This window comes from Gasterosteus aculeatus, chromosome 1 (genome assembly GCF_964276395.1).
Source record: "Gasterosteus aculeatus chromosome 1, fGasAcu3.hap1.1, whole genome shotgun sequence".
Lineage (NCBI taxonomy): Eukaryota > Metazoa > Chordata > Actinopteri > Perciformes > Gasterosteidae > Gasterosteus > Gasterosteus aculeatus.
Genome location: NC_135688.1, coordinates 17843062 through 17983872, shown reverse-complemented (window position 1 = coordinate 17983872; position 140811 = coordinate 17843062). Strand labels below are relative to the sequence as shown.

At 44.2% G+C, this 140811-nt stretch overlaps 6 protein-coding genes, 5 long non-coding RNA genes and 8 other non-coding genes across 27 annotated transcripts in view; 14 read left to right on the top strand and 5 right to left on the bottom strand.

Annotated features, from left to right (window-relative positions):
• LOC120816049 (alpha-actinin-4) overlaps window positions 1-10332 on the top strand; it is a 37992-nt gene extending 27660 nt beyond the window's left edge. For 2 of the 4 annotated variants that reach the window (XM_040171349.2, XM_040171338.2), the window contains exons 10-22: window positions 87-212; window positions 324-428; window positions 594-741; window positions 1192-1342; window positions 1711-1819; window positions 2668-2808; window positions 2900-3082; window positions 3184-3318; window positions 4309-4488; window positions 4673-4819; window positions 6835-6900; window positions 7660-7818; window positions 8379-10332. In XM_040171349.2, the coding sequence (XP_040027283.1) occupies window positions 87-212; window positions 324-428; window positions 594-741; window positions 1192-1342; window positions 1711-1819; window positions 2668-2808; window positions 2900-3082; window positions 3184-3318; window positions 4309-4488; window positions 4673-4819; window positions 6835-6900; window positions 7660-7818; window positions 8379-8537 (1809 nt within the window). In that variant the 3' untranslated portion in view covers window positions 8538-10332. Of the gene's footprint in view, window positions 1-86; window positions 213-323; window positions 429-593; window positions 742-1191; window positions 1343-1710; window positions 1820-2667; window positions 2809-2899; window positions 3083-3183; window positions 3319-4308; window positions 4489-4672; window positions 4820-5994; window positions 6076-6834; window positions 6901-7659; window positions 7819-8378 lie in introns of all 4 variants that reach the window. The other 2 variants (XM_040171331.2, XM_040171320.2) reach the window with 1 other exon arrangement.
• Window positions 10333-16618: 6286 nt separating this feature from the next.
• LOC120826697 (uncharacterized) lies at window positions 16619-25076 on the top strand. The gene is made up of 6 exons (XR_013451506.1): window positions 16619-16751; window positions 19634-19877; window positions 21073-21190; window positions 21334-21363; window positions 21691-22115; window positions 22825-25076. It is a non-coding gene; the product is annotated as an uncharacterized LOC120826697 (long non-coding RNA).
• LOC120830125 (U2 spliceosomal RNA) lies at window positions 17842-18032 on the top strand. Its single transcript, XR_005713852.1, has one exon. It is a non-coding gene; the product is annotated as a U2 spliceosomal RNA (small nuclear RNA).
• On the top strand, window positions 19064-19227 carry LOC120830248 (U1 spliceosomal RNA). Its single transcript, XR_005713885.1, has one exon. It is a non-coding gene; the product is annotated as a U1 spliceosomal RNA (small nuclear RNA).
• On the bottom strand, window positions 21890-24562 carry LOC120829988 (uncharacterized). Its single transcript, XM_078084949.1, has 4 exons — window positions 24198-24562; window positions 23931-24119; window positions 22540-23368; window positions 21890-22150 (listed from the first exon to the last, which is right to left on the bottom strand). The coding sequence occupies exons 2-3, from the start codon at window positions 24103-24105 to the stop codon at window positions 22839-22841; spliced, it is 705 nt and encodes a 234-aa protein (XP_077941075.1). The 5' UTR covers window positions 24106-24119; window positions 24198-24562; the 3' UTR covers window positions 21890-22150; window positions 22540-22838.
• A 5707-nt stretch (window positions 25077-30783) lies between the features above and the next one.
• Window positions 30784-34203, top strand: LOC120829401 (uncharacterized). 2 transcript variants are annotated; one of them, XR_005713668.2, is made up of 2 exons: window positions 30784-31056; window positions 33852-34203. It is a non-coding gene; the product is annotated as an uncharacterized LOC120829401 (long non-coding RNA). The 2 variants fall into 2 exon arrangements; XR_013451461.1 differs by having other exon boundaries at window positions 32453-34203.
• On the top strand, window positions 32061-32251 carry LOC120830119 (U2 spliceosomal RNA). Its single transcript, XR_005713851.2, has one exon. It is a non-coding gene; the product is annotated as a U2 spliceosomal RNA (small nuclear RNA).
• Window positions 33282-33445, top strand: LOC120830219 (U1 spliceosomal RNA). The gene has a single exon (XR_005713876.1). It is a non-coding gene; the product is annotated as a U1 spliceosomal RNA (small nuclear RNA).
• Window positions 34204-36237: 2034 nt separating the features above from the next.
• Window positions 36238-40486, top strand: LOC144385232 (uncharacterized). The gene is made up of 2 exons (XR_013451463.1): window positions 36238-36473; window positions 40186-40486. It is a non-coding gene; the product is annotated as an uncharacterized LOC144385232 (long non-coding RNA).
• Window positions 40487-48435: 7949 nt separating this feature from the next.
• Window positions 48436-48626, top strand: LOC120830175 (U2 spliceosomal RNA). The gene has a single exon (XR_005713862.2). It is a non-coding gene; the product is annotated as a U2 spliceosomal RNA (small nuclear RNA).
• Window positions 48627-49593: 967 nt separating this feature from the next.
• On the top strand, window positions 49594-49757 carry LOC120830151 (U1 spliceosomal RNA). Its single transcript, XR_005713858.1, has one exon. It is a non-coding gene; the product is annotated as a U1 spliceosomal RNA (small nuclear RNA).
• A 2154-nt stretch (window positions 49758-51911) lies between these two features.
• Window positions 51912-52075, bottom strand: LOC144383099 (U1 spliceosomal RNA). Its single transcript, XR_013450557.1, has one exon. It is a non-coding gene; the product is annotated as a U1 spliceosomal RNA (small nuclear RNA).
• Window positions 52076-57694: 5619 nt separating this feature from the next.
• On the bottom strand, window positions 57695-57858 carry LOC120830085 (U1 spliceosomal RNA). Its single transcript, XR_005713840.1, has one exon. It is a non-coding gene; the product is annotated as a U1 spliceosomal RNA (small nuclear RNA).
• Window positions 57750-60652, top strand: LOC144384878 (uncharacterized). Its single transcript, XR_013451450.1, has 2 exons — window positions 57750-59322; window positions 59516-60652. It is a non-coding gene; the product is annotated as an uncharacterized LOC144384878 (long non-coding RNA).
• Window positions 57941-61568, bottom strand: LOC144384983 (uncharacterized). The gene is made up of 3 exons (XR_013451459.1): window positions 61394-61568; window positions 60197-60271; window positions 57941-59693 (listed from the first exon to the last, which is right to left on the bottom strand). It is a non-coding gene; the product is annotated as an uncharacterized LOC144384983 (long non-coding RNA).
• Window positions 61569-66319: 4751 nt separating this feature from the next.
• On the top strand, window positions 66320-110960 carry aplp2 (amyloid beta (A4) precursor-like protein 2). 4 transcript variants are annotated; one of them, XM_040174885.2, is made up of 18 exons: window positions 66387-66705; window positions 88000-88173; window positions 89480-89609; window positions 94219-94331; window positions 95703-95941; window positions 96163-96350; window positions 96824-96991; window positions 98026-98159; window positions 98867-98941; window positions 99343-99501; window positions 100336-100464; window positions 103003-103102; window positions 103763-103936; window positions 104623-104658; window positions 106196-106278; window positions 107327-107404; window positions 108488-108643; window positions 108888-110960. In XM_040174885.2, the coding sequence occupies exons 1-18, from the start codon at window positions 66634-66636 to the stop codon at window positions 108987-108989; spliced, it is 2310 nt and encodes a 769-aa protein (XP_040030819.2). In that variant the 5' UTR covers window positions 66387-66633; the 3' UTR covers window positions 108990-110960. The 4 variants fall into 4 exon arrangements, with proteins under 4 accessions (XP_040030833.2, XP_040030825.2, XP_040030819.2 ...); XM_040174899.2 differs by lacking the exon at window positions 107327-107404 and having other exon boundaries at window positions 66320-66705; XM_040174891.2 differs by lacking the exon at window positions 104623-104658 and having other exon boundaries at window positions 66361-66705.
• Window positions 110961-113033: 2073 nt separating this feature from the next.
• Window positions 113034-125496, top strand: st14a (ST14 transmembrane serine protease matriptase a). The gene is made up of 19 exons (XM_040177609.2): window positions 113034-113458; window positions 115194-115353; window positions 115852-115982; window positions 116098-116168; window positions 117710-117876; window positions 118023-118058; window positions 118399-118633; window positions 119185-119327; window positions 119427-119530; window positions 121212-121324; window positions 121410-121546; window positions 121622-121726; window positions 121840-121947; window positions 122031-122144; window positions 122714-122836; window positions 122995-123178; window positions 123574-123845; window positions 124098-124234; window positions 124521-125496. Exons 1-19 carry the CDS (start codon window positions 113417-113419, stop codon window positions 124677-124679), a joined length of 2541 nt encoding a protein of 846 aa, XP_040033543.2. The 5' UTR covers window positions 113034-113416; the 3' UTR covers window positions 124680-125496.
• A 559-nt stretch (window positions 125497-126055) lies between these two features.
• On the top strand, window positions 126056-133081 carry dhx34 (DEAH (Asp-Glu-Ala-His) box polypeptide 34). Its single transcript, XM_040177582.2, has 16 exons — window positions 126056-127073; window positions 127742-128053; window positions 128295-128549; window positions 128652-128754; window positions 128995-129212; window positions 129303-129477; window positions 129653-129846; window positions 129948-130049; window positions 130197-130460; window positions 130596-130769; window positions 130861-130966; window positions 131259-131365; window positions 131610-131876; window positions 132097-132282; window positions 132561-132705; window positions 132801-133081. The coding sequence occupies exons 1-16, from the start codon at window positions 126381-126383 to the stop codon at window positions 132941-132943; spliced, it is 3444 nt and encodes a 1147-aa protein (XP_040033516.2). The 5' UTR covers window positions 126056-126380; the 3' UTR covers window positions 132944-133081.
• A 232-nt stretch (window positions 133082-133313) lies between these two features.
• On the bottom strand, window positions 133314-140377 carry spred3 (sprouty related EVH1 domain containing 3). 2 transcript variants are annotated; one of them, XM_040177591.2, is made up of 6 exons: window positions 140049-140377; window positions 138175-138340; window positions 137842-138010; window positions 137693-137754; window positions 137407-137565; window positions 133314-136940 (listed from the first exon to the last, which is right to left on the bottom strand). In XM_040177591.2, the coding sequence occupies exons 1-6, from the start codon at window positions 140057-140059 to the stop codon at window positions 135939-135941; spliced, it is 1569 nt and encodes a 522-aa protein (XP_040033525.1). In that variant the 5' UTR covers window positions 140060-140377; the 3' UTR covers window positions 133314-135938. The 2 variants fall into 2 exon arrangements, with proteins under 2 accessions (XP_040033525.1, XP_040033533.1); XM_040177599.2 differs by lacking the exons at window positions 137693-137754; window positions 137842-138010; window positions 138175-138340; window positions 140049-140377 and having other exon boundaries at window positions 137407-137586.
• Window positions 140378-140811: the final 434 nt, after the last annotated feature.

Sequence of the window (140811 nt, the reverse complement as noted above, 5' to 3'; positions counted from 1 at the left end):
ACGCCCCTTTCCACTTAACATTACACACACGTCGAAGGAGCTTTGATCACAAGTTCCCTGAACCCGTCTTTTCCTCTGGCTTCCAGCTGCTGGAGTGGATCCGTCGCACCATCCCCTGGCTGGAGAACCGTACCCAGGAGAAGACCGTGAACGACATGCAGGCCAAGCAGGAAGACTTCAGAGACTACCGCTGTGTCCACAAACCCCCCAAGGTACGGGGAGTTACCCTTTGCCAGAAGTTGTATTTAAGTGGCCGAGCGTAGGGTCTTTGTCCCAACCTGCATGAACGTGTCCACTAACGCATGTGAGCCTCCTGCCTGCAGGTCCAAGAGAAGTGCCAGCTGGAGATCAGCTTCAACACTCTGCAGACCAAACTGAGACTCAGCAACAGACCTGCCTTCATGCCGTCAGAGGGACGCATGGTGTCTGTATGTGTGACGCGATCGCTCACCTCTTAAGTTGTTTTCATTGTTAATCATCTGTTCCAGGGGGCATAACGTATGCTTGTTGCATCTGCAAACTGAGCTAGAGGGGCGAAGAAGCCGGCGCCCTGCTGTACTCTGATGTCAGTATCTCGTGCTGTCTGCTCTCAGGATATCAACGGAGCGTGGCACACTCTGGAGGGAGCGGAGAAGGGCTACGAGGAGTGGATCCTCAGCGAGATCCGCCGTCTGGAAAGACTGGAGCATCTGGCCGAGAAGTTCCATCAGAAGGCCGCCATCCACGAATCCTGGACCGACGGTACGACACGCGCATGCACACGCTGTGTGAACAATCGACTGTCAGTGATCAAGTTGGATCCTCTTCCTTTTTCTTTTATCTCTGTCGAGAGCAAATATTCCTCTTAGGTCTTTCTTTAACTGCGTTTTTGAATTGTTATGCCACATAAATATTGACAGAACTATAGCTTACTATAAGCTAAAAATAACAGGGGTTTAGGAGGAAAAACGTTTCTGAAAATGAAACCATGGAATACTTTTTGAAAATGTTCAATATTTCTCATTAAAAAAAAAAATGCTTTAAACTAAAAAAAAAAAACTGATGACCCAATCTGCTTCTTTTTTTTTTTTTAAGTAGACATAAGCGCCAGCTTTCATGTGTTCCTGAATCAGAATCGGATAGAAGTCCGGTGTTCCTAAAATCACATCAACTTTAAGGTGATGTGGATTATTTCCTTTGATGTGTATGCAGGTAAGGAGGCCATGCTGACGCAGAAAGACTACGAGACCTCCACCCTGTCAGAGGTCAAGGCGTTGCTACGGAAACACGAGGCCTTTGAGAGCGACCTGGCAGCCCATCAGGACAGAGTGGAGCAGATCGCCGCCATCGCACAGGAACTCAAGTAAGGAAGAAGTGTGAAGTCAGTCGTTCCCAAACTGGGGGTCGCGGTGCTGTTGGGTGGTCTCACAATGTTGGGCCCCGACAGAAAAGTTTTAGGAACCAAGCCTCTCAATCTTTTTTTTTTTTTTTAAGTCTTTATATATGATGCTCATAGAGTCGAATAGACCATAAAGCGGAGTGTGCTTTAGGGTGTGACTGTAGCTAATAGACCCTTATTAGCAAATGTCTTTCTTTATAAGCCTCAAAGTTAGTATACTCCCCGATAACCACAGATCTCAGCCGTCTAACCAAGAAACCCATTTGGGTGATTTGTGCGTAAGTAAATCGTGGCCTCTAAACTGGCTCCTCTTGTGCTCTGTGTACTTCCAGCGAGCTGGACTACTACGACTCCGCCAGCGTCAACGCTCGCTGTCAGAAGATCTGCGACCAGTGGGACACCCTGGGGGCCTTCACCCATGGCCGCAAGGAGTCATTGGAGGTAACGCTTGCACACCATTCCGCTGCGTGTGTGCATATACAGTAAATGTTTGCTAACCGGCAAATTACATTTTAAAAATCCACTGACAAACAGGATTTAATGAAACGCTCCATAATGGGCCAGAGTAACGTATTAGTGTTGTAGTGGCCATTTGTCCTACAAAACTTTAAATCAAAGGCCGCTGGCTGCACCTACTGTTTGTTTTTGTCACGCAGCAAGAGAGTGTGTTGTCCAGGCAATCGGTTCCTTTTGTTCAGATTTTATTTCCAAAGAAGGCAACAAACGCATACAATTGGCTTGGCTGCCTTCCTGTGCAATGCTCTGCCTCGCTGTATTGCTGGTAAAAAACTGTCACCCAGGTGCATGCTGGTCCTATACCTGGCTATGCCCTTAAATAACCCCCATGTGCCCACAGTATTACCCATTTAATTAGTGATCCAATTACCCAAACAATTAACCAAAACTACACATGCTTAGTGACAAAATGATTAAACCAAATACAAAAAGCTACCTTAATACTATATCAACAAACCATAATATTTAAGAACAAATAACTAAATAGCTCCCACAAGTGTGTAATCTGATCTTTCAGAACTGCATTGATATCTCAGATATTGTATTCACATGCTTTAAAGCTAAAACTCTTTAGTTGTGAGCTACTAAACAGTGACAGTAGACAGTGTTTGTGTTTATAAGTTTGTATAAAATTATTTCCTAAAAGTACGTTATTTGTCTCCTTTGCTTTATTAAGTATTCACTGTCCTCCAAACAGCTATTAATATCCTCCCAATTGAATTCTCGTCCTTAATTGGCCTAAATTGAGTTTCATCCGTGTGTTTCGCCAACAGAGGACAGAGAAGCAGCTGGAGTCGATAGACGAGCTGTACCTGGAGTACGCCAAGAGAGCTGCGCCCTTCAACAACTGGATGGAGGGAGCGATGGAGGACCTGCAGGACATGTTCATCGTCCACAATATCGAGGAGATCCAGGTAACGGAGTCATGCAGCAACCAGAGGCGTAAACTATATCTGGCTCAAGGTTGCTCTTAAGGATGCCATACATGTTTTTCGTTTACTTCAGGGCCTCATCACAGCCCACGAACAGTTCAAGTCCACCCTGGCCGAGGCCAACAAGGAGCGTGAGGCCATCCAGGCAATCCAAGCAGAGGTGCAGAAGATCGCCCAGAGCAACGGCATCAAGCTGAGCGGATCCAACCCCTACACCACCATCACACCTCAGAGCATCGACAGCAAGTGGGAAAAGGTAGGTTGCAGCCACGAGAGACCTGGCAGAAGTACCGGGACAAGAAAGATTAGTTAATATTTCCGGAACCGCAGCAAACACTTGATCTATTCTGTCTTCAGGCGATGGACATGGTGCCGCTGCGTGACACTGCTCTGCAAGGCGAGCTCAACAAGCAGAACTCCAACGACACTCTGAGAGCCAAGTTTGCCACTCAGGCCAACACGGTTGGCGCCTACATTCAGGCCAAAATGGAGGTAATTTCGCCGCCCACGCACTCCAGTCCGACTGACCGTGTGCGAGGCGCTTTCTCTCCATTTTGGGGCCAGCATTGTGCAACAGTGAGCTGGGGGGGGGTCGGGGCTCAGCGGCGTGTGATCAGTTGATTGGTTGAGCATTAGCATTCTACAACCTATAGTTGTATCCCTATGGTTGTATGCACTCATTGTAAGTCGCTTGGGTTAAAAGTGTCAGCTAAATGACATTAGAAAATCCGTCCCTCTTCACTTCTGCTGCTTTGATTTTTGGTTTGGTTAAAACAAAGCCAGGTTCTTTTTGGGTTGCTGTGGAAGTTGTCTAATGAACCCTGGCGCTGAACTGAGACCCAGTCTGCTTCCTAGTGGGCTGTAGGATGGTTCCAACGAGGTGTGAAAGCAAAGCAACCCCCTACAGGACTTCATGAAACGCGACACCACTAATAAATCCACGCTCTGATCCTGAAGTCCGTTCAGGCGATGATCTTATAAATAAACCGTAAAAACGTATTGTGTGATTTTCTCAGATTAACTGGTCAAAAGCTGTTTAACTGCGACGCTCGACCCAGATTCGTTACCGTACAAGACGTCTCATGCACACGTTTGTGCACACAACAGGGCATACGTACGGTACCGTCTCTACTTGTATTCATCGCGCCAATGCAACCAATTTGCGCTTCAGTAATACATAAGCAATAAAGGGCTGCGCGCAGCCAGAAGGCTTTGACTCCCCCTCGTCGGTCCTGATGATGCACAATGACAATTGTAAAAACTGCCTGTTCTTTAATAGAAAAGTTGGTGTGAACTAAACCAGAGCTAGAACTAAAAAGGCAACCATGTATAATTTCTTTGCTCTCTTTGATCAGTAGCAAATAAACCAGACTATGAGTAAGCCGCCTAAGGTCACAGAATGAGGGCTGATGCAGAAGGATCTGTGTAAATGTGTCTTCCTGTGCTAGAGGGAGAAACATCTGTGTACTTCTGTGTCTGCAGGAAATCGGCAGGATATCCATTGAGATGAACGGCACCCTGGAGGACCAGCTGACCAGCCTGAAGGAGTACCAGAAGACCATCATGTCCTACATGCCAGAGATCAACACGCTGGAGGGGTACCACCAGCACATCCAGGAGGCCCTCATCTTCGACAACCAGTACACCTCCTACTCGATGGAGGTAACGCAAACGCACACATAAAGCCTCATAAATCTGCTCGTTCTCTGCGGTCACGCTCTCAAATGCTGTTTTTGTGCCTTTAAAAAAAATTAAAAATTAAAGCCCATAAGTAAATGTCTAAATGTAACCCCTTTTCCTCCCCCCTTCTCTCCCCGTCTCCCTTTGCGGGCTCCCTTCCCTGCAGCACCTTCGCGTGGGCTGGGAGCAGCTGCTGACCACCATCGCCAGAACCATCAACGAGGTGGAGAACCAGATCCTGACGCGCGACGCCAAAGGGATCAGCCAGGAGCAGCTCTACGAGTACCGCGCCTCCTTCAACCACTTCGACAAGGTCAGGGGGCCGAGCTCCGGGGCCACGCCTCCTAGAGCACAAGTTTTTTTTTTTTTGTTTTGTTACACCTGCTATATCACGTTACAATGTCTGCCAAGTCATTTGTCTGTTCATTCAGATGTTTAGCACATGTTGGGGGGAGGTTGTGTACAGGTGTTGACAGGCAGAGAGGGAGAGCCTACAGGGTGCTGTCTGGTGAGGGAGTGATGTGTCATGGTACAGGTAGATGCATACAGTAGATGGAGTGTGGGGAAAAAGGCCGGAGAAATAACATGAGCAGCAGCAGCTAAATGTATTTTAGACACCTCAAAAAAGTGGATATTTAGAATGTAATCACTGCCTATCAGCTGAAGCCGTTATCAATGCTCTCTATAAGACTGTCCTGTTATCTTTTGGAACACAACGGTGTACCGATGCCTCCATCGGTTAGTTTGTGTTCTTGTGTAGTTTGTTGAACCGGAGATATCCCACCTTTATGGGCATTGATAACGCTTTGGTTCCCCAGAGACGCGGCTGTCAGACTGCACGCTATGACAATATTCTCAATGTAGCGACGGCTTCAACTGTTACAATATCTTTTTTTGTAGCTGTCTAAAATACGTCCACAATAGTACGTTGCTCTGCTCCTGTGCTGGTTCTACTGTTTCTCCTCACTCAATCTACTGTACTGACTATGGAGAAATACCTCGAACAACACATATCCCCTTAAAGTGTAATTTGTAGTTTAGCATGATGATACACTTGCTTCATTGGATGTAAACTTCCCAACGTCGCCAACCTTGTGTGTATCAAACCACTGTCGTTCATCATCTCACACCTGTGTGTGTGTGTGTGTGTGTGTCACTGATTCATGTTGCTGTCCTCGACCATCACACCAGTGTTTCTCGGCACAAGGAACATCTTGAGCACGAGGTCATCGTCATCAATCGCTCTTCATTTTTAGTGTTTACTTGAACAAACTTCCTGAATAACTCCAGATGACTCCATGGCCTCCTGTTAAGGTTGTGTGTGTTTGTGAGTGCACTGACATAGTCTAAATGTCTGTGAATGTCTTGTCTGTCCACCTCCATCCTCACCCCCCCCCCTGCATGCCGTGTGGACCTCCCGATCGCCACCCGTCCCCGTATTGCGTTTTGACGCGTCGCTCGTGTCGTTGGCTGTTTGGCCGATCTCAGGACCACAGCGGCGCGCTGATGGCCGAGGAGTTCAAGGCCTGCTTGATCAGTCTTGGCTACGACGTGGAAAACGACAAGCAGGTAGGAGACGTTCGGCGCCAGTCGCAGTTTGTTGGGTCTCCGAGCAGGAGAGCAGAGCAGAGTGGAGATCATAGGTCGGATCCCACATCTGCACAGGAATGCACTACATTTTTGAGTTATTTAGCCACGATTATTCCACTTTGGTTCATAATCATTCCCAAGATTGCAGAATAACGTTATTTTATTTTGCTTTTAATAGACGGCCGATTTAAGAACAAACCCAGCAAATGGTTAAAGGACTTTAAACTTAAAAAAAAAAAAAAGAATGACAGTGAGTCATAGTCCCTCACACCAAAGACATCTGAATTCTATACACATCTGGATTGGTCCATCTCAGGTAAAAAGTGATGTCTGTAACCATCCGGCTCTCCTGCTCTGAGGTTCCCCACCAACTCTGCATCAGCATGGAGGGCAGAGATAATCTCGCGTCCCTGTATGTCCACCGAGTGGCACTGCGGCTCTGGAAACCAGGCTCCCTCTCACTCTCTGAGCAGACGCCTCATCTGTCTGCCTGGCTGTCTGTCTCTCTGCCCGTCTGTCTCTGTCGGGTTTTACTTTGGCTGTTAACCGTTTGTGCTCTGTTTTATCCTTCTTTCACCTCCCTGCCCCAAACATTTCTCTACATTTTGTTAACTCTATATCTGTCCATCACTCCTCTTTCACTCTGTCACTCCTCCTCCTTCCTCTCAAACTTCTTTGACCCCCCCCCCCCCCCCCCCCCCCCCCTTCCTTTGGCCTTGGCTCTGCTGCGGCCCACAGAAGCGATCGGGACAGATGGTCTCGGAGGACTTCCGGGCTCTACTCATTTCGACCGGAAACAGCCTGGTACTGCTGCTGCTGCTGCTGCTGCTGCTGGCGTGGTGCTCTCACAGGGTGTCCGCAGGTCCAACAGTGTCCCCATTCAAAAAACTTAAAGGAATGTCTCCCGTCATGCTAATCTTCCAGTGAGAATTTGACCCCTTTGTTGAGGTCCTGTACAAGCATGAGACCGTATGTTTTTTGTGACATTTTAAAGCTCTCCCACACAAACAAGGGGTTAATAATTGACATTAAAGCTGCATTTCTGTTTGGGAAGCTTTCTTTTTTGGGGGCTGAATAACAAAAAGGGGTTTTGTAGAAAAGTTTTGCATATATTAATGGAAAACAATATTCATGTTTTTTGTTACTTTTGAAAGTATACTTTGGTGTAATGTCTTAAATCTGAGTTCACACCTGCAGACACCCTGCCCGCCCCCCCACCAGATCCGCTTCTTAGTCCGTCAAGTCTGTCACTTTTCTCCTTGCTACCTGAAAGACAACCGTCAATTTTCATGAAGACAAATCGCTTGTCTTCGTGCCGTCCTCTTGTCTGCGTCCTTTTGTCTGGTTTTAGCCAGTGATCATGTGATGCATGTGTCAGAAGGGTGGGATACAAAATATCAGGACCACAATCACAACCTGTCAATCCTTTTCTCCGCCTTGCTATATTTCCTCGAGGTCCTGATGTTTTTACACACTCCGCTCTGTCACGTTCTGTGTGTGTGTGTGTCTTGAGTACAAAGGGCCGTCTTTCCTGGGTTAACCCATTGCTCTCTCGGTTGCCAGGGAGACAGCGAGTTTGCTCGCATCATGAGCATAGTGGACCCCAACGGCAGCGGTGCCGTGACCTTCCAGGCCTTCATCGACTTCATGTCCAGGGAAACGACCGACACGGACACTGCGGACCAGGTCATCGCCTCCTTCAAGATCCTGGCCGCTGATAAGGTGTGTGTGTGTGTGTGTGTGTGTGTGTGTGTGTGTGTGTGTGTGTGTGTTTAATGCAGAATTATGTGTATTGTATTCCCATTGTTCATTGCAAAGAATTCAGTATGGCATTTGTATTTACAGGATTATTATTTTTAAATAAAACGCATTGACTAATGACTGAAATATTAGGCTCATATTTGTAAAAAATCTAATTTTTGGTTGTGATTTGCTGAAGAAGCCGGAGAGTCTCATTGAACATGCGGTGGTGGAGGATCTGCAGAAGTAGAAAGGATTATCACAAAATAACAATCAGCTGATAAATTGATTGACGGTAGCAAAAGAAGTATTCAAATACTTGACAATATCAGTTGAAAGTTTAAGCACATAGGTAATAGAAATACTTGAATCATTAGAAAGTGATACTATCTTTAGGTCAGTATAGATGTATCACTATGGAAGTGGGGACTTCAGCTCTCATCAGAGTTTCATTTGCAACATATCAAAAGTGTTTGCAGAACAACTGTACACAGGTGTATGGGTAAGATGTAAGCCTTGCTCATCCTCCCTGTTTCCATCAGACTTTCATCACGGCTGAGGAGCTGAGGAGGGAGCTTCCCCCCGACCAGGCGGAGTACTGCATCGCCCGCATGGCGCCTTACGTGGGGGCCGACGCCGTTCCTGGCGCCCTGGACTACATGTCCTTCTCCACCGCCCTGTACGGAGAGAGCGACCTGTAGACGAGCAGGAGGCCAGGACAGAGGAGGAAGGGAGCTAGGGTCATTCTGTGCATAGAGGGGACGCCCAGGAGTCGCGCGTCGGGAACAAAATTGAGTGGTGGTTGTGAGGTGCCCCTGCGTGTGCCGCTATAGAAATCTTCAGAATATTTTTTTTTAAAGAACGTTGATACTTGATTGAACTGCCTTTAGTGGGATCAGAGCAGGAAGGCAAGGGGGCACGAGCTAATCTGATACTTATGCTAATAGTCTTTTATTTTATCATTTCTTTCTTCTTGCCAGGTGGGTTCTGGACATGTGGGGGGGGGGGGGGGGGGTTGCGTATTAGATCCCAGAGAGATGAAAAAAGAGAAAAAACCCATTTAACCATATTTCCCATGTTGCCGGTGACATGTCTGACCTTGGCTTTTTTTTTTTTTTTTACCCTCCTCCCGTCATTGTTTTTTTCTTTTTGTGTTTCCCCCAGCTGCAGGTGGGCGGTGTTCGGGTGGGGATGGTGGTTGGGTGTGAGTGGAAGGGCCTGGAGGGGGCTCGGCGCTGTACATATTTTTTTCAGTGCAGAGAGAGGCACACACGGTCCCAGTTGTCCAGAGTAATTGATCGCAAGCTTCCCAGTAGTGGGCGGCGGGGGGGGGGGGAGCAAAGCAGAGTGACATTTATTATGAAAAAAATATAAAAATAACAAAATGACAAAAACAAGAGCTTTTTTTTTTTTTATGAAATAAAAAGCCAATGACACAACGCAGAGAGCGCAGTTTCTTCAGTGAATAGGTTTGAGCTTCCAGAAGTCTTCACTTCAGGTTTTATTTCCTTTTTTCCTTTTTTTTGCAATGGAAATAGTTGTTCGCCGTGAAGTTTAAGGCTTGTGTACCTAAAGGCCTTCTACTGTATAACTCACGACGGGCAAACCACCATCGCTTTCCACAAATATTTGCTTCTGTGAAACTTTTCTCCCGGGGGCGGGTTAGGGTGCTTATTTAAATACAAAAAGACATTTGTATGATCGTTAGGATGGTATAAGTCAAAGTTGGGCCAGTTTTATATACCAGAAACCACACGCAGGAATACACATACACACGCACACAGATGTCATGGATGCATCCGATTGGCTGAATGAAAGTTTCTTTGCACTTCTTCGATTTTGTTTTTCTTTCTTAGAGCTGCTGTAGTGGCACTCTGGAGAGGGAAAAATGTCAAACCGGTGGAGGAAATTAATTAAATGTGCCTATTGGTGTGCCCTCCCCCCACCTCTCTCGCTCGCTCTCTCTCTCTCCCCCTCTTTTCTTACACCCTCTCATTTGTCCCTAAAGGGAAGGAAAATGTACTGCGAGTCAGGAGGAAAGGGGAACGATCAGAGCGGTCTTCATGTAAACATTCCATTATGTGCAAATAAAAGTCTAAAAAAGGAAATTCTGTAAAAGGAAAAAATAATTTAAAAAAGCTATGCAATCATAATGTGTTGGATATCTGAGTTCTGGGGGAAGTTGTGGGCATCAATTGGGCCATTTTGCGAGAAAGTTCCCAGTCTAGATGATTGGCTGTTGCGGGGAGAGGAGGGACAAACAAGGAGGGACAGATAGGGAAGCAACTGAGAAGAAAAGACAGACCAAAAGCTTGTTTTTCTTTTCTTTTTTTCCACTTCGAGGTGCGGAGGAAAAAAAACTCTGAATTTTTTTTTCTTTTTTTTTGTACTCTTTAATATCAAACCTTCTCTGCTGTACTGGAAACTGCAATGCCTTCTGTCTCTAATGATAAGTGAGTTTCACAAAAGCACACATAAAAGTTTCCTTACAAAATACTCCCCGTGGGCGTGTCTTTATTTTGTCTGTTAAACTTGAAAATCAACGCGTCGTATTATATATTGTCAAGTGAAGATGATTTTATGACTCTGCAGATCATTTTGAGCATCTGATCGTTTTATAAATCCTTTATCATTCTCCTCTTTCGTCCTCCTCTTCATTACATTACTGATGATTCGTCAAACGTAAATGTAACCTAATTAGTGAAAACAACAAATTAACATTTCTGCAATATTTTTGGATAACATCAACATTGAGGTATTTGGTAAAAACATTTTGATTCAACCCTTACAACCTAAAAATGTATTTAAGTAAGTATTTTAAACTTTTAATTGTAGGTTTTTAACTATTGGCCAATTAGCTCAGATGTTTGTTTGTGCCTCTGATAAAGGTTTTGACTAACTTTGACCCATCTAACTTGTTATAGGAATATCCACAATATTTATTTTGAGTCATCACTTTTATGTCAAATTTGTGTATAACTGTTGGTTCACAAAAAAACAAAGCTGATGTGTTTCGAAACACATTTCTGAAGAAAACAACTACAGACCGGTCTCTCTCCTTCCCTTTTTGTCCAAAACCCTTGAACGTGCTATCTTTAATCAACTCTCCTCTTATCTCCACTGTAACAACCTCCTTGACCCCCACCAGTCAGGTTTCAAGGCAGGCCACTCCACAGAGACTGCTCTCCTTGCTGTCTCAGAGCAACTCCACACTGCTAGAGCCGCCTCTCTCTCTCCTCTGTCCTCATCCTTCTGGACCTCTCTGCTGCATTTGACACGGTCAACCACCAGATCCTTATTTCCTCCCTTCAGGAACTTGGTGTCACAGGCTCTGCTCTCTCCCTTCTCTCGTCCTACCTCGACGGCCGCACCTACCGGGTAACCTGGCGAGGATCTGTGTCGGAACCTTGTCCTCTTACTACTGGAGTTCCTCAGGGTTCCGTGCTGGGTCCCCTTCTCTTCTCGCTCTACACCAACTCTCTCAGCGCTGTCATTCGCTCGCATGGCTTCTTCTACCACAACTATGCCAATGACACCCAACTAATTCTCTCCTTCCCTCACTCGGACACCCAGGTGGCGGCTCGGATCTCTGCCTGTCTAACTGAGATCTCTCAGTGGATGTCCGCCCACCATCTGAAAATCAACCCCGACAAGACTGAACTACTTTCCCGGAAAAGATTTGCTTATCCAGGACCTGACAGTCAACTTTGGAAACTCCGTGCTAATGCCCACTTTGACCGCTAAGAACCTCGGCGTCACACTCCACAGCCAACTCTCCCTGACTCCCAACATCACCGCGACAACACGATCCTGTAGATACACGCTCTACAACATCAGGAGAATACGTCCCCTTCTCACTCAGAAGGCAGCGCAGATACTGATTCAGGCTCTTGTCATCTCCCGCCTGGACTACTGCAACTCCCTCCTGGCTGGTCTCCCTGCCACCGCCATTCGACCTCTGCAGCTCATTCAGAATGCAGCAGCTCGACTGGTCTTCAACCTTCTGAAATTCTCCCACACTACTCCACTCCTCCGCTCTCTTCACTGGCTACCGGTGGCCGCCCGCATCCAGTTCAAAACATTGGTGCTCACCTACCATGCTGTGAATGGATCGGGTCCAGCTTACATCCAGTACATGGTCAAACCCTACATCCCAACCCGCACTCTCCGCTCTGCATCTGCAAAACTACTCGTCCCTCCCTCACTGAGAGCAAAACACTCGACTAGATCACGACTCTTTGCTGTCCTTGCGCCGAAATGGTGGAACGAGCTCTCTGAAGACACCAGGACCGCAGAGAGCCTTCACATCTTCCGCCGCAAACTAAAGACACACCTCTTCAGACTCTACCTCCACTAAAGACTTAACAAATTGTAGCACTTAAATTGGACTTGTAACGTCACTTATCTATAGCAAATTGTAAATTGGCTTATTTGAGGAAATTACACTTTCTTGTTTCTTGTTCTCCTGAGTTTGTACCCTAATGGTTGAATGCACTTATTGTACGTCGCTTTGGATAAAAGCGTCCGCTAAATGACATGTAATGTAATTAGACGTGAGAACAAACTGCTCTTCTAACGTTAACGCCGTGCTGACGCAGACTGTCCCCTCACCTGACCTGGAGGAAGTAAAGAGCAGATTTTATCGCCATTCAAGCAGACGGGACCGTACATTATATAATACTGAATTAATTGCCTGTAAGGGTGACAAAAGTACAATTGTAAAGATGTTACTTTTCATGATCAGAATCAATTTATTGCCACATGTTACAGGAATTTCCCTTTGATGTTGGAATAAATATTACATATTTAAAGGCAAAGTACAGTTTTAAAGACGAACGATATGTATATATGAAATGTCAGCTATTTACAATCTTAAATAAAAATATGCTTAGGTATTTGCAATAATATATAAACTGATGCACAAAATGCACAGGTATTTAAGATGTAAGCTATTTACAACATGCACAGGTATTTGCATAAGGATGTAAGATGTAAACTATTTACAATATAAACAAACCCATAGTTCGTCCAATGAGATTGTTTGTATATACAAAGTGATGCAACTGCACCATATTAAGATATATACAGGGTGCGTACAGCTCATCCCTCTTTGTCCACAACCAAAGAAGTGTTCGTAGCTGTCGTACACCGCACAGTTTTAACATGAATTTTTGGCAGAGGAATGCCGGCCTTGCAGAGGATCGGATCCTCCACCAGAATCTGGTGCTGGATTCTTTCGTACGCTTAAGAATGGTTCTCAGGACTGCAGCGAGACCCTTGAGGGGAGCGCAGCCACAGCAGTTTAATCAGGTGTACATTAGCCTGTTGTGTTGAGCACTGATGTCTTGTTGAGTCTGTGCGTAGCGCTTAGCCACCTTAAGCCTCTGGATCGCAGCAGCATCAACCAGATGTTCTCTTTGTGCGGCTGTAGAGGCAGATGCCCCAGTGAGTTCTGTACAGCTGGTTGAACTGCTGCGGATGCTTGTCTTGCTCCTCCACAGCATTCCGGGATTCAAGGATTCTGTGGTTCCGTCCTTTGCCACCAAACACTATGACCACTTATACAAGCTGTCATTGGCGGACTATAAGGATGCGCGGATGGCCTCTGATTCATGGAGGGAGATCTCCGCAAATGTCTGTTTTCTGATCGAGGGGAACAAAGTTGTGGAGGAAAATACGAGACAATTGTGTCCGCGATTAAAAGCAGCAGTGGCGATGCATGGGGCAATAAAGTGTATGATAAATAAACAAAAGAAGAAGGTGGTACAGGAGGCTCAGATGATTTTGTTTAAATGTTTTATCCCAATGATGCACTATACAACCTGACAGCATCTAATACAAATAGATTTATGTGAGTTTTAATTATTATTCCTGTTATTTCCTTTCATTTATTGGGATTATTTTCCATCCTAATAGATTCACACCTGGGTTTCCTGACTTTCAAGATGGCTCTACAACCCGTGCAGACTGGAGTCCAATTCAATACTTTTCCCAGTACATTGACAACAAAGTCTTTTAGCAACGTTCACAAATGAAAGAGAACTGCAAACTGGAGGAGTGGCTCTGAATATTAATCCACAAGAGATTAAGAACCTTCTTGGCATATCAATCCACATGGCCTGCCTTGGCTGGGAATTAAAATGTATTGGTCCAAACAAACAAAAGTGACCGTTATAAGCAGCAAAATGGCAATGGATGGGTTCTTCAAGCTGAGAAGCTCTCTCAAGATTGTGGATGACCTGGTTGTAACAGAGGAAACCAAGGAGGCAGACATTCTTTGGAAAGTCATCTATTCTTCACCCGATACTTCACAACAATCAATCTCATGGATGCATTGTTGGCAAAGGGGGCCTTCCAGCAACTGGAACCATAATGAAGAACAGAGTCCCTAAGCTGTGCCAGCTGCCAGGAGACAAGAGGTTGCGTAAAGAGGGGAGAAGTGCACCAGTGTCAGTGGAGTCCTGAACTGGCCATCACAAAATGGTTCAACAACAAGCCACTGCTGATGGCTTCAACTGTACATGGGAAAGATCCTGAGGATGTCTGCATCAGATGGTCCAAGAAAGACAAAGCCCATGTCCAGGTGAGAAGACCAGCAGTAATTAGACAGTACAATAATCAGACAGTACAATGCTGAGCTTTTATCGCATGACAACCAGGACCAAGAAATGGACATTGCGCGTGATTATTCACTTCTTTGATGATGCCATCACAAACTCCTGGATCCAATTCCAGTCTGAAAGCAAAGCGCTTAACCGACCAGCGAAGAACACCCAACAGTACCTGGACATCAAAATGCACAGGGGCTGAAGATCTGTCGGATTGTCCATAGCTTGATGATAGCAGTGAAGACAGTGAAGAAGAGTATGAGCCAGCAACCAAATTTAGGATCCCACAACCAGAGCCATCTGTACGTATACAAGGAGCCGGGCACCTGCTTGATGATAATGGACACCAAGCATGTAGAACGATGCAGAAATAAAGGCAAGACGTACATGTGGTGTACCAAATGAAAGTACAACATGTACCAAGCAACAAGTAAAAAAATAAATAGATTGATGAATGATGTTTTATAATAAAGTTGAATGTATTATTGGTTTAATATCACTGTACAGCCATAGGCTATATATATATATTTTTTTTAATCTTCTATATTTGGCTGTCTTTTTACACAAATGTCCGCTACAATGGACATGCTGTAAAAAAATGTAAAAAGTGATTTGTAAGAGTTTTTTTTTAACTCTACATTGAGGGGGTCGGGTCAGTCAGTGAGTAAGTTCAATCATTAAAACAAGAAACCAATTCCTTTTCTGCATGTTTCTTTAACTGCACTCAAACCAGAATCACACCTGAAGAACGTCTGTACTTTCTGATATAGCAACATTGAAAAAAATGTAATAAATTAATAAACTGTAGAACAGGAGTATTCAACTAAAATGTAAAGAAGTCCAGGTAGGGAACGTTTCTAGAATCAGGAATCAGGAATCAGGAAACATTTATTAGCCAAAATATGTCAAACATACAAGGAATTTGTCTTGGCGGTTAGTGCGCGACAGTAGACAGACAAGACAACAGTGCACAAGTAATAAAATAAAGTAAAATGAAATGCTAGTGCAATGGGTTAGTAGAATAAGGCTAAGGCTATGGGTTAGTAAAAAAACAAGGGAATAAAGTTAAAAAATGTTAAATATTAAAAAGAAAAATATTAAGCATAAAGTGCACTAACAAACAAGTAACAGACAAGAGACAAAGTGACAAGTGATGAATTGCAGTTAAAGTGGCATGTGCAGTATGAGGGGGAGTGACCGGTGGAGTGTTATAGTCAGTCAGTGGGGGACCGGTCTCTGTTGATGAGCCCGACTGCCGACGGGAAGAAACGGCGGGAGGTCGTAGTCCTGATGGACCTCAGCCTCCTGCCAGATGGAAGGGGCACAAACAGTTTTTGTCCGGGGTGAGAGGGGTCGGCCGCGATCTTTTTAGCTCGCTTCAGAGACCTGGCAGTGAACAAGTCCTGCAGGGACGGCAGATTGCAGCCGATCACCCTCTCTGCAGAGCGGATGACACGCTGCAGCCTGCCCTTGTCCTTGGCTGTGGCTGCAGCGTACCAGACGGTGATGGAGGAGCAGAGGATGGACTCGATGATGGCTGTGTGGAAGTGGACCATCATTGTCTTTGGCAGGTTGAGTTTCTTCAGCTGCCTCAGGAAGAACAACCTCTGCTGAGCCTTCTTGGTGATGGAGCTGATGTTCAGCTCCCACTTGAGGTCCTGGGTGATGATGGAGCCCAGGAAACGGAAGGAATCCACAATAGTGACGGGGGAGTCACACAGGGAGATGGGGGAGGGTGGGGCTCTGTTCCGCCGGAAATCCACAACCATCTCCACTGTCTTTAGAGCGTTGAGCTCCAGGTTGTTCTGACTGCACCACGACACCAGATGGTCAGACTCCCACCTGTAGGCGGACTCATCACCACCAGAGATCAGTCCAATGAGGGTGGTGTCATCCGCAAACTTCAGGAGCTTGACGGACTGGTGGCTGGAGGTGCAGCTGTTGGTGTACAGGGAGAAGAGCAGAGGGGAGAGAACGCAGCCTTGGGGGGAACCGGTGCTGATGGTCCGAGAGGCTGAGACATGTTTCCCCAGCTGAAGGTCTGAAAGATCATGACTACTCATTGGGATTAAATAGAGGGATAGAGTTGTAATAATATTAGCATTTAATCAATACACAACTAACAAATCAAATAAAATCAGTACGATTCAAAAACTCTTTCAAAATAAAGGTGTGTCTAGATAATTGGGCTAAAGCTAGCTGCTAACAGCTAAAGCTCGTTGTGCACACGGTCAAGCGCACCGAACACACCGCTGCTGTCTCCCACTGGAACACGTCGCCCACCAGCGTTCACCAAGACTACTTTCAGTAAGTTCCCTTTGACTCAAGAAAGAGACCATTCTTGTAGGAATAATAACGTGTACACTATTAAATTAACAAGTCTAACGAAGCCAACTTGTTTTCGTATATTTAAGGGTCTATTTCACTGCAGCACCTGTTCTTTGATTAAGCTTGCTAACTGTTAGCTAAACTAATGCTAGCTGCTAATTAGCATATCAAACTAAACTGTCTTTTGTTTTTAGCTCTGCGTGATGGAAACTGGGTCGTGGTAACACTCGTATTCATCAATGGCTCGTTGGTTTTAACTAGTGAATTAATTAGCTTTGGTCTAAGGTGACTTGAAGCTGAAAAAACTGCAGGTTGAAGGTGCTTCACCTCCATGACCACATGGCGATAAGCGCGACACGTCAGGACTCGGCTCCACGTTAGTTACCGTCACGCTGTACTAGTTAATTATTAGTTAAACTAACATGCCAGTGCAGTGCTTACATGGGAATATAATGGAGGTTAATAATGTCACTTTACTCAAACCTAATTAGGCACATGTGTGCTGGTATCGTGGACACCGCTAACGTTGTTCGCCTTTGTTACAGCGCTTTTTCCCGTCGAGGTAGCGGGACTCATAGTTATTACTGCGCACTTATCCTGCTTTTACAGCGGCTTATAACTTCAGTGTGGACTGCACGTGTAATGTAAACCACACGTCTCCTCTCCGTTGTGGCCGCGGTTTCTGTCCTCTGGGTGAGTTCCGTACACGGAGCACGGAGGGTTTTTATCGTCGGTGTGAGACGCCGTCTAGGAAAGCATATACCGATACTCGTATAGACAATTGATATTTAATTGTGTCTGCTAGTTAGACGTGATATTTATAGGCGTTGTAACGTTACTTCGCATTGGACTGACGCGTACCACGTGTCCGGAAGTAAACAAGGAGACGCATTTGCAAACACACGTTTAACGTGAATCTCGCAAACAAAATCGTACCGGTGGTACATTGTCGCTATTTTACACTCTTGTTGTTTTATTTGGGGTTAATAAAGTTGTAGTTCAGTCCGCAAACCATCCGTGAGAGTGTCTGTGAGGGGAATGACTTCCTCATCTCCGACGTGATGTCGCTATCGCTTCTCGGCCTTTTGGCTAAGATCAAGTGTAGTATCTGTTCTTATCAGTTTAATATCTGATACGTCCCCTACCCGGGGACCATATATTAAATTGATTTTTGGAATAGGGAGATGGAATAGGGGCTTGCTCCGTCCACTCCACGCATCGACCTGGTATTGCAGTACCTCCAGGAACGGTGCACCCCCCAAACGTGTCTAAAATAACTTCCCCAGTAACAGTGTGCGTTGGTGTATTTGATAGTTGATGTATGTGTCTACGGCATCAAGACGGAATGTCCGCGGTTTTATTAAGAAATAGCTGAATTATCAGTTGTCATTTCTTCAATATGTCTGATCTGTATCTAATGTAACACACAACAATCAGTCATCATGCAGGTAATTGTTACAGGTACCAGGATTGGTACCAAGTAGATGATGTGATTCTGTAGACCGGACACACAAATGACACACAGCTCTTACACGTCTGTCATTGCGCCTCGCTCAGCAGAATGAGGAAACGTCACTCGTGACGTTGCGGTCGCAAATTCTTTCACTGCCGTAAAGCCAGTCTAAAGCAAAACAGCGCGCCACTCTGACCCCTGCTGGCTACAGGATGGAATCTTTATTCCATACAACAAGGTATTTCAGTTCCCTGGTTATAACATTTCTATACAATATACTGTTCACTTCAGACATTGACACACGTGTGTAAACACATTGGTGGGTGTCACACAATCATGTCCAGTTCTTTATTGAATTGTATCTATGAGAAACGTGTAGTGTGACTACTACTCCAGACCAATAGGTGTCAGTAGAGCACAAGCAGTAAACAAAGGAACAGGAAGTGGTTGAAATGAAAGAACGCATTTGTAATTGTATTCTTTCCTTTGAATTCCAGATGAGGATCAAATAACTTTTGATTGCAGTTTTGCTTTGTCTCACGTGAACCTTCTGTTGAATTGTCACTCATTTGTTGGAGATAAATGGATGCAGCTGGCGATTTTATATTTTCTTGTTTTGAAAATACAGCATTGCATCATGGGAAATGAGAGCATCGTTTCTCAAGTAAAATGTATATTATCTTTGTCCTCCCTGGTGAATACGACTTTATTCTACATGAACTTCCTGTAGGTTGTTGGAGCTCTTCTAGTGTGTGTTTGTTGTTGTCGTGATGGTCGGCACCATCGGTCAGCTTGGTGTGTGTGTGAAAGACTCCCCTGACTCTGATGTGTACAACTCATACTTACCTGGCAAGGGAGATACCATGATCAAGAAGGTGGTTCACCCAGGGCGAGGCTTAGCCATTGCACTCCGGTTGAGCTGACCTCTGCGAATTCCCCAAATGTGGGAATCTCGATTGCATAATTTCTGGTAGTGGGGGACTGCGTTCGCGCTCTCCCCTGATAACATGTCAAAGGAAAAACCTATCATGGTGATTTAATCCGGGATGGGAGAAGCAGTTTTTGTGCTCCTCTGCATCAAGTCTCTGGAAGACTCAAAGCAATATATCATGTCCTTATGAGTCTGCTGTAGTAATGGTGAGTTGAAACTTGACGCATGGAAGCTTTCCATCCAATCGTGTCACACAGTTTCATGGTGCTTTATTTTCTCTACTTCGCCATCAAGTGTACAATAAATGAAAAGACACCATGGCTTTGGTGTGTGAAGCATTGAATAAATGAATGAAGATTGTGTTGCGTGATACATAACTTATGAACGTGTTAATATGGTGTTTGTCTTTATGTACTAGCTGTTTTCTTGTGTGGAGTCATCAAGACAAATTGGCATTAAAGTTTTTCCTTTTCTCAGGTCCCCGTTGTGCAGCACGGCCCCCTCAAGTTCACCTGATGGGCGCTGTTGCTCGGTGGAATACCAACAGGATCTCAGACGCAGTGTTTGGCCTCAGAGGACGGAACCACAGGACGGCCTCAACTCCTGCTGCCGGTGTTACGTCCCTACTGGTTTTTGAACCTACTGGTTTGCCTACACGGGAGTGTTTGTGTTCACCGAACAGCGGCAGATGTTGTCTGCTTGTGTCACCTGATTCGTCATTGTCAGTATCTCGGAAACGTTTTGGTTCAGGGTGAACTAAGACATCTGGTGTATAGTGGGCGTATCGTGGTCAAAATTGCTCAAAAAATGATGTTTGAATATTCCCATTAAAATAACACATATATTTGAATTCATGGTTGCGCATTAGGCTATGCCAATAACAAGACAAATTAATACAATGAGACATAACTACTTGTATAGGTAATTTATTTAACATATTACCTACACAAAAAGAAGTGTCATGTACAGAGAGGGAGTTTGTGCACCCGCGACACCTCGACTCCAACTGCAGAGGGATGTTCCATACTCTTTCGCTTGTACTGCGTGGATCTTGCCCAGGATGGCGAACTTAAATCACAAGCAGTAGGCATTGTGGACAGAGATGGCAGTGATGCAGGAGGATTTGCAGGCAATATTGGCCGAGTGGAGGGGCCAGCGCACTCCGTGTCGGCTGCGGAGCTGGACATGGAGGGTACAGGTCTGGAGATGGTGGAGGTGGCAGGATTTTTTTTTTACAGCCGCCAGCGGTTGCAGGAGTTGCAGTGGTGGTAGAGGCCGGAAGAGAGCCATCATCATGTCCGTCCTTTCCTTCAACACCGTAGTCCCTGCTGTGCTGGGGATGGCCCCGTACTCCATCAGAGGGTAGAGTGGTGGAGGACTGACGGCTGGTCTAGTGCTCGAGGGAGGTCAGCAGATGAAATGGAGGTGATCTTCGTTACAGTAGAGGACTGTTTTGTGGGATTCATGTTCAGGAGGCGCTCCTGACGCCGGATGAAGTCCTGCACAGTTTTGACGTTGATCTTTGGCAGAGGAATGCCGGCCTTGCAGAGGATCGGATCCTTCTGTACAGCTGGTTGAACTGCTGCGGCTGCTTGTCGTGCTCCTCCACAGCATTCCGGGATTCAAGGACCTCGTTCCTCTGCTCAGTGGAAAGCGTCAGCTTGTCCTCTGTCAGGCTGATTGCCACCAGAACAGAACTTTTATAGCTTTTCAAAGCCAGGAAGCGGGTTTGGACTGCAGCCATCCACCTGTTGACAAGTTGCCATATAAAAGTTCCAATGAGCAAGTTGTCCAGTGTAACGTCCCCAGAGTTCTGGGTGTGTGTGTGTGTGTGTGTGTGTGTGTGTGTGTGTGTGTGTGTGTGTGTGTGTGTGTGTGTGTGTGTGTGTGTGTGTGTGTGTGTGTGTGTTTTCCAGGTAGGATTGCGACCCGGAGCTCTACCCCCTCGTCAGTGGTCGCAGCTGGCTGGGCTCTTTAAAAAGCCCGGTTTTGGACCAGTTCGCTCTCGCTGCATATGCTGTGACTTGGTCTTTGGTTTGTACCCTGTGTGGGGAGATTTTGATAGTTTGTGTTAAATAACTTAACTTGTGTTCCTTTTGGAACGTGTAGCAGCAGGAAGGAGCAATTGTTTGTTTGTGTCCTTTCAACTAATTATTTGTTTCCTCCTTTGTTCACAGTTTGGTTAGGGCGCCTTGACCGTGTGCCAGGTAAAGATTGTATTTTCTATTTGGGGTTAGTACAGGTTAGGGTTGGGGACCTTTTGTTTATATCTTTGTTTTGGTCCGTCCAGCCCTCCCCTTTTCCCAGAAAGTTATTGTTTATTTAGGTATATTTATTTTTGTGTTTAGATAAAAGCGTTATATGGTATTTGGTGTTTGTCTTTTTCTCGGACCGCGACTCCATACCCCTTTCGCTGGCATCGGTCGGCCCGAGCAGTCGGTTGCCATGTTCCCCTCCCTTGTGGGAGCTGGAACGTAACATCCAGTAATCAATGCATCGCATTTAAATTTTACCACATAGCCATTTACTCACAGAGGCTGGAGGGTGAAGAGTTGCAGTTTCGTTGCTGGTGAGATTAATGTGGGGCAGGATGGCATCCAACACGTCGCCACCAGCCTCCCCGTCGCTCTGGTACGCCTCGTCAGCCTCTGGATCGGGCTGCCCGTGCTGAACCACCTCCTCCTCTGGACCAGGTCCATCATTGATGATGTCCACCAGGGAAAAGGGTTCGGATACACCCGTGCGTTGGCTGAATAAATATTCCAACCCAAGCAACTCGTTGGAAGCAACATTGGCGGGGGCCCGGAAATTCTCCTCCAGTCTCGCCAAACAGCTGCTGACAGCGGGTGTTGAGGCGGTGAATGAGCGGCGCAGAGTATTTCCCGTGATTCTGTCCTTTGCCACCAAACACGGCGTCCAAACTCCTGTCCGAATTCCACCGAGCAATGCCACTCATCAGGTAAACCTGATAGGGCCGTGCTGCACAATGGGGCCCTGAGTAGAACAAAGTTAAACAAAGCGTTAATGTCAATTTGTCCTGATAACTCCACACAAGTACACATGACAGTAAAACCTTCATCTTGAGCTGGAATGTAACTAAGCACATTTATTTAACTAATTAACTTAAGTCCACAATATTTTATCATTTTCCATTTGAAGCTACTTCACACTTACAAGCCAATACATCTCTTTGGTAAATATCATGTACTTTTTACAGATTTTTTCTCTTCTCATCACCGTCCTGTCCAGTGAAACATCCCCTGATGTGTTGCTGTCGTAGAGTGAAGTGTTTTATGTTTAATTAATTAATAGTTCAGCCTGTGCTTTCTCTCTAGAATATTGTCAAAGTCACCTGATTAGTTTGTTACAACACGAGGAATCACCTGGAATCATGTGTGGCAGCGATTTGTGGAATCCTTCCAGGCTGTTGCTTCCACGCAGACATTTGTAATGGGGCACGTCCACATTATTGATAGTTGTGCTACGTGCCACCCTATACATGTTCATGCCTGGTGGATCCTGGATGCACTCCAGATGTCGCTGCTGGCCTGCCCACATCTCATCGATAGCCTCTGTAAATACACATGCATGCAGTGTGTTATGTTCACTTTGTATGCTACTCTATATTAATGTTGTAATAACCTATTTTATGGGGCGCTTAATATCAGGTGTTTTGAAGAGGCTAACTCCGCTCTCGTCCAGCCCAACGGGACCTTTCATCTCCTCGATGGCCAGCTGGATGAGCCGAAAGGTCTCCTGAGCACCGAGTGTAACCCTCCTCACATGGTGCTTGAGCTGATCCCTGGAGATGTGGCAGCGGACAATGTCCTCGTCCGAGACTCTCCGGGTTCTTGGCTCTGATGGCTTTCATGAGCAGCTCCAGGTCCGGGCGGTTGTGGGCCAAAACTGCCCCAGCTAGAGCAGACTTGAACACTGCATACTTACAGTGGGACTCCGCGTCAAATCTGTGGATCCAGTGGAAGATGTCCAGCCGCACTCCTGTTGTGCCCTGAGACCGGCAACACCCACGGTCCACGTAGAGGAGCTTCTGGACAGGCTGACTGGCCAGCCGGAACCTCTCCATGACTCCACTGCACATGGGCGTGAGCCGCGGAGTGGACTCCTCAAAAGTCAGCACAAAGGTCACTATCTGTGAGTGCTCGTTCCCAATGCTGGTGAACCGCGACCTTCCCCACACAGCTTCTTGACCACCTGGAAAAAAAAGTCAGATTTGCATTATATGATAACGTCTAATGGATTCTATTGTTGGGATTTTTTAGAACTATTTGGGTACAGAAATTAGGGCATTATGTTGCAGGGATTATTTGTTTTGATTGACATACTTTCTTAGTGGAGTCCATTTTCAGCGCCGTGCCAAAAGTGGAGAGGATCTGGCTGCGGTAATCTTGGACATTCTCTGCCTCTGCCAGCAGGAAGGCAAGACGCAAGAGCCGCGCAGAGGGAAGTTCTCTCGGAGCAGGTGGAGCTTGGAATTCGTGGCCTAATGCAGAGACGATCCCACCTGGTTCAGCTACGGTCATGAGGAGTGTGGTGTACAGGTCCTTATGTTGAAAATACTCCTCAACATGACTCTCCTGTACCTGCCTCCACACCTTGACCATAGTGTTGCCTTCTGTCCTGTCCCTCAGAAGGCGGACCACGTTCTCATCCACCCCACACCGGCGAACACATTCAGCATTCATAAACAGCGTGGTGAGATTTATTGCGCTAAAGTTAGACTGTTAAATGCACTCAATACGTTTAATATCCTCACTTGCTGGTGCGGACGGCAGGGAACTGCGCTTGATGAGCCTCACTAAGTTGAGATCGAATAGCACGGTCCCATGCGAGCCATCGGCCCACTGTGCCACCTCCTCCGCTCCTGGCGGCCTTTGTGCAGGGTCCACAGCACAGGACCTCAGTGACCGATGTGTACCAGCCGGACACATCAAATGTGACGTACCTGTAGTAGATATTATATTATTAGCAGATATTTGCATACATATGTTTACATACGTAGTAAGAACACAGTGATTCATACCCGGTGGTGAAAGCCAGACTTGTAGAGGTGCACATCCCTCCCGTGCCCGACGTAGTCATCCCCTCGAGGGCACTTCAGGGAGTATCGCCAAACTCCAACCGGACGCCACACAAATACACGGCTCCGGAAAAAAAGGTGTGGTGTTGGCGCAGCTCCCTTCACATAGCGAGGCGGTTCAGGTGGATAAAACCACATCCGGTCGGATTTGATCACCCGTCGCCTCTTTAACTGACCAGATTTGTGTTTAAATATCTGAACAGCGGTGAACAGGCCTCGTTCTGTGTCCTCTTTTAGCCAGGATATGTCCGCTGATGGGACACCATGGGGGTTTTCCCACGAACGCACCCAGCCCTCCAGCTCCACCTGCAACGCAGAAACAAAACATTTGGTTATTATTGTCAACAAAAGATTGCTAAAACCTTAAACCAATTATGAAACATTTAAAAGAAATGTCATTTACTTTACATACAGTGTGAATATCACTTACAGAGGAGTCACTCGGAGATGATTCCACCGCGGAATCAGGACCCCTGGATGTGGACGGGGTATACGGGTTTTTTTGAGAAAATGAAAGGCTTTTAAGAGCGCCTTTGTAGTGCGGAAAATACGGTACTGTTCTTTTTCTGATTGTGCTCCGTGTTAATGCAAGATGTCACTTCCTTGCAATTGCAAAGCACTGATTGTCAAATTACCTAACTAATTGACACATGGGTTTGACAGACCGATCAGGTGTGCAAACACAGAATTGCTGAATTGCAGACAGACTGCACAGGATACAATGTTATGTTTGTCTGATGCATATAAACTGGGAGTTGTTTGTTGTTTTGAATCGCCATGTTGACACATTTGAGTGGGCAAAAATAAACTATATAATCCTCAGTCTGCTGCATTGGTCTTGTGTGGTGTCATGTGGTGTGTAATGTACCCACATGTCTTTTAGTGTTTTGCAAATCACTGTATTGTTTTGCAAAAAGGGTGAGCAGACATTGTGCTTATCGTACTGCAAATGTGGCCGATGTTTTGCACTTTCTCTGTGTACTTCACTTACACTGCTCTAATCGCTGAGAAGTACAATTGCTAAAAGTGAGTGTGGTACAAACTGAATAAAGTCGTATGCAACGTGTGTGTCGTATGGTAACAAAATATGATTTTGATTAAGTTGTGCATAGTTTAACAAGAGTGTTTTAATTTTGCAAAGAATCAGTCAATAAGTCAATAATGTGACAGAATAAATAAACAACTTTCTTTGTTTTGTGTAATCGTGAACTAAATTTAAGTTTAGTCTTGTTTTATGGAGCAGGAGGAAGCACCATCAAGCTGGAGGACGACATTCAGCTTCTGTAGCTTGGACATATTATGTAATATCTTAATGCTAGGTTAAATAGCTTGTACTGATTTGAATTTAAATAACCAGAACATGTTTTTCCCTCAGCCTGAAATAGACTGCAGTGACCGCAGGGCAGAGACAGTTTAGGAGACGCAAAGTAAACGTCGTCACATCTCTACCAAACCATTGATTTAATTATATTTAACTGTGTTTAAGTTGTTAATCTGCTATTACAGATGTATTTAATGCTGTTTATTTCATTTGATGTTTATGGTTAATTTGCAACCATTGATGTACACATATTTGTTTCTTTTAAGAACCAAACATACCTCCAATGAAGTGGGATTATTTGTTGATCACAATGCAATACATAATGACAATTCAAAAAATACAGACTTCGAGGTAGAGGTAATAATTAACCTACCTAACCTAATGATTATTTGTGCCACTTCAATCCTGAATGAAATGGTCAAACTGAAGAGGTCAAAGGATGAGAGGATCTAATGTTGGCAAGAATCTGTGGTCCAAAGAAAACTTACTCAGTTTTATTGCCTTCAGATGTGTTACTATTTTAAAAATAGTAAGCCTTAAAGCCTTAAAAATCACTGTTCGTCCATTTTAGTTCCTCCTCAGAGCCTTATTTTAGGGCAGCTTCTCGATTGCACCATTGTTAAACATTCAACTCTTATTTTAAGGAAGAGTATCCCCAGTTACTAGGCCAGCGAAGCCGGATGCATCAGTAGCTGCAGAGTGAAGAGGTGGACTCACTAAAACAAGTGTCACACCAACAAAGCGCTCAGGACCAGTGAGCTGCAGAGATGGGATGTGCTTTACCCAGATGTTTGTGTACAGCTGGACAGTGCTCTCAATAAATTGCCACAATTGTTCAAGATGGACTCAATTGCCTGATTGGTGTTAACACTTGTTATATTTATCTCTTTCATCTACTTGTAAATAGGTCAAATATAGACTTGATAATTAGCCTGTATAATTGTCATGAAGTAGTAATTTACAGCTTCGGCACTCGTGCGGTATCGTTTGGGTAATGGTCGTCCACAGTCGGCTCCTGTGATCTGATTGGAAGTCCACGGTCGGCTGTTGTGATCTGATTGGAAGTCCACAGTCGGCTCCTGTGATCTGATTGGAAGTCCACAGTCGGCTCCTAAATCAGATCACTTGGAAGTCCACAGTCAAGTTGACCAATCATAACCCGGAACTGTCTACAGTCACTGTAGAACAGGGGTCTTCAACGTTTTTCAGGCAAAAGACCCCAAAACTGATGGCGTGATGGAGCAGGGGTAGCATCCCCGGCTGAATCATGGTCTGGAGTCTTAAACTGATGATTTTTAATGAACACCGTAAGAACTCAGAGGAAAATAAATATGAACACTGATTAGAATCTTACACAGAACAGAAAAAAACCCGTTAACAATATTTTACAAAATTGAAAAGATACTAACCTTGTGCCCATGTCACTGGGTGCTAAACTAATAAAACGTAACTCTTTCCGTGCTTTAATAATTGTTTCCCGTTCTTTTCCATTTTTTTAACATATTTTTGTTTCTCCTCCCGCTATTAACCGCTTACTTCCGGTTTGCCAACCGTCAAAATAAAAGCGCAACCGGAAATACGCCAACTCCAGTCACAAAATACGCAAAATAAAACACCAAAAAGTAATAATATAATAAAACGATCCACTCTCTCAGAGGTCCTTTACAGCCCCTATTCTATGGAGTTTGGTCCGCCATCTTTTATTTTTTAGCTTTGCGCTCTTTAGTCGTGAGCGTAAATGGAATCTGATTGGATGGTGCCTGTGCTGTCGTATTTGCATAAAATGATGCTGTGAGTGTACCGGTGTCCAGCTTGAGAGAGCTCCCGTGGGAAGCTGAATGTGTGTACTGTATTGCGGACTGAAGATCCGCTTATCCGTTCGCAACAGCATGCTGGATTCATGTTAATGTGTATTTAAAGACAATAAAGACAATTCTGATTCTGTAGACAAAAAAAATGGTTGAATTTTTTTTTTTTAATTAAAAAAAAAAAATGTCTTAACAACCAAAAATGTCGCGACCTCCTGTTAAAGACTTCTGATGCAGACTTTGCTCTATGTGGACTCGGTGTTGAACCAGTTGTAGTTTATTTCTAACCTTAGCAGCTGAAATTGTAATTGGTAGACGTTAGGCTGCCAATTTTCTTTTTTTTCTTCATTCATTGTATTTAATGCTGTACAGATTCAAAGTCTGTATTTTTAATTTGTAAATTACATCAACCATTCAATATTGTACAGTGTTCCCCTGGGGGCGGACGGATGTCGGGGAGCGGACAGAGAAACACCGGCACATTCCCTCCTGCAAGTTGCGTACACTTGGTCACTCACACACATTCTTTTAGGTCTCACTTTTGTAAACATCAAACACAGATTGCTGTCTTGTTGTCTATTGTTACACTGTCTACTGTCACGCACCAACCGCCAAGACAAATTCCTTGTATGTTTGACATACTTTGGCAATAAATGTTTCCTGATTCCTGATTTTAAAGCTCACGTCAGTGAGTCAGTTCAATCATTAAAACAAGAAACCAAATCCTTTTCTCCGTGTTTCTTTCTGCACTCAAATCAGAATCAAACCTGAAGAACTTTCTGATACAGCAACATTCAAAAAAAGTAATAAATAAATAAGCAAGATCAACCAAATCAAACGTCAAAAAGAAATAGAAGTTAAACAATATCAAGATAATTGATACCTGATGACATTATAAGAACAGATCAAACATGTAAAAAAAATTGAAAACATTTCAAAAGCTAAACGGCAGTCACAAGTCCTATTAGTTCAATTATTTAAACATTGCTAAAGATATAGAGGCTCTCCTTTAAATGGTAATTCGCTAATACCAACTCATTTGACTTCTTATAGAGATGGCATATTGATGCGAGATTGGCTTATACACTAGTTGTAATGCCACAAAATTAAATGCATTTGAGAAGTAGTTACTTACGAGATCAGGAATTCTGCATCCAGCCATTGTGCAGGTATGTTTTCTATTATTATTATTATTGTGATATTTAGACGAGAAACTTAGAAGCCCAAGTACAAAGAATGCACTTTTATTTAAAAACAAATGTTTTAATGTGTCCCGTTGTTACCGATGGTTATGTTAGTCTGAAACAACGTTTGTGTGGTGGAATGGAGGTTTGTTGTGCACAGCAGGACTGTCTGCTAGTGAAGAAGTCACAATCAATGGATACAGCTAATTTGATTTAGAAGCACATGTTAAACAAAAAAAAAGTAACTCAAAAGAAATTATATGTCAATTGTTTGACGCCAACGTGTCGAACTGAAATCATTGAGCTTAACCAGAAACTCCTTCAGCTCAAACTCCAGCAAATCATCTCTCAGCGAGCAGCCGGCCACCAGAAAACGACCTCAGAGAGAAGCAGCAACACCAAAGAGAAGCAGAAACAATGACCCCAAAGAGAAAAAATGTCTATGTAATATTAACAAAACGAGCAAGAAATTAACAAAAAGGCACCAAATTTGACCGAAAAGATGCATCATATTCAACCAAAAAATGCAAAGTATTTACAAAGCAGCCTAAAAACAGTACAGAGGTTCAAAATGACAAACAGATATATATTTCAAGGTTAGTTGTTGTTGCTTTTTGGAAAAAGACCATCAGCACCGCTTCCCCCCAAGGGTGCGTTCTTTCCCCTCTGCTCTTCTCCCTGTACACCAACAGCTGCACCTCCAGTCACCAGTCCGTCAAGCTCCTGAAGTTTGCGGATGACACCACCCTCATTGGACTGATCTCTGGTGGTGATGAGTCCGCCTACAGGTGGGAGTCTGACCATCTGGTGTCGTGGTGCAGTCAGAACAACCTGGAGCTCAACGCTCTGAAGACAGTGGAGATGGTTGTGGATTTCCAGCGGAACAGAGCCCCACCCTCCCCCATCACCCTGTGTGACTCCCCCGTCACTATTGTGGATTCCTTCCGTTCCTGGGCTCCATCATCACCCAGGACCTGAAGTGGGAGCTGAACATCAGCTCCATCACAAAGAAGGCTCAGCAGAGGTTGTTCTTCCTGAGGCAGCTGAAGAAATTCAACCTGCCAAAGACGATGAAGGTCCACTTCTACACGGCCATCATCGAGTCCATCCTCTGGTGATCGGCTGCAATCTGCCGTCCCTGCAGGACTTGTTCGCTTCCAGGTCTCTGAAGCGTGCTAAAAAGATCGTGGCCGACCCCTCTCACCCCGGACAAAAACTGTTTGTGCCCCTTCCATCTGGCAGGAGGCTGAGGTCCATCAGGACTACGACCTCCCGCCACGCGAACAGTTTCTTCCCGTCGGCAGTCAGGCTCATCAACAGAGCCGGTCCCCCACTGCCTGACTATAACACTGCACCGGTCACTCCCCCTCATACTGCACATGCCACTTTAACTGCAATTCAGCACTTTGTCGTCACTCGTCACTTTGTTACTTATTCGTTAGTGCACTTTATGCTTAATATTTTTCTTTTTAGCTTTTTTAATATTTAAAATGTTTAACTTTATTCCCTTGTTTTATACTAACCCATAGCCTTATTCTACTAACCCATTGCATTAGCATTTCATTTTACTTTATTTTATTACTTGTGCACTGCTGTCTTGTCTGTCTACTGTCGCGCACTAACCGCCAAGACAAATTCCTTGTATGTTTGGCATATTTTGGTAAATAAATGTTTCCTGATTCCTCATCTGGTGTCGTGGTGCAGCCAGAACAACCTGGAGCTCCACGCTCTAAAGACAGTGGAGATGGTTGTGGATTTCCGGCGAAACAGAGCCCCACCTTCCCCCATCACCCTGTGTGACTGTGCACTTTATGCTTAATATTTTTTAACTTTTTTAATATTTTACATTTTTAACTTTATTCTCTAGTTTTATACTAACCCATAGCCTTATTCTACTAACCCATTGCATTAGCATTTCATTTTACTTTATTTTATTACTTGTGCACTGCTGTCTTGTTGTCTATTGTTACACTGTCTGCTGTCACGCACTAACCGCCAAGACAAATTCCTTGTATGTCTGACATATTTTGGCAATAAATGTTTCCTGATTTCTGATTCCTAATTCTTGACAGGTGGATGCAGCGAATCAGAGAAATAATCATTGTTTTGCTTCATGCAAGGGTCAAAGAGCGGCTCATTTAGGGAGAGAGATGGAATCAAGCACAGTCTTATGCTTTGAGCACCAACTTGTGAATCTTAAAAAATACCCTGAGCTCTCGTTTTTGTCTGTTCTGAATCTTGTGTGTGCATTTATTTATTTTTCATAACCACTTCTATGTGAGTCAAATAATATGTAGGATTCCCTAACAGGAAAACGTTGTATATGTCAATGTGCACTTTGCTAAAACAAAGGTGTGTGTAGATAATTGGGCTAAAGCTAGCTGCTAACAGCTAAAGCTCGTTGTGCACACGGTCAAGCGCATCGAACACACCGCTGCTGTCTCCCACTGGAACACGTCGCCCACCAGCGTTCACCAAGACTACTTTCAGTAAGTTCCCTTTGACTCAAAGAGACAATTCTTGTAGGAATAATAACGTGTACACTATTAAGTTAACAAGTCTAACGAAGCCGACTTGTTTTCGTATATTTAAGGGTCTATTTCACTGCAGCACCTGTTCTTTGATTAAGCTAGCTAACTGTTAGCTAAACTAATGCTAGCTGCTAATTAGCATATCAAACTAAACTCTTGTTTTTAACTCTGCGTAACGGAAACTGGGTCGTGGCAACACTCGTATTCATCAATGGCTCGTTGGCTTTAACTAGTGAATTAATGAGCTTTGGTCTAAAGTGACTTGAAGCTGAAATAACTGCAGGTTGAAGGTGCTTCACCTCCATGACCACATGGCGATAAGCGGCTAACTGACGGTTAACGATACGTCAGGACTCTGCTCCACGTTAGTTACCGTCACACTGTACTAGTTAATTCTCAGTTAAACTAACATGCCAATGCAGTGCTTACGTGGTAATATAATGGAGGTTTTATAATGTCACTTTACTCAAACATAATTAGGCACATGTGTGATGGTATCGTGGACACCGCTAACCTTGTTCGCCTTTGTTACAGCGCTTTTTCCCGTCGAGGTAGCGGGACTCATAGTAATTACTGCGCACTTATTCTGCTTTTACAGCGGCTTATAACTTCAGTGTGGACTGCACGTGTAATGTAAACCACACGTCTCCTCTCCGTTGTGGCCTCAATTTCTTTAATTGTGTCTGCTAGTTGACGTGATATTTATCGGCGTTGTAACGTTACTTCGCATTGGACTGACGCGTACCACGTGTCCGGAAGTAAACAAGGAGACGCATTTGCAAACACACGTTTAACAAGTTTAACGTGAATGTCGCAAACAAAATCGTACCGGTGGTACATTGTCGCTATTTTACACTCTTGTTGTTTTATTTGGGGTTAATAAAGTTGTAGTTCAGTCCGCGAACCATCCGTGAGAGTGTCTGTGAGGGGAATGACTTCCTCATCTCCGACGTGATGTCGCTATCGCTTCTCGGCCTTTTGGCTAAGATCAAGTGTAGTATCTGTTCTTATCAGTTTAATATTTGATACGTCCCCTACCCGGGGACCATATATTAAATTGATTTTTGGAATAGGGAGATGGAATAGGGGCTTGCTCCGTCCACTCCACGCATCGACCTGGTATTGCAGTACCTCCAGGAACGGTGCACCCCCCAAACGTGTCTAAAATAACTTCCCCAGTAACAGTGTGCGTTGGTGTATTTGATAGTTGATGTATGTGTCTACGGCATCAAGACGGAATGTCCGCGGTTTTATTAAGAAATAGCTGAATTATCAGTTGTCATTTCTTCAATATGTCTGATCTGTATCTAATGTAACACACAACAATCAGTCATCATGGAGGTAATTGTTACAGGTACCAGGATTGGTACCAAGTAGATGATGTGATTCTGTAGACCGGACACACAAATGACACACAGCTCTTACACGTCTGTCATTGCGCCTCGCTCAGCAGAATGAGGAAACGTCACTCGTGACGTTACGGTCGCAAATTCTTTCACTGCCGTAAAGCCAGTCTAGAGCAAAACAGAGCGCCACTCTGCCCCCTGCTGGCTACAGGATGGAATCTTTATTCCATACAACAAGGTATTTCAGTTCCCTGGTTATAACATTTCTATACAATATACTGTTCACTTCAGACATTGACACACGTGTGTAAACACATTGGTGGGTGTCACACAATCATGTCCAGTTCTTAATTGAATTGTATTTATGAGAAACGTGTAGTGTGACTACTACTCCAGACCAATAGGTGTCAGTAGAGCACAAGCAGTAAACAAAGGAACAGGAAGTGGTTGAAATGAAAGAACGCATTTGTAATTGTATTCTTTCCTTTGAATTCCAGATGAGGATCAAATAACTTTTGATTGCAGTTTTGCTTTGTCTCACGTGAACCTTCTGTTGAATTGTCACTCATTTGTTGGAGATAAATGGATGCAGCTGGCGATTTTATATTTTCTTGTTTTGAAAATACAGCATTGCATCATGGGAAATGAGAGCATCGTTTCTCAAGTAAAATGTATATTATCTTTGTCCTCCCTGGTGAATACGACTTTATTCTACATGAACTTCCTGTAGGTTGTTGGAGCTCTTCTAGTGTGTGTTTCCGTTGTCGTGATGGTCGGCACCATCGGTCAGCTTGGTGTGTGTGTGAAAGACTCCCCTGACTCTGATGTGTACAACTCATACTTACCTGGCAAGGGAGATACCATGATCAAGAAGGTGGTTCACCCAGGGCGAGGCTTAGCCATTGCACTCCGGTTGAGCTGACCTCTGCGAATTCCCCAAATGTGGGAATCTCGATTGCATAATTTCTGGTAGTGGGGGACTGCGTTCGCGCTCTCCCCTGATAACATGTCAAAGGAAAAACCTATCATGGTGATTTAATCCGGGATGGGAGAAGCAGTTTTTGTGCTCCTCTGCATCAAGTCTCTGGAAGACTCAAAGCAATATATCATGTCCTTATGAGTCTGCTGTAGTAATGGTGAGTTGAAACTTGACGCATGGAAGCTTTCCATCCAATCGTGTCACACAGTTTCATGGTGCTTTATTTTCTCTACTTCGCCATCAAGTGTACAATAAATGAAAAGACACCATGGCTTTGGTGTGTGAAGCATTGAATAAATGAATGAAGATTGTGTTGCGTGATACATAACTTATGAACGTGTTAATATGGTGTTTGTCTTTATGTACTAGCTGTTTTCTTGTGTGGAGTCATCAAGACAAATTGGCATTAAAGTTTTTCCTTTTCTCAGGTCCCCGTTGTGCAGCACGGCCCCCTCAAGTTCACCTGATGGGCGCTGTTGCTCGGTGGAATACCAACGGGATCTCAGACGCAGTGTTTGGCCTCAGAGGACGGAACCACAGGACGGCCTCAACTCCTGCTGCCGGTGTTACGTCCCTACTGGTTTTTGAACCTACTGGTTTGCCTACACGGGAGTGTTTGTGTTCACCGAACAGCGGCAGATGTTGTCTGCTTGTGTCACCTGATTCGTCACACATTCGCAAACAGATTGCTGAGAATGTTCAGAACGAATCACATATCCATTGCAATGATTACGATTGTATAAGTGAGCACTACGCCTCTGCTACGTGTGAAGAAATGAATTTAAGAAAATATATTTAATGAAAGATCGACACAACCTGGATTCGAACCCTGTCGAGCAAAATAATAATACGTTTCAAGACGGCTGCGCTACGCCGTCGACCACTCGAGCTTGAACAATTCCTCATTGTTTTCCTTATTTGTGATCCTATTGTTCATTGTCAGTATCTCGGAAACGTTTTGGTTCAGGGTGAACTAAGACATCTGGTGTATAGTGGGCGTATCGTGTAGGGTTGTCAAAAATGACGTTTGAATATTCCCTTTAAAAAAACACATAGCCTAATGCGCAACCAGAAATTCAAATCTATGTCAATAACAAGACAAATTAATACAATGAGACCTTCTTGCACCTGCAATAAATAAGTAAATATAATATGCGTTGATATTAGATTGATAGGTTTGCATTTATCCATCGTATTAATATCATTCACACACAGTAAATTAGGGCCATCATTCTACCTATTTAAACAATGTTTAGGACAGTTTTGCATTTGTCCACCCTATTACGGTACATATTTCGTACACTAGGCTCACCTTTTCCATTAGGGACCATTCGCTTGGGGTCAGCTCCATTCTTGACAGTTTTTTCTCGAAGACGACAGCAGACACAGCTGCTTGCTGCTCCGATGCACGGCAGATCATTTCATATGTGCTGTTCCGTCACGTTGGACAGCCGTTGATCAGCTTCTCTATTTTCAATCCTAATAGTTGTTGTTTCTGCTCAAGGAGGTATCTGTTGACGGAAGATTTGCTGTAATGTGAGGCCGCCACTTTCAGCCTACTAACGGGGATTTCAATGGCTCTGACCCCGAGCCCTTTACGCACATCACAACTTGTGGCGCACACAATAAACTTGTGTGCGCCACACATGGTATATTTACTGTTTGAAGATGTCTCTCCACTGCATAATTAGTGGCATTGTCCTTTGTGATGGCAATCACAGATCCACTTTGTATGTCAAAAACGTCCAAGATCTCTTGAATCCATTTGCCTACATTCTCTGCAGTGTGTTTTACCTGAAGCTCTTTTGTTCCTCGCACATTGTTATGCATTTTCCAATCCGCATTAATCCAATGGGCTGTTACATAGGATGCTGTCGCTAGGAATGTCCACCCGTCTGTGGGTGAACCACATCTTTGTCTTTGATTTCTTTATTCTGTCTGAGGTGCTGTGATCCCTAAATAATCGTTAGATTAGTCGACTAAACGAAAAAATAGTCAATTTACAAAAATAGTTGTTAGTTGCAGCCCTAATTATGATCCATGAGATCTTCTCTCCCATATTCTGATTATCACAGCTTCACAGAAAATGGCCTTTGGGTGCATATTCATTTCTTTCTTGCTCCATCTCAGGGCCACATTTGGTGGGGACTGGCCAGTGCAGGAATAGGCTATGTGGATCACTGGACTGTCTAACCAGCGTGTGACACTGATGTTTTGAGCATTGTTGACAACAGCAAGCTCCTCTTCCTTCCTTTTGAGTTCCTTTTGCAGTTTCAGTTGTGCTCCATGGAGCCTGTTGATTCTGCATGTACCTGTGCCATAGATGCCCTTGTGTTTCATGCCCAAAGGGGTGGAATGGAAGTAAAGAAGTACCAATATGGCACCGGTTCTAGATACCCAACTGGACGTTTCTGACTGTCTGCCAGCCAGCTTGGTTTTGAGAACTTTATCTTGCACCACTCAGTGGCAATTTTTGGGACGATGCAATAGCGATAGTGGCTTATGCATAACTATGCCAAACCCATGCAAATACAAGAAAACGATAGAGATGCTCCGATCAGGTTTTTTGGTGCCGATCACCGATCACTGAAATCAGTATCTGCCGATCCGATAATACCGATCACGGTGTCGATTTAAGCATTCTATTTATGGATGGGGCCGATCCGATCCGGTATCGGGACCCAATACCAGAGTAATTCGGGTATCGGATTTTCCGATACAACCTTTGGAGATTTCCGATATATCAATGAGCCATGTCTGCGCTTTACCGTCGTCTGGTGAAATGACTCCAAAAGTGATCCCCGCCTGATAGTCTGCTAGCTGGCTGCAAACTGTGGAATGGATTTCCTGAGCGTGTCTCATAACTGTCTCATTGAGCCGCGCCTCCGTTCAGGAATCCATTCCACAGTTTGCAGCCAGCTAGCAGGATAGCAGGATAGCACTGAGGCTAGACTGTTTAGCACGGCAGCCAATATCGTGGATGAAAAAAGGAATCGTCTAACTGCAGAGAGAGCAGAAATGCTCATATTCCTCAAGAAGAACCTGCCGATGTAAGATTTGTTGAACACTACATCACTTCCTCAGAGTCAACTTTGAGACATTCAATTTTTGTTTTCTTTTAAAGAATAGTTCGGTGTTTAGTTTATTCCAGGTCATCTTAAGCGCTGTTCTGATGCACACTGTTTTAAAACTTATTGCGTGTGTGTGTGTGAGAGAGAGTAAGTGTGATTGCGTGTGAGAATGAGTAAGTGAGACTGTGTCAAGTGTGTATGTGTGTAAGATGTTTACAGTTATTTTATTGCACTTCTCTTCAGATATTTGACATGTTGTTCATGATACAAGAGTCAGTTTACTTGATTTGTGCTGTTATTTTTGTGAACAAGTGAGTGAGACTGTGTCAAGTGTGTATGTGTGTGTGTAAGATGTTCACACTTGCACTTTTCATATTTCTAAATTTTTAAGACTCAAGTATTTGACATTTATGAAATTAAATAAATATTGACAATCAATCTGAAACCCTTAGTTTCAAATTTGTTTTCAGAATTTTTTCTGTTAACAGGATTTCCTGTTTTTCAAACACAGCTCTGGTATCGGAATATTATCTGTATCGGCCGATATCCAAATTTAGGTATCGGGATCGGATCGGAAGTGAAAAAATGTGGATCGGTGCATCCCTAATTCTATTTATTGTGTAGCATTATTTATGAAATGAATTATTCTTAACAACATTGGTTTTGTATTTTAAGTATTTAAATTACGAGACGAGAGAGTATCATGAATTGACAACCATCAGTTTTATTGCAGGGAACGTGCAACATTCCAATGTAGAAAAGCTCTCTCGCTTACTATAAAATGTGTAAATAATAATAAATATTAAAACAATAATAAAAATATAAATCTTTAAATGAAAATCACAACAATAGAATGACATGTGCAACATTCCACTCTCTAGAGGCTCTCAATAGAACTTGGAGCTTATAGGAGGAAATAACAGACAGAATAAAGATTAAAGGTGCACAGGAAGTCAGCAATTAAACAACCTGTATATCTATCTGTATAGTGTCTCACTCACTCACATACTTCACTCACTCAACTCACTCGGAGAGGGGGCATACTAGAGTATTCAAACCTTACTTCTGATTAAGCAGCATCACTGGCAGATTTGCCTTGATAAATATAAGCATCTCAGCATTTTTAGGAGAAAACCTGTTCCTCTTCTCATCTAAAATATGTCCTGCTGCGCTGAAAAGTCGCTCGCTATCTACACTTGTACAAGGTGCGGAGAGGAAGACTCGTGCTGCTTAATAAACTGCGCAGTTAGGCTCAGCATAGACACAGGACAGACACTCGAACTCCAAATGTCACTCGTGAAGCTAACTGCCCTGATGTTGTTCTTCATAAGGCTCTCGATGTGCGTGTAGACATTTCGGTATAATTCCGGCAGACAAACATCAGTTAGGTATTTTCGGCCCGGCAGCGTATAGCGTGGATACAAGCAGGATACAAGGCGTTTGAACCCGGCGTCTTCCACAACAGACAGCGGCTGCTGATCAAGGCATATGAATTCCATTACCTTTGCATTTAATTCCTTTCGTCTCTTGTCATTGCTGTATGGTTGCTGTCGTTTCAATGTCTCTGTTACGGTCAGCTGAGTGAGTGGAGTTTGGGAAGAGGTTGCACGCTCTTTGACTTTATCTGCCTTAACGCTCGCCAACTTCGTAAACTCCTCAAATTCCTTAATGTGACAAGCCTTCAAATGCCGTATGAGGTTCGTGGTGTTGAAACCCCTTTGACGCGTTCCTCCACGGGGAACTACTTTTGAGCAGACGTTGCAAACTGCAAATTTATTATCTTTTTCCGACACCTTGTAATATTGCCAGACCGGCGAAGCCATTTTGTCTCAGTGGTTTCACCTACCCGCCACTTAAGACGGGGGCCAATGAAATTTAATAACATGGAGACAGGGTTCGTACGGTCATGGAAAACCTGGAAAAGTCATGGAATTTTGAAATGCTCATTTCCAGGCCTGGAAAAGTCATGGAAAAAAATAAAATCCCAAAAGTCATGGTAAGTCATGGAAATGTGTTATATTCATATTTTTGTCGTTCATTTACGCTGAATTTTAAATCATTTAATTTGATTTTAAAGTAAAGATATAAGCAGGCATACGCTCTCATACTCGCAATGTCAATTATTCGCGCTGCGAGTGAACGCACCGTAACACGTGACATGCCGTTCGCTTTCCTGAGTTATAACAGTAGCTCTGTTCGTCAACGGTAAAATTCACTATGCCAGGAAAATGTCGATTTAATAATGCTTGGCTGCTTTTGGATAAATTCACAGCATGGATTACAACCGACCAAGACCCGGGAAGAGCAAAATGCAGGTTGTGTGGAGGCAAATCTTTTGACATTTCGAACATGGGTGAGGCGGCATTAACTAGCCATGCGAAGGGGAGCCGACATCGGAGCGCTGCTGCTAGCGGAGCGACAGTGACCCCTATCTCCGTCCTTTTCGCTACAGCGGCTACGGCAAGTGCTACGCCGAGTGCGCTGCTTGCTTCGGCCAACAAGCAGACGACGTTAAACGATGGCGCGGTTACGAAAAATGACATTCTCACCGCGGAGGTAATGTGGGCACTGAAGGTTGCCAATTCGCATTTTTCTTTTAAGTCATCCGAAGATGTCAGTCACCTCCTTCGCCGGATGTTCCCTGATAGCCAGATCGCGGCGCAATTTGCTTGTGGCGAAAGCAAATGCTCCTATCTCTGCTCGTTTGGGCTCGCGCCCCACTTCAAGAGTCTAACGTTGTCCAGCGTGTTGACTCAAAGGGCCTATGTCATTTTATTTACAATCCTCATTGTTAGTTTGAACACTACATTTTCTCAATTTTTCATGTGTATATACCGAGATTTCACTAAATATTTGGTCATGGAATTTGGTTTAAAGTCATGGAAATTCATTGGTCAAAATGTGTAAGAACCCTGTGGAGAGACAGCCAATCACAAGCTTTTCAAAAAAAAAAAAATCTGATCGGCCAAATTTGATCGGCCGTTTTGAGAACGCCGATCAGATCGGAGCATCTCTAGAAAACAACATTTGAAAAGCTGTCCACTGTAGTGACCTCTATGCATGAAAGAAATACAATTCTACGATTCTATTGGTGACTGTTCCACGGATACAATACCTCGGTTCCAGTGCTTCACAGAACTCCCTGAAGCCTATCCTTTCCACCACACTGATCGGCCTCATGTCCTTGCATATGAACAAAATCAATTTTTGTGTGCATGCCTCCTGTTGTGCCGCAGACAACAAACTTGTGGCGGACGGTGCAAAATATGTATCAAGATGTGGGTGTTTCGATGACGTTTGACATATTATGCCATATTCACTTGGGTGCACATTTTGGAGATATAGCCTCAAGTTGCTAGTTGTTGAAGGGTAAGCTAACTCTGGCTTACATAGCATACACACTACTTTAGCTGCAGGCTCAGCAAGTTTACCATCAACTGACCATTTAGATTTTTGGGGGTTACAATCACTTTCTCTGCTGCGGTCAAGCTGTGTTCTGCACTTTCTGCCATCTTCCACGTGAGTCAACTGCCAGCAGTGACCTGTGACCTCTCCCTGACCTCAGGCCCGCGCTCACCCTCAAAGCAGAGAGTCGCGCTGCTGTTGCCGTCGTTTTTTTGTTTAGTTTTTTACATTCGAACATTATAATATCGCATTCGAAATGTGTTTTAACAATGGTTTTCCAATGCAGAGCCCATGGAACCACAGCCCACATGTTGTACTCTGGATCTGAGGAGAAGCATTGCAGTAGATGAGTAATGTATTATATTTTTTAATCTTACCCAGTCATGATGCCCATCATCAATTTCGTCAACAAACTATTGACAAAATTTTTTCCATGACTAAGACGAGACTAAGACGTGACGAAAACGATCTTAAAAAATTAAAACTACGACTAAATCTATTCTAACTTTCGTTAACGAGACGAGACAAACATGTTGATTGTTGACTAAGTCACAATGCTTTTCCCCCTAAATTCGCCCGCACCCAACAGACAACAGACAGGCAAAGTACGGCCCCGTACGGAGTTAACGCGTCATGATGACGTCATCCACGAACCCAGAACACTCGCATCGGTGCAGCGGTGGTTCTTGTGCACCGACTACGGACCGCGATGACTATTTTACGCTTCGGCGAGTTTGAACGTGCGCTTCCTTAGTTTAGCTCAGCTGTCTCTGTTTAGCTGCCTGTTAGCAGGCTGAAGCCGAGCTGCTTCAGAGAAACATGAAGACCCGTTTAACAGACTGTCGGACCTTTCTGCTCTGTTCTCTGGCGACGGCAGGCAGCGTTTCCTCGTCTGGATGAGACGCTCCGTTACAGGCTTCTCCAAACACGTCTAACATAATAAACTCATTGCAGGTTCTGAAGCCAAGAAAATAATGTATTTCAACGATTGTAGGACGTTAAGGTCTCTTTAGTTGGGACAAGCAATTTCACAGTGGAAACAATAAAAGGACCATGAAGTTTCCGGTGGCCGTGTCAAAAGCATTGCAAGTAAACAGACAAAGACAACAAAGTGTTGCGTTTAGATCCCTGGTCCTCATGAAGTTGTTACACCGTTGACAATTTGTTAAATTGCCTTGCAAATAAATGCTTTGCTATTTGTTAAAAACAAAATCCTTTCATATAATGATTTTTCACATGTCATTTATCAGTTCACACAAACTCTTCAACCATTTGTTCTTGGCCCGGCTCCTCCGTCACATTTTACAACCCATTGTGGCCGCGAGTCAAAAAGTTTGCCGACCGCTGCTATAGACCTGTCCTAGGAGGGACATCTGATGGACAACCAAGTACTGCAAGCTAGACTATTATGCAATTTTGGACAAGTTGTAGATTAAATGTAACTAAAACTAATTAAATTTTAGTCTAGTTTTCATCGAGTAAAACTAAGAAGGATTAAAATGACTAACTGTGACTAAAACTAATATGCATTTTTCGTCTAAAGACTAAGACTAAATCAAAAATAGCTGCCAAAATTAACACTGTTGCCTTACTCTGATGACTTTCACTGAATGGAATCAGCTAGGGATGCATAGTCCGGACAGTAGCTGCTGATAGCCAGCCTCAAGCACACTTCCAAATGATCATCAGTCAGCTGATCATATTGATTACAATTTTGTCTTTTTCTTGCAGCTCTACATTCAGGTCATTTAACATGTTGATGCTAAGTCTAGCAGTTTAGTTGGTTGTATTCTGCATGTTTAGCTGCACGGAAAAACTCCTTAATCTCCGGACAGAGCTCTCGAAATCTTTGCAGGAATTTCCCTCTACTAAGCCATCTCACATCAGTGTGTCGCAACAACTCAGAGTGGTCGCAGTCAGCCTTCTCCAGATGCGCACGGAATAGCCGTCTTTGAAGAGATCTGGCACGAATAGAGCAGGCGATCTTCATTGCGACAGCCATTATCTCTTCTCATGTTGAGCATTTTTGCGCATAACGCTTGTTGGTGTATTATGCAGTGGTAATCGAGGAAGTCTGGAAAAGCATCGTCCTCCCTTCACTTGGCAATAAATCCATTTGAGCGGCCAACCTTCGCGGGGGCTCCGTCCGTGGTGATGGACACCAATTTCCACACTGGGAGCTGTGTTTTCTCGATAACGTTTTTGAAAGACTGAAAAATTTTCTGTCCTCGCGTGTGTTCTTTCATGGGCAGTGCTGTTAACAGCTCCTCTTTTGCAGTCGTATCGGGAAACATCATCCGAATAAAAATGCACAACTGGGCTGTGTCACTCACGTCTGTTGACTCGTCCAATTGCAGTGAGAAACACTCGCAGTCCACGATATCCTTCCAAAGTTGCTTGGTCAAATCCTCGGCCATGGCTTCCCTGCGCCGTGTAACTGTACTTCTTGACTTTGATTGAAGATAATATTTCTGGTTTGTTTTTAAAATCTCGGAAAACAACGAGTTTAGCTGCTGCAACGAATGCCTCTTTTACCATCTCTCTGTCTTGGAAGAACTTCTTGTTCTTAACGATGAAGTGACTCACCCGGAATGATGCTTCGGTGGCAGCCTTCACTTTTGTGGTCAGCTGTGAGAAAAATGACTGCTGTCCGAAAAACTGGGATTTTAGTTCCTTCAGCTTTCTCTTTCTCAGCTCACTTTTCGGTCAGTCAGCAGCGGCATTTTGTCTGTTCACAAAAACTACAAAGTTTTTGTTTTTTACAAAGTTTTAAAAAGTTTTTGCCGCTCCACATTTCCCTTCTTCGGAATAGCAATGGTAGACTGGCAGATGAGGCAAACGCACTTCGAATATGACTTTGTGGGGAAAAAAAGTCCTCCTCCCAGTCCGTATGGAAGTGGTAGGTTTTTGGCTTCTTACTTGGTCTAGCTCCCCCACTCATTTTTATACCCTTTCTTAAGTTTAGAAGAAATTAATTGGAGGCTAACTAGGCAACTCGGTAGCTTGCTAGAGTTTTGGCGCGCTTGTTTGCACATGCGTGGTGACACATGTGTCAGAAAAGATCAGATGTCAGACTGGCTGCCCTGTATGTCAATCAAGTGACAAATTTCATAGTGAGGATGGATTATAAGGCGCATAAGATACTGCAGTCAAACGTTTGACGTCGGGGCCGGTGGATGGGGGGGGCGGTGCTTTCAGGGTCCAATCGATGCTGCGAGGTTCATAGCACAATACCGCCATTATTAAAACAAAGAATGTTTACGAGAAAACAGGATCAGATTTAAGAGCTTTTATCAGAAGAAATGCATAAATATGACTGCTTATACAAGCCGTCATTGACGGACTATAAGGACGCGCGGATGGCCTCTGATTCATGGAGGGAGATCTCCACAAACGCCGGTTTGCCGGTCGAGAGGTGCAAGTTGTGAAGGAAAATACGGGACAAATGTGTCCGCGATGAAAAGCAGCAGTGGCGATGCACGGGGCAATAAAGTCTATGATAAATAAATAAACAAACCAACAACTTCCACATACAAAGACGTGACTCTCTAGGTCATCTTCAACACAACTCGTTACTCCACCTGTTGTTCTGGAGGTGAATTGCTCTGCAACACACGCAAGCCTTTTAGAACTGTTGTGTTCAAAAATGAAGAAACGCCGGACGGACAGAGGTCATCGCTGATCAAAAGGTTAAAATCAAATGTATTTAATAAAAGAGATGGCGTTGTGGTAAAAAGAACATCTCAGCTGAGGAGCCGCTGGTCTCAGCAACCAACAGGCCCCAGGTCAGTCCTTTTGACCATCCCTAGTGCCCGTCTGTCGCCTCCACCAGCGAACTCGAGAACAATGGTTCCTACAGGTATTTATAACAATGCTTAAAGGTGTGAAAGTCAGTGTCCACACCTCTGGGAGTGGTCTTCAGGTGAGTTCAATGTAACTCAGATTTCGAATGACCCTTAGTCAATATCAGTTGTTGTGCAAGTATATAAATATATGCATTCCAGTTGATTACATTACATCAAATACAATCATAACTGCATTGGTATTATTCTATTACAGTTGCAGAATTACAGTAGTTTTACAATATTGTCATTACTTTATTGATTACACAGTTTCAGAATCATGGCTGTATTCTGGTGTACACTATATGCATTTTTATTAATTTTATGAACCGGGTCGTATATTTGTTTCTAATATCCTACAGAACCATGAATTGAAACGAGTGCGACGACGCAGACGCAGAAGCATGCGCCGGCCTTTAGAATAACTTATTTTCCCCGTTAAGATGGTTCAGCTACTTTAAAGAAAAGGGCACCGTTTCTCGCTCTTTAATCTCATGAAGTGCTCGGCAAGAACGACAGCTTCACTTCTCCGACGCGCCCTGAAACAAGCTCCATATCTCACGCGCTTCAGCATCTCGCCGTCGTAGCCCGAGCTTTGGCATGTTTGGCAGAGCGCCTTGAGCGCCGTGTACAACCAGTGGATTAACCCGGTGTTTTTCAACCTTTTTTGCGTCAAGGCACACTTAAGGCACAGAGAAAATCTCACGGCACACCAACAACCGGAAATGATATGAAAATCAATCCCAAACATAGTTTCAGCATGAGCATAATAATAATTGTCCCTAATTTTGAAGGCAAAAATCTTGTAGGGCTCCACTTTGCGCCACAGCACACCTTTACGTTTTCCTATGTCAGCTAGTACTGACATTAGAAAACAGAGTTGTTTACTGAGGCCTCATTACGGCTTTGATGACCGATGAAGTTCCAAAACATCACAAGTGTCCTTACATTGAAAGTGTATTGACGTTTATACTTGGATTCCTCGGGGGAGGCGGGTGCATGACACAAGACTGGAGGTCAAGGTGTCTGATTTCGGGGGTCCAGACGTGGATTGGGAAACCCCCAAACACCTTAAGGGGCTGGGCTGCAGTGCTGGATGAGAAGTGGATGTGGCAATAATCTATTTTGCGGGTATCTGCACTTCTGGTTCCACGTATCTCTTCAGGTGGTCACTATTTATTTTGCCAACATGTTTTCCTTGTAGGGTCGTCAGGTCAGCACCTTTTTCCTTCTATATCACAATGTATGGACCCAACAAGTCATTTTTCCAGTTTATCCCCTTTTCTTTGTTCTTCCTTTCAAATATTATTTTTGCAAATGTTTGTCCCCCACTACAAAGCGGTCATCATCCCCCTTTTCCTGCGTCTTTGCAATGTTTGCCTGCAGTTTATTATTATCTGGTATTTCAGACGGGTAACGCGCCTCCCGACTATACATTCAAAAATAAGGAGTATTTCGTTGTTAACTGCTTTTTTGTTCGTAGTCCAAATACAGTTGGCTGTATGAATCTGTCCCAGTCACTCGGGTGGTCGTGCTCCATTTTCTTCACAGCTCTGAAATAACAAAAAGGAAAACAGTCATTCTCCATGTATAGTATATCACAAGCGGTTTTATTTGAATATATTTAGTAGAATAGTCCTATTTTTACTTTTAATTGTCCCATTTAGATTTTCCACCAAGCCATTAGTTTGACGGCTTCTGGCAATGCCAATCCCACATCTCCTGAAAGGTGTAATGCTCAAATCCTCTCTCTGGCCGTAGATATGTTGGCCTCAAGGAGACTGGGGACTTGTGGAAAGCTCTCTGCATATTCTGTGAGGTAGTCCAAAAAGAAATGGACAATGACACCAGATGTTCACTATGGGGTATCGCAAATAAAGTTAAAACTTTCTTACAGAGATGTTTAACATGAAGTAGCTGAAAAGTTACGTTACCTGCCGACCGAAGTCTTGGCCAGCTCGCTCGCTAGCAGATGTTAACTCTCCAAACGACAAAAGGGCTTAATGAATAATTATTGCTAAGAATAATTAACTTCTTCGCTGCGTCTGGCAGAATACATAACTAGCCTTGATAATTTGTCAAGAATAATTTATTAGTCCTCGACAGACTCGTGCGTTTCCGTCAAAGGTTCGGGTAAAGGTCTGATTGTCGTCCACGGTCGGCTCCTGTGATCTGATTGGTCAACCGGACAATGGATTTATGGATCCTATGGACCCGGAACTGTCTACAGTCACTGTAGACTTTACTCTATTGTGGACTCGATTTTGAAGTTGTAGTTTATTTCTGTCCTTAGCAGCTACTGACCACATGGATGGACAGTATAGCAGGTGACAAAAGACCAAGGACTGTAACACCTGACAAGCAATAGTGTTAAATAAGGAAAGCACTTAATGGTCATAGCGTTGCCCCTTTCCATTTTACTGACAATACCATCAAAGTGTCAGACCACAACAACTGTTTGTCCAACACTACACCCACTTGTTTGGTCTTTATAGAGTTGAAATTGTAATTGGTAGACATTAGGTGGCAAATTCCCACTTGTTTCTTCATTTATTGTAATTAATGCAGTGCAGATTGTCTATTTCTAATTTGTAAATTAAATAAACCAGTCAATATTGTACAGTGTTTTCACTTTCTGATACAGCAGCATTAAAAAAGGTAATATATTATACACTGTAGAAGCAAGATCAACCAAAAATAAATAAAACTTAAACAAACAATATCAAGATGATACCCGATGACATAAGAACAGATCCCAGATTTTACAGGCAAGTAGAAATAATGCACTTTTATTAATCAATTATTAAAACTTTTTATTTTTTTATGTCTGGTTATCTATGGTCATGTTAGTCCGAAACAGACTAACACACAGTGCAACAAGTCTCTTTAAAAATATGTGTGAAAAGTTTGTGTAAAACTCCAGCAAATCATCGCTCAGCGAGCAGCCGGCCACCAGAAATTGACCACAGAGAGAAGCAGCAACACCAAAGAGACGCAGAAACAATAACCCCAAAGAGAAAAAATGTCTGTGTAATATGAACAAAACGAGCAAGAAATTAACAAAAATATACCAAATTTGACCGAAAAGACACATATTTACAAAGCAAACTAAAAAAACAATAGAGCGGTTAAAAATGACACAGATGTATATGTGAAGGTTAGTTGTTGCTGCTTTTTGGATAAAGACGTATACTTATTGACTGGTGGAAGCAGTGAATCAGAGAAATAATCATTGTTTTGCTTCATGCGAGGGTCAAAGAGCGGCTCATTTAGAGAGAGATGGAATCAAACACAGTCTTATGCTTTGAGCACCAACTTGTGGTTCTCAAAAAAAATACCCTGAGCTCTCTTGTCCAATAGTTTTTGTTTGTTCTGAATCTTGTGTGTTATTTTTCATAACCACTTCTATGTGAGTCAAATAATATGTAGGATTCCCTAACAGGAAAACGTTGTATATGTCAATGTGCACTTGGCTAAAATAAAGGTGTGTGTTGATAGTTGGGCTAAAGCTAGCTGCTAACAGCTAAAGCTCGTTGTGCACACGGTCAAGCGCACCCAACACACCGCTGCTGTCTCCCACTGGAACACGTCGCCCACCAGCGTTCACCAAGACTACTTTCAGTAAGTTCCCTTTGCCTCAAGAATGAGACCATTCTTGTAGGAATAATAGCGTGTACACTATTAAGTTAACAATTCTAACGAAGCCAACTTGTTTTCGTCTATTTAAGGGTATTTCACTGCAGCACCTGTTATTTGATTAAGCTTGCTAACTGTTATGCTAATTAGCAGCTAGCATTAGTTTAGCTATCAAACTATACTGTCTTGTTTTTAACTCTGCGTAATGGAAACTGGGTCGTGGCAACACTCGTATTCATCAATGGCTCGTTGGCTTTAACTAGTGAATTAATGAGCTTTGGTCTAAAGTGACTTGAAGCTGAAATAACTGCAGGTTGAAGGTGCTTCACCTCCATGACCACATGGCGATAAGCGGCTAACTGACGGTTAACGATACGTCAGGACTCGGCTCCACGTTAGTTACCGTCACACTGTACTAGTTAATTCTCAGTTAAACTAGCAGGCCAATGCAGTGCTTACGTGGTAATATAATGAAGGTTAATAATGGCACTTTACTCAAACTTAATTAGGCACATGTGTGCTGGTATCGTGGACACCGCTAACGTTGTTCGCCTTTGTTACAGCGCTTTTTCCCGTCGAGGTAGCGGGACTCATAGTTATTACTGCGCACTTATCCTGCTTTTACAGCGGCTTATAACTTGTAAAGGGGTTGTAATGTAAACCACACGTCTCCTCTCCGTTGTGGCCTCAGTTTCTGTCACGGAGGGTTTTCATCGTCGGTGTGAGACGCCGTTTAGGGAAGCATATACCGCTACTCGTATAAAGACAATTGATATTTAATTGTGTCTGCTAGCTTGACATGATATTTATCGACGTTGTAACGTCACTTCGCATTGGACTAACGCGTACCACGTGTCCGGAAGTAAACAAGGAGACGCATTTGCAAACACACGTATAACGTGAATGTCGCAAACAAAATCGTACCGTTGGTACATTGTCGCTATTTTACACTCTTGTTGTTTTATTTGGGGGTTAATAAAGTTATAGTTCAGTCTGCAAACCATCCGTGAGAGTGTCAGTGAGGGGAATGACTTCCTCATCTCCGACGTGATGTCGCTATCGCTTCTCGGCCTTTTGGCTAAGATCAAGTGTAGTATCTGTTCTTATCAGTTTAATATCTGATACGTCCCCTACCCGGGGACCATATATTAAATTGATTTTTGGAATAGGGAGATGGAATAGGGGCTTGCTCCGTCCACTCCACGCATCGACCTGGTATTGCAGTACCTCCAGGAACGGTGCACCCCCCAAACGTGTCTAAAATAACTTCCCCAGTAACAGTGTGCGTTGGTGTGATAGTAGGTGTATGTGTCTACTAACGGCTTTAAGAGGGAATGTCAGAGGTTCTGTTAAGAAAGAACCTAATTCACAGTATAGGGAGAACACATTCATTCATGTAACTATTCCCATTGATTCAAACTGTTGATAGGCTGCAATGTGTGCTTCATTTCCCAAAATTGTATGTCTGAACTGCACAGAATAGATGAGGGAGATGGTTATTGCTGTTACCGTGCTATCATCAAAAAGATTAATTTCCAATCCGTGTTCATTTCTTCAATTTGCCTGATCTGTATCTAATGTAACACACAGCAATCAGTCATCATGGAGGTAATCTCCTGAGTTTGTACCCTATGGTTGAATGCACTTATTGTACGTCGCTTTGGATAAAAGCGTCAGCTAAATGACATGTAATGTAATGTAATCATGTCCAGTTCTTGAATTGTATCTATATTTGAGAAACATGTAGTGTGATTACTACTCCAGACCAATAGGTGTCAGTGTGTCAGTAGAGCACAAGCAGTAAACAAAGGAACAGGAAGTGGTTGAAATGAAAGAACGCATTTGTAATTTTATTCATTCTTTTGAATTCCAGACGAGGAACAAATCACTTTTGATTGCAGTTTTGCTTTGTCTCACGTGAACCTTCTGTTGAATTGTCACTCATTTGTTGGAGATAAATAGATGCAGCTGGCGGTTTTAGGTTGTCTTTTCTTTTGAAAATACAGCATTGCATCATGGGCAATGAGAGCATCGTTTATCAAGTAAAATGTATATTATCTTTGTCCTCCCTGGTGAATACGACTTTACTCTACATGAACTTCCTGCAGGTTGTTGGAGCTCTTCTAGTGTGTGTTTGTTAATGTCGTGATGGTCGGCACCATCGGTCAGCTTGGTGTGTGTGTGAAAGACTCCCCTGACTCTGATGTGTACAACTCATACTTACCTGGCAAGGGAGATACCATGATCAAGAAGGTGGTTCACCCAGGGCGAGGCTTAGCCATTGCACTCCGGTTGAGCTGACCTCTGCGAATTCCCCAAATGTGGGAATCTCGATTGCATAATTTCTGGTAGTGGGGGACTGCGTTCGCGCTCTCCCCTGATAACATGTCAAAGAAAAACATATTAGTATGAAAGAAGCACACAGAAACACAAGAAGCACACAGATGTTTTCAGTTGCCAGTTAAGCCAGATGTTTTTTTGCCAGTTAATTAGGATTGGGTACCGAGAACAGTTTCTTACTACCTATCGAAAAGTAAAGCCTAGTTTATGCTTCTGCGTTTTCAGAGCAACGCAGACGCAAGCCCCCCTTGCGTGTCCCTTGCGTCGCTTTTCACACCTCCTTGCGTGTGTCGAGACATTTTTCTAGGCTTGTTTCGAAAGCGACGCCTCCCGCAGCTCACAAGGCTGCAATTGGTCTGCTAACTACGTCCTTTACAGAGTTTCACATTTCCGCTTTCATAGCCCAATACCGCCATTATTAAAACAAAATGTTTACGAGAGAACGGATCAGATTGAACTTCTGTCGGAAGAAATGCGTAAATATGACCTCTTATACAAGCCGGCATTGGCGTTTGGATTCACGGAGGGAGATCGCCGCAAACGCCAGTTTGTCGGTCGAGAGGTGCACACAGTTGTGGAGGAAAATACGGGACAAATGTGTCCGCGATGAAAAGCAGCAGTGGCGATGCACGGGGCAATAAAGTCTATGATAAATAAATAAATAGACTTGACTCTCTTGGTCGTCTTCAACAAAACACGTCACTCCGCCTGTTCTGGCGGTGAATTGCTCTGCAACACACGCAGAACCATGAAACGAGTGCGTCGACGCAACGACGCAGAAGCATGCGCCAGCCTTAACGCAGACAGACAAGCTCTATTAAAAAAAAAAAAGAGTTTGATTTATAAAGTAATCACATCTCACTAGTCTTTCACTAAAAACATTTTCACATTTAACAGGACGTTTTTCAAAGCATTTTCTATGTCGCACCACGTCTTCCTGGTGCACACAGATACGTACACAGGAGAGCACGAGCTGACCAGCAGACACAGAGCACGCATTGAGCTGCAGACATGTGACTCCATCTCTTTATGCGAATGACGGAAGATCGTTTGGATCTTTTACGCAGAAAATCGTTAACTGAATATAGAAATATTACATTCTATCACACGGTAGACAAACGATGCTCTTGTGCCTTATGCAGCTCTTCTGTGTTGCACCTGATGCAATCATGATATCAATAAATCGAGACACAAGGAGCGTCAATCCATCATAAATGCTTTTCAATATATGTTACATATCTTTAGTTCCTGCACAGAGCATACATCTACAAGTAAATGATTAATATTTCCCAATGATCTAATACATCAACTTCAAGCTCTCAGAGGGGAAACATTAAGTACACTGTAAACACTTAATATATTGTTCATAGTTTGAAGCTAAAAAGTTCAAAGTTGTAGTTGTAGAAGCCAAGCGTTTTCATTTATATTTACAGTATTGTTTAAACCGTTATTATATTATCAGAAAAAACCCAAACGATACCCATCCGTTAAGAGACCTTTGCCTCATGCTCGGTGCATTGAATGCTAACTTGCTATTTCAATTGTAGTTGTAAATCTTACACACTGTCACATTGTCTGTTGGTCCGTGATGTGCGCTGGGTTGTCGTCTGCTCGGTTCTCTTGGTTGTGTGTTGTGAGTCCGCTAGGCTGCATCCTTAAAGACTCATTCGTTGACCGCATACGTCGGCTGCGACTCTCCTGTCCCAATCCGTCGGCTCCTCCAAGCGCGGTCGAGGGACGCAGTCTTTCAGGAGCCGATTTGGAGGGTGTGGGCCGACAAGGATTTAATTTATTCAGGACGGAAGTGGGTCAGCCGACAGCGGGAAAGAGTTCACTTTTAAATGTAACGTTAAGTAATAAAATTCACTCAAATATCTACCGATGGAAATGTTATATTGAACATCACATCTTAGTTCATGAAATCACGTTGTGAAGTTAGAAACCGGTGTCGTTTTTTTAAAATTCTCATTAAGACTTGAGAACAAGCTTTTACTTATAACATTACCTCCGTCCTGCTGCCCCCCTCAATACAGCCCCTGACCCAGACTGTCCCCTCATCTGAAGAAAACTAAAAAAGTCCTTGCATCTCTGCTCACTAACACGTCAACGGGACGCCATCAGGACGCCACGTCAACCCCTCAGGAGCAAATCCAGATCTACGCATGATACACACACACACACACACACACGTTATCAGGGGAGAGCGCGAACGCAGTCCCCCACTACCAGAAATTATGCAATCGAGATTCCCACATTTGGGGAATTCGCAGAGGTCAGCTCAACCGGAGTGCAATGGCTAAGCCTCGCCCTGGGTGAACCACCTTCTTGATCATGGTATCTCCCTTGCCAGGTAAGTATGAGTTGTACACATTAGTCAATCCCAAACATAGTTTCAGCATGAGCATAATATACTCTAAGAAATCAGGGAAACGCTAGGGTGTTCTATTTGTTGTGTTTTATTAAACTTAACATCCTCCTAATGCCAAGATGGCACGTGGCGTCCCGATGACGTGACGTTCTGTTGGTCTGCAGACAAGGAGAAGAGACGTGAGGAGGATCATCAGGATGTGTCTGTGTGTACATCTAATTGTTGGTGGGTCTGTGTGTACAACTAAATATTAATGTCTTTGTGTACATCTAAATATTAGTGTGTGTGTCTTTGTTTAGAACCAAATGTTAGTGTGTCTGCGTGTACATCTAAATATTAATGTGTCTTTGTGCAGAACCAAATGTTAGTGTGTCTGTGTGTACATCTAAATATTAGTGTATGTCTTTGTGTACATCTAAATGTTAGTGTGTGTGTGTCTTTGTGCAGAACCAAATGTTAGTGTGTCTTTGTGTACATCTAAATGTTAGTGTGTCTTTTTTTTTAGAACCAAATGTTAGTGTGTCTGTGTGTACATCTAATTGTACATCTAAATTTGTGTGTGTGTGTGTGTGTCAGTCATGCGTAGATCTGGTTGACGTGGCGTCCCGTTGACGTGGCGTCCCGATGACGTGGCGTCCTGTTGGTCTGCAGACAAGGAGAAGAGACGTGAGGAGGATCATCAGGATGTGTCTGTGTGTACATCTAATTGTTTGTGTGTCTGTGTGTACATCTAATTGTTTGTGTGTCTGTGTGTACATCTAATTGTTTGTGTGTCTGTGTGTACATCTAATTGTTAGTGTGTCTGTGTGTACATCTAATTGTTTGTGTGTCTGTGTGTACATCTAATTGTTTGTGTGTCTGTGTGTACATCTAATTGTTTGTGTGTCTGTGTGTACATCTAATTGTTTGTGTGTCTGTGTGTACATCTAATTGTTAGTGTGTCTGTGTGTACATCTAATTGTTAGTGTGTCTGTGTGTACATCTAATTGTTAGTGTGTCTGTGTGTACATCTAATTGTTAGTGTGTCTGTGTGTACATCTAATTGTTAGTGTGTCTGTGTGTGGGTGTGTGTGTGTCATGCGTAGATCTGGTTGACGTGACGTCCTGATGGTGTCCTGATGGCGTCTCGTTGACGGGGCGTCCTGATGGCGTCCTGAGGGCGTCCCGATGACGTGGCGTCCTGATGGCGTCCCGATGACGTGGCGTCCTGATGGCGTCCTGTTGGTCTGCAGACAAGGAGAAGAGACGTGCGGAGGATCATCAGGATGTGTCTGTGTGTACATCTAATTGTTAGTGGGTCTGTGTGTACATTTAATTATTGATGTGTCTTTGTTAAGAACAAGATATTTGTGTGTTTTTGTGTACTTCAGAATATTAATGTGTCATTGTGTACATCTAAATATTAGTGTGTGTCTTTGTTTAGAACCAAATGTTAGTGGGTCTGTGTGTACATCTAATTGTACATCTAAATTTGCCAGCTTGTCTAAATGTTAGTGTGTCTCTGAGTACATCTGTGTGTGTGTGTGTGTGTGTGTGTGTGTGTGTGTGTCATGAGTAGATCTGGTTGACGTGACGTCCTGATGGCGTCCCGTTGACGTGGCGTCTTGATGGCATCCTGATGGCGTCCCGATGACGTGTTTTTGTGTACTTCTGAATACTAATGTGTCTGTGTGTACATCTAAATGTTAGTGTGTCTGTGTGTACATCTAAATGTTAGTGTGTCTGTGTGTACATCTAATTGTTAGTGTGTCTGTGTGTACATCTAATTGTTAGTGTGTCTGTGTGTACATCTAATTGTTAGTGTGTCTGTGTGTACATCTAATTGTTAGTGTGTCTGTGTGTACATCTAATTGTTAGTGTGTCTGTGTGTACATCTAATTGTTAGTGTGTCTGTGTGTACATCTAATTGTTAGTGTGTCTGTGTGTAGATCTAATTGTTAGTGTGTCTGTGTGTAGATCTTATTGTTAGTGTGTCTGTGTGTACATCTTATTGTTAGTGTGTCTGTGTGTACATCTAATTGTTAGTGTCTGTGTGTACATCTAATTGTTAGTGTGTCTGTGTGTACATCTAATTGTTAGTGTGTCTGTGTGTACATCTTATTGTTAGTGTGTCTGTGTGTACATCTTATTGTTAGTGTGTCTGTGTGTACATCTTATTGTTAGTGTGTCTGTGTGTACATCTAATTGTTAGTGTGTCTGTGTGTACATCCAAATTTTAGTGTGTGTCTTTCTTTACAACCAAATGTTAGTGTGTCTGTGTGTACACCTAATTGTACATCTAAATTTGCCAGCTTGTCTAAATGTTAGTGTGTCTCTGAGTACATCTGTGTGTGTGTGTGTGGGGGTGTTATGCGTAGATCTGGTTGACGTGACGTCCTGATGTTGTCCTGATGGTCTGCAGACAAGGAGAAGAGACGTGAGGAGGATCATCAGGATGTGTCTGTGTGTACATTTCATTATTAATGTGTCTTTGTTCAGAACCAGATGTTTGTGTGTTTTTGTGTACTTCTGAATATTAATGTGTCTTTGTGTACTTCTAATTGTTAGTGTGTGTCTTTGTTTAGAACCAAATGTTAGTGTGTCTGTGTGTACATCTAATTGTACATCTAAATTTGCCAGCTTGTCTAAATGTTAGTGTGTCTCTGAGTACATCTGTGTGTGTGTGTGTGTGTGTGCGTGTGTGTGTGTGTGTGTCATGCGTAGATCTGGTTGACGTGACGTCCTGATGGTGTCCTGATGGCGTCCCGTTGACGTGGCGTCCTGTTGGTCTGCAGACAAGGAGAAGAGACGTGAGGAGGATCATCAGGATGTGTCTGTGTGTACATGTAATTGTTAGTGGGTCTGTGTGTACATTTAATTATTAATGTGTCTTTGTGCAGAACCAGATGTTTGTGTTTTTGTGTACTTCTGAATACTAATGTGTCTGTGTGTAGATCTAATTGTTAGTGTGTCTGTGTGTAGATCTAATTGTTAGTGTGTCTGTGTGTAGATCTAATTGTTAGTGTGTCTGTGTGTACATCTAAATATTAATGTGTCTGTGTGTACATCTAAATTTTAGTGTGTGTCTTTGTTTAGAACCAACTGTTATTGTGTCTGTGTGTACATCTAATTGTACATCTAAATTTGCCAGCTTGTCTAAATGTTAGTGTGTCTCTGAGTACATCTGTGTGTGTGTGTGTGTGTGCGTGGGTGTGTGTGTGTGTGTGTGTGTGTGTCATGCGTAGATCTGGTTGACGTGACGTCCTGATGGTGTCCTGATGGCGTCCCGTTGACGTGGCGTCCTGTTGGTCTGCAGACAAGGAGAAGAGACGTGAGGAGGATCATCAGGATGTGTCTGTGTGTACATGTAATTGTTAGTGGGTCTGTGTGTACATTTAATTATTAATGTCTTTGTGCAGAACCAGATGTTTGTGTGTTTTTGTGTACTTCTGAATACTAATGTGTCTGTGTGTACATCTAAATGTTAGTGTGTCTGTGTGTACATCTAAATGTTAGTGTGTCTGTGTGTACATCTAAATGTTAGTGTGTCTGTGTGTACATCTAAATGTTAGTGTGTCTGTGTCTACATCCAAATTTTAGTGTGTGTCTTTGTTTAGAACCAAATGTTAGTGTGTCTGTGTGTACATCTAATTGTACATCTAAATTTGCCAGCTTGTCTAAATGTTAGTGTGTCTCTGAGTACGTGTGTGTGTGTGTGTGTGTGTGTGTGTGTGTGTGTGTGTGTGTGTGTGTGTGTGTGTGTGTGTGTGTGTGTGTGTGTGTGTCATGAGTAGATCTGGTTGACGTGACGTCCTGATGGTGTCCTGATGGCGTCCCGTTGACGGGGTGTCCTGATGGCGTCCTGAGGGCGTCCCGATGACGTGGCGTCTTGATGGCGTCCTGATGGCGTCCCGATGACGTGTTTTTGTGTACTTCTGAATACTAATGTGTCTGTGTGTACATCTAAATGTTAGTGTGTCTGTGTGTACATCTAATTATTAGTGTGTCTGTGTGTACATCTAAATATTAATGTGTCTTTGTGTACATCCAAATTTTAGTGTGTCTTTGTTTAGAACCAAATGTTAGTGTGTCTGTGTGTACATCTAATTGTACATCTAAATTTGCCAGCTTGTCTAAATGTTAGTGTGTCTCTGAGTACGTGTGTGTGTGTGCGTGTGTGCGTGCGCGTGGGTGTGTGTGTCATGAGTAGATCTGGTTGACGTGACGTCCTGATGGTGTCCTGATGGCGTCCCGTTGACGGGGCGTCCCGATGACGTGGCGTCTTGATGGCGTCCTGATGGCGTCCCGATGACGTGTTTGTGTGTTTTTGTGTACTTCTGAATACTAATGTGTCTGTGTGTACATCTAAATGTTAGTGTGTCTGTGTGTACATCTAAATGTTAGTGTGTCTGTGTGTACATCTAAATGTTAGTGTGTGTGTACATCTAATTGTTAGTGTGTCTGTGTGAGATCTAAATATTAATGTGTCTTTGTGTACATCCAAATTTTAGTGTGTGTCTTTGTTTAGAACCAAATGTTAGTGTGTCTGTGTGTACACTTAATTGTACATCTAAATTTGCCAGCTTGTCTAAATGTTAGTGTGTCTCTGTGTGTGTGTGTGTGGGGGGTGTGTGTGTGTTATGCGTAGATCTGGTTGACAATATATGTTACATATCTTTAGTTCCTGCACAGAGCATACATCTACAAGTAAATGATTAATATTTCCCAATGATCTAATACATCAACTTCAAGCTCTCAGAGGGGAAACATTAAGTACACTGTAAACACTTAATATATTGTTCATAGTTTGAAGCTAAAAAGTTCAAAGTTGTAGTTGTAGAAGCCAAGCGTTTTCATTTATATTTACAGTATTGTTTAAACCGTTATTATATTATCAGAAAAAACCCAAACGATACCCATCCGTTAAGAGACCTTTGCCTCATGCTCGGTGCATTGAATGCTAACTTGCTATTTCAATTGTAGTTGTAAATCTTACACACTGTCACATTGTCTGTTGGTCCGTGATGTGCGCTGGGTTGTCGTCTGCTCGGTTCTCTTGGTTGTGTGTTGTGAGTCCGCTAGGCTGCATCCTTAAAGACTCATTCGTTGACCGCATACGTCGGCTGCGACTCTCCTGTCCCAATCCGTCGGCTCCTCCAAGCGCGGTCGAGGGACGCAGTCTTTCAGGAGCCGATTTGGAGGGTGTGGGCCGACAAGGATTTAATTTATTCAGGACGGAAGTGGGTCAGCCGACAGCGGGAAAGAGTTCACTTTTAAATGTAACGTTAAGTAATAAAATTCACTCAAATATCTACCGATGGAAATGTTATATTGAACATCACATCTTAGTTCATGAAATCACGTTGTGAAGTTAGAAACCGGTGTCGTTTTTTTAAAATTCTCATTAAGACTTGAGAACAAGCTTTTACTTATAACATTACCTCCGTCCTGCTGCCCCCCTCAATACAGCCCCTGACCCAGACTGTCCCCTCATCTGAAGAAAACTAAAAAAGTCCTTGCATCTCTGCTCACTAACACGTCAACGGGACGCCATCAGGACGCCACGTCAACCCCTCAGGAGCAAATCCAGATCTACGCATGATACACACACACACACACACACACGTTATCAGGGGAGAGCGCGAACGCAGTCCCCCACTACCAGAAATTATGCAATCGAGATTCCCACATTTGGGGAATTCGCAGAGGTCAGCTCAACCGGAGTGCAATGGCTAAGCCTCGCCCTGGGTGAACCACCTTCTTGATCATGGTATCTCCCTTGCCAGGTAAGTATGAGTTGTACACATTAGTCAATCCCAAACATAGTTTCAGCATGAGCATAATATACTCTAAGAAATCAGGGAAACGCTAGGGTGTTCTATTTGTTGTGTTTTATTAAACTTAACATCCTCCTAATGCCAAGATGGCACGTGGCGTCCCGATGACGTGACGTTCTGTTGGTCTGCAGACAAGGAGAAGAGACGTGAGGAGGATCATCAGGATGTGTCTGTGTGTACATGTAATTGTTAGTGGGTCTGTGTGTACATTTAATTATTAATGTGTCTTTGTTCAGAACCAGATGTTTGTGTGTTTTTGTGTACTTCTGAATATTAATGTGTCTTTGTGTACTTCTAATTGTTAGTGTGTGTCTTTGTTTAGAACCAAATGTTAGTGTGTCTGGGTGTACATCTAATTGTACATCTAAATTTGCCAGCTTGTCTAAATGTTAGTGTGTCTCTGAGTACATCTGTGTGTGTGTGTGTGTGTGTGTGTGTGTCATGAGTAGATCTGGTTGACGTGACGTCCTGATGGTGTCCTGATGGCGTCCCGTTGACGTGGCGTCCTGATGGCGTCCTGTTGGTCTGCAGACAAGGAGAAGAGACGTGAGGAGGATCATCAGGATGTGTCTGTGTGTACATGTAATTATTAGTGGGTCTGTGTGTACATTTAATTATTAATGTGTCTTTGTGCAGAACCAGATGTTTGTGTGTTTTTGTGTACTTCTGAATACTAATGTGTCTGTGTGTACATCTAATTGTTAGTGTGTCTGTGTGTAGATCTAATTGTTAGTGTGTCTGTGTGTAGATCTAATTGTTAGTGTGTCTGTGTGTAGATCTAATTGTTAGTGTGTCTGTGTGTACATCTAAATATTAATGTGTCTTTGTGTACATCTATATTTTAGTGTGTGTCTTTGTTTAGAACCAAATGTTAGTGTGTCTGTGTGTACATCTAATTGTTAGTGTGTCTGTTTGTACATCTAATTGTTAGTGTGTCTGTGTGTACATCTAAATATTAGTGTGTCTGTGTGTACATCTAAATATTAGTGTGTCTGTGTGTACATCTAAATATTAGTGTGTCTGTGTGTACATCTAAATATTAGTGTGTCTGTGTGTACATCTAAATATTAGTGTGTCTGTGTGTACATCTAAATGTTAATGTATCTTTGTGTACATCTAAATGTTCTAAATCTAAATTTGCCAGCTTGTCTAAATGTTAGTGTGTCTCTGTGTACATCTGTGTGTGAGTGTGTGGGTGTGTGTCATGAGTAGATCTGGATTTGCTCCTGAGGGGTTGACGTGACGTCCTGATGGCGTCCCGTTGACGTGGCGTCCTGATGGCGTCCTGATGGCGGCCCGTTGACGTGGCGTCCTGATGGCGTCCCGATGACGTGGCGTCCCGATGACGTGGCGTCCCGATGGCGTCCTGTTGGTCTGCAGACAAGGAGAAGAGACGTGAGGAGGATCATCAGGATGTGTCTGTGTGTACATCTAATTGTTAGTGGGTCTGTGTGTACATCTAAATATTAGTGTGTGTCTTTGTTCAGAACCAAATGTTAGTGTGTCTGTGTGTACATCTAATTGTACATCTAAATTTGCCAGCTTGTCTAAATGTTAGTGTGTCTCTGAGTACATCTGTGTGTGTGTGTGGGTGGGTGTGTGTGTCATGCGTAGATCTGGATTTGTTCCTGAGGGGTTGACGTGACGTCCTGATGGCGTCCCGTTGACGTGGCGTCCTGATGTCGTCCTGAGTGCGTCCCGTTGACGTGGCGTCCTGATGGTGTCCCGTTGACGTGGCGTCCCGTTGACGTGGCGTCCCGATGACGTGGCGTCCTGATGGCGTCCCGTTGGTCTGCAGACAAGGAGAAGAGACGTGAGGAGGATCATCAGGATGTGAGACAAGATTCCTAGATCCAATTATTTTAATTTGATGCACATTTTAATTATTTCATGGTTGTATGGATGTGTAAATTTACATTATATATTTGTGGTTGTTAAACTGTATTTCTGTATTTGCTTTTTATGTTTAGCTAGTCTCTGTGCATACCAATATGTTAGTGCTTCTCTGTGTAAGTACTTTTTACATTACATTTAGCTGACACTTTTATCCAAAGCGACTTACAATAAGTGCATTCAACCATAGGGTACAAACTCAGAAGAACAAGAAACAAGAAAGTGCAATTTCCTCAAATAACTTGTATATGTTAGTGCGTCTCTGTGTACATCTACATGACAACAGCAGGAATCAGAGGTTTATCTCAAGGTATTAGCTCTAAATCAAAGCCTTCTCCACCCGATAGACCAATACATCATTCACAGCAGTAAGGCTGCAGTCTGTCTGGATTCCTCACTTACCTTGAGCTCTGTTAAGTGCAGCAGAACGCGTCTTCGTCCCCTCTACAGACTCCTGAGGCATTACATGGTTGCTTTCTGCAAGTGGAGGTCCGGAAAACTTCAGTGTGTAGATGCGAGGTTTGAAACTGACTGACTGGCTGGATGTGCAACAGACTGTGTTTCTCATGCTGTGGTGAACGGAGCATAGAACATGGAGCATAGAACATGGAACATTGAGAAATGTTCCATCATGATGTAACGTCTCTATGGTTACAGTGAAGGTATCTACAATATGCAAATGAGCCTTTAGAGTAAATGTGTGTGTGTGTGGACGGTGTATTTGTATTGATGGAGCTCATCCACTTGACATGGTGCATAAAACACTTTGCTCAACTTGTTTTTTTCTATGACCCCATCTTGATCTTGAAAGCAAACACTTTAAGAATAAATAAAGAACGATTTTTGTCCACTGTTTCATCAAGTCGGAAATTTGTAAACTGTTGAATCTGGATTTATAAACATCCCTTTCGAGCTCTCTTATCTCCAGTCTTCATGCTAAGCTAACCAGCGGCTGGCTTTAGCTTCACGTTGAGCGCGCAGACATGAGAGTAGGGATGAGTATCGTTTGGGTTTTTCCGATACCGATCCTAAACAGAGCCTGAACCCAAACACAATTGAAGAAAAAAAAAATGTCACTTCAAACTATGCACAATATATGAACTTTTGAAAGTTTACAGTATGATTACAGTGTTTCCCCTCTAACAGCGGAAGTGTAGTTAATTGGAATTTGGGGAATATTAATCATTTAATTTGAGATTCATGTGCATTGTGCAGGAACTAAAGACATTTATTGAAAAGCATTTACGTTAGATTGACGCTCCTCGTTTGTCTCAAAGTATTGACGTGCAACACAGAAGAGCTGCATGAGGCACGAGAGCACATCGCTTTTCTATTGTGTAGAAAAATAAATACGAATAGAAGGTAGATGGCTAGCTAGCTGCTGTAGCTACACAAGCGGTGAGCTATCGTTAGCTGCTGCGAGGACAGTTATCAGACTGTTTAATTAGGGTGACCAAACGTCCTCTTTTCCCCGGACATGTCCTCTTTTTGAGACCTAAAAAATGCGTCCGGCAGAGATTCCAAAAACGTCCGGGATTTTGCTTCGTCGTATATTTGTGTTTCTCTGGGTCTTTCACAAACTAGTTATTACGCCCTTACCAGTTTTGGAAATGGTGTCTCCCTTACGTTCCACCTTCTTTCGCGAGCTCTGACTGTAGAGAGAACAGTCATTGGTCGACCGATCTCAATGTTGCCAGATACACGATAATTATCCTCCAAATAAGACCATTTTGAGCCTTTGGTACGATACTTCACCATTTCCAATCTGGCAACACTGAGCACTTTGCCGCCTCCACTAGTTGCATTGTTTACAGCACATCTGCAGCCATGCCGAAACGTAAATGTAAGTTTACGGACGAACTAAAAGAAAATACCCATGTTTTCGCCTCGGCCGTGATGCTTCGGAAGCTTTTCTTATTTTAATATGTGGCTATATAAAGTATTTACTATTTATTATTTGTTTATTTGTTATCATTATTGCTTCAATATATGGACAAGACACATTAAAGAAGCGCTGGACTAAATCCCACAAAAAAGATTTGTTTTACATTTGCACTTTTCAGTTTTGCTAAAGTTCAATAAATAGATGTTCATATAGTCACTTGTGTCATTTTTGTCATTTCATTTGTGACATTTGTATGCATTCACATGGTCATGGTACGGCATGCTATACACTAACCCCCCCTCTCCGCGACGAAGTGTCCTCTTTTTCACAAACTCAAATCTGGTCACCCTAGTCTAATTAAAGTTTTTCAATCGGCTCAGGCACCGAAAGCAAGCACCGAAATCCGAGGGGCTTTCCGGTACTTACCGGTAGTTACCGGTCGTGTGGGCACCAATATGGCACCGGTGCTCGGTACATAATCCTACATGAGAGTGGTCAAATCAACTATTGCAAAGTAAAGGTTTGGAATAGCTCAAATTCAACGAACAATATCTATTTAACTCTCATTCATTACCAAAACAGCTGGGCATGCATGGTGTAGTCTTTGGCACTGCGTTTATTGGAGGCTGTTTAAGCCCTAGATGAGAAAAGTGCCCCTTCTGCTGGAGCACAATTGTTTCTTCATTCATCAATATTTTAGAATAACTATTACTCGCACTGTCATCAAATCCCCCCAAATGTGTTTTGACATTCGACGGGGCATTTATTTGAGTTCTTGTGAGGATTTCACCCGAACTGCTCCGTGGCGCCCACAAGCCGCGCTCCTTCCTCCTCCTCCATCCTCCTCCTCCTCCTCCGCCTAGTGCTCGTGCAGTGCTGACACACAGGTGATGACGGTGTTTGTGAAATCCCCCGACGTCGTTTAGTGGTTAATTACTACCACTAACCATTAACTGTTTTGTTTAATATACAATTGTTGAAATGAAAGGTAGGTCTTAAGTTGAGCTTCATGACAGTCTGGTGAGGTATGTTGTGGTATATTAACGCTGCTTATGCTTCAACACAAAACAGTACAAAAACATGTGTGTGTGTCGTCAGCTTTTTATTATTATGCACAACATTGTTTATCTCATTTACAAAAGACTCTAAAAGCAGAAGGACAGGGAAAATATCCTACTGTGTTTTTAATTTATTTATTTAATTAGTGTTTTTAATTTCATGAATAATTTTGGCGATGGGTGCCCTTTTGTTTTGGTTTGAGCACCTGCCCCCCAAAATGTCTGTGCACGTGCCTCCAACAGTACTTACAGGTTTCGTTCAGCATGATAAATCTATACAATTGAAAACGTGTCAAATTAATGTTATGATTTCTCAAGCGTGAATGCAATCGAATTATCTAAAGAAACATTGGAAACGCATAGACTACGAGAGTAAAGTAACTGGAAGGTTTAAAAATGTCAATTAGTTTCTATGTTCAAGGACCAATTCACTCGAATCGCTTGCTTTTGCTTCCCTCCGGTGGTCACAGAGACGAACTGCAATATTATTCTCATCACGCTACAAAGATTCATGTGTTCATGCGGATAATACTTTCAAAATGCAGTTACCAAATTGAAGGAATCGGACTAAACTAGCACAATCTTGAATTTTTTTTTCAAGTCGTAAATACATAGTGTCATGCAGCCATTTCCACTGAGAGCGTTAGGAATACAATGAAAAAAGCAGAATCCTCTAAAAAATAAACATACCTAGACATTGGGTGCAATAATAATGTATTGAAGGGCCATTATAGCTTAATGATCATTCTATGTAAACCATCTAGAAAAATTAAATAGAATGTTACCTGATGCAACGTTACTGTTGTGATTTGTTTTAGTTTGGAGCATTAGGGTCGTCTTAAGCCAACTGTACACATATTGTGAATTAGTGACTTTTCTTGTACATACAAAAGGTCATTGATTATGAAATAGATATTCTTAGCGTTACGTTTGACCGAAATCTAAATCACGTGCCTTCTTGTGATCAAAAAGAGGAATTGCGGTCCAGTTGCGTGCGGACAGTGCAGACAGTGTCCATCCGGTAAGTGCTTTCAAAATAATGTTCTCAAACTGAAGCAGTCAAAATAAAGTTGTCGGAAACGGTCCTTATTTAATTGTCTTAATATTAATCCTCCATCATCATTTAAAATCAGATGTTAGAACGCATTGTATTTGATGTAATATACTGTATGTATAGATATGGTCACATTCCACCACTAGAGCTTTAAAAATACAGCGAAAAACTGAACAGACCGAAATGTTCTGACAGGAAATGACTATTGATCAAAATCCCAATAATGCGTTTTTACTCCTTTCTAGTGGTCAGAGAGAGGAGCTGCAATATTAACGTCTTCAAATGCTTTACAGACACCTGCGGGAATATTTTCATTCAGTTGCAAACCGAAGCCATCTGTTTACAATATCAAATAGTGGTGAGGTCATTGTGTGTCTTCATACTGATACTAGTTATGTAGTTTTATTCAACGGTATTAACCAAGAACAAGTATATGCGTTGGGACTAATTTTATTTATGTCAAGATTATATGGTACAGAAGCGACAGCCCACCACCATTTACGGTGAGTTCTTTCAAAATAGCTTTGGAACAATGTTCAAAAAGCATCAATAAAAGTACGAATCTGACTTTTTCTGGTGAATATTTTGAAGTTAAAGAGTAGCCTGGGGGAATAGCAATACAATGTATACAATAAAGGGTTTAGAAATGGTGGTCATTGTATTGGTCAGCTGGTCTGTGGCTTCTTGCAAATTGGGCAAAAAGCAGAAAATGTGTTTGGATTTTAGGACACCCCGAGTCTCAATAGCCGCTTTTATCTCTCATTTTAGTGTGTGTTTAGTGTGTAGTGTGTGTTTCTTTTGAATGATACCAGACACATTAACTGCATAAAACCTGTTATGTCTTTATGATCAATGTGCGGCAATTCAGGAATCTGTACAGAGAAAGTTGGTGATGGAAAGCCGAAATATCACTCGATGAGAGTTTGAGTATTTTCTCAATAAACCTTTGAAACTTAAACAATACATGATCTGCTCTGTTTTCTTCTCATTTCCCCCCATGATTAGACTTGAAAAACATGTGTGCAAATTCATCCTATTCCAACAAGTCTGGCTGATGATTAAAAATGAATAACCGCTGTGTGTCATGCCTGAAGCAACGATCACATTTACAGAATTTACAGCCTTTTCAATTGAGTAAAAAAAAACTGATTTAAGAAGAAAATAAATGAGTTGTTGTCTATTACATTGCGCTGAAAACAGAAAATGTTTCCTCTGGTTGCCTCTGTGTGTGTCTCTCCCACAAAAAAAGAAAAGCTTAATCCACTGGAATTAGAATGAGATGAGTTTTCTTCAGAAGGAAAGTATTTGAATACACCATTGTTGTTCGTTTTCTTCACAAAAGAATCATTGCAATACCTCTTCAACAGAAGTGGTGTAAGAATTATGTACTCTTCACTTAATGCAATTATTAAGACCCTCTTTTAAGACTTGCCCCAACTCTGACTACGTTTAAAACAAGACTGAAAACTTTTATGTTCAGCTTCGCCTTCTGCTAAATTTTACCTACATTGCACTTTTAACCTCTGCTTTTAATTAAACAATTTAAATAAGATTTTAATTTATAATTTTATTTGCTGTTTTTAATTGTCATTTTATTTCACTTTATTGTATGAAATGTTATGATGTGAAGCACTTTGAGTCTGCCTTGTGTATGAAAAGCGCTGTACAAATAAAATTGCCTTGCCTTGCCTTGCCTTGCCTTGCCTTTTAAAAGTACACCTTCTGCTTTCAAATTGATACTACAAACACACATATTTATAGTAAAATACACATATTAGATCTTAAACACCCACACATTTGTTTATTTTCTTTTGGGGGGTTGGGGAGGGATCTTTATGGGGAGACGGTCATTAGAAACTCTATTCTAATTAAACCTATAGTGGAACCATGCATCCTCTGAATGCTCTATAGGTCTCAAATTTGTGTCTGTTAAATTTCACGAGGCTGTGATAATGCAAGAGGTCATTGAATAGTGATATTGAGTTGGAAAAAAAATCTATTTTGAATTGGCGACTTTGGGGACTAATTTCTGAATACAACTCATATGTGATGACAATTATCCTTCGAACCACCAGACGCTCAGCTTTCCTGTGATGCCAAATTTCGGGACCATTTTGGGTCCCCAGTACATATAAATGTTCAAGTACACCATTTTAGAATAGGAGAAAAAAAGCACAATTGAGGCTGTTTGGAAACAACATAATTCAGACCGAATTTGTATGAAATCATCAAAAAGTGGCATCTTTATTCCCTTGTTATTCAGTGGCTCTGTGGTTTCTGTGGTTATACCTACTCATTCATGTTACTGTGACAAACCAATGTAATTACAGGTGTCCACCAAGTTCATTTGTATTTCCTGTTGCCTGTCTATTGCATTTGTGATGTTTTGTGTGGAACGCATCACTGGGAGGCAGCAACCCTGCAGAATGCATGAGGTTGTGGCACGTAAAACATCACCCATAGTGTCCGGGCATGCTCGGGTTGTGTAACACTTCAGCGTACCTGTCCACCGGCTGACTGACAATTACGCCGCACCGTGGTGCTGCGGCCGGCCGCCTGGTGGCGCAGTGCGCACGATCCGATGACCCGGGGAGGGAGGGAGGGAGGAGGCAGCGCAGCCGCCCCAGAGACCACAGCCTCAGTCCACATTTCCAGAAGACACCGACTGACGCGTTCTGTCGAGCTCCAAGTAACGAACCGAACCGAAGCGGAGCCGGACTGGTCCCGCTGATCGCGCTCTCTTCCGGGACTCGCTGCGCTCTTTACCCCCCCCCACACAGAGAGCCCTCTCGGGACATATATAGAAGTTATCCACGGTGCCACGAACCGAAGACCGTGGAAGATGGGTTCAGTGGCGGCGATGTGCGTCCTGATTCTGGGCATCGTGGTCCCCGCGCTGTCCGGATACATCGAGGTATGTGATGGGAAACGGGTTTGGGGGGGTCCGAGCCGCATAAAAACAACGGCGCGTTTTGCTCCTTTTCTCGGCCAGTACGTTTGTCCTCTGTTCACGTGAGACATCGGCGTCTCGCGTGGTCTCTCCTGGTGGGACAGTTTATTATTTTCAGCAGGCTTTGACGTCTTCCCCCCCCGCACGGGGAGCGGAATCGATCCGATCGATTTGCGTGTAAAGCCTAATGTCAGGATTTAACACAAGACCTTAACTAAATTGCTGAAAGGGCGGATGAACCGTCCGAGCGGGTTGCGTGTGAATCCGATGGCCTTCGGGTCGCTTTCCTCCCCCGTCCCGGAGCCCTGGTTGCAGTCTGCTGATGGCAGTGGAGCCACGTGAAGGTGCGGTGACAACAACCCCAGCGGGCTTTACTGCAGAGATCAGATGGAAGACAGCAGCGGCAGCTTTGTCCCCCGAGGACACGGTGGACTTGTGCAATAGATCACAACCTGCGTTGTTTCTGCCCCGTGGAGCAGTTGTGTCCATTGTCCATTATATTGATCAAACATTGGGGAAGTAATTCATCTTTTCCTTTTCAAACTCCAGCTCTTCTTCTGTCAACAGGTTGGCCCCTGGTCTTACTCAGTGGTGTCTTTATTGGTCTTTGTTATCCTTAAAACCATACGATCACAGAGGAGACTCATCGACCAGGAGTCTATTTGTCTATTTGTTTGATATGCAGGTTGTCCTGTACAAACACACACACACACACACACACACACACACACACACACACACACACACACACACACACACACACACACTACTTGCTGTTCTATGGGCCTACTGGCTGACCTGTTATCGTCTGTGCAAACTGATGCCGGTAGTTTCAGATGTGTGTGTGTGTGTGTGTGTCATTGGAAAACAATGGAACCATTTTCTGAGCAAGCCCCCCCCCCCAACACACACACGGACACACAAACATGTTCCTGCTCACTGCTGAAGCAACCATGACAGAACATTTTAACAAGACCTGTCCTCCAGGCACTGCTGTGGTTATTATGAGGCAATGTTTCTCCCTCCGACGCATTTGCGACAAAAAAAACCTCGGCCATTTTGAGGCAGTATATTGGCCCGCGTTGTGTTGGGGGAAATAATGGTTATTATGTTCCCCACAAATCTATGCAGCTGCTGCACTCTCTCTCTCTCCTAAGACCTGTCTCCTCTGCAATGGTCGCCTCCTCTCCCGCCTTCACAGACATGCTGATCAATACTGGACAGACTCTGCTCAGATGATTAATGGATGAAATCAATGAATTTTCTTGATCAGTCACCCAGATTAAATTGAGAAACGTTTGGTGGCTGCTGTGCGCCTTGACTTTGTGCCGCATGCTGAGGATTCCTATGGTTTAATCAATGGCGGTCCTAAAGGGCAAGGCTATTTCTGTTTTTATCACATTTATATAATGATATTCAATGATATTCACAACCTTTTATTTTTTGCCACGGCCTCCTAATGCTCACTGAAACTGAAGATTTCATGCCAAAGGTGAAATAGAGAAACACAAATATTAACACCTTTTGAGTCAGAGAAAGAAGGCAACCAATCCAAAGAGAGGACAATATACTTCAGTCTAAATTACAAGACTGCAGACCGACAAAGTGGCAAGTTAAACATTAACGTGTCATTTTCTCTGTCCGCACACAATCGCAGCCAAAGGCTTTCCGTGCATTTCTCAATCGTTGAACCACGTCTGGTAAGCTCAAAAACAACGGCCTGCTGATGCTGCTGCTGCTGCTGTTTGCCAGTGACGCTGCTCGTGTGAGCCGACTGTTCGGTGCTGACGGGTGTGTGGACACGCAGCCGGCGTGTATTGTTGTGCTGACATGCTGAATGACTCCTCCGGACCTCGGGCTTGAATTCACACAACGTTGGTCGGGGATGGTTTGATCCCCCCCCCCCCCCATCTTTGTGTACTGAGATGCTGAGGTATCATTGGACCATAGCGGCTCTCTTGTTTTGCTGTTCCTCCTCTTCAAGCATTTTGGGATTAGCCATATACCTCAGCTGTGTCAACGCTTCTGTTCTGTCGGATACCTGCGAGAGAGCCGCAGCTTTTGTTTCTTCAGCTGTTTCCCGCCTCTCGTCCGACCGTCTGTCTCTGTGTCGCAGGCTGCAGTGGTTTTAAAAGAGCTTTTGTCCCAAAGATTCAGAGCCACTGCGTTTTATTGTTTTAATATCCTTTCTTTGTACAAGAAAAACAAGGTATTTTTTTTTCATTTCAATTTCACTGTGCTTCTGAAAATCCAGGCTGAGCAGTTGTATCTCTTTGTGAAGGTAATTTAGAAAGTGGGCGCAGGCAAGAACCCCAGAGCGGGTTTACCCACAGACTTGCATCCCACGGAGGCATTTGCTGTTATGACTCCCGCTGGATTAATGGAATACAGAAAGTCTGGAATAGTTAATGCATTCGGCCCATTTTATTCTCTGCTGATTTAAGCCAGCACTGAGATTACCCCAGCCTTTACATTCATGGTAAAAAAGACCCCCAACCAGTCATAAAATAACAATGGTGGTGTCAAATATATCATCACAGCCACAAACCTTTAGGGTCTGTTAGCAAATCATGCACCTGGGAGACAAGCAGATCCAATCAACAAATGTGTAGAAATGCTGAATACTGAGGAGGTGAAAACAATCCGTTCAGCACAATCCCAAGAAATGGCGTTTGCTGCTTATTGCTCTTTGGTTGCAGAGCTCTTGCGCCAGCAGTTTTCCTCTTATCATCTTAAGTCTGTGTGCTCGGCCGCTGCTATTAAAGTGCTCCTTTGTGCCTCCCATGTCTATATTTGCTTTGGCTATGAGTGGATGAATCTCAGAGTTGGCCTGACTACCCCCTCCTACCTCCTCCTTCTAAAGTTGTAACCCTAGAGGAAACTCTAAATACTTATCAAGATACCAAGGGGAGACGAGGGAAAAGTCTGGACAAAACCCACATCAACAACCAGTAGCGCTTGTGTTTGATAATGTGATCTGTGAATACATCATCGTGGGTGGCGGTGAAGCGTGAAAGCCTCCCGTATGCTCTTCTTCTCCGCTCTAAGCCGTAAAGATTAGCTCTTTGACGTCCGCGTTCTGCCGCGTCAATCAAGTGGAAGGCAGCGGCGTGTGCGCCATCAGCCCAGAATCGGCCTCCCTCTGCCTTCAATTGTGTCGATTAGCGGCTAAAACCTTGCTTTCTGTTGTCGAGAGGGACAGCCCCGTATCCCGGGGAATCCTCTTTAGCGACAAGAAACTCCAGGTGCTTCTAGATCTGCAGAGGCAAAGGTGCTGATCCCGACGCCCTACTGCGTTCCCTCAGTTCACCCGCCCACTCACTCAGTACTTCCAAGCTCTGCAGAGGAAAACTCGCATCAAAGTGTTACCCAACTATGTGAGTCACCCGTGTGTAATATCAGTGGGGTTCGCGCAACATCGATGTTTGATCTGTGACTAACTGCAGGAAGGGATGTCTGACTGAATGTAAGCCCTTATTCTCTGTCCTTTCATTTCCTCAAAGACACCTTCCTGCCACTCCACAGTCTACAGTCAATCTACAGTCCTCTCTTGGCTGTTTCGTCATCAAAGCCGGTGCACGTCTGCCGGAGCGCTTCCATCGACAGACGCATTTCCTCCTCTTCCGGGGGATTTAAATAGAGAGGCCTCACGGCGAGCCTCGTTCCCACCGTGGCGGGCGTTTTCCCCCTCGGTCCGCGTTCGCTGTAATTATCCGAAGTGAGCGTAGATTCCTCTTTTTCTTTTGCAGCTGGAAATGCATGTTTGTGTGTCTGCGTATTCCTCTACTGTGTGTGTGTGTGTGTGTAGGCCCACATCTTCTTAAAGCTCAGCCCATCACATATTTAGTCTGTTTTTTTCCTCAGTGAGAGATCCCGGGCCGTGGGCTGTGCGCAGAGTACGTGGGTTTAATTCACTCATGGCTGCACACCGCTGAAGTTGCACCGGGCCTCCTCCCATATGTAGGCCAATCTGCACAGCCACGACAATCCTCCTCGTGCACACGCCGCCGACGTCGCCGTGAGCGCCAGTACACCTGAGTCTGTGTCTTGGACAATAGCCTGGCTCAGCGCGTCTGCGTGAGAATTCCTTTTGTTTGTTCATCATGCCGGAGTGCTCAGGAATGCATGGCCAGAAGTGCAAACGGCTCGCTGTGTTGTGCAGTGGGCGCTTCTGTCGCTGTGACATGAGCGAGAGCGAAAGCCACAATGCTGACTGCTTGGGAAGGCAAACACATCTCCGTTAAATCCCTTTGAAAGAAGCCTTGATGTTTCTGACTTTATTCTTTAATGTGTTTTCGCTTTGAGAATAAGAAGACCGTCAACGTAGGTGGGTTAAACCCTGTCACCCCCCTACTTGTGTGTGTGTGTGTGTGTGTGTGTGTGTGTCCCTGTGGCTCAGTGAGTCACTCTTGCTGCTTGGGTTTTTCTTCCCATGAATAAAATATGTGGTGTGCCATCTATGAGTTATAGTGCTTCTGCACCTCTGCTTATGGCCCCGTCCGTCTCCTCCTCGGCCCCTGTCTGTCCACACGTGTGAGGAAGGCCGTGTCTTCTGTCCGGCCTCCTTGTCTTTTTAAGGTGGGCAGCTCTAAGTTTTGTGAGATCACTGAGTTATATGCGTGTTGTGACGAGGCGTGTGCGCTGGTTTGTCTGCCTTTTTGTTCCTGCACACACAGTGAAATCTAATGGAGGCAGGCAGCTAATAATCAAAGAGCCTGTTAAACTGTGTGCTGTTCATTTCCCTGCTGTTAGCCTGCTCAACGGAAGCAGAAGATGGATGAGCATAAATCGCTCGAGGCTTGTTTGAACCCATCTTCACCGGATGCTGGTCTCTAGTGTCAAACAACAGCATTTGAATCCGACCTGGTTTTCTGTTACAATAGATGATAGTCTTTTCCTTTTGTTTTCTGTCATGGGATTGTGCTCAGCATGTTTTTAGACATGATTGTTGTGTTATATTTGTATTTGAGAGCCAATGGAAGTCACTGTCAAATGCATCGATTCTGCATATCCAGGTATACGCAGAGTCCCTGCTTTATATCTTGAGGAGAATGGTGAAGAAGGGTGTGCTCGTTGCCTTGATAAGCAGGCTGGATGACTGGCCGCCTGCCTGGCTGCTGTGGTGCTCTGTTTTGCTGCGCAACGCTACACAATTACGCCATTCAGTGCCAGGGAAAACACACCATGTTAGTTCCAGCGCCCCCCCTCAACCTGCTTATCAAGCTTCCTTCATATCCCTCCTTTCTTTACCCCCCAGTGCGCCTGTAGTGGAAATAGTATCAACTAGGATGGGACCCGCAATGGTTGTCCATGTTTCGTTTTTCTAGAGTTTATCCTTTTCTTCCTCGGGAGAATTGGGTGAAATGGAAATGGCACAATGGAAAGAGATGGAAGCTGCGCAGTGTGACTGTATTCCCCCAGAGTGAGGCCTGTGCCGCCGCCGCCGCCGCCGATGGTGCTCGGGCTACGTGACGGCCCTGTTAGCAGCCTGTCTCATGCAGCGCTTTCTCAAGGACAAGGTGGCCAAGGACAAACGGCAGCTCTGTATGTTGGTCCACCGGAGACACAGAGCGAACAAGGGGGGGATCTCACCTATATGGGGAACTGGAGACGCTAGCATCGCCGGAGAGAACAGAGCTCCCATGTATTTTCCTACTTTTCCTTCACCTCCTACTGTAATAAAAAGGGTTGTGCATGGTTAGCTCCACCCTGCTGATCCCCTCCACCTGCTCTCACAGATAAGAAAAGAGACTGATTATGTATCTGTATGTAAATTACTCGTAGAAAGTAGTAGTCTGGAATTCATTGATTTTCACACTAACTCACTGTAAACGGGGGGAAATGAATGTAGCTTCAATGCTAGCAGGAAACCTGGATTGTGACGTGTATGATTTCACTGAGTTTGTGTGCTAAAACGTCCTATCTCTTCGTGACGGTAATTTAGAAAGTGGGCGCAGGCAAGAACCCCAGAGCGGGTTTACCCACAGACTTACATCCCACGGAGGCATTTGCTGTTATGACTCTCGCTGGATTAATGGCTTACAAAAAATCTGTTAATGCATTCGGCCCATTTTATTCTCTGCTGATTTAAGCCAGCACTGAGATTACCCCAGCCTTTACATTCATGGTAAAAAAGACCCCCAACCAGTCATAAAATAACAATGGTGGTGTCAAATATATCATCACAGCCACAAACCTTTAGGGTCTCTTAGCAAATCATGCACCAGGGAGACAAGCAGATCCAATCAACAAATGTGTAGAAATGCTGAATACTGAGGAGGTGAAAACAATCCGTTCAGCACGACCCCAAGAAATGGCGTTTGCTGCTTATTGCTCTTTGGTTGCAGAGCTCTTGCGCCAGCAGTTTTCCTCTTATCATCTTAAGTCTGTGTGCTCGGCCGCTGCTATTAAAGTGCTCCTTTGTGCCTCCCATGTCTATATTTGCTTGGGCTATGAGTGGATAGTGAGCGAATGAACCTGAATGAATCTCAGAGTTGGCTGTAATTATCCGCGTATGGGTGCATGTGGACTGACTGCTACCACCCCGCTAGTAGTTAGTCCACATGCACTTGTCTTTGATAATGTGATCTGTGAATACATCATCGTGGGTGGAGGGGCAGCGTGAAAGCCTCCTGTATGCTCTTCTTCTCCGCTCTAAGCCTGTACAGATTAGCTCTTTGACGTCCGCATTCTGCCGCGTCAATCACGTTGAAGGCAGCATCAACCAGCTTATCATGCTTCCTTCACATCTCCTCCTCTCTGTGCCTGTAGAGGAAATGGTATCAACAAGGCCGGGACCATGTTTCTGTTTTCTAGAGTTTATCCTTTTTCTAGCATTCCAGGAGAGAACAGAGAATGTAGCTTCAATGCTACCAGGAAACCTGGTGAAAGTGCAAAAACAAACTTACCTCAACAAACCTACTTCTACATCAGTCCTTTATTTCTCCCGCATTCAAGTTTCAATAATACCAGTTTATTGAGGGAGACGGAACAATACGTTTTTCCCATTTGAGAATCTGCCACCAGTAAATGTTTCAAAATGTTGCTTGATCAATGTCCTAAGTATTAAAATCACAACTGAATTGCCACTTGATAGACTAATCAATTCATAGATATCTTTTCCTGCTTTAGACCGCTTATCAAGCCTCTCCCATTTCACTGTGTGCGCTCGCTGTTGTGCCGAGCGTTACTGAATGTTCAACGCTTAACTGCGTAATCAGTCTGCATCAGAACAGGTGGTGGCAGAGCTGTGACCCTGATATTGTCCTTGTAGTATATTTCTTATTCATTCTCTAACTAATGACCAATTTACGTTTCCATTATCTTTCACCAGAAGTTGTGATGAGCCAATTTGCAGTGAAGCATCCGTGGGAAATGACTATTATACAAACGACGAAGCATGCAGTGGAGCATTAAGCCATGAATTTTAGGCGCTCAAATATTTCTAAATTAACTCATGTGACATTGTGTGTCCATTTTTGGTTACAAACATGTCCACAGTCCACACATGCACAGTGCCCCAATATTGCTATTTCTTTTAATTACAAGCCATGCACCCCTATCAGCCATTTCGATCTGAGATAAAAACCAATCAAGCACTCTGGAAAACTCTGTTAGTTTGATGAGATATGAATATAGCTCCGAGCTGAAATCAGAAATAGGCTCCTGTTTTCAGACAAACCATTAAAAGTCATTTGATCTTCTGCAGCTAATTATAGACCCCTCCTAGCGGCGAGCCGCCTTGTCGGACTCCACCCCCTCCATTCCCCACCTACCCTCCAGCCGCTCCCTCCAGTGTTCATCACATCCCGTCCTTATGTTTCCAGCAGCCTATTTAGCGCCACTGCGCTATTATTGAGTTCCTTGGAGCTGACAGGCAGCGCAGTCAGGCGAGGGCGCAGGGATTTGTCTAGCTCACAGCCGTTGGGCGGATTTGGATCTTGGATACCTGAGCGAGACCACTAGCGTGCAGCAGAGGGGTCCAACTTGGGCCCTGCGCTGTAGGAAAAGACACAAGAGGCATGGGAGCAAGGTCAATTGATTTAAAAAGGTCAACAAAAAGCGTAAAGTGAAATATAAGGTTGAGAGACGGATGCTCCCGCTGTGAAGTTGGCGCTCTCCATAGAGACGTGACTGATTAGCCGTTGGCCTCAGCTTGTCTCACTTGAATTATAGTCTTCACTAGTCTGATTGAAATCCCTCCTCCCTCCCCCACAGGAGAGACTGCGGGAGGACAGCTCTGGGCTTAATGACAGATAAGCATATCTAGCTTACATCCATCATTTTCCCCTGGTAAAGGTGGCCTCCCTTGCATTGCCTGGGGCAACACGGGATAATGCAGACGCGTAGGCTGTGTCTCGGTTTCCCCGCTCGGCGTTTGCAGGGGAGACGTGGGAGCAGGGAGCTCTGCAATCGGAGCACAGATTAATTTAACATCCGCCTGGGCGGTCATGGGAGAGTGGCACTGCGTGCAGGGAACGGTGTCAAACTCAGCTGCTGCCTAGAATTTAATTCCAAGTGGTAATCAGAGGGGTTCAGGGTCGTCAGAATGACTGAGAATCGTAATACAGCCTTGTGTGATTGGTAGAGATATTTCTTTTCTTTTTTTAATTGAAGCAAAAGATTTGTTTTTAACAAAAATGTTTTCTGGGAGGTGACTATATGGCCTTCAAGGGCAAGTGGAATTGGAATATGTGAATAAAAAGCTGCTTCCCAGTTAAAACCTGGAGTGCACGGGGTACGAGTGCTTCACATGTGTTTGATGAATGAAAATGAAAATACATTTTTTATAAAAAAGGAAATTTAGTAGCCCGCTGCTGAGTGTCTACTTTATTTTCAGTATTGAAAATGCGCGGCTTCGCAATCAGACCTCTCCAATCATGCCAAAAGGTCAACGCATTGCATTCCATCCTGTTGTCAGATGTTGGGAGTATTACACGTCCTTGATCTCCTTAATTCTGTCGCAGTTCTCTGCTCCAGCGTGCCCTCAGTGCGTCTCCAGGCGGCTTTATGGAAACTGAATGTGATATTTCCATGTTGCCCTTGAAACTGCTCTCAATGTCAGCTCCCAGTTTGCACAGTCCGTCTGATTTAGACACGGTGTTCTTCGTCCCCTCTTTTGTCTTTGCCGACTTTACTGCGCAACCGTTTCGGTGTGGTGAAAATAGTCTATTTCAACTTTTAATGTTCACCGGAGTTTTCCGGCCTTGTGCTTTCCCCGCAGCACTCCTCTCTCCCCCTACTATCGCTCTATTACACTTCTCACCTCCAGGGTCACGTTTTCCCTCGTTGCCTCCCTAATTTCTCTTTTGCTTGCTCAACAATTGCTTGCTCATTAACTGAGGGAGTCCAGGCCGCTGAAAGTGACAGAGCTGGAGGCCTCGCTGAGATGCCCTGTTACTGTTGTTCCTTTATTGACAAGTTTGCCTGCCGGTCTGCCTGGTGCTGCATGCTGATGAGCGAAGAGTCATCCAGCAGGAAAATGAGGAAGCGGCGGTGGGAGTGGCATTTGGAAGGAAGGATGCGGGCGCTGTGTTTTCACTCAACTTGGAGGGTATTAGAGGGAGGGAAGTGAGCACAGGTCATTTCTTCCAAATCCCTTCTCCTCAGCGCCAGAGATTAGGAGGCAGTGCTCTCCGGCAGATGAGCGAGAGGCACACTCCTGTGTCTAATCCTCCTCTTTCAAACTGCTGAGAGTGCAGTGCAAAGTAGGGGGAGGAGTCCGCGTCTGCGTATAGTGCCCCGTGGAAAACACATAGTTCAAGACAAACTGAGGCCTGTCTAACAATCGCTTGAGCCCCACTTCTCTTGCACAGCCACTGCAAGAAGCGAGCCCGATAGTGACTTCTTCCCGCCCAGTTATTGCTTTCTAACAGGTCTCCTCTCCATAACCTCACCTGAAATTCCTCCACTGAAAGCTGGCACTGTGTCAGAAATACCCCTGAAAACCCTTAGTAACTTCTCGACACGCACATGAGCAGTGATGCACACCGTGTACACTCATACACACAGAAACACATACACTCAGTGCCCGTCCGTCTCCTGCACTTGCAGGCTGGATGTTCCTCCCACCAATCACTGAAAGGCTTTTAATAGAGGGACAGGCGATGGCCAATTTAATCATGCTAATGTGTATGTTACAGTGGGTGGCTTATCGACTATTTGATCTCCATATTGGCTAACGGAAGAAAGCTGCGAGCAGAAGCTGCAAGAGAAATAATGGAAAAGGCGCAAGCAAGCAGACAGTGACGTAAAAACAAGAGACAGGTAGTCAATTCAGTTTCCTGAACAATGTCATGAGGTCAGCTGCTCTGATTCCGAATGGGGGGGAAAAGGTGGACGTTGGAGACGAAGGACGCAGGGGAGAATAAATGAGATACGCGGTGTCCGGTCTTGGCTAAATACATTGTTTGCCTCAGTGGTGAGGATATTTGCCCTGTCTATTTTCGTCATAAACATCTGGCACATTGATGTCAAGAATGTAATCCGCTCTGTGCCACGTGGACGGTAAGCCCGGATAGAGAGGGCGGAGAGCTCACATGGCTGAGAAAAAGAGAGGGAGAGAGAGAACTCCCAGGAGATCTGCAGAAGAGCGTGCTCAAACCTGTTGACATCACACCATGCAGCTGTCAGGCTCGTCCCCCAAAAAAATCACCTGAAAATCCTGAAACCCCAATCCTCGAGTCATTACTGGAAAATGAAAAGCAATTATCTTTTTCCTGCAAGAAGTAGTTTTTACACTCCAGCGCCTTAGTTCTGCACTTATGCACCTGCGTAACTTAGCAACTAAACAACAAACTCTGGGCAAAACCCTTTAATTATCTCTTTATCGCTGCTGCACACAGTTATCAGTTATTTCTCTGTTGACTGGCTTTGAATATACCAGCCGTCTCTGTAAGCAACAGCACAATCCGTTTAAGCTGAGATGTTTGGGATTGTTTTTATATTCACATTCGATATTTGCTTCAGACAGAAATGTCGCAATTAAGTAGCTGTTAACAATTTATTGAGCATGGCTTGTTTTTGTCTCTCTTTTTACTGCTGTTGTGACAACTCTTTGGTGTAATGGACAAACTAGCACAGGGGAAGAAATAAGCTTTTATGATGGATAAATATTAATATGGCCAACAGAAGAGTCTGTTTTATTGGGTAACAGTCCCACTTGCCCGCCCACCTTTCCACCTTCAGGCCGTCTTTTTCTTCCTGCATTCTTTACCTTTTCCCCAACCGGACATGACAGTGATTGTGGAAGCCAGTTTAGTCCTTGCTCTCACTTGACAAATCTCTACCCAAATTCACCACCAAATACGCCCCAAGCTGAATCGAAACACATTTCCTCCCTTGCTGCCTCCTCCCCGACATCCCCGGTCATCTTTGCCTCCTGCTCCTCCACCAGCCACAACCCAATTTGCCCTGTATCTAATCTCACCAGGTAGCCGAGGAAAACCGAATGCAATATTCTGACGACTACGGATGACCCTCGGGGCTGTGTTTGATGGGGCTGAAGACGTGCGCGGAGAGAAATATTATTCCAGTGAGATGAGTGCAGCTGGAATGTGTGTCAGGAAGGGCCCAGGGGGAGAGGGCTCCATGGTCCCCTCCTGCTCTGCTCTCCTCGCATCACTGGCAGCCCCCAGAACATAAGCGTAATGAAACACAAAATGCATCAGGTATGGCCGCCGGGGGCTCGTTTCACAAGCAGCCGTCTGAACAGCAGCTCCTGCGTGGCTGTTGCGGCGCAGACAGCAGCTTAGACAAAGATGGAGAAACCAGACGCAGTATCGACAACACTTGGGTGTGTGAGGAAATGTGTGAGAGGGAGAACTGTAAAGTGAAAGAGGGGAGATTAAAATTGAGAAGTGAGGACCTTCGCCCTGTGATGACAGAGTGGCGTTGCTATCTCTAGCAACTCACGCTTTTCTCTTCTTGCCCTTTGGTCACTCAGACCTGCATTATAAATATGTGGGCAGCACTTTGCATGAGTTAATGGGTTCTTTCATTTGTCTCTCTGTAAAAACCTCACGTATGGAAGATTTTGGAACATACCAGTTCTCTAGGATGTCTCCTACTCATCATTTCACCTATTAAGCTGTGAAATCCAAGTCCAAGCAAAAAAAAGCCCAAGAAGCCTCAAGTCAATTGTACCAAGCAAACAGCTGATGTTTGGTCAACACACTTGAACTTTTCTCAGTCATCGGCTTCGCTCCCTGGCTCCCTTCCACTAGCACTACCTCTGCCCTGGATGTGCTTTCAAACAAACTACAATTACAACTCTTCTAACTCATTCCTACAAGTTCAGCTAGACTGCAACGCGGGGTCATTCTGCAAGGAGAAATGATGGCTATGACTGCTCAACACAGTTAACACTTTGAAAACACATTCCAGCAATGTGATCTGATATAGAGAGTTTACATATTTTGAGGGACACACATCCACATGTGCAATTTCTGTAGGGTTAAGAGATGGCTTCATGCCTCAAGCCAACACCAGTGGAAAACCAGTGAAAGAGATCAAGGGGGAGAAACTTGAACTGGTCTCCGCATGCAAAACCAGTCCTGTTTTGGGCGTTGTCTCATCGGTGGCCCTCTAGTGCACCTGTTGTTAATCCCATCAACAGCAATGCAGCTGAAACTGATTAACAACCCCCTCAGATACTTGTTATCAGAGAAGTGCAATTGAATACTCTTGTTCCTTGAATAAGGACACAATCCTTTGTTGTAACTTCAGCGCCGTATTTTTTCAGGTTTTACCTCAACTCTTTCGCTCAAAATTGAACTTCTAGGATCGTATCTCATGTCGCACGGGTACCTGAAGAAACGCACCTTCACTGACTCAGCCCAGTTCTTTGTTATAACCGGCTGGCTTTAGTGTAGGACGATACCTAAACCTACTTGATATATATTTCAGATATTTCTTGGTTAATAGATTTCACCGGGCTTTCAAACTCGCAAGGTGATTCCGCTGTGATAGCGTGCGTACCTTTGTGCATTAGAATCAAGGTGAATCTTTAATTTGACAGCAAAAATAATCAAATGCCACATGAACAAGTTAGTTTTTTTTATCAGACTTCTCACAGAATTCGTCATTAAAGAGAATAAAGTCTATTACCTTTCTTTTCTTTTCTTGTTTTGCCTTCAAAATACTGGTTCTAATTAGCATGAAACCACCTAACCAAAACATTTTTTGAGTGTTAAAAAAAACCGTGCTGGCGACTGCAGGCCTGGAAGACCAGACCCCACTGGCCCACCAACTGGGGCTTATAAATAGCCAAGACACCCCTTCTCCCCAGTGAGAAGCCAGCGTGCCACAGGACCTAAAAAAAAATAGCTCTAATTAACAGTGTTTTTACTCTTCTCTTGGCCTAATATCCCTACACTCCAATGCATTCATAATTACATATCCAATGATTACAAGCAATCTACAGTAAAAAGTTCAGGGGTGAGTGGGTGTAGACCCTACACTGTTCTTGTGAGAATACAATGATCCTTTACGGGAGGAATAGGGGATGAAATGAGCTAAAGAGAGATGTTGAAGGCTTCATTTTTTATGTGAGCCATTAATAGCAAGCAGCGAAGAAAGATGACAGAGATCGAGGATGTGATCGAGCAGTGAGACGGTGACGTACGGTTTTTCTTGAGTTTTCAGACTGAAAATGTGAAGTGACTTTGGAGGTTTCCCGCTGCTTGACAGTGCTACGCTCACTAGAAACGTTGTGTGAAATTTGTAGTGTGAAATACGAGCACGCTCTTATGCAAACGCATACAAATTACCCTGCAGTCCTTGTCCTTACTGTGTGCTGTGGACAAAAAATGGCTTTTAAGAGCAAACTCTGATCAAATAAACACCCTCAGGACCTTTTGTCTCTGTTCAAATATGCGCAGATGTTTCCAACGGACAAAACTCAGTCTCGAGTATTTACTCTGTGCCGCCTTCTCTTTGCTGCACCTCATTTTATACCCTCATACCGCACCGACAACGAGAATTGTCACACAAGTTGATGCGTGATATTCTCACTTTGGAGCCTCTGTGGAGTGTTTTTTGGACGAATCAGTGAAAGCAGTTTTATTTTCTGTTTTATTGACTGTGCTCTCCGTGACTCACCGAAAGCAGACTACATTCAGAAATTCTGTCTAACTTTGGCTGAAGTTATTCTACATTCGGATTCCACCATCCACCATGGATGTTACCACTGTGGCACTAACCTGCTGTAACGCATCCTGAAAGCCACTGCTGCGTTTCACTTTTTCTAATCTCGACTCTCCTCAAAAGTCAAGCTGTGACTTTAACGTTACTCCCTTTCACATATTTGAAAAGGAACGAGCGGCAGTTGGTTCAGGAGCGACATTGCTGAACAAACCGATGCACGCTGCCATGGCAACGGACTGAGCACAGACATCGCTTTGTGTCCTGGATGGGGATTATTAGTATTTTTGGGTGTGGGTGTGTCAGGGGAGAAATGGAGTTTGAGGTCATATTTGTGTTTGGACAAGGTGTTGGTAAATGTGCTAAGCAGCTGTTATTGTGAGTGTTGTCTTCATACAGGGTTCCCATCTCTCTCTGTTTCATAAGCCAGTCTCTCACCACCGCAACCTCATTCCCTCTTTCTCCATTATTTTTTTCCCTCGCTTGAATCCCCCCCCCCCCCCCCCCTCTTCTTTTCCCTCTATCCCCTGTGTCGCCGTGAGCCTCTGGTTATCGGTCTCTCTGCTTTCTCCTCCCTCCTCCCCTCGTATTTTCACTGCTCCACTTCTACAATCTGTTTCTCTCTTTTGCCCCCATGTTTTCCCTCCCCTCCCTCTCCGCTTCCCCCTGCCTCCTCTCTGTCTCCTGCAGCCTCAATGTTCCTCTGCGTGAATAGCTGGGATGCTTTTGTGGGTTTCCATAGTGACGGGCCATTTGAACAAGTTGTCATTCACGTCTGCTGGCTACAGAGAGGCCATGTTGTTTCCCCCTGACACACAGGCAGACCTACGGCCCTCAATCAGCGCAACCGTTGGCCTGCAGCCCGCGGGCCGTTACCCGCGTTCTAAAAGGAGCTTAATTATTACCATGTCTTGCATCTGCTCTTGCTGAATAAAACGGCAGAGGTGTTCTCAAACACCCAACATTTCCGGGAGATGGAGTAAACAAAGATATTTTATTGTTTGTTTAGTCAAAGCCCCAATTTGTTCTCTTATTTAAATACACTGGAAACCACATAGTGATCACTGTGTTCTCTCGGTGTTCTTGTGGTTACCTTGTGTTGCCGACTCAAACTGTTGAGGAACAGACGAAACACGGCCGCTAGTGATACACACGGGGAAGGAAGCTGTTGTTGAAAGATCTGAAGCCTTGTGAACCTACATGAACAAGAGGTTTCCCCCATAACAGTTAACATTAAGAAATGCCCTTATTAAGTGTCCCTCACATCGTTCAGCACTCAAGATCAACTCCTTTTCCCCTTAGTTGTTGTGTCTTGAGATGTGAAAGGAAATACAGCACACGGCCGCGTCAATGTTAAATCCAGCGTTAAGCGCCTTGGAACAGCTCCACGCGGTCTCTTCAACAAAGGCACGTTCAATCAAGCACAGGTTTAGTGGAAAGGATTACGAATAGGTTTACCGTCTGAGGCGAGGCTGGTACTGGCAGGTCGAGGCAGTGCCTCCCCTGTGACGGTCCAACGGCAGAAGGGACAGCAGACTTTCCTCTTCCGTCCGATCCCGTCTGGCTATGAATGATCGGTGGTTAATGAGCCAAGCAAAGGTGGCCACTAGTAAACAAAAGCATTATGTTTAGCTTCTGGTGGCCTCCAACTCGGACAAACACACACAAGCCTACAATTTAATCTCAAAGCTACCTGGAATATGTTTAGTGTGTTCTTTCGTATGAAAATCTTTATGGGAATAAAGTCCAATATTGTGTTTACCTTTTTTGTACTTAAACACTAATTTCCCTCTATAATGTTACATTTTAAGAGACTAGTTTTCCCAGGAGTGAAAAGGGTCTTTTTTTAAAGAAGAAGAGATCCCGCACTGAATTTACGTGTTTGTGTAAATGTCACACATTGATGTTCTTTGTAGGGAAAGTGGCCCTGATTTGACTCCACTACTCCCCAAACTCCGGGAACAGTGACTCACACAGGGCGTTTCCACAGCAGCCTCTTCAAAACTTCAAATGGTAAAGAGACAAAAGGCCATTTCACGGACACAAGAGCTCATTTGCATCGCAGTGAGGGGTTGCCCTTTTGATTTAAAAAACATGACACCTTTCTCCTTTCATTATTCTGTTTTTACTGTCTGCCCCTTTGTGGGAGTGTGGGAGGTAGCGGAGGTGTTTGGTCAGGGGGAAAATGTCCCGGTCCTTTTGTTGTTGGACATCCTCCCCCACTCTCTGTTGCCGATGAACTGTTTGGGTAGAGATGGTTTCAGTGGTCAAGGCCCCATTCGGCCTCACACCGATGTCCCACAACCTCAACTGGCAGGTTGGCACGTGTCTGGATATTGATTTATAAAACTACTATCGGCCTCCATCACTGAGCAGTTTAACATGTATGATGCATTTTCAGAACAACTTCGATCCAGCATGACCAGATAAACATTAGCACTGGTATACTAAGTAAAATACTTGTTCTCTATCAATGCAGATTGTCGATGTTACTGTAAGGGAAGATGCAAAGGGCGTTTTCTTTCAAACATTTTGATCCATAAAATAAACAATGAATTAGTCGAACCAAGAAGATAATTGTCAGATTAATCACTAATGACAATGAGGGTTAGCTGTGAGCCTAAACTTTTAACTTAATATTTCAAACACCACTACACACTGGAGGAAAGTTAACACAAGAAAATAAGGCTGGAACAATATACTGGATACCAGTGATGGGAAACCGATTAACCATAAAGTACAATGTATATTGGCAGAAGGCCAATATACAACAACTTTCTATTCAAGCTTGTCCAAACAATCTAAATCGAGCCTAACAAAGAAATAAACAATGCTTTAATTGCTCCACTAGCACTACACATAACGGAAGGCAACGCCACTCACACACTTTCTGCTCTGAGAGCAACAAGAAAAAGGAATCAGCGTTCATTTTAATGCCCACACATATTGTTAATAAAGATCATACGCAGAAGTGCATGTGTGTGGCTTTCTCACCACCGCCTCTCTTGCATTAAGTCACCACAGGCAGGGATTAGGTGGATTAACGACGCCGAGCATTTCTCTAGTCACGTGGACACTGAGCATCATGGGAACCCACACGTCCTGATGGAGGACAGCCCGTCAGGAGGGCTTCATCCTACTCCTGCCAAAGTTAGTCTACATTCCACCTTGAGGTTCATAGACAAGCTGACAGCGGAGCTGCTTTGACTGTTTCTGTGTGGTTCTCTTTGGCTATTTCAAAGTGTGTGCGCTTGGTTTGGAGGATGGTGATAAGGGCTCAAGCCCAGGTGTTCAAATCATCACACAATCATGACACTCATATATTAATTTCCCCTTTCCCACTATTCTCCTGTGCGGTTTCCCGAGCTCGTACGCAATCATGCATCCCTGAGGGATTTACCTGAGACCACACACACACACACACACACACACACAGATTGGATTAGCCTCTTTAGGGTTAGGGTTAGGTGCCCAGATGCTGCGGGGTAGGTCATGTGATAACTGACCTGTACCTGCCAAGGAGGATTTTTCTAAAAATGTATTGAGGGATATTACTACTATTTTGTTTTTAAGTTTGAGCCAATAGTCGTGGTAATTTTCTATTTATATGCTTTACTTTCTCCCTTTTGAATCTTTTAGAAGAGCGGTTTTTCATTCAAGCAAAACAAAACGACTGCATCAAAAATAGCTTGAGCTGAATAATCTATCACTGTAAATGTAAAACTGTAGTATGGTTTTGTCGTAACCTTATTTCCTTGCACTGTCTTCAGCTTTCTCACATGATGAATGCAGTAATTTACACTCTGCTCACAGTCATCATTCACAGCAAAAATTTAATTTCCCAAGGAAATGAACACAAACTGCTTGAAGGTGAAATGCAGACTACAGGTAGAGTAAATGGTCTGCAACAGAAAATAACATCACTCTTTTCCTCAGTTACTTTAAATGTTAGAAGGCAATACTTTCCACTTAAGATGATGACAGATTTAACGTGTGTGTGTGTGTGTTTAGAGGGTTGCTACCCGGGAGGTTTAGAAGGAGTTGTGTTTGTGTGTATTTGTTGCTCCATTCGTAGTGTTTTCCTCCTGACTAGCACGGTCGTGTCTTAGCTTGTTTGATGTGAACCCTGACTGGGAGTACAGAGCGGGCTAATAAAAAATGTGTGCCTGCTTGAGGCGCACTGGGAAAGCACACTGGTGTGTTTGCAGTAAAGAGTGAAAACGAGCCAAATGGTTCTCAACCCACACGGCTTTTGACAAGCGTCGGCGGCGGCAGGCCGGTTTCTTCTGCGGTCTTTATAACAGTGGTATTTTATTGAGAATAATATGTCAAGATGGGGCGTAATGTTGTCTGCTGCCATTGTCTATCTACCCTGTTTGTCAGTGCTTTGCCTCTCCCCTTTCCTAACTTCCACTCCCTCTCTCCCTCCTTTGTCTCTCCCTTTGACTTGCTGAACCTCCACATAGAAGCAGGTGTTTATACGTACACATCATTTAACAAATGGTGAGTCAGTAATGACAAATGGATGCTCGATTACTTTTTAGGCGTGGCGGCACATTTCTTCAGCTAATGTGTTTGTGTGCTATCTAAGCTGTATTGGGAACCAAAAGAAAAGCTTAGTCCAAAAATCAAAACAAAGCAGAGCAGTCATTGAAAATGCACTGTTGAATACTGACATGCTGAGTTTTTTTGCTGGAAGTATATTTTTACATCCACATTCCACCCATCTCTCCTCCCTTAACCCGTCAAAATGTTGAAAATGACTCATCTTTTTGATCCCAGTAAAGTAAAATGCGATCATAGATCTTGGGGCAATCCACCCAACCCTCCCCGTCATATAAACCCCTCAAGCTCGACTAGCACTGACGCTTACGTGAGTCTTAAGGTGTGTATCCGGGTGTTGGTTCGCACATGAATCATCAATATCATCAGCAGCAGCTGACTAGAACTTAATCAACCTAAGGAGAAAACAAGTAATCCTCAGAGCTTCAGTGTCTTCGTCACCTGACCCCGAGCCTCTCCTTCATGTGCAAACATGTCAAACCGCGTAAGCAAATCACTGTCAGTTATTTCGTGTGGCCTTTAGGGAGGAGTTCAATAACTCAAATGACAGCAAAAAGAAAAAACAAGAAAAGCTCCGATGCACAGCTTTTGCTGCCAATAGAACAAACCGGTTCTAGGATCATGCAAATAAATGTGCAAGGATGATATTTGTCGTGTTCCTACTAGTTTTGAGATAAATTTAGTCACCTGACCCCGCGACTGAGCCACAGCCCAGTGCAGTAAGAGGGAATAGTAAAGCCTCCAACGCTTGTTTATCCCGGACCCGAATATGTGTATCTTGTGGTCAGGTCGTCACTACCTCCCTTGTTTCTCTGTGCCCCTCATTTCCTCCCAATCTCTGTGCTTCTCGTACATACCTCGAGCCAATCTCACAAAGGAATGAGAGGGAGGCGAGCAAACAAGCCCGTGGTGGTGCAGAGAGGGAGGAGTGCAGCACAAAGACTCGGAGATGGAGGAAGAAGGGGAAATGAGGTTGAATCTGAGGCTGTTGTGCCTGCAGGACCAAATAAAGAAAGTCCAGGGTGTATTTGTTTTTCTATAAGAATGAACATCTGCATATGTGGGTGTATCACTTTGTTCTTTTGAGGTTGTTTTTTTTTACGATGTGTTTGCGCATCATGAGCTTGTGCGGCTGAATGTCCGCATGTGACTGAAGCTGTGTTCGGTTTGTATGCGTGTGCGTGCAGACTCGGCTCTGCAGCCCGTCACACGCTACAGCCAACTGCTGATTACACAGCACTTGTTTTGTCCTCGCTCTGCTCTGCCCTGCGCCTATTATCAGCCCGGGAGCCTCCGCAGAATTACACAGAGAGCTTTGTCTAACACACTGTTACTCAAGACTCCACTTCAGCTGTTTTCCCCCTGGCTTACCCCCCCCCCACCAGCTCCCCCCACGCCCAGTATCTCGGTCAGACATTCCGAGTCCAGCACCCAGCGCTCATTCCCCTGATCTCTCTGTTTACCCAGCCTGATGACATTACGACAATCAAGAGGGGATCAGCTCCGTTCCGCTTCCTGTCTGGAGGCTCCCCGGTGTGTGTGTGTGTGTGTGTGTGTGTGTTTTAGTGCACGCAGGGCTACTTTCCTGCGCTCTGACACCCTTTAGCATCAGGCGAGTGTTAGCAGGCCGTGACTGATGTCTCATTTAGGAGGTGATGAGTTGACGGATGCGAGCACTGCACTGCAGGGCAATTGTGTGCACAATCTGATAATGCAGTCGTTCTGGATAGTTGGTGTCCATTTTCTACGCAGAGGGCTTGTTTGTTGAAAGGTGTTCCTGATTCCTGTTTGCTGAAGGAACTGCTGGGCTTGGTAAATGATGATAGGAAACAGGGAGGATGGTAGACTTCCTTTTCTGCTCAGCGGTTTGGGAGGTAAACAGTGATGAGAACTGATGGCAGTAAATCACAAAACTCATTCAACAAATCCGGTAGAATCTTAAAAGTCATATTTTGTTATATAATGTATATTGCTGTTCACATGTGTCTGTAAAGCAGTGGTAGTGTAGTTGATGACGACCCAGCGGTGTGTACCTTGAAGAATAAATGATTCATTCTTTGTTGAAAGGCTTTGGTCTCAGGAGGCCTGGATGAGCGAAGCTTTGCCCTCAACCAGGAATGTCCTGGTTTGTGAGGCATGACGGACAGCAGTTCTTTTTCCTACTCTTTCTCTCAATGTGCAGCCTCTTAGTGACTCAATGGGCACCAGAGCAAAAAGCCTTGTGCACAAATTTAATCAAACCACTACTCGTTTAACCATCAACCAAGCCAAACATTCCCAAGTCGCAATTCATTTGTCTCCTGTCTGAGCCCCTTTGCACCCAGTAGCCGCCGAGCATTGACAGGCAGATCTGATGTTGCTGCATCGCATCTAGCACGTCCGATGCCGTAAATGACGTGTTCAGACCAAAGAAGTTCATGAGTAAACCGAGTAGGGCAGTGAGTGTCTAACTTAGTCAAGTTAGCCACAAAGCTACACATCTTATGTGGGATCTATAATCACCAACCATTAACCTCCACTCCTCTCTCGTTCTGCCTTTTTGTTCTTCTCCAGGCGCTAGCAGCCAATGCAGGCACAGGGTTTGCCGTGGCCGAGCCGCAGGTGGCGATGTTCTGCGGAAAGCTCAACATGCATGTCAACATTCAGACAGGCCGCTGGGAACCCGATCCATCTGCAACCAAGAGCTGCGTCGGAACCAAAGAGGGCGTGCTGCAGTACTGCCAGGAGGTGAGTCACTGTGACACAGACGCGTCTCATCGGTATCTGCAAAGTGGTGAGATTCAAGCACCAGACGGTTGTAAAAGGGCAAAAACAAAGTGTGTTGTCATCATAGGTACAGCCAAGGAAATTACTTAATTTCCCATAGTTGTATTAAAGCTCCTAATTTTGTGGTATTTAGTTGAGTATTAAGTCTTAAAACTGGCATATTTGCTATTCCTAAACTCTCTACGGTAAAAGCACTTGACTTTTCTATCTTTTATGTCTTCCGATCCCTCAAAGCGCTGTGCACTGCAATCATACACAAATGTACAATACAGAAAGAGTCACACATGTTCACACTCACAGCGATTTGGGTTCAGTGTGTTGTGCCCAAGGACACTTGGACTTTGAAGGACACTTTGACATGCAGGAGGAGCATTGCGATTAGAGGGCGACACGCTCCACCTCTGAGCCCCAGCTGCGCCTGTTCTATTTTGAGAGGCGCTGGAAGATTTTGTTAGTTAGTTATATATCTTTTTTTCCCCCCGTTTTCAGTTTTTGGGCTATTAAATAACTAACCCTAGATTATGTCAACACAGTCTCACAACAGTTAGCTGAAAAAGTGAAGTCTTGATCGAAGGAACGTTCAGGCATAACAAAACACTTTGCTAGGTTTGGGAAAGACGGCACAAAGGCATCATATTACAACAACACGTGAAGACCGGCCTCCTGGTCGAATGCCCGGGCTTTGTTTGACCCATCCACTTCCCTCTCATCTACCATGTTTTTTCTCAATGTCACAAGCTTGAAATGTTGCTAAATCATGTGGAATCGTTTCATTTGTGTGTCCCACCCTAAAAAGATCCAGACTAACTTTATATTGGTATCGTCTTTATTGTGCCACCACGTAATGTGTTGTTAGCAAATCGGGTCATTTCATATAATTCTGTGAGGACGGGGTTATGACAGTGAGAGGAATTGAACAGTTCTTCTCACTGTCATTTCCTCTGATAGCTGTCTCCGTGACATCGATATTCTGCCTCTTAATTATCTGTTACTTCTAAACCAAGTGATTGCTGGATTGTCCGTGTATTCTGCAGCTCTCCAAAAAAGAAAGTAGGGTTGTATATATATATATGTGTGTATATATTCACGAAGCCATCGCCATTTTGCTGGCATTTTGGGAAAGGGTCAATTGTATTCTCTTTCATGGTCGATGGCATCTGGAGACTGTAAAACACGGTTTAAAGAATCCTATTGAAGCTCCACTTATCTCGCTCACAAATGCCTCTCTCATTATTTAGTCCATACTTTCTGCTTCTTCTCCCAACAGATGTATCCCGAGCTCCAAATCACAAACGTGGTGGAAGCCAATCAGCCAATTCGAATTGAGAACTGGTGCAAGAAGGAGAAGAAGTCGTGCAAGGGCCACGCCCACATTGTGGTGCCGTACAAATGCTTAGGTAAGCTTTTACATTGATAGTAGTTTAAGGGCTGTACGTGACCTTTCATATCAAGTGTGCCCCCCCACTCCCCCCCATTTGCCCTTCATAGACCAAGAAGAGATTATGATCGTATTTAGCCGTAGGGAATGAGCGCAATACCGGGTCTGATTCAGATGACTAATCCCGGCCCTCCGCTGCAGATAAAGTAGATCCCGACTGGATGGGAGCTAATGTGAATGGATGCAGGGGGGTGGAAAGGTGGGGAGTGAGGGGGGGGGGGGCATTATTGCCAGCGAGGCTGTTGAGCAATAAAGCACAATCTTATTTTCTCCCTCAGACAGTGGCCATAAACTCTCACAGACACACAGGGTCAGCGAGAGGGAGGTCTGTGAGGAGGCCTGCTTTATTACTCCCCGTGTCTCCATTTGCCTGTGCCACCATGCACACCTCCCTCCCTCCTTTTGTCTCCTGCAGCCTCACTGTAATCAGCAGTGGCAACGTTGCTATATCCTGGCTTATTAAATGTCAGACGAAGCCTCAGACTTTGCTGGCCGCGTCGCGCTTCTGCTGCCTCTGAGGATTCCAATAACAGAAATACGGCCCTGAAACAATCCTCCACTTTGTACTTGTCCCGCTATGTCAGCGAGGAAGAAACATCTTCCTCTCTGTTTTAAACGCTTTCCGGCACCCTTCCCCTGTCCAAAAGCCCTGTGCTGATTGAGTTGTGCCGCTTTCAGGGGGGGAAAAAGCCATTAGCAGTCGCACTGGACTGTGAAATGGGCCACCGTTCAGGAGCATTTTTGGCAAACGCAGACGGGAGGCTTTCGGCAAATTCACGGGACAACAAACGCCACAACTGGAGTGGCTACTCTGTGGCTGAGGCGGGAATACAGATGAGAAGAGTTGACATGCAGAATCGGTCTCTAGAATCCCCTCAGTTTGCTCTCATCTTACATCGGGAAGCTGCTCCCCTCCACCTGCCAGGCGCGATGGCCTCTGTCTTATCTGTTCGTCCATTCCGTTCATCAACAAACCGAGACCGCTGATTGTGACTCAGCAACAGCACCATGTAATTCAAGGAATCAAATTACCTAATTTAATATCTTCATTGCTTGTTCTTGCACATTGTTTGTCATCATTGCGAACGCACTCATGCCTTTATCAAATTACAAAGGCCTTCTTGGCTGCTCTGCTGGTTTGCAAATGAGACGTCTGCACAGAGGGAACGGAGAAGACAGATTGAGAAGGAGAAATGAACATAAGGTGTTGGCAAGAAAAAGGGTATTGAGGGTTCCTGCTTAATGATGTAATGGAGCATGTAAGGGGCTTAATCGGAGCGCTGTGATCATGTGCTCTGAGCCACGGCATCCCTCTAACACCTCACCGTGCCTCACCTCTGCAGCTCAGCACCTGTCAGGCCTCTCGATCATATTATGTGCAATGAGGGGTGCTGTTGAACGATTCATTATTTGTGATGTTCGCATAGTGTTACAGAAAAGTGGACATCAAAGGTTCTGCCTGGTATTCATCAGAGTACATTAATTATAGTAGAATCAAAAAGAAATTAAAAAAGGACCAAAGGGATGTGTGGTCTAGCCTGAAGGATATGATTAAAATGTCCAGACCAGTACCCATGTCAAGTTAATAGGTTTATATGAATAATGGAAGCGCCACAGGAAGCAGCTCGGTGTAAAAGGAGAGCATCTCTCCCCTGCAACGGCTCGGTCACGAAGACAAATCCCTCCATGTTTCCTGTGCCCAAACAATGGCATTGGAAATGAATGTGGTGTTTTTCCCATGGCACTTTAATCCCTGCAGCATGATGTCTTTGTCAAACAGCAGACGATTATTTTTATACACTTTATTTAAATTATTACATCTAGAATTGTGAGAGCAGTGGCAGCTGTATGGCGGTTTTGTGGGGGGGGGGAATGCAATGAGACAATACAGATTGTGTTGTGTTTGAAAAGGGGTATTTGTTCAAAACACATTTTCTGGGAAAACACCAATTTGTTTTGAACCACAACTCTTAAATAGAAATTCTGTTTTATTTCACATGTATTTCAGGGATACTGAGACTTATTCTTAGTTCTGATTTGCCGTCTGAGCGACCTTCTACCCAGTAGACTTTTTCAATAACGTTTTTTCAGGGTGTGTTTGGACGTAGAAATGAGTTTGTAACATTTACAGACATGCCGCATTCTTTTCCCTTTCTGTTGACTGAGCCTCTTGAGTTGTCACACAATGCCAACCCTCCGATATAATCAGAAAGGCTGCGTCTGGGGATTGTGTTTGATAATGGGTACAAACTCGTTCCTAGAACTTCACGCACTCCTTTGCATCTGAAAATGTTTTGGAAAGAGCCTGAACTTTGATATAGTTGCCATCACAATGTGACATTGTCAAATACTTAACATTCTGTGAAAAGTTATCCAAAAGTAAGACTTTAGCAAGTGGCACAGTGTTGGTTAAGGCTCGGTGTTGTGTATGTTTAAAAATGTTCTGTATGGCAACAACTAACACTAGATAACAACTACATCAACGTTGACGTTTAAAAATACTTACTTCCATACAGCATTGTATGATTAGAAAACTGAGAAAAACATGATGGGGATTTGATATAATCTATTACAGATTGAATCATTTTTCACATCTCACACCGATTACGCTAATTTTCCTTACAGCAGTCTTACGTTGCAAGGTCCTTGAAACACAATCGCTGTGCTGTGTATGATTTGGTTGGTGCTTAATTTAATCCACCATCTCCCAGTAGTGAAGGTATCATTGGCACATTTGGGTGTATTCTTACCTTCACACCCCCTAGATTCTGCCAATGCAGCCAATTCGGGGGACAGGAGAGCGTTAGGGAGGGAGAGTGATCGACGGGAAGGTTAAAGGAGGATGAATCGAGTAGGTGGAGAGGAGGTCACAGAGAAAGAGAAGTACATGCTCTCATACACACACACACACACACACACACACACACACACACACACACACACACACACACACACACACACACACACACACACACACTGTGTGCTTGTGAGGCACAGCTGCTCTCCAAACACCTCCATCCATCACCCACTGCAGTGTGACTGCATATTACGTCTGCATGAAGCCCACTCTACCGCCTCCCAAGCAAAGCAGCCTGTGAATGAGAGAGAATCAGACGGAGATGAAATGAAGAGACAAAGTGAACGAATCAGTTAGCATCCAGTGTGCAGGATTTGGAGCTGAAGGTGTGCGGGAGCCAGTCTCTTCCTTCCTGTCCCTCGAGTGAGTTTAGGCAAGCTATAACAATACATCATATTTCATAAGCATCTTAAAATATAGAAATACATTACTCATTTCAATGCAATGAATTCAAGCTTTGTGAGAATGAGTTTCAAAAAGTTTCCATTTCATTTTTGATCCAGAGGTGATATTTTCAAATGTGTGGTTTTAGTCCAAAACCCCAATATTTTCCATTTGAAACAATAAAAATATGAGCGGAAAAGGTGTCAAATGTTCTTATTTGACAAGCTGCAACCAAACATGTTTAGCATATCCAAAGACAATTTGCAGCAGTAATTAAGTGCTGCACTTTTCATTAAATTATGAAATCACTTTTCCGCCAGAGGTGGACACAAAGCAGAAGGGCGGGAGAACGAGGGCCCGCGGGGATGAGGGTGTTGTTTTAAGGTGGTTACTGTATCTCCTGGGCGGAGATGAACAGCAGCTGCCGAGCCCTCTGCTATTTCCAGCCCTCTCCTCTTCCTCTCCTGCCCTCTCATTTTCCAAAGCACTGCTTTTTCACCCTCTGCAGGCCTGCCTCGTATAAAGTGATCCAGCAGCTCTGCCTCAGGCCGAGGTCCCGGCAAACCAGTAAATGAGCAGTTATGGGAGGCTCCCGGCCCTCATCGTAAAACCTTTACACCCTCATTTGTGTGTTTTCAGCCCCCCCACCCCCCCTGTTCCTCAGCCGCTCTGATCTGGACTTTGCCTTAAACCTCCCATTCATCCCTTCCTCTCTCCGCCCGGATTTCCATCTGATGGCCCGTGGCTCTACCTGAGCTTCTTGATTCGCCGCCAGCCAATAAGCAGCCGCTGTCCTTTTTAATCTTTCTTATGACCTCTTCGCCATATGCTTACTCACGTTGTTTTCAACGAGCAGCTATTCATAGAAATTCACAAGATACCTTCCATGTAATTTATTTTGCCCCTGATCTCCTTTCTGTCACCTCGTTCTATGAATAAAACATCTCTGAATTGAATTCATCAGGCAAATTATATCATTGACCTGCAGGGAGTCGCAGTGTGAAACTTGATTTTTTCCATTGCCATTTTGATTGCAGAGTTATAGGTTGATGATGAATCGCGGCTTCAGGTGCACTGGCAGATGTTCCGGTGTCAAATGCCCTTTCTGTTATACTGCGTTAAAGGACCAGGCATCTATGAATTATTTAATCATGCCCCTTTTTACACTCATCTCATCTGCTATTCCTTTTTTTAGCCGATTTATTGTTTCTAACCCCGGCTCTGTTGTTAAGCAGCGAGCTGGCAGGGAAGTCGTTTTTTTTCTCCCTCTGGACAGATTGTTGGTGTGACTAACAGGTGTATCGGCCCTTGTGATTTTCTGTTACAGTGGGCGAGTTTGTGAGTGACGTGCTTCTGGTTCCAGAGAAGTGCAAGTTCTTCCACAAGGAGCGCATGGACATGTGCGTCAGCCATCAGCAGTGGCACGATGTAGCCAAAGAGGTAAGGAAGGAAACACCTCATAGGAAACGGCGACCGAATGTCTGCTATAGAGGAGCAATGGAAAACTAAAGTCACGTGCCGAGCATCAATTTGACTTTTAGAAACTAAACAGCTGTTCGGCCTTTTTTCACTGGCCCGCTGGTCACGCTTTTATTACTTTCCAATCTTTCCTATTCCCTCCTTCATATCTTTCCACCTCTCTCCGAGGGCCTGTGATCACAGGCTGGCTGGGAGCCCTCACAAATCAGCTCCTAATCACATTAGTGCTGCGCCCGTATCCAAGCTCCCCTTGGGGGCCGGTCTGACTAAGACATTCTGCTCTTGTCTCACCCTGCCTTGTGCTTCTTAGAGTACTCTTAGATGTCTGAGGATCATCTGCAGCCCTGGACAGTCATGACATTCAAAGCTGCTGTAGCCAAGCAGTAACTAATCTTCGTAGTGGGCAAGAAAAATCATTTGTATGTTAGTATTCTGTAGGTGGATAGATGCAAGTGGCGTACGCTGTGTCCTCGAATAGACTCTGGTTCCCTTTCTATCTGTAGATTGGTACATCTAAAGGAAAAAGAACGCTGCATCTTATAGTAAAGGTCGAAGTCATTCAACATACAGGATTCAAGTTTAAATACAAAGGAAATCCTTTTCAAGTAATGCACAGGTTTGGAATGAAGAACACAGACATTGGATTACAAACATGTATTTTTTATTGACTTTGTATTTCACTAGATCCATTTTATAGTTCACATAGAGCTGGATGTATAAATACTGTTCTTTGTTGCTTAAAAGTAAACAACATGTTTCACCAAAAACTACTATCCACATTTAATGTTGTCAACAGGTTGGTGAGACAAATTAAAACAAACATTCAGCCTGATTTATTTGATGATGTTTGTTTGCTTCTTTAGGAATCAAGTTTGTATAAAACCATAGCGACCATTTGACTTTGAAGTAACGTTCTATACGTGAACTAGGTGCTGTGCTCTGGATAAGAAGAAATTATTTAATACTATCAGCGGGGAGAACATGCCCCCTTTAACTTTACAATAATTTATTCAAATGAATTCATTTCAGTTCTTTTTAGTCTCAAATCTAGAGGACCAAAAGACAAGAGACCTTGCAGCATGTCAACAATACCATGTGACTGGATTAATTAAACCCCCACATCCTCCGTGACTCACGCGCTCCTTCATCTGTCTACGTAGTCCTTTCCCTTCATGAATAAAGGTCAAACAAATGTCACCTTGTCAAAACCAAAGTTGATACCTACTGAGGGCCGTGAGAGGCCTAGAAACCCCGGCAGCTTCACAGGTCTGGAGCTTCTGGGCCTGATGTTCGGTGCGCGTCATCACTGGCTGCCTCCTTCCTCCCCGTCAGGCTTGTGCCAAGAGCTCCATGGTGCTGCACAGCTACGGGATGCTGCTGCCCTGCGGCATCGACAAGTTCCACGGCACCGAGTTCGTGTGCTGCCCCTCCACCCACACCGCAGAGCCTGCTCCACCTTCCCTGCCCACCCAGGAGGACAACGAGAAGGAAGAGGAAGAGGAGGAGGAGGAGGTGGAGGATGAGCAGATTGACGAGACCGACCTGGATGGCGATGATGCCGTAGAGGACAGGTGAGCGGTCTGTGGTTCCGTCCATGGTCTCGGCGTGCCTTTGAAACATTGCGAGCGTGATATGCGTTCTCCTGCGTAGAGGAGGTTCTACCGGCCATCTGGATGAATGAAAGTGTCCTGACATTGACCCGTAGCAGCTGCTCTGACTTGTTTGATGAATCTCTTCTCTTCCTGGCCTCCACTCACTCACTCAATCACCTCTGCCTCCATCCCTCCCTCAGTGAGGCACCAGCCGATGAGGAGCCCACACAAAAGGAGGAGCCAGAGGACGAAGGCGAGGAAGATGAGGAGGAGTACCACTATGTATATGAGGACGAGGAGGTGGATAAGGAGGACGAGTATGAGAAGAAAGAGCGCAGCAAAACGTCAGAGAACCAAGATGAGGACAAGACTCTGCAGGAAGTGAAAGGTTTGTAACGAGGAGGATAAACTATGTGTACTCTCCTCCTCCTATCTCTCCTTCTCTCCATTATTGGCTGCTTGCCTGCCACTTAAATGTAATCAAACCCATTTAACTTTTAATCTATAGGCAGTTATGCTTGAATCTCAGGCCGACTGTAATGAGATAAGTGTATGCATCAGCATTACCCCTTTCTTCAGCTCACAGCAGACACTGGGACGCGCTGTGCGGCTTTATCAGAGCACCAGGACAAATCACCCCCAGTTATCTGAAGCCAAACTGACGTCAATTCCTGCACGCGTTCCAAAAAAATAATAATTCTCCGGTACCCTTTGTAATCGCTCAGTTTAATCGTACTCGTGAATGTAGCGGATGTGAGGAGTATTCGGTGGCAGCGTTTTCCGAGTGTGTTGTTGTTGAGACTGGAATAAAGCGCTGCCCCCGGTGGCCCGATGATCTAACAACAAGCTTTCCCCCGGCAGCGGTGTGCGCCCTGGAGGCTGAGACGGGCCCCTGCCGGGCCTCCATGCCCCGCTGGCACTTTGACATGAGCCAGAGGAAGTGCGTTCGCTTCATATATGGAGGCTGTGCCGGCAACCGCAACAATTTCGACTCGGAGGAATACTGCATGGCCGTGTGCAAGCGCCTGAGTAAGTCTCACCAGACAGAGGCTGGTTTGACAACAACAACAACACTCTCTGGCTCTTCCTCTCCCTTTCTGTGTCTCTGCTGCAGACTCTTCACTGAAAACACCTTGGGTATCCATTAGATTCATTATTTAATGGATTACCGATGTATATTGGATGTCACATAGCATCGAGATCTTTATATCCTGATGTGGTCATTGACCGCACATTCTTGCTCGTTCGTTTTAGTTAATTAGTTAGTTAATTATATATTAGTATATTATATATTAACTGGAACTGTTATCTGTAGATCTATTTTGAAATTAACATTTGGTTTGTAGCATTGTGCTCTTCCAGGGAATTCTTGCTCAGATTCACCAGTCCTACTTATAATGTAATATTTAATAATTAATCATGATTCTTTCCATTTTCAACAGTTATGTCCTGTCCAGCTGACTTCTCATCTGTTTAAACGCAGTTCTTGGTCAAAGCCAATTGGTCTTTTGCATATGAGAAGAAAAGAAAAACCAAAAAGCTCTAGCAGTAAAGGTCAAAGGAGGAGCAATGCGTTATTCGTTAACTGACCTCAGGTGAAACGATGTTTGCGAGCCTAGAGCATTATAGTCTTTGGGAGTTGAGTGAGTCTTGCGTGACTGTACGCAGGGAACCAAGAACAGAGCCCTGTGGCTCCCCCCCCGACACGAGCCAGCCAGCAAACACAGAGACATTTCCATCAGTGCTGGAGATGAGATCTGTCAGCAGAAAGCCAAAGCGAAGATGAAAGGAATTTAAGAGGAAAGACTGTCAGATTCTCTTACATTTATCTGAGTTACTGAGTTTGGAGGAACGCCAATGAGAGCAGTGCTTCTGTCAGGATTTTTGTCCAACCTCACACTGCATTCCTCTTCCTCAATTTTCTCTCTCTCTCTTTGCAGTATACGTTCTGTCTTTGTCTTTCTTTTTATTTCACTCTCTATATGTATTTTTATCTGTCTGTCTGTCTGCTTGGTTGTCGGTTCGTAGCCTCGTCTACTCACCGTCTGCTTCTGAATTTGCAGCCATGGCACCGACTTCTCAGCCGACGGATGATGTGGATATCTACTTTGAGACACCAGCCGACGACAAGGAGCACAGTCGCTTCCAGAGGGCCAAGGAGCAACTGGAGATCAGGCACCGCAACCGTATGGAGAGGGTGAGTTACCAGGTCGAGTCAAGGACACTGCTCCCCTAATTAAAGGGTAAAATGTGAAATTTGTCTTGCTAAATTGTACAATATGAACACGACAAAACCATTCAGGAAAGGGTTCTTGTTTTAGTTTTAAGTGTACAATGATGCAGCTTATTACAACCAAGAACTAACCGGCATGTGGCTTGAAATGTGTGCAATATAAATTAACAGTACAGTAACAGTAAGTGAAATCCTAACAAGCTAAAGTGCAGACCAGTTGTGAGTTAGGTTATAGAGTCCTCTCAGCTGCTGATGGCTCTAATGGCAGTGGGGAAAAAATAGTTTTTTAGTCTGGTGGTCCTGCATTTGGCACTTCTGTACCTCCTGCCTGAGGGTAGAAGAACAGACCATGTTGGGGGTGGGTGGGGTCTTTGAAAATGGAGGCAGCTCTCCTGTGAACCCTGCGGTGGTAGATGCTCCGCAGAGAGGGCAGTTGGGTCTTGATGATCTTTTCTGCACTAGGAATAGAAGCCCAGCGTAAGGTTAGCCCTGAGCATGGACTGATAGCGTAACCCTTACCTTTCTAACCCATACCAGTGTATGTAGAACACAAACGCACAGTTGTCTCCAATAATGATTGAGGGGTCAATTACACTTTTCAGAACTGGAAAACAGATTCATTCAAAATGGCTTGAAGCTTTCTGGGGTTCATTTCGTCTCTCTCATTCCAGGTAAGAAAAGAGTGGGAGGAAGCCGATCGCCAGGCCAAGAACCTGCCCAAGGCTGAGCGGCAGACGCTGATCCAGGTGAGACACCGATCCTTCCCTACGGGAGTCACCCCTTTGTCCCGTTGTTTGGGTGAGAAACGACGGCTTAGAGGCCCTGGGTCCCTCGCTCCCTGTGCCATTAAAGATCTCTTTTTTCCTGGCTGCTCTGTCTTTATCACCCTCTGGCTAAATGTGGGCGCTGGAGAGACTTCTATATCACACCACCAGTGAAAAGTTTGGACACATTCATTCCACTCATTCGAGAAAGTGTGTGACTTTTGACTGGTAGGCGAAGCCTCCAATTCCCTTGACAATGCTGACAGGCGACACGAGTGAAACGGGGAGGAGTGTTTTCTTATTTCTGATCCAAATGGCTCTGTTATGCCACTCTATTTAGCCCGCATATACATTTTTAGACATGTGTGCGGTTTTGTTTGTAGCACTTCCAAGCCATGGTGGAGTCCCTGGAAGAGGAGGCAGCCAGCGAAAAGCAGCAGCTGGTGGAGACTCACCTTGCCCGGGTGGAGGCCATGTTGAATGACCGTCGCCGTCTGGCCCTGGAGAATTACCTCGCTGCCCTGCAGGCAGACCCCCCCAGGGTAAACAACACACTCTGAGCTCATCTTTTATCACTTCCTCACCTCTCCGTGTCTATTGCCTTTCTCTGTCCACACAACACACACATTTCTATCATACAGCACTCAAATGTCACATTACTGGTGGCCTGTGGCTAATCTCATGTCCTGTCTCTGTCCACTCCAATTCATCACGAGGAGAAGGGGTTGTTGTATCCAGAAAAACACACATGCCCAAATCCCTCCATGAGCACAAAGTCAATCACATTTAAACCCACAGTTAAAATCCTTTTATAGTTATGTTTTTTTTTTAAATATTCCTCTTATCTTTTCAAGCACAGTTTTGCTTTCTGTTTAAGAGAACTTGTGGCTTTTCTAACCACCAGTTTTAGACTTGTCACCCAAAGGGGACTGAAATATTTACATTTTGTGCTCATTTCTAATTACCACCAGTCGATTCAAAATTGTTAATTGCATCATCCGCGGTGGGAAGACTTGTCATATAACAGATTATTTTTGTACCTCACATTTGACACTGTGAGTTGTCGGGTTGCATTATTTTCATCTTATTTTTAATCTCAAATATCACAAAATGTGATCACTAGTATTTTTCGAGGTCGTATCGGTTCATGGTTTATTGACTGAATCAAATAAACCAGAAATCTGAATGAAAAAAACTAGAGTGTGTGCAGACAATAAACAGTTTCAGAGATGAAACTGCTGTAAGGTCACTTACTATAAATTGACACGAGACGTTGATCCCTCTCAGTTGGTATTGCACAGAAATGATTTATTGTGGCTTTTTACCACCTAACACTAGAAACTACCCCTCTTCTTCCCACTCCATGTTGCGCTCAGCCCCACCGCATCCTGCAAGCCCTCAGGAGGTACGTCCGCGCAGAGAATAAGGACCGCCAACACACCATCCGCCACTACCAGCACGTCCTGGCCGTGGATCCTGAGAAGGCTGCTCAGATGAAGTCGCAGGTCAGTGTTTTATCCGGATGTGACACTGGTGAAAACAGTTCTCAATTAAGGTCTCAGTGTTGCTTGTTCCATTTATCGAAAATATTCCATTTAGAAAGAAAGAAAAGCATCAAATCCACACATTTGAGAAGCTGTAACAAGCACACGTTGGGCATTTATGTTGAAATCTATCTAAAATGTATACTGTACAATTAATCATCAGTCCTTTAGGTCTTAATAGTTCAATTTGGTGCTTTCCCACAATTGGACGTTTAGCAACATTCCTACGACAAACAAACTGTATTAGAGGCCGTGTCACTGAATGTGGAAGCTCATGCAGAGCCACTCAAGCTCCTACACTCCTCCTATTCCCTATCACACAGGGGAGGGATAATGATGTCTCAGCCTGCGCTTTGCCTTGTCTCGCAGTGTGTAGGAGGTAGAAAGAGTGTGTGCGTTTTTTTGAGCCTAGGAGGAGTGAGTAAGCTCAAATGACGGAGTCAGGGCGGATGTTTCATTCACTTAAGCCTCAGCCGAAGATTAACATTGCGCAGGTCTTGTGTAATGCTGGACTCTGAGCCGCTGCGCGGGGATTTGGCTGCAAGCTCCTCTGTTAGATGTAACCGGCCTGTTTGTGTCAGGGCCCTTCAACACCATCTGTGGTCATCCTCAAACCAGTACCGATAGCACAGCAGGTGGATGAAACAACATTGCGTGGCGAGGAAAGCACCACAGTGTTACTATTTGGATGAATCGTAGGATCAGGTGGGCCTGCGTGCTCGGTCATGGGAGGCCGATCTCCGTCGTCGGGCTCTCGCAGTGTTTACTTGTCGAGCTCCTGTGTCTTTCTTCACCCATCCAATCCTTCAGCATGTTCAAATCTACATTTTTGGTTTATGGATTATACATGTGACTTAGAAGAGCATTACACAAAGACTCCTTTGTAAATATTTAACATGTTGGGCTTTATGTAAGTGTGTTATGGGACTTTCTGGGATCAAGATGATTGTTGGTGTCTCATAAAAGTCTGACATTTTCCGCGTAGAAGAGATTTCTCGATGCATTTATAACCCCGCTGACACGCAATTTTTATAATTAGGATTGTTTGTTCAACATCAACTGGAAGGTGCCACAGGGGCTGCGTCCCGCCATTAATGGGAAAAGGTGCATTATTGCCATCTGTTGCCAACGCTGGTGCACTGCAGCCATGTGTTGGAGGATTACAACAGTCAATCATCATAGTGGGAAATAAACGCCAGTTGCCTGCCAAGAGCTGGTCCGCCTTGCTGTTTGCAGAGTCTGCCAACCACTTTTGCAGCAGGAATGTGGAAATGTTCCTCCGCTCTCAACATTGAGATTCGAAACCACTTTTAGGAGACTGGGGACATTTTGGAGCATACTAAGTTTTGTATCTGATAAAAAGTTATTTTATTATTATTTTACCAAGTGTGGTAGTGATTATTGGGACTGACAGGCAGCAGATCCTGTCGAGCCAGTTTAGAGCCTCATTACTGATTTAAGCATCGCATGCAGCTACTTGTTTTATGCAACCGATTCAGAGTTCATCTTAAGAAAATATTCTCTTGAGCCGAAAGCACATTTCTGCCGGTTCTGTTTACATTTGGGAAGATTTAAGAGCATTTATATTCTGGTCAGAAAACAGCGAGCAGTTTGTCCTCTAATCCGTGCTGTATAGTCAATTGTAATTATTTTTATTTTGCACATGCAGCATTGTGGCAATGGTTTATGTTATTTACTAAATGATGGACCTAGAGAACTTGTAATGCGTCTATCTGCAGCGTCAGCTGTCTCTTTTAATGTATTGTTGTTGTGTTGTTCATCATCTTTTACTTTGGTTTGTAGTTTCTCGGTTGCTGGAGATACATTTGAATGTACTCATTTGAATGATGTCATCCCGCCACAATGTTTTGCCTGGTTCTCAGTGTAAAGCTCCAAACATAAAAGCCATGACTTTAATCTGTGAATCTATTAGTTGACACAACTTGTATTATCCCCACTAAAACAATAAACTCTTTAGTTTAACTAAAATCTAGGGGGATTCTGTGGGATAAATGTATTTTCTGATTTGTTCATTTAAGCTATTTAAGAATAAATTCTGTTAGAATGAACCTTATATTGTAATAATTGGCAAATCCCTGTAATTAGTTGCCACTGGATTAGTGCTGAATAAACAATTATGTTAATTAATTTTTCATATTCAAATGATTAATCAACAATTTTAATAAATGAATATTACAAAAAAGAAACTTCTCCAATGTCAGGATTTTCAGCTATTTTATATCACATATCATTATAAACATAATAGTTCACACAAAGATTGACCTGGTTACGAAGAACTAACAATTGCCATTTCTACCTTTTACTGCATTTAAAAACTAAACCATTCACCAGTTAATAAATAAAATTAAGCTTGAACTTAGAATGTGCTGCAGTCCTGGGCTATTATAATCCTCGGGGAAACACTGACTCTTCAGTGAAGCAGTTTCACTTTCTTTTACTTTGACATGACAACCTTTTTGTCTGTTTTTCAAACACCAGGTGATGACCCACCTGCGTGTGATCGAGGAGAGGATGAACCAGAGTTTGTCTCTGCTCTACAAAGTTCCTTATGTTGCCGAGGAGATTCAGGATGAAATTGGTGAGTCGTGTTCAGTCAAAACACCAAAGCGGCTGTGAAATTAAAATAGTGATGAAATTTGCAAATGTGCCAAACAGACCCAGTCAATACATCTCATTTCCTCTGACCCTGTCTTCTCTTTGTGCAAAAAGAAACACGAATATAGTTGGAGACGAGCAGACGGGCTTTAGCACTGTCAGGGAAGCAATTACCATAGACGGAGAACAGCACCGTCAGTATCGATGTTCGCGCGTTTGTTTTGAAGGGTCTCGGCTCACTATAGCTCCCGTTTTTACAATTTGATCTAAAACTGGAAATTGTATGTATTCATTTCCAGTGGTACCATTTGAGACGGGAATGTCTGTCATGTTTTTTTCATTTGTTATTTTGCGTCATTAAGAGAACCATAGCGTATTGTTGCAGCGCAGATTAAAGTGGAGCGTGCAGTGACAGAACTGGGTCACGGCTTTCAAGCCAGCAGCATTCGGCAGCATTACACGGAAGATAGCTCTCAGAAAAATAGTAATTGGTAGCAGAAATGGGAACAGACGTCTCTTGCAGCTGCAGCTCTGTTAACAATAATAGGGAATGCTCTCATTATACACATTGCTGCCGTCTCGGGTTGAAAGCGGTTTGCATCTGAAGAGCCATCTCACGCTGTCATTTCCCCTATTTCTGCAGACGAGTTACTCCAGGAGCAGAAAGCTGACATGGACCAATTCCTGTCGTCCATCTCTGAATCCCAGCCAGATGTCACCGTGTCGTCGGAGGAGAGCGTGGAAGTCACCGTGTCCGAGGGAAAGCCCTACCGGCCCTTCCAGGTCACATCCTTGGGGTCCCGTTCGGAGCCAGAGGGTGAGCAGCCTCGGACGCAGTCGGTCACGAGTAGCATCGCGGACAACACACAGTGGCAGTGTGGAGAACAACAGGCCGCGCACGCGGTGTCTCTGAAGGAGATTGGTGACGAAACACGCCAGAGCCGTTGCTCAGGGAGGGAGAACGCGGTTTACAAAGGGTTTTATGACAATGTGTTGTGGAGCCGTGGGTTTGGACTTATCTGTGCCTGCACAGTTCCCTGTGGCCTTTAACGCAGCACTACTGAAGGGCTGATAAATGCACAAAGCCTCAGGCTCCGGTGCTGAGCTGGAGCCAAGAGCTTTGGGTATTAAACGAGCAGTTACGGCTTTATTCTTTGTCACATCTCTGCCAAACAAAAGATTGAATACTCAACGAGAAAAAGAAGTGATGGATTGAACGCTTCCAGCAAGATGGAGGGCAAATTACAAGTAAATCCCCAAGGAACATTTGATGTACATGCCAACACCCCAGACGGCTCAGACCGAGCCAGCCATTTTGAAATTGCTTCCTTTTTCTTTTCTTTTTTGTTTAAAATATATTTTCTCAAACTCTTTCCTGCTGGACTTTCTTATTCAATTAACACAGCTTGATAATCCTGCCTTTTCTTTTCTCACCTCAGTTAACTCTCTTTTCTCCTTCCCCATTTTTGTTCTCCGTTTCTGTTGCTCATTTCTAACGCCAAGGCGATCTATCAGACTCCCCACGTGCCTTCAAGAAAGGTTGGTGCCTCTGTTGCATCTTGTTTTTCCTGCGCTCCTCCTCCCTCCCACCTCTCCCTCCTTCTCCCATCTCATTTTTTGTTCCACTGCTCTCCTTTCCCTCTCTCTCCCACCATTTATATTTGATCAAAAGCCATCTGGTGGTTCATTTTCTACTTTTTAAATTTATTTTGATGACTCACGCGTGGCTGGGTTTGAGTTGCTCTCGTGCTTTTCGTCATACTAGGATTATCACCTGATGCTGAGTAGCAAAGCAGTGTTAGAGAACGGTCCTAGCCAGCTGCCCCTCTCAGCTCCAGCCGACGCGCTCGCTGTCATCCCGTTCGCTGTGCATTTGTCAAACCGCCTCACTCAATTATTCCTCCCCCCACACATTCATTCCTATCATCAGTCGCTCCCCTCTTTCCGACAGGAGCCGTGTGATTTGGTGGGGTTCTGTCTGATGCCCGAGTCTTTACCGCTGCTGACCCACAGACAACACTTAATTGGCCCAATTTGTCCTCTAGAATCTGAGACATGGTGTCTCGTGGTACGTCGACTGTTTTGTTTGATCTGGGCTTAAAACCTGTGATCTTACACAGTGAACAAATTGATACGGAACCTCCTCTGCTGCTGCATTTTCATTTTTACTAGTCCAACGTTACAGAAAACAAGAGAGGAGAGCAGCCCGAGAATTTAAACACTCTGCCGCATTGAATATTCGTCACATGTGCCTATAAATGACTAATCGTTTGAGCACTTTTTCAAATCCATGCGGATCTGAGGTCACATTGCTCCCTCAGAGGTCACTGCCATGGTGCTGTGTGTTATTTGGGCTTGCTGCAGTACCATCTGAGAGACTTTCAGATGTCCCTCTTGCTTGTGTGAGGATCGCAAATACATCGATGTTCCTCCTCGCTCGACAAAGGCACCTGTACTAATCTTGGGCATTTGGCTTTCGGCTGAACAGCAGAAGACTAAGAGGCGACGGCAGACTCATGGCTGCTTTGCGCTGCTCAGGAGGAGCCGGGCCGCTCTACCCCGTTTGCTCTCTCTTCTCTGAGTTCATGATTTATTCATGGCATATCTGCTGTGTGTATATTAATAGATCCTATGCCTGTTCCAGAACAATCAGTCTAACATGGATGTTTGGTGTGGTCACTGAAACCTAATGTTTTGTTCCTCATCTACAGGGATTTGTAGATGAGGAACTATGCTGATGCAGTGTTTTGAACATGAAATTGGAAATATGTGAACCCTGGTTGCCTAGTCAACGGCTGTTTATAAAGCGGAGCTATGCTAAACAGCACTTTGAGAAGACCTTTTGTAGAAACTGTACGTTCAGTGTCATCTTGACGTCACAGTGCCCACACTGTGCAGATTGGAAGAAAGGGCTTTGTTGTCACCAGTGCACTAAGGAGACTGACGCCACTTTTGTGAGGAGAAGAGCTGGATATCTTGTGCAGCTGTCCACCATCTATACCACCATACCTGTTTGTTTGTTTGTTTGTTTTGTGCTATTCTGCTATTATTGACTGCACTCCTTCACCTCCTGCAGGCTCTGCCATGTCTGGTTTAGATGGCCTGATAGGTGCTGAGGAGAAAATCATCAACATCAAACCCAGAATCAGCAGCAATGTGGTAAGATCTTTGACGTCACTTTTATCATTCTGTTTGTGCCGTGAAGCTATTTTAACTTTCCAACTTCATTAGCAAATGAACTGAGAGCAGCATTGTTAAAGTTGGATAAGTTCTATAAAGATATTTAATTGTAATTGATTGTCCTAAAATAAACAAACACGCGACAGTTTAATTGAATTACCTCAACCTCAGACCGAGGCAATTAGGCTGTTCATTCATTCAGTTATTAATGAATACATACAACGCTTTCACATAGCTCTCTCAAGTTTTAATGAGTCCGATTATTTCAGTAATTACGTTGTCATAGTTAGAACTATCTCACCGGGGCTATTTGTTTGTTTTTTTCTTTGGCCACTTCCAATCAACTACACACTTTATTCAGCAGTCATCGCTTGCTACATTTCTTTGCCAGACACACTATTCCTCCTCTTGGATTTTCAAACTCTGCGTGGCTGCAGAATGTGTGCTGTGCTATGCATGCTAATCCAACACCCAACTGCAACGCTGTGTACTTGTGTGTGTAAATATGTCGTGGACGTTTTTGAATGCGTGCATGTTTCTTATTTGACAGTGCAAGTCTTCTCAGACGGATTGATCTGAGGTCAACGCCGTTGACACATGAATCTTCTCATCGTGCTTGATTTTTCTTTTTTTGTGGGAAACAGACTCCGGACCGCTCGGTCTCTGAATGGAGCCGATCTGTAATTCTGCCTCCTGAACACACCCACTTCCACCCACACCGCCTTTTCCTTCGATGAGAGCTCTCCGTCACGGGTGTCCGTTTAGAAAGACGTGTTAACTGTGTGCCTCGATGAGTCTGTTGTTGATGCTTGCAACCCCCCCCCTCTCTCCTTCCAGTCTGTAGAAGACAGCTCCAAGTGTATCATCCCCTCAAACACAGATAATCGTTACAGTTTACTTCGCCGCACATTCACACCCTCTCGCTTTCCGCCTGCCTATCTCTCTCTACCTCGCGCACACATCCGATGTCACACACACACACGCACTGTGGTGAGTGTAACCTGGGCTCCCCTGTCTGTGTTGACAGGTGATTGATGAGTCTCTGGATGTTAAAGAAGTGGTTTACAGTGCAGAGAGAGTCAGCGTTATGCATGATGATGAGCTGGTGAGTATAGCGGTGCCCTCCTCAGGGCTCTTTGGGGTACTGTAGGCATCAGTAGTGGGGAGAGGATGAAAGAAGGAGGGAGTGCAACGACGCTAGTTCTGCAGCTGAATTTAAACATTAAAAAAACACAGATTGGGAACGAATCACAAATCCCCTCCCTTCTCTTGTTTTTTTTTTTTTGTTCAGTCTGATATGTTTTGGTTATTTCTGCATGGGTGCATGTTTGTTATGCAATTGTATTAGAATGTCAGTGATATGATACGATGTGAATCGGCACACACTGAGCATGCTCAGTCTGTGTGGGAATGAGCAGTTAAAAAAGATTCCCCAGTGGCTGAATACATATGATTAGTTTGTGTCATATGTGCCAGATTACATCGTGAAGATGAGTGTAGGTGACTGGTTGTGTGGTTGCACTGTTTTGATCAAGATATTACACAACCTTCCACAAAGACACATTTCATGCACGGCACACTCATGTCAATCATGTCTTACCTTGACTTAAATCTCAAAGGGATATTCTGTATTTATAGACCTGGGTGCTAATCGTGTGTCTTTCCATTATCACTATTGATCATGATAAATTCACTCACCTACTACCCTGGAGATATTTTGGAAAACCGATCCAACAACAATATTGATGAGAAGTGTGACTCTATTGCAGCTTTGCAAAGAGACTTCAAATCAACAGAAATAATTGCAAATCCTTTTATTTGAGCTACACTAAAGTAAACACAGATAACAGTCCAATGGAAATCCTCGTAGCTATTGATGACTTCACACTCATCAATAGCTGTTATGCTCCTCAGTCGTAATGAATATTAGAAATACAAAAATAAGAGTTCACACATATTTTTTAGATGGCTGAAGCTTTGATAGATATTATCCAATAACAGCATGACAAAAACCTGAAAGTCTATTCAGCAAAAGAAAGTAATCTGATTAAGGTAGCTACTGAGTGGTATGTTGACGGTGGCTTCATTACCACTGCAAAGATAACGTTTCATTGCTTCAGTGGTTACCTGCACATGTAATGTCTCACTGTTGCTCTCTGTCTTCCTCTCCCCCATTTCAACCTGTTAGGAGACCTATCGGCCCCTGGGAGAGGACTTCAGCTTCGGCAGCAGCGCACTGATTGGCTTGCTGGTGATCGCGGTGGCCATAGCAACCGTTATTGTGATCAGTCTGGTGCTTTTGAGGAAGAGGCAATATGGCACTATCAGTCATGGCATCGTGGAGGTAATCTACCTGTTATTTGTTCGGAGATTGTGAAACACACACACACACACACACACACACACCGGTGCCATATATCTTAATTCCACTGTCAGATTTAGATGAAATTATCCGGGTTACGTGGATAATGCAAGGCAAAGTAGATCATTGTCTCTGCATACATCACACACAGCATGTTGTTAGGCTTTGTTTTAACTCTTTTAAATAAGTTGGCCATTAAGAGGGTTTTGTGTTTTTCGTCTCACAGGTTGATCCAATGCTGACACCAGAGGAACGCCACCTCAGCAAAATGCAAAACCATGGCTACGAAAACCCCACCTACAAATATCTGGAGCAGATGCAGATCTAGACGGAGCGCACAGGCGGCGCTGTGGAGTCTGTCGGGAGGACGGACAACTGAGGGAGAACATACTACTGACCAATAACACATGCTATTGTTAAGATAATTTGCTTGAATCCAAACTCCATTTAATGGTTTGATCAGAACAATCCTTAAATAATGCTACTACTTCTACTACTGCTACTATTGTACTATAGAGCTCTTTTTGATCTTGTTTCTTTGGAGACGGGGATGTATCTGCCATTTTGCATTATGTAAAATGTGATACTGCAGATTTCTTTGTAATTATCAATACAGCTATCTCAGATCAAGGTGTATAACATTGTTTTTGAAAGTGAAAAGCAAATCAAGCAAAATTTGTAATGTCTTTTGAGTGGCCATCTTTAAACCAGCATACCCGACAGTACACTTGAGTTTTCCATCATGCAAGGGTCATTCATGCAGAGTCTGATGGTTTGCTCAAATAATTGTTGTTTTATTTTGTTCTTCTTCCTCTCAATAGATTGCTTGTATATGAAGGTTCTTTGTACCAATTAAAATGTATAGTGAAACAACAAATGAGAAGAAAAAAAATCATGAATTATTTACCTTCTGTTCTTTGTTATGATAACAGACAAAATATACATATACAGTTCAAATATATATAAGAATAGATTGGTTTTATTATGCCTTTTCTCCCCAGGAAAGCGGTTATGAGTTGGTTTCGGGTTCTTAGCTTTGTGGTCATGAGTTGTGTTTGCAGGCGCGCTGTTGCACAGAGTCAGGGAAGGTGAAGGTGTGCACAGACCTCCAGCTCAAACACATCACACAACATCTACTCTGACCCATAACTAAGTGAATGTGATCATATATCCCCTCCTACACGCACACGCACACACACACACACAAAAGGTTTTATCAATAGGGAAACAGTATAAATCGATAGATTAAAGAATACCTATTGATGTGTGGTATATAGTTGAATGTATCTTGGAAGTTTTTCTTTCCATACTATGTATCGGACAGGTTTCTATGTGATTTTGGATGCGTTGTCACAAACACTGACAGCAGGCGATGACATGCTAAAAACAAGTGTTGTTTTCTCGTTTTGATTTTGTTTTAATATTTCCTGAACTCTATATCTGAAGCAGAAAACAAGAGAACTGCGTATAACATATTTTGTAGATAATGTACACACACGTTTAAGGAGCAGCTGTTGGCTTTGCTGGTCATGAAGCGTAAAACAGTGTGATCGATCAAAACAGGGCCGGCACAGACGCACTAACAACATGAGCAGCTGCTATGGGCCCATAAATCACCAGGGCTACTCAAATTAAGTCAAAATGTTCACATTTGGTTGATTTAGCAGTATTGTGAATAATTCTCTAATTTATTTGTCAATCTGTATTTGGGTATTTGGGATTTGAGTAGCCTGAAAGGCTTGTGCCGGCCCTGGATCCATGCCAGCTACAGGTAAATTGGAGCTGGAGGGCTGTGCAGGCAAACAGAGACACACGGAAAGACAAGGCTTGGAGAACTTGTTTCTACAACAAAACAAAAAAAAAGAAAAGAAAAATGTAGCTGACGTATCTTTTTTAAATACTGACACGTACAAGTAGGCAAAACCACTTCCTACAATTTTCTTCTCCCTCTCTTTCTCTCTCTCTTAGTATTGTCTTTGTATGCCTGTAAAGTTGATGTTACAATCATGGCTTTTCCCCCCAAATGGTTACCTGTGGTGTGCATTGTTCTTATATGATATGACATATATTTTGGATTTTGGTTTCTTGTTTTCTATTTTTTCTTCTTCCTGTGACAGTATCTCTGTATGTGACTGTCTCACTATGCACCCAAACGGCTTCAATCTTGTAACCGCCTGCTTGATTGTGGTGGAGGATTGGGAACTAATATAATATGCATATTAGTGATTAAAAAAATAATTTGATGGAAACTGATTTGTGGTTACAGGGGGGATACACATCAATAAACTCACAACTTCCATATGGATGTGTCATCTTTTCATCTATAGATAAACAGACAGTTTGGTATGCAAGAATGACAAACAAAAACTATCTGATACTGAAATGTTCAGTTCAGTATCAGAAAAGAGGAAAAAGCAAATGTTTGCATTTGAGAAACTGCAACACGAAAAGCTAAGGCGTTATTTATTAAACATCACTTGATATTGATTGATCACACAAATTAGTTTCCCACATCAGTTGATCAATTAGTTGCCGAATAGTTTATTTCATTGCCTTTTTATTTCGAGTTTTTTAGGGACTACCATGTCCAACGCAGACGTTGCCCTCTGCGGGCCACAGGCCTACTTTACATGATCGGCTATACAATGATTAGTCTCATAAAGTGGGAAAAGTTATTTTTATAAAAACAAACTTAAACAAAAGGTTATCCATACACATAATGAACTGTGAAAAACTGCCCAATAACTAACATACAGTCTACAATCTGCATTCAGACCTATTGTTGCCTCACATTCTGCTCCACGAAAACCTAAAAACTTTATTTACATTTTGGTTGTGTACATTTCAGGACAGATTAGAGGAGCTTTCATCTTAATGGGGGTAAACACATTTTGCAACATGACCAATTACCTTGATTCTATTGCGTATTAAACTTCATACACTTTTCAATAAAAATAAAATACAAAAAACAGTCAACTATATAAAATCGCTCCCAAAAAATAATTCAATCTATTTCCCCACGGATTAGGGGGATTTCGGTTTTGATGGGAGGGGCTATTTCCTGAAACAGAAAAGTATGGCTCATCATGAATGTAAAAATAAGTAGACGTGATTTAAGAGTGAGTCATCGTACAGTTGCACAAACTCTAACTAAGATGAAGCAGATCCTTGGATGTGTCATGGAAATGATACTAAAATAGGCTTATACAAATGCTTAAAATTGATGTTGTGAAGTCTAAAATGCTTACAGAGCCCTACGTGATCTTCCAATGAAACATCCATCCATCTATCTTCAAACCGCTTATCCGTCATAGAGGGTCGCAGGGGGCTGGAGTCAATGAAGTCAAATGAAACATCTATTTGTAATTAGTTTTAGATTCTCACAAATCCATCCATTTTCAACCGCTTATCCGGGGTCGGGTTGCAGGGGCAACAGCTCCAGCAGGGGACCCCAAACTTCCCTTTCCCGGGCCACATCTACCAGCTCTGACTGGGGCATCCCAAGGCGTTCCCAGGCCAGTGCAGAGATATAATCTCTCCACCTAGTCCTGGCTCTTCCCCGGGGCCTCTTCCCAGCTGGCCGTGCCTGGAACACCTCCCTAGGGAGGCGCCCAGGGGGCATCCTCACCAGATGCCCAAACCACCTCAACTGGCTCCTTTCGACGCAAAGGAGCAGCGGCTCTACTCCGAGCTCCTCGCGAATGGCTGAGCTTCTCACACTATCCCTAAGGGAGACGCCAGCCACTCTCCTGAGGAAACCCATTTCGGCCGCTTGTACCCGTGACCTAGTTCTTTCGGTCATGACCCATCCTTCATGACCATAGGTGAGGGTAGGAACGAAGATTGACCGGTAGATCGAGAGCTTTGCCTTCCGGCTCAGCTCTCTTTTCGTCACATCAGTGCGGTAAAGCGAGTGCAATACCGCCCCCGCAGCTCCGATTCTCCGGCCCAACTCACACTCCATCTTCCCCTCACTCGTGAACAAGACCCCGAGGTACTTGAACTCCTTCACCTGGGGTAAGGACACATTCCCTACCTGGAGTAGGCAATCCATCGGTTTCCTGCAGAGAACACAAATACTCACAAATGCCTCCTCCAATCTACACACACACCAAGCTATTTGAATATGTATATGTTCACACAAAGAAGCAAGAATACATTTTAAAGTACCATTTGCCACTTCACTTGAAGTATTTTGATTAGTTAACACTTTTGAATCTTGCCCAAGCTGAATCTAATGTTCGAAACACCACAACACATTGTTAACTTCAAGCACTGTCAGTAACACAATATCATGAGTTGCGTGCTTTTATTTACTTCAGCGTGTTTCTGTAGTCCTTTCCCATAAAAGGTAACGGCTTCCTGCTTACCTGTGGCAAGTAAACAGGAAGTCGCGACAGGTGCGCGAGCCACGCCCTCAGAAACCCGAAGCCCTCTGACAGAGTTCCTCCCGACTCACCTAGTTTCGTCCACGACGGATTCGCGCCGGACGGACGTTTGTGAGCACCTCGACCGGGGAGACAGTTCTCTTGAAGACACCAAAAGACATTTTCCGTCGTCGTAACCTGACTGGAGTACATTTATTTATTATTTAATTTTTTTAATTTGTTAATTCGTTGACAAACACGAGACGAAACTCTCGGCGGCCGAAGGCCCGCAGGTTGAAAACGCACCTGACGCTACTCGAATAAACAGAGGAGCGAAAAGAAGAAGAAGAAGAAGAAGAAGCAGAAGTTCAGGTGTTTTTGGCTCGTAATGGACTACATGGACAGCGGACTGAGATACACCCCGAAGCCGGTAAGAGACGTCTGCGGTGTTGTTTTAACCCGTTGACGTGGAAAGACGCGAGCTTAGTGGACGAGTTGGGGCGGTAACTCAACGACTCTTTGCTCACATCGGTGCGTATTTGTGACGATCAGACCGGAAGTGGTTCGAACCGATGCAGAACCTTAAAATGTCAGCGATTCAGTGGCAGCGACGCGGAACGAACCTTCCCGCAGCAGAAGTGTCCGTGTGTGAAGTAGAGCAGGTTGCTTGTGTTTTCACCGTAACAGAAACAAACATCAGCGGTGTTTTCAGAGACAGATGTGAGAAATCCTGCAGCAATTCTTTCACGCAGTCTCTGCTTCGTTGCTGTTCATTTTGTCATTTTGTGTGCTTTTAAAATACATTTTAAAAAGTAATAGTACACCACCCGCAATTCATAGGATACCTGATTCATATTTTATTTTAAAGCAGTAGATTTTTTTTTTCAATTTACAATCTTGTGCTCTTTGTCCCATGGCATCATTTTCTGTTACCGTATTTTGATCCCGAGAACAAACCAGGCCTTTGAGGCTGCACACACACACACCAAGCACCATTCTCTCTACATGGTGGAGAAGCTTCATCTGTGAAAGTCCTCGGAAAGCAAAGCGGGCGGCCTGGAGGCCCTGAATTCCTCGAAATTACTCCACCCTGTTGGGACTAGTTCACCCGAGTCTTTCCCTTCTGTGCTGTGACATCCGTGTGAGCAGGACACATCTGAGGAGGGACGTTGCTCTGCAGGAGATCGACAGTGACACAATGTGATGACTAAAGGCATTTGAATTGTGTTGTAATGAATTGCATGTTTTGTATTTCACTGGTCTTCTAAATATATGACTAGATTCCCGTTAGAGGCGGTTACATTAACTGTTACTAAGAAGATTGGATTGGTGTTCTTTTATTTTGCAGCCTGTTATTTAGAACGCTTTGGGTAATAAATGTGTTAAGCATGGTTAACAAACGACACAGATCCATACATAACGTATTCCACAGACTGCAGGGAGCTTTTGAACTTAGAATGACACACCTGTTCTTGTAAGAGGAGCGCGTGCTGCCGTAGGTGCAGTAAATCTAATGGTAGTCGTTCAGCTGTTCATACGCACAGGGAGACACTTTATTAAGGTGTAGTTTTGCGCTGCGGACGATCCTCCAATAAGCACCGTGTCATATTACAACCTGCAGGCCTCAAAATCAAAGCCCTCTTTTTAAAATTATTAATATGACCCTGGGACCTTTTTTAAATGTTGTGCTATAGTACAGCGGGCAAACGCACAGAAACTTGTTATGTGCCACAACAGACCAGCGAGTGGTTTGTTCCCAGCAGGTTGGACAGGATTTGAAATGGTGAAACCTTTGTACTCCCTAACCCGCGAGCGCCTCACCTCTTAAAGGTAAACTCCAAGCCGTGACTCACGCTCAGAGTTTGCTTCTACTTCATTTAGAGCGCAAGACACCAAAACGGTACTTTTTGTTTTGTGAGTGGATATAAAAGGAAATCCGGCTCAGATGACCTCTAAAAACAGCCGGCGGTCAAAGACAAATACTTTGTCACATCTCCGGACAGGTTTATGGACCGAGTTCCTCGGGTAAACGCCGGCTGAGAGCGTTCCTGAACCACACCAGAACCTTTGCCTTCGGTTACTATCGCCGACCTGCAGCATAGAGTTTAAATGTCCACCCATGTGTTCCCACTATTGACAAATACAACGCTCTGTCTGTCATCTAGGACAAGGACTGGGACACCAATATCCAGTTCCTGCCCGCATCGGACAACAAAAAGCTGGAGAAGAAGAAGGGCCCGGGGATCGTTGGGGCCGTCATCGGCGTGGTGATCTTTGCTGCCGTCATCGCTCTAATGACCGGACTGCTAGTCTGGCATTTCCACTGTAAGAACTCCTTCCTTGATATCTATTTGATCATAGGACTAAATAGCAAACAGTTTGTGAAAAAAGAATGCTTTGATTTTTGATCAATTGCATAGATTTACCTTTCATAAGCTCCTGCATCTGCTAGATTGATTTTATTCAAGCTAATGTTGCTGGATCTTGATAATATTCCTCTCTATGTCTTTGAAATCTGCTGAAGTTTTGAAATATATTGTTAACAAACAAATGGATAAACTACCAGGACTAAGAACAGGAGGTAATATATATATATATATATATATATATTGTAGATAGATCAAGGGAATAGAAAACAAGTCATTAAATTCAATCTGATAAAATAACAGCCTGTTGTTGAAAATGTTCTGAAGCAAGTTAAATTCTACTTAACACTTTATTCACTAGTGATAGAAGTCAAGAAAGCCACAGTTTAGAGATAGAAATGGGCTCAATGCAGAAAGAGTGTGGCTGTGTATCCTCAGTCTCCTGTGTGTTCCGCAGTCCGTAATGATGTGCGACTTAAAAGGATGTACAGCGGCTCCATGAGGATCACCAACCAGGGTTTCATAGATGCCTACGAGAATTCCAACAGCTCCGAGTTCAAGGCGCTGGCGAGGCAGGTGACCTCACAGGTAAGACTGCTGCTCGGGGCCGAACAACACTGGCCTCTCTTCAGAAAATGAAAGCGGTTGTATTCAAAGCACATTCATTCACTCCCTGCTGCGATATTGCTCCTGTCTCTTTCAGCTTAAATCCATCTATTCCAAGAGTCCACAGTTGGCCAAGTACTATGTTGGCTCTACAGTTCAGGCTTTCAGGTAGGACTCCTTCTTTATTGCCTCTACCAAGAGAGACATGTTTCTCTTGACTTTTTTTTGTGAGTTAGTTAGCATCTAAAAGAAGATTACATTTAGAAATGGTGTTTTTATTTTTTGTGCATGCATGCAGATCAAATAGCACCACTATATTAAAACACATCAATCTCAATCTCATTAATATTGCAAGTTCAGAATATAACGGGGAGGTTTCTATCACAATACATTGGATTGGGTTTACTATTTACTTTCTCTCAATTTAGTTTAAATTGTATCAGTAACGTAGAATTTACAGTTACAAAACAGCATCTTATCATTGCTATAAGAGATATAAGACTAATAAGACGCTCGATATATCGGCACCATGTGTCTGACCCTTCTAGAAGAAGTTACGTTATATTTCTTACCGCTACACTATTTACTAGGCGTGGGAATCTCTTGGCACCTCACGATTCGATTCGATTCGATTCCGAGGTCAACGATTCGATTCTAAACCTACTATTGATTCTAAACTGATAAAACGATTATCAATGCATCTCAATTTTCTAAATTTTCTCAAATTTGAGTGAGTTTTTTTATAAGAGAAAAAAAAATCTTTGTCACAAATATGATTTTCTATCAACAATGCAAGAACCAATGCAGCTTGCATTTCAACACAATATGGAAGAAGCCTATGTAAAAAAAATATTAAACAGATTCATTTTTCTTTTAAATTATTAAAGAAAAAGCTGCTCTTAGTCAATGATAAGAAGAAGACTTCAAACACAAAATGCCCCTTTTATTATGGGTAATAAGCAGCATATCCCTGAGGCAGAAAATAAGTTATGCTACACAATAATACGCTACTTTATGGCGTTTGCATTTCAACACATTGTACAGCGTTGGTATAGCTGTTTCGGTGAAGTATCGCCGAGAAGGTATTTTGTACTTCGGCTCCAGTGTAGTCACCATTCCCTGAAAACCCACGTTCTCCACAACTGAATATGGCCTTAAATCCACTGCAATAAATCTGGCAATGGATTTAGTAATCCATTTTGCCCTCTCTGAGTTGTGTGGCAGTTATACCAGTGCCTGTTCAATCGTCACCTGGCTGCCATCAGGAACGGGTGCCTTTTTTCCTCCCAACCCTGAGTTGTGTTGGGAAATGTGGCTCTGCAGATTTGTTGTATTTCCAAAGTATTTTATTTTACTTCTACAGTCCTTACAAATGGTGTAAGTCTTGTCCATCTTGCCGTCAATCTCATAAAATCCAAAATGCTGCCGTACGGCAGCTTTTAAAGAAGCCGGTGCCGGTCGTATACGTCTAGGGCTCTCCGTTGCAGCCATTTTAGTGCCGCTTCAACTTTGTTTATAACAAATGTGCGTTCGGTGCGTTTAGTGCGCATGCGCGTTGGGCGCACTAGACCCGCATGCGTGCATAGCAGGTGAACTAATTTCATTTTTAAAATTCCGATTATTGACTTTTCTGAATCGATTCCGAATCGTTCTGGAGAGAATCGAGAGAAATCGAAAAATCTATTTACGTATTGTCTCTTTGCCCTCAGTGAAGGCAGTGTCATTAGCTACTACCTGTCCGAGTTCAATGTCCCTCAAGGCCAAGAGGCCTCTGTTGACTCAGCCATGTCTTCAATGGACAAGCTGGTGGACAAAGAGCAGCGACGCGTGGCCAGACCCAGCAACTCTCTGGTCCTTGAAGATGTGAGATCTTCAGGTACAAGTACAGGCCTCGTTTGCTTATTCAGTCTATAATTCATCATTCGCTTCTGCTTACGGTTTGTTGCAGAATGTCATGTTTGACATATGCATATACCTTCAGTATTCCTCATCAAAGTTATTTTTATGTGTTTCATCTTACAGCACTTGATACCCGACTCCTTTCAACACCATTCAGCAGTAAGTGTTCTTCTCGATGTCTTTATTATTGACAACTCATCTGTGTAAGTGGAAAACCGCAAACGTGTCTTTACACTTAGTTCACGCGGTTTGAAACGGCTGAAACTCTTGTTTCTATTTGGCAAAAACACATTTGTAACTTGTGTATTTTAAGGACAGTGTTCCATCATATTCAAAACATGCTAAATTCTGAAGTACAAATAAGAAAGCTGTTTCAAATGAGCATGCACGGTGATATCAGAATAAGTTTGTGAACAGGCAGTCATTGACTTTACATTGAGATAATTGGTTCTTGTGATCTGAATGGGAGCATCCCTCAATGCCTTTTCTTCTGTCTCAGGATATATGCAGTTTTCAATGCATACAAAGCCCAATGAAATCGGACAGATCCAGTCGCCTGGCTTCCCTAATAGTGCATATCCCCCCAACACCTTCATCCAGTGGCAGCTTAGAGCCGACCCCAAGCACATCATCAAGCTCGACTTTGACACAATGAATCTGGAAGAGGACTGCAGTAATGACTTCATCAAAATCTACGACTCCCTGGTGGCCATCGAGAGCAGCGTCATGGAAGAGTGAGTTTTTCCTTTGGTCTCATCTAAATACAGCTTTAAGCAGAGCCACAACTTGACTACCTTCCGTATTCCTACATTCATCCAGCGGCGTATTTTCTGAATAGGATAGAGAGGACTCTTGTATGTGATGCCCTCTGCTGGTCACATGCTGTGTTTCTAATGTTTCCTTTTACTGCTTACAAAGGTGCAGTTGCTTATCACTGCCTGGGTTAACAAGGAATAATCAGAGTGGCTATATACTAGTTTAGAGTCAAACTGTTTGGGCCGATTCGATGAATGAATTTGAGAAATTTATTCCAAACTGGAAAAAACATGCTGTGAATGAATTGCCCGGGCCCTGTTCCTTGTACGCGGCTAACTGAGTTAGCCGGATAATTTTCAAGATAAGATGATGCAGATCAGCCTTTGCGGTTCCTTATGGATGAAAGAAAATGTTGTCGTAGAGACATTTGATCTGAACATGCAATTAAAAACAAATGATGGTCTCGATAACATCAAATCAGTGAACAGTGCATACAGAAAATATATGTTGTTTGTTTTTTCTTCCTCAGAATGTGTGGGTACCACTCACCTAGTCAACCTTTGACCTTTCTGTCTTCTGGCAATGTCATGCTGGTGACGATGGCCTCAGATAAAGAAAACGACTACCCGGGTTTCAGAGCAAAAGTCTCACAAGTCCCGCGCGGAAGTAAAGGTAGGGATTAATGTCTGAAACTCTTTGTTGATCTGCATTATAACTGTTTCACATTTGGAAAAATCAAATCAAATCCTGACACTGATATATTTTTAACAGCTGTAACATGCGGTGGCAATCTGATGGGTGAAAAGGGCACCTTCACTTCTCCCAACTTTCCAAGTTATTATCCTCCTCGGAATTTGTGTCAGTGGTCAATTCAGGTGAGACGACGGCACTTAATCATTACATTACATGTCATTTAGCTGATGCTTTTATCCAAAGTGACTTACAAGAAGTGCATTCAACCATAAGGATACAAACTCAGAAGAACAAGAAAGTGTAATTTCCTCAAATAAGCCAATTTACAATTTGCTATAAATAAGAGCCGTTACAAGTACAATTTAAGTGCTACATTTGTTAGTCTTTAGTGGAGGTAGAGTCTGAAGAGGTGTGTCTTTAGTTTGCGGTGGAATATGTGAAGGCTCTCTGCGGTCCTGGTGTCTTCAGAGAGCTCGTTCCACCATTTTGGAACAAGGACAGCAAAGAGTTGTGATCTAGTCGAGTGTTTTGCTCTCAGTGACGGAGGGACGAGTAGTTTTGCAGATGCAGAGCGGAGAGTGCGGGTCGGGATGTAGGGTTTGACCATGTCCTGGATGTAAGCTGGACCCGATCCATTCACAGCATGGTACGTGAGCACCAATGTTTTGAACTGGATGCGGGCAGCCACCGGTAACCAGTGAAGAGAGCGGAGGAGTGGAGTAGTGTGGGAGAATTTCGGAAGGTCAAAGACCAGTCGAGCTGCTGCATTCTGGATGAGCTGCAGAGGTCGAATGGCGGTGGCAGGGAGACCTGCCAGGAGGGAGTTGCAGTAGTCCAGACGGGAGATGACAAGAGCCTGAATCAGTACCTGCGCTGCCTTCTGAGTGAGAAGGGGACGTATTCTCCTGATGTTGTAGAGCGTGTATCTACAGGATTGTGTTGTCGCAGTGATGTTGGGAGTCGGGGAGAGTTGGCTGTCGAGTGTCATGCCGAGGTTCCTAGCGGTCAAAGTGGGCGTTAACACGGAGTTGCCATAGTTGACCGTCAGGTCCTGGGTCGGAGAGTCTTTTCCCGGAAAGAGAAGTAGTTCAGTCTTGTCGGGGTTGATAGAAAAGTGAGGGCGGTAGAGGTGAAGTCAGTGGGACGCAAGAAGTAGGAGGTGGATTTGAGAAAGAGGAGCGTATGTCAGCTATTTTCTTGGTAAAGTAGTTGACAAAGTCACCCGGAAGAAGGGTGGAGGGGGGAGGAGGGCTAGGGGGTTCGAGGAGGTTGGAGAAGATCGAAAAGAGTTTTTTGGGGTTAGAAAATGAAGATTCGATTCTGGATTGGTAGAAACAGCCTTTGGCAGCAGAGATAGAAGCAGAAAAAGAGGAAGGAGAGATTGAAATTCAAGCAGGTCATCAGGTCGTTTATATTTACGCCATCTCCTTTATGACGCTCGCATGGTGGTTGAGACCGCCACAGAGCCGGAGGGGATTTGCCAGTCCGTCGTGTCGTAAGAGGGCAGAGAGAGTCTAGATAGGAGGAAAGAGATGAGAGGAGAGTCTCTGCAGCAGCGTTAGGATGCAAGAGTGAGAAGGAATCAGTAGAGCTGATAGAACAGAGGATGCCAGGGAGGAGGGAGAGAGGGAGCGAATATTGCGACTAACAGGTACAGAGTCAGTCAATGGGGGAGGGTGATTGCCGGCTTTGTGAGTAGGAGGAGTGGGACTGAGTGACAGAGCAAAAGTAGGTGTAAGAGGTCAGATGAGTTCTCTGTCAATCAACTCTTCATACACAGCGATATCATGTTTCTGTTCAGCTCCTCGGAGGCTCCCTGCGTCCACATGTCGATAAGTTGTCAACCGTCTGTCCATCATTAAGGTCCCTAATGGCAATGCGGTAAAGTTGACGTTCAAGACGTTCCTCTTGTCTGAGCCCGGGCAGAAGGACAGTGAGGACTGTCTTAAAGACTACGTGCAGGTCAACGGGAAGAAGTGAGTCCATGCTTGTATCTCAGAAAACCACACAGGATTTACATAACAGAGCAGACGTCTCACTACTTGCGCGCGTCACCCTCAGATTTTGTGGAGAAAAGCCTGACGGAACCGTAACAGAAACCAGCCAGACCAACACCATGGAAGTTGTGTTTTTCTCTGATGCCTCCTATGTGGACCAAGGCTTTAATGCGTCCTATGAGGCCATCAACGCCAAAGACCGTGAGTGACTGATGATGGTTATTTCTAGACACTGGGCGAGTCTATCTCACGTCAGCCCTGTGATGTCATCCGCAGCTTGTCCTAAGCAGTTCCAGTGCAGAAATCAGCGCTGCATTAAAACAGAGCTCCAGTGTGATGGCTGGAATGACTGCGGAGACATGAGTGATGAATTAGACTGCAGTAAGTACTTGTGTTACCGCGTCACGAGTCCTGAACTAGTTTTCCTCATTAATGTGTAACTACTCGCCACACCGTTGGTACACAAAGTGAGTTCAACTGTGATTTATCTTCAGAATGCAAGCCACAGGATATCAGTTGTAAGAATGGCTTGTGTAAGCCCATGTTCTGGAAATGTGACGGCGTAGACGACTGTGGAGACCAGACAGACGAGCTGAACTGTGGTAAGGCTCATAGAGGACGGATTTTACAAGAGCTTTAACAGGTGTTTTGTTACTCATGCCAACTGTTTCTTTCCTTATCTAAGGGTGCAAATCCGGACTGTTTACATGTAAGAATGACAAATGTGTGTCTGAGAAGCATCTCTGTGACGGCATAGACAACTGTGGGGACGGGTCGGATGAGCTCAACTGCGGGAGAAGTAAGAGTCCTTTTCTAAACTGCAAAAACATCTCATCTTCATTGTTAAGAAGAATAAAAATGATTTCCCCACTGGAGTGAAGCACCTCTGCAGATTAAATTAGCTCTTGTGTGGCTTCCAAATGTCCTTACGAAGCTAAACTCAAAATCCCTGATAGACCTACTGTACATTATCTGTTCACCACTTAACTGTAGACATAAGAAAACAATGATAAGTGAGCAAAGTGGAGCAATAGGTGCAAAAGAACCACATGTTTCTCCAGAAGATGTGAAGATCAAAGCAGAGCTCAAATCGCTGCGCTTGTGTTTACTTCCATTCATCAGGTGGACACAGACGTAACTCAATGTCCACTGTTTGGCAGCTGTTCATTAGTGTTCTCAAACAACTTTCACTAAAATGTGAAGACTTATTTATCTGTTTTAAACTGTTTGGACATGTCCATAGAATACGTTTTTAGGGAATATGCAAATGATGATTCTGAAAGGAGAAATTCCCCCACATTTTAAGAATTAATACAGGGCCCATTTGTTTGTTCAAATTTGACTGTTCTTTAATCCCTTTCTCTTTAGGCACTGGTGTGCTCTGCAGTGATCTCACTTATAAATGTAAAAACAATAAATGCATTGATACGGTGAACCCAGAATGCGATGGGACACCGGACTGCGAAGACGGATCTGACGAGGAGAACTGCGGTATGTCCCAATGAAACACCCAGCGGGTGCATGCTTTATTATTATTGCCATCTGCATTGTTAAGCTTGCACGACAAAACGGATGTGAACTTCCCACCTCAGGCGCGACAACGCGCTGCAGCAAGCGTCCGCGTGACTCTTTGATTGTTTTCGTTGCAGACTGCGGGAGGAGTTTGTTTAAGACGTCGCGTATTGTGGGCGGCGAGAACACACAAGATGGGGAGTTTCCCTGGCAGGTCAGCCTCCACGTCAAAGGTGCCGGCCACGTGTGTGGAGCGTCCATCATCAGTCCACAGTGGCTGGTCACCGCTGCCCACTGTGTGCAAGATGACAGCCGAACAAGGTAGCAGCTTACTTTGTGCTTAATGTTCTCACTGGCAACAAGAAAGCTTTCTTCCCCTTTATTGCCCTCTATTAATGTATTTATATGCCGTACACATTGTTTAAGAGCCATGATTAGACAAATGAAAGTTGTCCCAAGAACAGCAACTCCACAGTAGTGGTCAAATATTTTATTCTTAGTTGAGAGGCTTGATAGTGTTTAAATTCAGTTGATTATGCCGTTTACACAAAGACTGTGGGTGTTCTAAAAGATGTAAAGATGTAAACACTTTTTCACATGCAAAGTAAAACTAGACCTGTGTTGTTATTGTCAACATAACACTTTGATGTTTTCTTAAATTATTTAACTACATGACATGTCTGTCTGTAGATTGACAACAAACAAATTGTCTTCAGGTACTCCCAGCCCGGCACTTGGGAAGCTTACCTCGGCCTTCACATCCAAGGAAATACCGCAAAGAACGTGGTGAAGAGGAACCTGAAGCAGGTCATCGCCCACCCTAACTACAACGCGTATACCTACGACAATGACATCGCCCTGATGGAGCTGGACAGTCCTGTCACATACTCTGATTACATCAGACCCATCTGCCTGCCGTCCCCCCAACATGATTTTCCAGCAGGGAGCACTGTGTGGATCACCGGGTGGGGCGCCACCCGAGAAGGAGGTGAGTTTTCACAAAAAGGGATTCTTTAAAAATGAACCGTCAACAGTTTTTGATTTTGTTAGCTAATGCTCTGTTATATTGTAGCACTAAAAATCATATATGTGTTTATATTGCTTACAGATAAATGTTGTTTACGTACTAATACACACCATATATATTTTTTTATAACTGCCTTAGACCTGCTGTCACTGTAGTTTACAGCCCCAAATTTAAAGTGTGAGTTTGTCCTTCTGGTCTTTTTTGGGGATTAAGGATTTGCTGCAAAAGTGCTGCAAAAGGCCGAGGTCCGAATCATCAACCACTCTGTGTGCAACGATTTGATGAAAGCGCAGTTAACTTCTCGTATGTTGTGTGCCGGAGTGCTGACCGGAGGAGTTGATGCTTGTCAGGTAATAAAACCCTTGAACCGTATTCTGTCCTGCTTTTGCTTTTTTATTGTTTCAGCTTTCTCCAAGAATATTTTACAAAATAATTTTATGGACATGCAAATTTTACAATTAGCTAGAAATGTATTTGTCAATTTCACTGCAGTGATAAAAGATAAAAAGTCCAACATTTTGCACTTTAAAGCTGCAGAGAAGGAGTCTGTGTAGCAGGGAAATGGGGAGAGCGACCATACGATGCCACCCCCGCCCTCATTTAGCGACTCTCTCTTGTACCTTGATTGTCTCTTAGGGGGACTCTGGCGGCCCTCTGTCCAGTCCGTCCGGCAGTCGCATGTTCCTGGCGGGAGTGGTGAGTTGGGGTGATGGCTGTGCCCGCAGGAACAAACCTGGCATCTACACAACTGTCACCAAATTCCGTGGGTGGGTGAAAGAAAAGACAGGAGTGTAGACCACTGCAAAAAAATCCAACAACTTCATAGTGACATGGACACGGACTTATGACAAGTACCAGTGTAAAGGAGGTGGCTTCACTTGACAACTTGTTGTGTTGTGGCGCTGACTTGCGGTCCCAGCTTCGGTGGATATTGCACCATTTGGTGAAAAGCAATTGACACGCATTTTATGACTGTGATTTTATGAGGGTGGGGCTGATGAAAATGTTTTAATGTAAATAAAGGTTTTTGTGTGTTTTTATTTTTTTGCCTTTGTTTTTAGCTCATTTTGATGGAGAACAATGTTATGTGCTGCCCGTAAAATAGATTTTAGGCGTGATTGTTACACAAATGAACGGTGCATCCTTGCAATCTCTTGTCTCGTGTTTTATCAGTACAAACCAATTGAATGAATTTCCCACCAGTTCCCTTGTTGTTCTGAATTTTATAAATTAAAATAAAAACAATGACAGCCTTCCATCTTACCTCCTATGGCTTGGTATATTACTTACTGTCTTTTTAGTGTCCAGCAGAAATCCCTGAAAAGTTAGTGATGTGATTGTTCTCCTGTGTAAGCACGGTCCTTCTAATCATTAATGCCTTTTTCTATTTACAGTTGTAAAGTGCATTTATATCAGCATACATATATTTTCATGAATAAGTACAGTAACAGTCAAAAGTTTGTACACATTGTCTCATTCAATGAGAAAGTGTGTCCAAACTTTTGACTGGTATTGTAAGTTTTGTCTGAGATTTTTCCGTTGCTTCATATAGTCTTCTGTGTAACTGTGGTTTCATAGCTAATATTTTTAAATAAAAATATTTCTGTTTTCATCCTGTTTCTTTTTGGAAATAATTATTGATGACTAGTCCATTTCGATTTGCATTATGCCCAAATTCCTATTTTAATATTTTTTTTTTTTTACTCTGCAATATGTTCTTTTCAACTTTTCTGTCGCTAGACTACGGTTTACGTTTTTTTTGCAGAATAGTAATTTTATACTGTATACAATGTCGTTTCACTTAGCATGACTACTGTTTAGGAGTCAATGGAGCTGCATGAACCACTTTCTAGCATGTCTTTATTCATTGTGAAAATAATGTAAACTGAGGAGAGATTAGAAGTAGATTAAACCACATGTGATGGACATTACGGCAGAATAGAGGAATGATGGGCTGTCAGAGTGCTTATGTTGGTCCAGATCCAAATTATATTTTGTTTTTAAATTGGCCTTTTGATGTGTGTCCATTAACCTCCGAATGGTGTCTTTGAAAAAAAGACCGTTCAATGTTACATTTTGAAGCAATCCAAACTGATTGGATTCGATTCTTCGCGAACTGTTAATGCAATCAACTACGTTACCCGTAAATCATATAATTCTAAGAGAGCAACGCTAGCTCAATAATTCTGGACAACAGGATTAGTTTAATTTAAATTTGTTCAACTCCGGAACAAAGACTACGTGAGTCTGAAGCCTGCCGGGACGTGGCTAAGGACGGAACGGAAACGGTCCCACCGTATTATTGGTCCCCCGGTTTGCGCAGCAGTTTCTACCATGATTTGTGATCTTCGGTTCATTTTATCGGTTCAAAACGCAGCTGGAACAAGATGTAGTTTATAACTTAGTCCGGTCCGTCATCCGATTCAGATGTGAAGGCAAAGCCTTCAACATGTCGACTTCATTCATTGGTCGCGAATAACGTATTCTACGCTAAACATGGACTCGGACCGGAGGAGAGACAGCCGCAGTTGGGACTGGGACAGTCCGCAATGCCGAGCCCAGCTGGACGAGATCTTTTTCCGCCGACATGACTACATCCAGGCCGGAGCCCCGGAGCACCGGGAGTTCTGGTCCTTTTTTGACCGCTTCCAACGGTTCAAAACCAAGAAGGACATGTCGGGGCCCGGGGACCAGGGGGGCGGAGGAGACTGGAGAAAGCCCGGCACGGCCAAGGTGGACCTCGGCCTCCCGAGAGAGTACGATGCTCGTTACCGCATTAACGTATCCGTGGTTACCGGGGACGTGGAGGAGCGCCTCGGGAAGTCCGAGCAGCGCGGCCGGCAGAGGTCCTCCGGCCCGGGCAGCCAGGAGGTCTCCGACTGCCGCCTGGCGCTGCTGCACTTCCTGGACTTCAGCCAGAGGCAGAGTTTCGGAAAGCTGGCCAAGCTCCGCCGGGATCAGAAGAACCTCCCCATCTTCCAGTACCGGGACCGGATCGTGGACACGGTGCGACGGCACCCCGTGGTGGTGGTGGCGGGGGACACGGGCTGCGGCAAATCCACCCAAGTGCCGCAGTATCTCCTCTCCGCGGGCTTCGCTCACATCGCCTGCACGCAGCCGCGGCGCATCGCCTGCATCTCCCTCGCGAAGAGGGTCAGCTTGGAGAGTCTCAACCAGTACGGATCAAAGGTGGGTCACGTTCTGACGGTAGACTGAGCGGGTCCTCACCTTTCTACGGACATTCATCCCACACATGGCCGCATCGGAGGGACGTCGTTAAAGTTATTCGAAGTACTTTTATTTCACTGTCCTACTAAAAATTGTCTGCTACTAAAATATGTAGTTATAGTTCCTTTGAGGTTACTTTGGGGATTCAGATCAATAGTGCAAAAATAAAATAGTAATAATAATATTATAACAACATGGTCCATTATTATCGGTTAATATGACTTAATTGATCCCAGCAAAATCCAAAGTTACCCAGCAATGTATTGGGTAGTTAAAACAAGTTGCAGCTTTACCAGCCGTAACATAAAAGTGATACCGTAATGCATCAGTTATAATCCAATAATAAAATACATCTGCTTCTAAAATGGGCCACTCTAAATACTGACTAATGACAGTACTTTTACAACACCGTAAAGGCCGGGAGGAATGTGGAGGTATCCCTTTGAATAATGTGTGGAGGGCTACAACTCGTAAAATACAATTAGACAACATAATATAAAGTAATGGAAAATGGTTATTTGTGGTTTTGGTCATATATCGTCTCCTACTGTGTCTCCAGCAGTAACTCGATAGTAAACTCCTAATGTAAATATCAGAATAAGCTTACAACGTGTATTAATGCTCTGCAGGTGGGTTACCAGATCCGCTTTGAGACCACCCGGACCCCGGCCACCAAACTGTTGTTCCTCACTGAGGGGCTGCTGCTCCGACAGATCCAGCAGGACAAATCGCTGTCTCAGTACCAGGTGCTGATCGTGGACGAGGTCCACGAGAGGCACCTCCACTGTGACTTCCTTCTCGGGGTCCTGCGCTCCCTGCTGTCTGAGCACTCAGATCTGCGTCTCATCCTCATGTCAGCCACCATCAACATCAAGCTTTTCTCTGACTATTTCAATAGTGCTCCTGTGCTGCAGGTACCAGGCAGGCTGTTTCCTATACAGGTAAGCAGGCCGGGCCTTGCTGTAGGCACAGTCAAAGACATATGCCATGAGTAATGGACGCAAAGACAAAACGGGTTCAAAACATCCAGTATTTTAGTTTGAATATATTCTTTGTAGTCCAAGCATTCACTTGGGAAATGAAGTACCAAGCTGAATATTTCAGTGTTTTCTGGTTTTGGTAATATTGTGGTTAAATTTAGATCAGATTTATTTAATAAAACTGTGCGGTTCCTTCACTAAGGTGATATACCAGCCCATTCCGACTGAGGAGCAGCCGTCGCGCTCGGAGAAACTGGATCCCAGACCGTACCTGCGCATCCTGCAGGGCATCGATCAGCGCTACCCTCCAGAGGAGCGCGGCGACCTGCTCCTCTTCCTCAGCGGTGTGGCCGAGATTTCCGCCATCCAAGAGGCCTGTCAGGTCTACGCCACACACACGCGCCGCTGGATCGTCCTGCCGCTCCACAGCACCCTCTCCCTGGCCCAGCAGGATAAGGTACACTCGGCTTTGTTTGGTTGGGGGTGCATATGCAATTTTTGAATGTGTTGAACGTGGATTACTAGCTCTAATTCTCTCTGTCATCTTGTTGTTCTTCAGGTGTTTGACATTGCTCCTCCTGCAGTTAGAAAGTGCATCATCTCTACCAATATTGCTGAGACTTCAGTTACAATAGATGGAGTACGCTTTGTCGTGGACTCGGGTATGGTACCATTATTTGGAGAAAATATTTATTTTAATTATCTACACCTCCCAATGGGTCCCTCTGAATGAACCAAATGTTGTGCAGACAATATTTGTCCCAAAAGATCCAAAGAAAGAAAATCTGAAATGCAGAATTTGGGGGTGTGAATGTTATCTAACTTTTTAAGTGAGAATTTAAATAGTAATGTTAGAATAACACCAACACAAATGGGTCGTTATGTCATTCATTCTTTTACAGGGAAAGTAAAAGAGATGAGTTTTGATCCAAAGGCCAAGATGCAGCGCCTGCAGGAGTTCTGGATCAGTCGAGCCAGCTCTGAGCAGAGGAAAGGTCGAGCCGGTCGCACAGGTCCAGGAGTCTGTTACCGTCTGTACGCAGAGTCCGATTACGATAACTTTGCACCGTATCCGGTGCCTGAAATCCACAGAGTGGCCCTGGACTCACTCATTCTTCAGGTAACAATATCCCACAGAAAGCTGGATTGTTTTTCATACTTTTAACGTTAGTTGCATTTTAGCTTCATTCAACCTGTCTTGTTCCTGCAGATGAAGAGCATGTGTCTTGGAGATCCGCTTTCTTTTGTGTTCATCGATCCCCCTCCAGCCGCTAGTATCCAGACTGCTGTTACTTATCTCAAAGAGCAGGGAGCACTGGACAGTCGAGGTGAACTGACCTCTATCGGGAGTTTGCTGGCACAACTGCCTGTGGACGTGGTCATAGGTAAGATCCCCTTCACCGAACACACACAGTCATCAGTTGTTTTGTAAAGGTTAAATTGCATAATTTCCAGCTTTGTTTCAGTCAGTCATCTTCCACACTGCTTATCCTTAAGGGGTCGTGTAAATAAATCTACAAATGTTTATGTTTATGTGTGTTTTTGCGTGTGTTCATTCAGGGAAGATGCTGGTGCTGGGCTCCTTGTTTAAGCTGGTGGATCCCGTGTTGACCGTAGCAGCAGCCCTTAGTGTTCAGTCGCCTTTCCTGCGCAGCGCGCAGCACAACCCAGACTGTGGCACCGCACGCCAGCCCCTGCAAAGCAACCACGGGGACCCCTTCACCCTGCTCAACACCTTCAATGCCTGGGTGGAGGTCAGGGATGAAAACATTTTTCGACATTGGCTATTTGAAATGAACAGTGTCAGATTTGATACCAGATGGTCTATATTGGGCTTAACACCGTTCACGAACAGGTGAAGGGAGAGAGAGGTGGTGGCTCAAGAAAGTGGTGCAGAAGGAGAGGCCTGGAGGAGCAGCGTCTGTACGAAATGGTCAACCTACGCAGACAGTTCAAGGTAGGCAACTGCACAGTAGTTAACGTAATATATATATATATATATATATATATATATATATATATATATATATATATATATCTCACTTTTTAATGTTCTGAAGTTTGAACACTCTTTTACCATATGAGCTCCCTCTCTGGTTGACAGGAACTGCTGAGGAGCCACGGCCTGCTGGAATCGGAGAGCAGCACTCCCTCTGGTGGTGACCGCGGGCAGCGCAGGCAGAGGCTAACAGAGAGGAGGAAGCTGCATCAGCTGAAGAGAGATCACGAGCAGCAGGAGAGTGGCAAACGTAAAGTCCTGAGGATGGACGAGGGCCAGGACGGAGAGTTCTCCTCAGGTTCAGACACAGAGGAAGCCGGCAAAGGCAAGAAGGACAAGGCGGGAACGGGGCAGGACTTGGACATACAGGTAACGCGGGAAAGGTTGCTACAAAACACACTGTACCTCAACACCCACATTAAACCCTCTACTTTCCTTTGTGCTATTTTGTGGCACAGTAACACTGATCCGTGGTCTCTCTGTGGTGCTGTTTGGCCTCAACAGGATGTGAAGTTCAAGTTGCGTCACAACGTGTCAGAGCTGCAGAATGCGGCCAGCGTCAGTCAGGACATGTCCTCACGCCAGCAGGCTCTGCTCAAGCTGCTGCTTTGCCGTGGCCTCTACCCTCAGCTGGCACTGCCTGATGAACACAACTCCACCCGCAAGGACTCGGACCAGGTCAGCCCTCTAAATCATCCATGTTGATCCAATAAACAGCTGTTTCTATAGTGTTGTATTGATCCCCTTTCCCTTTGTGATGTATGTATAGGTGTTTCACACGAGGAATAAGCAAGGAGTAGTGATCCACCCAACTAGTGTGTTTGCCAGCGACCCAGAGGTGTTACAAGTGCCCGAGGATGACAGCGGAGAAATGGGTGAACCTCTCTGACAACTTCTTTCAAGAGCACCACGTGTAGATTATTCGGTATATTCGAAACCATGAAAGCCAAAACTTTTCCAACTGCTTGTTCTGCACTAGAAGATCAGCAGTTGTCTTATGTGTTTGCAGTCAAACTACTGTAATGGAGTTTTGCAAGTTGTTGCAAAATCTATTCCCTGGCCTCCTGATCCACCGCTGAAGTCTCCTCCTTCCACTCTTCTTATCGGACACGTCCCTCATCTTGTCTGTTTTGCTTCTCCCTCTTTGTCTTTGTTTCCCACCTGCAGGACCTGATAGACGGGACAGCAGCAGACACCAGCTGCTTGCCTTCGTCACTCTGTTGGAGACCAACAAGCCATATTTGTCCAACTGCGTGCGGGTTCCAGCACTGCAAGTGAGTATCAGATGTGTTTTTTTCTATTGTCTTGGATTTCGCTCTGATAAAATTCTGTATTTCATTTTATAATCCGATTTAGACACAGATCACGGATTACTTACTGACATAGTTGTACATCATGTATCATGTGAAGCTCGATGTACGACAAAGACCAGTGTATTGAGCAACATATTGTTCTTGTATCATGATTCCCTGCTCTGGTGCATCATGAAGTAGCAGTAAATGTCTGCGTGCTCACTAGGCTCTGCTGCTGGTAGCGAACTCTGTGGACAGCAACGCTGACTGCACACGTCTGGTGGTGGATGGCTGGCTGGAGGTGGAGCTGAGGGAGCCGGAGGAGGCCATGAAAGTCTTCTCCACAGCTCTAACGCTCCGAGCTGAGTGGGAGCGCCTCCTGTTGGTCCAGCTGGGACAGAGCACAATGGGGGGACCTGAGGTCCAGGGGGTGTCCCGTAAAGTCTTGGAGAAGCTGAGCGAAGGCCTGGTCCGCTTCCTCCTCTACACGGAGGTAGTGATGCAGCCCTGAACTGTTGTTGCCCGTGTGATGCTCCTCAAAAACCGACCTTAATAGAAGATTATACACGTATTCTTGATGCTAATAAGACCGTGTGAACTCTTGTATGTGTCAATATAGTTCAATTTGACTTTCTCAGTGACTCAGATCGTCATTTAACTTCTCATTTAACATACTGCACTCCTTATAATATACCTCTTACCTTCCTTCCCAGGTAACTTACAGCCTACGGCGACTCACGGCCTTCCAGACCCAGAACCTGTACATCGGCCCTCAACCTCAGTCTGATCACCACGAAGCCACCGATGTGAACCCGCTGTTTCCAGGAGTCGAGGCCAAGCCGCACCCCATTAAAGGAGGCCTGCGTGTCACCAGCTTCTTCAACTACAACTGTCTGGCTGTAAGTCTGTCTGAAACAGTAAAAAATCTAGTCAAACCGTCTCTAAATAGTTAGAAAAAGATTTTTTTTTAAACGTTACAGCTTCTAGCTAAATAGTTCCATGTCAGGTGACATGACCCTGGACTCCTGGACAGCAGCAGAGCTTGTTGTTGATATCAGAATGCAGGGCAAACAGATCAGCCTCTCTTGTTAAAGACATTTTAGTTGATACAAACTGATGTCGACATCTGCCAACTTTTTGTTTTTGATCTTTGTGTTTTCCACTTTATAATTTGCAGGACTCCAGGGATCTCTACAGTGAGTGTTTACGCACTTTCTGGAGCTGTCCCAACTGTGACCTCTACATGCCTCTGACTCCTCTGGAACGCATGCAGCACGAGGCCTCCTGCAGGCCAGCCGGAGAAGAGCGGCAGCCAGAAGAAGGTCCGCAATTTCTTATGTTAATATTCTTTTCGATGGATCGGTTCATATGAGATGGATAATGAAATGTGAGGCTAATTATGGCTTTGCGTTTTCAGAGGCAGAAGGTGGAAAGGCAGTTTCCTCCTCAATGTCCAGTCTCACCAGAGTTTATCACTGTGACGTTTGTGACGAAGACCTGACCCTCACGTCCACGGAGATCCTCAAACACAAAAGGCAGCACATGTATTCTGCCAAGTAGCCGACGTCCTAAAGAACAACAGCTATACGCAACCCGTGACTGATGAAAGATTTCAGTTCATAGAACTTTTTTGTATTTGTGTCACTGTTTTTCTTCTCATTTATACTAGAGGGATTTTAATAAAGTGCTATTACTTTACTCTAATGGTCACTGGATGTCTTTTTTTGTAGCCCTTTATAGTTATATTCTTTAAGTAGATAACGATTGCAAAAAATGTCAACTTATTCAAAGGCTGGAAGCAAGAGAGCAATTTCCTTTTTTTTCTCAAATTCCTTCCAGCGTTGTTGAATAATTATACGTCACAACTTTCCTCCTGTGTGATGGAAAAGGCCCAGTAAACATGCACACGCGAGAGAGGAGAAGACAATGATTTAAAATATAGAATGAGGGTTTAATAATGATACAAACCCACGATATGTAACACCTCAAAGCAGCACATTGGCACAAAGTCAGAAGTAAGACAGCACGAATAAAAACCTGTCTCAAAAAAATAAAGAATCAGAATAAATATCTCAATAAATAAATAAACAGGTAATATCTCATTAATTACTTTGAAACTAATAAATACGTACATTTGAAAATATGCACATTGGCAGAAATCAACCCAACCCAAAAAAGTAAATAGTACTTAACACAGAGTTACTTCAAAATCATAAGTTATTGATTACTCAAATCAAAAGGCACATTTATTAAGATGTAAGAATGGGGCCTGCAATCGTGACCACATGACTGTCAGTACTGTACCCTAACACCAATTCTGAACCAGAAGTAGCAAACTGTGTGCAATGGCTTTACTAGTCCTGTATATCTGCACCATCGAGTGAACGTGTGTGTCTGTGTTCAGTTCTATGCAGTGCAGATTTGTGGGGACCGTGTGTGTGTGGTTTTGTTTGTGTGTGTGTGTGGGACAGCCGGTTAAATGAGGATCTGGTGGTGGCAGTCTCCAGGTCAAGGGTCGTGTTCACGACTCTGAACCCTGCTTACTGCCTGCTCACTCACTTTAAGTCACTTTGGATGACAAAACCGTGGCTGACCTAAAATATAAATAATCTGGTGAAGCTTCTGAAAGGTTTATTCTGCCCTAATTCAACGTTTACTGGGTGACTTCCTCATACAGAGCCTACTGTAAGTAGTCTCTATAATCAAAATATAATGGGTTGCAGATTCTCTACACTGCTGGCATGTCATCCATCTTTGATGTTCAATGCATTTCATGAGGTATTTTGAAAATATTTGTTTTTAAAAGTTTGTTTAAGCATTTTATAGTAACAGTATTTGATATTAAAGCCTCCTTCTGTCAACATAAATTGTGATTTTATGAATATTGAGTATGCATTGCATTTTCGTCAAGAAGCAATTTTCTGTGGAGCAACTGGTGTCTCCAGTCTCTCTTTTCTGGAATATGTACACCGTGAATTATTTTACTGGTGTGGGGAGGCTATACTAAATCCGGGGGAATTTGTCTTAAAGCCCAACTATAAACTTACAAAAAACCTTCCTCACTCACTATTTTGCTTCCTAAGCACCTCAAGTGCAGTACAATACTTTTTCGCACCACCTCATCGATGGCATCGAAGAGGCAGCAGGAACTTTAAATAAGCTTAAAGCAACATTGAGCAAACACATCTGCCACTGGGCCCAAACAAAGACCTATCGCCATTTGTCTTTTTCAAGTCAATATCTATTTTCTTCATCTCGGGGTCAACAGACTGTAAGTGTAAATGTCACACATGTGCGGCTGCCGAATGACAAGTCTGTGTTCCTGTGTATCATTTCTGCTTCATAGTGGACACAGTAACACACTACAGTATTTAGTTCCAAACATTTTTGAACATGTTTTTTTCTAACTTGAGCGACTGGTACAAAAATACTCTTTTAATACAATGTTCATTGCACTTCATTTTTTGGCGGCGTCTCATCCAAAGGCCTAAACACATCGGCAGATCGGTAAGCATGGGATCCTGTTTGGTTTTTCTTTGGGGTTAGAAATGCACATTTTTTGTGTACGTTAGGTAGAATAGACTCGCTCAGAGGCCTCAGTTGTAAGCACCTTGAATGGTTCAACAATTACAGTGATGAAATGGGATGTTTTCTACTATCAATATTGAAAATACATGAAAGATGAGAAGATATGTGTAAACTGATGGTGTTTAATGTTCTACACACATTCCTTATTTACTTTTCTTCTTTTTAGAAAACAAAATGAACCTGTGTTTGGTTAAAAAGGGACCATAATGAATCACTTTATGACTTTTAAGTCTTTGTGGTTGTCGTTGCAACTTCCCATAATATGAATTGTCTCTTTGCATTTGATAACCTTCCTTCAACTATTGTCTACTACTTCAACCGAAAACCAGAATAGTCTCGGATGCTCGTGCTGTCTGCACTCGTTCGTGCTCCCTCTCCCCAAAGCTCTCTCTCTCCTTCCTCCATTTGCTTTCTTAACGGGGGTCGAGTAACATCTGAGGTAAAATTAGAGGTAAAGGGTCTGACTGATAAACAGGCCAACATGAAACAAATAACTTCCCCACAATTTCATTTTCGTATTATGTGATAGTGTGTGCCTTTGGGGGATTGTGTCAATATGTTTTATATTTAATAAATTATACCAATTAAAATTCTAACAATCGCATATATAAACATCTGCCCGCCCAAGACATTTTAAACAGTGTTCACACATGTTGCCTCTGCCACTCTCTTACTGTATCAAAGTCTATGACCGCCAATTCTAGATCAGCCAACCCTCAAATCCACTGTGAAGGCTTCAGTTGAATCCCATAGAGCCTGGTCTGATTCTAGTGCACCATCAGCAGGCGAGGGCCAGTGAGAAAGGCCCCAGGTTGAAAAGAGAACGAGCGGAATGCAGTGGAAGGCCGCGGGGCTTCGGAGGGCCACGTCGGAGTTCTGGGTCTACCGAGAGCCTTCGGATGCTCCGCCCTCTCAACAGCCAGACCTTAGCTGATTCAGGGAACCACTCGCATCCCCTAGCCCGGCCTCATCGGACCGCCTTGTGCTTCCCCCCGCAGCAGCCACACCTCTCCCCGCACCGCAGGCAGGCGTGCAAAGGCAGGTAGCAGCACATGCAGGGCACAAAGAGCGAAAGGGCCAGGAGGGCCAACCAGCGGGCACAGCAAAGGGGGTGCGGGTGGCCCCCCAACGAGTCGTCGCACGAGCAAGGCTCCCAGAACTCCCCCTCAGAGTCCGACATGCAGTGGTAGAGGAGGCTCTCTGCACACCACACGCAGGTCCACTGGCGCAGACAGTGCAGGGCCGGGTCAGGGGCGTCTCTGCAGCGACCCCGCCCGTTCTCCGAAGCGCTGAAAACCGAGCGGCAGTACACGCAGCGCGACGAGCATGACGATGAAGCCTGAGGACATGGGCTGTCGTCGTCGGGGGAGAGCACCCCCGGGTCTCCCCCGCCGCTGCCGGCCCCTCCTCCTCGCTTACGAGTCCGCGACCGGGGAGTAGCCAGCGAGGTGTGGATGCAGCAGGGAGAGGGGGATCCTTTGCACGTCTCTGGGGGAGAGCCGGCAGCTGAGGACGAGCCTGAAACCGCGTTGGGCATGGACACGCATGTGGGCGAGGACGAGGACAGTCTCCGGGAAGCTTTGCTGTCCAGGCTCACGGTCACATCGCAGCCCGCCGTCCCCACTCCCGCCAGGTCCTTCTCAAAGCGAACCACGCACAGCTCTGACTTGTCCTGCAGACTCCCTCCACCGCTGACAACTACACCCCCGGTCAGCCCCCCAACCATAGTCCTGGTGGCCCCCGCCCGACGATAGTCCTCATAACCTCGAGAGCCCCACAGGTCTTTGCAAGGATCTACACTGCGTAGGTCCCCTTCCTCCAGCAGGGAAATGGTAGGGGAGAGGGGGGAAAGGGGAGACGAGGCTCGTTGACCCACAGGAGGACTGGGTGGAGCAGGAGGTGGGGGCGGGGGCGCTGGCGGATTCAACACAGCCGTCATTTGCGAGTGCTGTCCTGGCCTGGTGTGGATCTGTGGGGAGGGTGTAGAATTACAGAGTTAGTCAGGAACAGTGTGCTCTGTGGAGGCCGTTGCAGGAGGTTTCATCGCTAGCAGATATTGAATCTGAAATGACAAAGAAAACACAATTTCTAAAGGATTTTAATCTATGGGGTGGTAGAGAGATGTTTAAATGTGAACATTATGTCATGTAGAAGAAATAAAAGTTTAGGGTGGACTTACGGTGAGGTGGAGACAAGAGGAAAATATCAACCTCCCATCTCATTGCTCTGAACGTCTACATTTTAGGTATCCCTGATTTTGCAGGGATCCCCAAAGACCCAATTATGTTCCCACCCCTTTCTTAGTAGTATTTCTTTGAGCTCATAAGTGTGTAAATGGAACACTAACTGAGAAATGTAACATGCGTCTGTTCCTTTGATCACCTTATCATCACAACAAAGTACCGATGGTGGACTCGGAGCGGCAGGTGTTTTACCTGAGCAGGCGTCTGGGTTGTGACGGCACGGCTGGATCCAAAACTAAATTCCTCTGACCGTACGAAGCATGTAGACGAAGACTCGCTTGTCACTATGGTGATGGGTTTGGGAAGCATCTCCTTTCTGCTGTTGGATGACGACTCACTTCCTGTATGAGACTGGCAGAGGCTACGTGTCATCCCACAAGTCAAGAAACACCAAGAACTGCATTGGCCCCAAGTGGGAGAGTAAATGAGCCACTTCCAGAGAAGAAATGCCCAAACAACAAACTGCTTGGATACTCACAGCTTGTCCATCATCCTCCGTGTCGGCTTCTTCTGGTGTGGAGGACGAGGGGGATTCAGAGCCTTGATAACAACATAAGAGAGGATTTGGGCTTTTCCAATTGCAACTCAACTAGTGAAAGTTCTCATGTGTGACTCGTGTATATCTACCTCTGTCGAGCTTGTCTAAAACAAGTTTCAGCCCTTTCTCAAAAGAGATGGCGTCGGCGGGGCTCTGGAACGTAAGGCCAAACTTTCGATCTTCTACTCGCCAGTGATGGAAGATGGGGTTCACCTTATTGTACACTAGCCCCCTTTGCACTGCGCACTCCAACACCGGCTAAAGACACAAAGGACAATCGCAGCAGCATAAGACGTTAGTTCACCAACCAAGTTGTATCCTTTCCTCAAATCGTGGCCCCACATTACAGAATCTACAGTCTCCAGGCGGCGTTGAGGAGCAACGTGGCGCCAAAGACAGCCGTAACACACGCACACACTCACTGCTCGGTCTCGCAGCCGTTCTCCGCGTATGATGTATTCTCTCCGCCCCCTGCCTTCATGACTCCGCCCTTTACATATCACCACATGACTGAGGCCGCCACCTCCAAGGGGCACCCAACCGCCACTGGAGTCGTCACGTGTCATCACCACTGCACGAACACGCACACTGCCAGGGAAGCCAAGAGAGTGAGCAGAGGCCCAGGCTGATTAAACAATGCAACATAGGCTGTACTGTACACACAAACACACCCAAATGCACGCAGACATGCACTGAAGACGCACATTCATTCATTCATTCATTTATTCAGTTGAAAAAAGTGATGAAGTATACACAATACAAAAATGCAGTACTAATTTGTGACAGTGCGAGGCAACTGCGAATTTCAATATTCGCTAATAAAAGCCAGAATTGACAGTGGGTATTGGTGTTCTAACGTGTGACAGCTCTAAAGCCTTTCATACAGTAGTCTTACATCCAGGGCAGTATTTACAGATCCACTATCAAGTGACTAAGGGAAATATGATTTGAATTAGCATGCGATGACGGTAAGAAAAATCAAGAAATATTTGTTTATGGTTGTTTGGCATGATTAATGCATGTCTGAACTTAAGGAGTGTAATTCTGACTATTTCATTGTGGTCTGACTATGGCTACATGCACTGAGAATAAAAAACAGCAGGCCCATATTGAGCAAACGCATCCGTCTGTGGATAGAAGGAGAGCCAGCATTGAAGAGCAGAGAGATGCACAAATAGGAGGAGGGAGGAAGAATGAGTGTTTCCCAGATAGATGTATCAATGAACGCACCCATTCGCCATCAGAGGCCCCGGCATTCTTGCAAAAGGAAGCTTTGCCTTCGCCAACCGGCTGAACAATTCAGCACCGCAGTTCGATGTGTGCATGCAATGCGTCCACCGAAGCGTCTTTTGCTTCATTTAAAACCACAATGAATTGTTTAGGATTTGCAATTGTTTTCCCCAGACGCCCCGGCTGCACGCAAATCATTAACACACCCCGATATTTTTTTTGTTATAGTGTTTTTTTGTGAATGGGGCGGCGCGAGACGGGCTTCGACAGCGCGCCGCGCGCGCTAGGCGTTTCGTCGGAAATATGTATAAGGCCTAAATACAAAGCAATCGCGTGGGAAAAGGGGAAGAAAAAGGGGGAACGAGTGGGTGAGAGGATGGAAACGGGAGATGGGGGGAGAGCTGGGGGGGTGGGGATTAGAAAAGGGAAGGAGGAGAGGAGGGGTGAGGATGAGGGAGAGCGAGCGAGCGAGAGAAAAAAATCACATTTCATTCATAAAGTTTGGCTTTAAAAAATCATAATGAAACCCCGAGACACGTTGATAAAAATCACAGCGCCTTCATCCCTCCCCCGTCGCACTGTAGCCATTTCTTGAATGACGAGATGCTGGCCCCAAACTCGCCATATTCCGCTTTTTGTCCCCCCCTCTCCATACATTTTACACATTGACTTATTTCGTGACTGTTCTAACTAACCCGTGACCACGCATTTAGTTCTGAATTGTTGCATAGCTTGTTTTTGTTGTTCCTAATATGTTGTTATTGTTATCAGAAATAGCGTTTAGAATGTGCGCCCGGCGTTTAAACGCACACGTCCACACGTAGGTGGGCAAACATGTATCACATATTGTCGTGCATGTGTCGGAAACGGGGTGTATGCTGTGGATCCAAGACTACGTAATGCTGTTTTTATTTTCGGCAGCCCGCTAAAGAAGAGCAACGATTTTGATAACATTGCGTGATGCTGGATTGGTGTGACATTGATGGCGGTGGCGTTCTTTCTATCCGTTTTGGCGGATTGCTGAATATATATGTGCAATGTTGAAAATGAAAATGTAAGGACTTACTCGCCCTCCATGGCTCGGTGTTGCCCGCCGCTTGCAGCAGCCCACCCCAGGGTCTCCTCTCTCTCCCTCTCCCTCTCTCTCTCTCTTTATCCTCCTTTCAGGAAACACTCACAGCCTCACTCACATTCTCTCTCTATCTGCTCTCATTTTCCTAATCTTTCTCTCTTTTCCTCTCTCCCTTCCTCTCGCCCTCTCTCGCCACCTTGATGTCGTTTCGGTGTATCAGGATAGGCTTGAGGTTGCAGCAGCCATTTTCCGCTGGCAGCATCCTCCCTCTCCCTCCCCCCCACCCCCCCCCCCCCCCCCCCCCCCCCCCCCCTCTCTCTCTCTCTCTCTCTCCGTGCCCTGTGCCAACACATCCGGACTAATCACGATAGCATCGCGCTTTTGGAGGGGCTATAGGCTTTATCACCATGCCGTAATTGAAAATAAAAAAAAGAGTAACGTGGCCAAATTATCCATAGGGCAACATAAAATAGAGGTGAATTCAAATGTAATTTTCCCTTCATTGCATATTTGCTTGCATTTGTGTTTTCTAATCACGGAGTAAAAGTTTGGTGCATATACTTTTCAACTGTGTTAAGCTAAGCCCCAAGGCAGAAGAATGTGCACCGTAGGATCCCAGTGTTGGAGCTGGCAGCAGTGAGTGGTTCAGCACCATGGACAGCGACACCTATTCTGAAGAGGCGACATCTTGGACGATTGGTTTGGGACTTCTATATTGACCAAATCATTACAGCTACTTAAATAAACCTGTACAGTC

Bases quoted from the DNA above. Each gene is read 5' to 3' on its own strand.
- st14a (XM_040177609.2), top strand. From the start codon at position 113,417: ATGGACTACATGGACAGCGGACTGAGATACACCCCGAAGCCG. The intron at 119,328-119,426 runs GTAGGGATTAAT...TATTTTTAACAG, and splicing joins AGTCCCGCGCGGAAGTAAAG to CTGTAACATGCGGTGGCAAT. The intron at 123,179-123,573 runs GTAGCAGCTTAC...AATTGTCTTCAG, and splicing joins CAAGATGACAGCCGAACAAG to GTACTCCCAGCCCGGCACTT.
- aplp2 (XM_040174885.2), top strand. From the start codon at position 66,634: ATGGGTTCAGTGGCGGCGATGTGCGTCCTGATTCTGGGCATCGTGGTC. The intron at 88,174-89,479 runs GTGAGTCACTGT...TTCTCCCAACAG, and splicing joins TGCTGCAGTACTGCCAGGAG to ATGTATCCCGAGCTCCAAAT. The intron at 89,610-94,218 runs GTAAGCTTTTAC...TTTCTGTTACAG, and splicing joins GGTGCCGTACAAATGCTTAG to TGGGCGAGTTTGTGAGTGAC.
- spred3 (XM_040177591.2), bottom strand. The intron at 137,566-137,692 runs GTGAGTATCCAA...AGCCTCTGCCAG, and splicing joins CGGAGGATGATGGACAAGCT to TCTCATACAGGAAGTGAGTC. The intron at 136,941-137,406 runs GTAAAACACCTG...CCCTCCCCACAG, and splicing joins CAACCCAGACGCCTGCTCAG to ATCCACACCAGGCCAGGACA.
- LOC120829988 (XM_078084949.1), bottom strand. From the start codon at position 24,105: ATGTGTCCGGCTGGTACACATCGGTCACTGAGGTCCTGTGCTGTGGAC. The intron at 23,369-23,930 runs GTGAGGATATTA...TTTTTTTTCCAG, and splicing joins CCTGCCGTCCGCACCAGCAA to GTGGTCAAGAAGCTGTGTGG.
- dhx34 (XM_040177582.2), top strand. From the start codon at position 126,381: ATGGACTCGGACCGGAGGAGAGACAGCCGCAGTTGGGACTGGGACAGT. The intron at 127,074-127,741 runs GTGGGTCACGTT...AATGCTCTGCAG, and splicing joins TCAACCAGTACGGATCAAAG to GTGGGTTACCAGATCCGCTT. The intron at 129,847-129,947 runs GTCAGGGATGAA...GTTCACGAACAG, and splicing joins CCTTCAATGCCTGGGTGGAG to GTGAAGGGAGAGAGAGGTGG.